The 124,584-nt window shown below is 40.2% G+C and overlaps 1 protein-coding gene across 4 annotated transcripts; it reads left to right on the plus strand.

Annotated features, from left to right (window-relative positions):
* The first annotated feature begins 17,932 nt into the window (after positions 1-17,932).
* LOC111139928 (PHD finger protein 8) lies at positions 17,933-114,783 on the plus strand. Of its 4 annotated transcripts, none has more exons than XM_022492339.1 (22): positions 17,933-18,574; positions 19,490-19,679; positions 40,238-40,323; positions 40,691-40,799; positions 45,384-45,544; positions 46,164-46,305; positions 47,711-47,897; positions 50,400-50,562; positions 58,898-58,985; positions 59,350-59,456; positions 60,969-61,060; positions 63,595-63,684; positions 65,534-65,836; positions 66,598-66,701; positions 70,987-71,165; positions 71,469-71,554; positions 72,118-72,251; positions 72,866-73,179; positions 97,050-97,145; positions 106,489-106,598; positions 110,852-111,188; positions 112,141-114,783. In XM_022492339.1, exons 2-22 carry the CDS (start codon positions 19,582-19,584, stop codon positions 112,227-112,229), a joined length of 3,075 nt encoding a protein of 1,024 aa, XP_022348047.1. In that variant the 5' UTR covers positions 17,933-18,574; positions 19,490-19,581; the 3' UTR covers positions 112,230-114,783. The 4 variants fall into 4 exon arrangements, with proteins under 4 accessions (XP_022348047.1, XP_022348049.1, XP_022348048.1 ...); XM_022492342.1 differs by lacking the exon at positions 17,933-18,574 and adding an exon at positions 19,177-19,278; XM_022492341.1 differs by lacking the exon at positions 65,534-65,836 and having other exon boundaries at positions 112,146-114,783.
* The last annotated feature ends 9,801 nt before the right edge of the window (positions 114,784-124,584 follow it).

Below are 124,584 nucleotides of genomic sequence, written 5' to 3' on the forward strand. Positions count from 1 at the left end.
GGGCGCCTGGTGGCTCAGTGGGTTAAGCCGCTGCCTTCGGCTCGGGTCATGATCTCAGGGTCCTGGGATCGAGCCCCGCATCGGGCTCTCTGCTCAGCGGGGAGCCTGCTTCCTCCTCTCTCTCTCTGCCTGCCTCTCTGCCTGCTTGTGATCTCTCTCTGTCAAATAAATAAATAAATAAATAAATAAATAAATAAATAAATAAAATAGGGGTGAGGTTGGAAGATGGCAGCAGAGTAGGAGGACCTTAGGCTCACCTCCTGCCATGACTGTAACTACATAACTATTAAGTCATTCTAAATACCCCAGACATTGACCTGAAGACTGACAGAACAAACTCCACAACTAAAGGGAAAGAAGAGGACACATCAAAGAAGGTAGAAAGTGTGGAGAGCCAGTTTTGGAAGATGCAGATTGTGGCTGCTGGAGTGAGGAGGAAGCTGTGGTCACAGAGAAGGGTGAGAGACAGACAAGCATGCAGAGAAAACAAATCCCCATAGCAACTGGCTTGGAAAGTGAGAGGGGCCAAATTTTGTCACTTTTGGCAACCATTGGGACTTAGAAACTGGAGTTTCAAATGTCAGTGGGCTTGGCTGAGTTAGAGCCTGGAGGGCAGGGCCCTACTCTTGGACAAAAAGCAGGCAAACAATATGCAGACATACAGCATGGAAAGGGTGGTCTGAAGAGCACCTGGGGCACACAGTGGGGAGGTTATTTGCTCATCTCAGAGCATGTCCCATACAGACAGCATTTAGGGAGAGACTCCTCCAGGAAGAAAGGAACAGGCACCATTTCCCTCTTCCACCACTCAGTATAAGCGCAGAGCCTCCTGTGGAAACCAGTGTGGTGACAACACTCATGACCTAAATTGCACTACACTAAGCCCTGCCACCCCAAGCTCCAGTGGAACTGACTTTCTCAGGCACACTTGCCTAAGTCCCAACAAGGTGGGGCCCCTCTATGAGAAGACAGGCCCAACCCCTGCTCACACCATGTCTTCCAACACAGGAGTCTACTGTAGCCTTGGTTCCTGCAGTGGTGGTGACAAGCCTCATTTCACAAATAGAACAGAGCACGCCTAGTTAAAAGACACAACATTCAGGCCAGGGACCAAACTGTCTGCAATAGGCAAACAGAACCTCTGCCTGAAGGAAAAAGTGGCCAGGACACAATAGCAGAGCACATGCAGCACCCACTGGAGACACTCCTGCAAATAATACAAATACCATATGATTTCACCCATATGTGGAATTTAAGAAGCAAAACAGATGAACATAGGGGAAGGGAAGGAAAAATAAGATGAGAACAGAGAGGGAGGCAAACCATAAGAGACACTGGATTCTAGGAAACAAACTAAGGGTTGTTGGAAAGGAGGTGGGTTGGGGGAAGGGATAATTGGTAACGGGCATTAAGGAGGGCACTTGATGGGGCACCTGGGTCGCTCAGTGGGTTAGAGCCTCTGCCTTCGGCTCGGGTCATGAACTCAGGGTCTTGGAATCGAGTCCCACATCGGGCTCCCTGCTCAGCAGGGAGCCTGCTTCCTCCTCTCTCTCTCTGCCTACCTGCTCGTGATCTCTCTCTGTCAAATAAATGCATTTAAAAAAAATCTTTAAAAAAAAAAAGGAGGGCACTTGATGAAATGAGCACTGGGTGCAACTGATGACTCACTAAATTCTATCTCTGAAAATAATTTTTAAAAAGTCAATGCAAAAAGAAAAGACATAGGTGGACAGAATTAATTAAAAAAAACAAGACCCATCTATATGCTGCCTACAAGAGACTCAATTCAGACCTAAAGACACCTACAAATTGAAAGTAAAGGGTTGGAGAAATATCTATCATGCAAATGGATATCAAAAGAAATCCAGGATACTAATACTTATACTGGATAAAGAGACTTGAATACAAAGACTGTAGGGGCACTTGGGTGGCTCAGTTGGTTTTAACTCTGACTCCTGTTTTCAGCTGGGGTCATGATCTCAGGGTCCTGGGATGGAGCCCCATGTCAGGCTCTCTGCTCACTTGAGGTTCTCTCTCCCTCTCCCTTTGCCCCTCCCACTGGTGCTCTCTCTCTCTCTCTCTAAAATAAATGAATAAATCTTAAATAAATAAATAAATAACTGTAATAAGAGACAAAGACACATATAAAAACAAGTGGGTCAATCCAGCAAGAAGATACAACACTTATAAATATTTATACAACCAACAAAGGAGTACCCAAATACATAAAATAGTTAATAACAAACATGAAAGAACTAATTGATAATAATACTGGAGGACTTTAACATTCCCACTTACATCAATGGACAGATCATCTAAACAGAAAATCAACAAGGAAACAATGGCTTTGAATGACACACTAGAACAGATGTACTCAGAATATTCTATTCTAAAATAGCAGAATACACATTTTTTTCAAGTGCACATGAGCATTCAACAGATCACATATTAGCTCACAAAACAAGCCTCAACAAATTCAATAAGGTCAAAGTCATACCATGCATCTTTTCTGACCATAATGTTATGAAACTAGAAATCAACCACAAGAAAGAAATTTGAAAAGACCACAAATAACATGGGGGTTAAAGAATGTGCTACTGAAGAATGAATGGGTCAACCAGGAAATCAAAGAAGAAATTTTAAAAATATAGAAACAAATGAAAAAGAAAACACAACAGTCCATAACCTTTGGGATGCAGCAAAAGTGGTTCTAAAACAGAAAAATCTCAAATAAACAAACTAACCTTAACCCTTAGTGGGTTAAAACTGAGAGCTTTCCCCCTAAGGTTAGCAACAATACAAGGTTGTCCACTCTCATCACTTTTATTAAACATAGTAGTGGAAGTCCTAGCCATAGCAATCAGACAACAAAAAGGAATAAAATGCATCCAAATCAGCAAGGAAGATGTTAAAATTTCACTATTCACAGACGACATACCATATATAGAAAACCTGAAAGACTCCACCAAAAAACTGCTAGGACTTAGGAACAAATTCAGTAAAGTCACAGGATACAAAAATCAATGTACATAAACCCATTGGATTTCCACACACCAATAATGAAGAAGCAGAAGGAGAAATTAAGAAAACAATCCCGTTTACAATTGTACCAAAAATAATTATATAATAATAATAAGGAATAAACCTAACCAAAGAGTTGAAAGACCTGTACTCTGAACAGTATAAAACACTTAGGAAAGAAACTAAGGATGACAGAAAGAAATGGAAAGACTTTCCATAATCATAGATTAGAAAAACATATATTGTTAAAATGTCTATATGCCCAAAGCAATCTACACGTATGATGCAATCAAAATACGAATGGCATTTTTCACAGGACAAGAATAAACAACCCTCAAATTTGTATGGAACCACAAAAGACCTTGAATAGCCATCTTGAAAAATAAAGCAAACCTGGAGGCATCATAAATCCAGACTTCAAGTTATAGCAAAAGCTGTAGTAATCAAAAAATTATGGTACTGGCATGAAAATAGACACATAGATCAATAGAACAGAATAAAAAAACCCAGCACTGAACCCACGACTGTATGGTCAATTAATCTTTGACAAAGCAGGACAGAATATCTAATTAGACAGTCTCTTCAACAAATGGTGTTGGGAAAACTGGACCACTTTCTTACACCATACACAAAAATATATTCAATATGGATTAATCACCTATATATGAGACCTGAAACCACAAAAATCCTAGAAGTGAACACAGGCAATAACTTCTTTAACATTGGCTGTAGCAACTTCTTTCTAGATATGACTTCTGAGGCAAGGAAAATAGAAGCAAAATAAACTGTTGAGACTACCTCACAATAAAAAGCTTCTGCACAGTGAAGGAAACAGTCAACAAAACTAAAAAGCAACCTACAGAATGGGAGAACATAGTTGCCAGTGACATATTCAATGAAGGGTTAGTATCCCAAATATATAAGAGCTTATAAAATTCAACACCCCCAAAATGAATAATCCAATTAAGAGGCAGGAGACATCAACAGATATTTTTCCAGAGCAGATATCCAGATGGCCAACAGACGCAGGAAAAGATTATCAACATCACTCATCATCAGGGAAATACAAATCAAAAGTACAATAACATATATATAAATATGTGTGTGTATATCCATACAGAGTGGACTATTACTCAGCCATAAAATTGAACAAAATCCTACCATTTGCAATGACATGGGTGGAGCTAGAGAGTATTATGCTGAGCCAAATAAGTCAGTAACAGAAAGACAAATACCATATGGTTTCACTCATATGGGTAATTTAAGAAACAAAACAAATGAGCAAAGAGAGAAAGAGAGAGAGAGAGAACCAAGAAACAGACTCTTAACAACAGAAAATAAACTTACGGTTACCAGGAGGGAGGTGTTTGGTGGATTGGATTAAATAGGTTTGGGGGACTAAGAAGTGCACTTGTGATGAGCACCCGGTGATGTATGGAAGTGTTGAATCACTATATTGTACACCTGAAATTAATATTACACTGTATGTTAACTAGCTAGAATTTAAAGAAAAACTTTAAAAAAAAGAATAAAAAATTTTTTTCTGACTCCCTTTTCTGCAAATTCAGTTAGTCATCAAAATTTATATTTGGGGCGCCTGGGTGGCTCAGTGGGTTAAAGCTTCTGCCTTCGGCTCAGGTCATGATCCCGGGATCCTGGGATCGAGCCCTGCATTGGGCTCTCTGCTCAGCGGGGAGCCTGCTTCCTCCTCTCTCTCTGCCTGCCTCTCTGCCTACTTGTGATCTCTGTCTGTCAAATACATAAATAAATAAATAAAATCTTAAAAAATTATATTTTTAGGAACCTCATTTTCTTTTTAAAATTTTTTTTATTTGAGTATAGTTTACCCACAATGTTACATTAGTTCCAGGTATACAACATAGTAATTCAACTCCTCCATACATTATGCTGTGCTCACAAGTGTAGCTACCATCTGTCACCATACAGAGCTATTACATTATTACATTATCACTGACTATATTCCCCATGCCGTACCTTTACTACCATGACTTATTCATTCCTCTACACCCATTTTGCCTCTCCACCCAACCGTCTCCCCTCTAGCAATCATCAGTTTGTTTTCTGTAGTTACAGATTTGATTCTTTTTTTGCTTATTCATTCATTTTTGTTTTTTAGATTTAGCAACCTTATTTCCATCCAGTATAATGGAAAGCGCCATCAGTCACAATGTTGCAAATGGTATTTGATAACTTTTCATTTTGAAAGGGAACTGTGCAACTGTTACTGGGACTGTTTTTTGTAGGCTGTGGCAAGAGTATGATGGATTTCTGATAAGTTGTTTCAAAAGAAAAATTTTAATGCATCTAGAGCAGATGATTCTTGTGGAAGACTTTTTTTTTTAAGATTTTATTTATTTATTTGAGGGAGAATGAGTGAGAGAGAGCATGAGAGAGGAGAAGGTCAGAGGGAGAAGCAGACTCCCCAAGGAGCTGGGAGCCCGATGCGGGACTCGATCCTGGAAGTCTGGGATCATGACCTGAGCGGAAGGCAGTTGCTCAACCGACTGAGCCACCCAGGAGCCCCTGGAAGACTTTTTCAAAAAACAAATTAACTCTTGGGCACCTGGGTGGCTCAGTTGGTTAAGGGACTGCCTTCGGCTCAGGTCACGATCCCAGAGCCCCGGGATCCCCGCACTGGGCTCCCTCTGCTCTGCGTGGGGCCTGCTTCTTCCTCTCCCTCTGCCTGCCACTCCCCCCGCTTGTGCTCTCTCTCGGTCAAATAAATAAATAAAATCTTTAAAAAAAATAACTCTTCGGTGGTGTCCAGCTCCTGTAGTGGAAGTGGTGCATGGGAAGGTGCTGGAAAGTCAAACAGAGGGAGATGTGTCCTCCGGTGGTGGCTAGCAGAGTAGACCCGCCTCCAGTTGCCTGATTCCTCCTGCTCACGGGACATAGCCAGGAGGCCCCAGCTTCTGCAAGTGTAAACAGCCCTGGAACCATCGAGCGGAGTGATTGAACAAGTCTTCCCTGTTCATTTGATGCAATGAAGTATAGCAGACGATATGGGGAAAGGGGAAAGAATCACCTTTAACAAGATTAATTTTCAAATGTTTGTTGGAGTTTTTTAAAGATTTATCTATTTTAAAGAGAGAGAGAGAGAGAGCACAAATGGGAGGGGCAGGGAGAGGGAGAGAGAATCTCAAGCAGACTCCATGCTAAGCACAGAGCCTAACGCAGGGCTCCATCACAACCTGAGCTGAAACCACAAGTTGGACACTCAACTGACTGCACCACCCAGGCACCCCTAAATGTTTTTATAATGTTTGGAATTGTTAAATTGGTTTTGCTGAAACAGAATTTCACCCTTAAGTTACTATTTGAATGTTGGTTTCAATAAAGACTCTTGAAATTGTTTAAAAAAAAATGTAAGTGTAACAGGGGAGGCACAAGAATATATATAAAAAAAGGAGCCAGGTCAGAGAGAGTGGGGAAAATCATTCCAAAAATAATATGTGATTTGACATCAGAAATATGAGCAAGAATAAATAATGTGGGGTTTGTGTTGGGTGTGTGTGTGTCTGTGTGTACATGTGGATGTGTGTATGTTGTGTGTGTGAATGGATGTGTATATAGATATATGGGTGTATGCATGTGTGCATATGTGTGTATGAATCTGTGTGGGTATGTATGTGTGTGTAGATATATGGGTATGTTTGGGAGGGTGTATGGATGTGTATGCAAATGTGTGTAGATGTGTGGGCATGTGTGGGTTTGGGTGGATGGATGTGTGTGTAGATGTATGGGTGTGTGTGTCTGTGCGTGTGTAGATGGGTATGTATGTGGATGTGTGCGAATGTGTGTAGATGTGCGGGCATGTGTGGGTTTGGGTGGCTGCATGTGTGTGTGCAGATATATGGGGTGTGTGTGTGTGAATTGTGGTTTTGGGTGGATGAATGTGTGTGGATGTATGGATGTGTGTGTGTGTGTGTGTGTGTGTGTGTGCGCGCGCCTATTTGTGTGCATAAGAGAAGCAGTAGAGGCAGAGCCTGGAACCAACACTGAGGGCAGAACTTGTGGGAAGAGGAAGCAGCATGCCCCAGGTCCTGAACGAAGTCCAGTGGGACGGATGACAGGAGCGCAGCGAGCCAGCTGTGGAGCGGTGTGGGACGCAGATGAAACCAGGCAGCCCTCAGTTCTGTCACAGAACGCATTGTGCCAAAGAAAGGCAAATCCAAAGCCAAAGAAAAGCTGGGAAGAGTGATGTGTACCTTTCCTGAAGAACATGTAGCCCTGCTGAAGTCGGGAGCCACCAGCCTCATCCGCCTTCCTCATTATCCTGAATCCCAGGAGCCGCTGCGCGGAAAACAAAGCCTGGACTCTAAAGGGAGAATGAGGGAGGAAGGGTGTCTGAATGATCCCCCTCTCTCGTCTTTGTTTTAGTGACCCCCAAGTATCTGAAAACAGATCGGACACTTGTTGCTCTTTGAGAATCGATCTATTGATTACCCTCGCGGGGTCTACAAATGAAATGCGTTTGCCGCCATCCCCTCCCTGTCCTGTTCTCTGCAGGTATACCAGTGACAGATCATTTTTAATTGTCCTTTTTGACCTTTTCGATTAACATGAGGTGGAAGAGGGGGTAACGTGATCAGTGTTCCTTTCCTAAATTCCGGCCTTCTCCTCCTTCCTGCACAAGACAAGGAAAATATTGGCACAGGGCCCTGGGGGCTCTGTGAGACATGTTGGACTTTTTCCTAAAAATAATAGGACATCGGCTGATGATCTTAAGCAGAGGAGCGTGATGAGGTTTTTGAGCCAATATCAGAAAATTTCACCTCTCTTGACTCACCATGAAGTTTTCCTAAGGGGACACCGTCCCGTGCCTGGCCCTTTGCCCCGTGGTGCCATCTCTCAAGCTCAGTGCTGTCCACACTGTTGACCAGATCATTCCATCTTGTAGGCAGTTGTGCTGGTGTTGTACGGTGTTCATTAGATGCCAGTCACCCCGCCCCCCAACTCTGGGTGTGAAAATCAAAAACATTTTTATATTGCCAGGTGTTCTCTGAGAGGAGAGGACGAAATTGCCCGCGTAGAGAAGCACTCTGCCCTTTGGTTTCAGGCTCACCTTTTTTGCTCACCATTTCATGGGACTCTCCTCTAAATTACATCTATCCAAGATACATGGAAGGCTCTGTTTCCACAGATACTGATATTAGAGACTTCCATTTAAGCTCCTGTGGATTTTCTTCTTTTGCTGATAAGGTGCAAATCTCTTGCTGACCCTTCAACCACCTTCTGAGAATCTTGTCCAGCCCCATCCCATTTGCCTGACTGGCCTCTCCTTAACTCAAATGGGCTCACCTCTCTCACATCTTCGTGGGCATTGTTCATTATGTGGTGGTCATATAAAGGCTTGGACAAGGGGGGGCACTGGATCACCATGATATGACAAACACTCTTCTGTATTGGGAACTCTGAAGGTCTTTTATGATTTACTGGGGATGACTCTAGACCCTTCAGTTGTTTGAGATTTTTTAAAAAAATGACCTTGAACATAATGATCTCTGATTAACAAGTTAAAAAAAATTAACTCTTCATACAAATCACTTTTGTGAAAGTTTGAATTGAATTTTAAATATAAATTTATACAATGGCATTTGGTGTTTCCTCTGACATTTCATGTAACTTGTGGAGGTGTGCTATAGACTGAATTCCTGTGTTCCCTTCCCCAGCTTTATGTATTAAAATCCTAATCCCCCATGTGATAGTATTAAGAGATGGTGTCTTTAGTAAATGATTAGGCCTTGAGGGCAGAGCCCTCATGACTGGGATTAGTGCCCTTATGAAAGAGACCCCAAAGAGCTCCTTCACCCCATCCACCACATAGCAAGGAGATAGCCATGGGTATCTCTCACCGGACACTGAATCTGCCAAACCCTTGTTCTTGGACTTCCTAGCCTCCAGAAATAAAATTTTGCTATACCAGCTTAGAGAGACTAAGACAGGCTCATATAAGAAATGGAAAATGGCTTCACAATTTATTTGTAACTCAAAATGCCTGTTTATGTATTTTAGCACTGTATCTTCAGTTATAAGGAAAACACTTTTAAACTGTCTTCCTCATTAATAATCAGTGCACTGGAAGCTTTCATCAAAAAAGCTAACATGATGATCTTTAAATTTCCATTTTTATGCCTGTTCTTATTTGTTGCAGTGTTGCAGCAGTTTGAAAACCAGAGATTCTAAACTCTTCAAAGAATTGTAACTCCTGATGTACTTTACTGCAGTGGTCATGGATACACTTTTATTTTGTTACCATTTACTGACAAAGTTTTCTACCCCAGCACCAGCAGTTCTTGTCCTAGGGCTCAAGGCAGAGTTAATATTTGTGCAGACGCTGCAAGGACAGGCTCTGGGGATAGAAGGGCAAGGTTGCCTCTCACACCGGGCCCCATCACTGCCTCTAGGCAGAAGCCATCCCCTCTCTCAGGGCTCTAGCCACCCCACCACCACTTCTATTTTTACTGCTGCTGCACCATTGTCACTGGCCCACTGTCTCCCCTCTGGGCTGCGTGGCACCCTGGGCTCCCCCAGATGCACTGGTGCACACCAGGTGGACTGACCACCTGCTCAGCATGCACATAACCTACCATGCACATTGTGATCCAGTGTATCTCTACCGCTTATGTGTACACTCCATAGTCACATTGGACTATAATTACAAGACACAAGTCCAAAGACAAAATTATTTTTTAAGGATTTTATTTATTTATTTGACAGAGAAAGAGACAGAGAGAGAGGGAACACAAGTGGGGGGGAGTGGGAGAGGGAAGGGTCCCCGTTGAACAGGGATCCCAGGACCCTGGGATCATGACCTGAGCCAAAGGCAGGTGCTTAACAACTGAGCCACCCTGGGACCCCTCAATGACAAAATTTTTAAGAATATCAAGACAGCAGCCCCACAGGTGGCACATTCTTAAAGCAAGCCTGGAGGAGTGGGTTTGTGTCCTCAACCTAGTAGTTTGGCACCTGAGGGACCATTCTGCTAGTTTTTATCCCAAGTGAGTGTAAACCCTCTTTTGGTTTCTGTGATTCAGATTATGTGAAGAATGGTTGAATACCTTCCCCCGATCTGAGAAACACCAGTTGTTTTTATTTTTTTATTTTTTATTTTTTATTAACATATAATGAATTATTAGCCCCAGGGGTACAGGTCTGTGAATCTCCAGGTTTACACACTTTACAGCACTCACCACACCAGTTGTTTTTAAATCCAACTAGTGGAGTAATGGAGTGGCGAAGGGCCTAGACTCTGGACCTGCATCACCAGGAACTCCATCTTGGCCACGGACTAGCTATATGACCTTGAGCAAGTGATAAAGTCTCTATTCAGGCATACCTTGTTTTATTGTACTTTGCTTTATTATGCTTTGCATATAGTAGGGTTTTGTTTTTTGTGTTTTTTTTTCTTTTTCCTTTTTTTACAAATTGAAAGTTTGTGGCAGCCTTGCATCAGCAAATCTATTTGTGCCTTTTTTCCGATGTCATTTGTATCTCTGTGTCACATTTTGGTAATTCTTACAATATGTCAAACTTTTTCATATCATTATTATTATATTTGTTAGGGTGATCTCTTATTAACGACCTTTGATGTTACTGTTGTCATTGTTTTGGGGCACCATGAACTGTGCCACATAAGGCAGGAAATTTAATTGATAAATATTGTGTGTGTTCTGTTTGCTCCACCCTCCAGCCGTTCCCCATCTCTCTCATTCTCCTCAGGCCTCCCTATTCCCTGAGACACAATATTGAAATTAAGCTAGTTAATAACCCTACAATGTCCTCTAAGTGTTCAAGTGAAGGGAAGAGTTACAGGTCTTCAAACCAAGAGCTAAAAATGATTAAGCTTAGTGGGGAAGACATGTTGAATGCCAAGATAGGGCAGAAGCTGGGCCTCTTGCATCAAACAGCCAAATTGTGAATGCAAAAGAAAAGTTTCTGAAGGAAATTAAAATTGCTACTCCAGTGGACACACCAATGGTAAGAAAGTGAAACAGCCTTGGGGCACCAGAGTGGTTCAGTCAGTTAAGCATCTGCCTTCAGCTCAGGTCATGATCTCAGGGTCCTGGAATCAAGACCCATGTCAGGCTCTCTGCTCGGTGGAGAGCCTGCTTCTCCTTCTCCCTCTGCCTGCTGCTCTCCCTCCTTGTGCTTGTTCTCTCTCTGTCAAATAAATAAAATCTTCATTTAAGGGCGCCTGGGTGGCTCAGTGGGTTAAGCCTCTGCCTTCAGCTCAGGTCATGATCTCAGGGTCCTGGGATCGAGGCCCGCATCGGGCTCTCTGCTAGGCAGGGAGCCTGCTTCCTCCTCTCTCTCTCTGCCTACCTCTCTGCCTACTTGTGATCTCTGTTTGTCAAATAAATAAAATCTTTAAAAAAATCTTTATTTAAAAAAAATAAAGTGGAACAGGCTTATTGCTGATATGGAGGAAGTTTAGTGGCCTGGATAGAAGATCAGACCAGCTACAACATTCCCTTATGCCAAAGCCTAATTCAGAGCAAGGCCCTAACTCTTCAATTGTGTGAAGGCCGAGAGAGGTGAGGAGGCTGCAGAAGAAAAGTTCGAAGCTAGCTGAGGTTGGTTCATGAGGTTTAAGGAAAGAAGTAGTCTCTAAACACAAAGGTGTAAAGTGAAGCAGCAAATGCTGATGTAGAAGCTGCAGCAAGTTATCCAGAAGATCTAGCTAAGGTAATTCATGAAGGTGGCTATGTTCAACAACAAATTTTCAATGTAGACAAAACGGCCTTTGATTGGGAGAAGACACCATCTAGGACTTTCATAGCTAGAGAAGAGAAGCCAGTCCCTGGCTCCAGGCTGACTCTCATTAGGTGCAAATGCAGCTGGCGACTTTTAGGTGAAGCCAATGCTCATCTACCATTTTGAAAACCCTAGGGACCTTAATGGGGTTCACGGCTGGCTCAGTCGATACAGCACATGACTCTTGATCTCAGGGTCATGAGTTTGAGCCCCACATTGGACACAGAGTTTATTTTTTTCCATTTTATTTTATTTCTTTTCAGTGTTCTAGCATTCATTGTTTATGCACCACACCCAGTGCTGCATGCAATATGTGCCCTCCATAATACCCACTACCAGGCTCATCCAACCCCCTACCCTCCTCCCCTCCAAAACCCTCAGTTTGTTTCTCAGAGTCCACAGTCTCTCATGGCTTGAGATTTTATTTGTTTATTTGACAGACAGAGATCACAAGTAGGCAGAGAGGCAGGTGGCGGGAGGTGGGTAGGCTCCCCGCTGAGCAGAAAGCCCAATGCAGGGCTCGATCCCAGGACCCGGAGACCATGACCTGAGCCAAAGGCAGAGGCTCAACCCACTGAGCCACCCAGGTGCCCCCAGAATTAAAAAAAAAAGAATTCTGCTAAATTACTCTGCCTGTGCTCTATAAATGGAACAAAGCCTGGATGACAACACATCTGTTTATGTGGCTTACTGAATATTTTAAGCCCACTATGGAAACCTACTGCTCAGAAGAAAAGATTGCTTTCCCAAGCACAATGTACCCAGTCACCCAACATTTCTGATAGAGATGTATGTACAATGAAGTTAATGTTGTTTTCATGCTTGCTATGCAACATCCATTCTCTAGCCCATGAATCAAGGAGTAATTTTAACTTTCATGTCATTACTTAAGAAATACCTTTCCTAACAGTATAGCTGCCATAGTGATTTCTTTGATGAACCTAGGCAATGTAAATGGAAAACCTTCCAGAAAGGATTCACCATTCTAGATGCCATTAAGAACATTCATGGTTCATTGAAAGAAGTCAACATATCAACATTAACAAGAGTTAAGAAGTGGATTCCAAGCAGAGAGTTTTCCCTCTCAGAACCCTGATTTTCCCCTTCAGCCAAAGAAAAGGTGATTGTTTCATAGGCTTGTGCCTGCAACTAGGACCCTGCAATGGTCATCAGATCCCCTGGGGGGATTTCAGACACACTGAAGGAGAAAGGGGGGACTCATCTGCACAGCTTCAGACAGTTCTTCACCCCTCTCCCTCCACTCATTGCCACTAAGGAGTTGCTGATCAACCCTGTGGCCCAGGAGCAGTGCAGAGCAGACAACCAGACCTGCATGGCCCCTTCCTGTCACAAGCTTGGAGAAGGGCAGGATGCCTGCCACCTGAGCCCTCTCCACCAAGGGTTTCATTCTTCCTCTGAGGCTCTGATGGGGGTGGGTGCCCTCTGCCAGGCCCAGCACATGATTGGAAGAATGAATTAAACGCCCAATTCTTACTGTTAAGTTTTGCTATGCAATCACAGCTGCCATGATAGATATTTTTTGTATCAGTGCTTGGTTGGTTTTAAATAAAATGCACTCTATTCCTAAAAAAAAAAAAAAAAAAAAAAGTCATGGGTGACTTTTGACTTTGAGGTGTTCAAGACTTCAGTGGAGGAAGTATTTGCAGGGTTTGAGGGATTGACTCCACTTTTGAAAGAAGTTCTACTGTGGATAAAGTGCTATCAAATGGCTCTACATGCTATAGAGAAATAATTTTCTCTATAAAGGAAGAGTAAATTGATGTGGCAAACTTCATTGTTGTCTTATTTTAAGAGATTGCCACAGCCGCCCCAGCCTTCAGCATCTATCGTCCTGATCAGCCAGCAGCCATCAACACTGAGGCCAAACCCTGCACCACCAAAAAGATTACAACTTACTGAAAGGTCAGATGAGTGTTAGCACTTTCTTAGCAATGGAGCTTGAACTCATGGCCTCAAGATCAAGAGTCATGTGCTCTACGGCCTAAGCCAGCCAGGTGCCCCAACAATAAAGTATTTTTAAATTGAGGTATCTATGTTGGTTTTTTAGACAAAATGTTATTGCACACTGAATAGGCTAGTATAGTGTAAACATAACTTTTATATGCACTGGGAAACCAAAAAGTTCATTTGATCCACTTTATCATGATATTCACTTTATTGCAGTGTTCAGGAACTGAACCCACCATATTTTTAAGATATGCCTGTATTCCTTATACTTAAAATAGGGGTAGTACCAGTCCCTACTTTACAGGGTTGCTCTAAGGATTGAGTGAGTTAATGCATGCATATAAGGAGCCTAGAACAGTGCTCAGCACATCGTAAGTCCTCAGATAATGCTACTTGTCATTATTTTTCTTTTGTTTTCACTGTCCTTGTACTTCTCAGTCTGTTTTGGAGCAAGCCTGTTCTTCCTCATGTAATTTTTTCCATTTCCCTCTCTTTCTCCTATACTTTATAGTCCACTTTAGCCCTTATCATTTTTCATCTAACCAGTTAAATGTACATAACATATGCAGAGAGATGAATTGGAAAAGAGGCCACTGAGGTTCCCCCTAAGGAAGTAGACAGGGACTGAGTGGTGGGCAGGGGGTATCCTTAGCCTGTTTGAATGTTTACAATGGGAATGCATTTACTATTGTTTCTGCAATTAAAAGGAAATGTTTATAACTGCTAAGTGGAGGTGGGGTAGGGGAGGAAAGACTTCAGGGCAGCCTCCTTCTACGGCAGCCAGTTCACATCATGCACTGATGCTATGAGGGACACAACCAGACAACACATTTCCAGGACTGCAGCCAGCTGCTCCCTAACCATGGCAGTGCCAAGAGTTCCTTTGTCCACAAAATATGCCTCAGATTCACCTCTGTCGGCTTTGCCTTTCCCATTAGCCTTTAGCATGCCCACCCTGCTGCCCAAGGACACCGGGGAGGAACTCTGGGAGATGAGTACTACTGTACCTGGGTCAGATGCCAGCTCCTGTGAAGGCTTTCCTGACATACCATGTGAACATGTTTGAATTAACTGTGGCTCTTTGTTCCCACACATGTTGTTGATACCTGCCGAGGCAGCACTTAGGGTTTGACTTTTTTCGGCCTTGTGTTGTTCATTGAACTTTGACTCTCTCATTAGACTGTTTACTCGGTAAGGGTAAATACAGGGTCTCTTATTCATGGCTGGAGACCCCACCCCAGTCACCACCTGTACCTGGCCCAGTTCATCATAAATGCTCAGGAAGTGTTTTATCGAAAGGGTACCCTGAACTGCCCCCCCACACCACATTAGGACTTTTGCATTTTATTCCTTCTGCCCTGTCCCTGGCCACTTCATATTATTCAGACCTCAGATTACACACTGCCTTCTCCAAGCACCTTTCCTTGAGTACCCTATCTAAAAACAGACTAAATTCTACCCGAATCCTTCTCTATCTCATAACTTGTTTTATTTCCCTCATAGCACTCACTGCAATCTGAAATTCTCATGTTTGACTCACTTTATTGTCTGTTTCCCTAGCTGGGATGTGAATCACAGGAGGGCAGGGACCTTGTCTTTTTGTATTTGCCTTGAGTCCCCAGTGCTTAGGACAGTGACTGGTATATAGCACGTGCTCAATAAATATATGAATGAAACTCTATTTGTTTGGTTACTGACTGATCCCCGAGTAGAATGTCAGCTCCATGGAGGCCAGGATCTTATCTGGGTTATCACTACATCCTCAGCACCTAGCATGGTGCCTGGTGCATAATAAATCCTCAAGAATTTCTGGGTTAGTGAATTAATGTCTCACGCACACTTTAACACAACATGCTCCAAACTGAACTTAGTTTCTTCTTCTCCACCAAACCTGCTTTTCCTTCTGTGCACTCTAATTCAGTCAATGGCATCATTATCCACTCCTGACACCCAACCCAGAAATGAACTCACACTCCTTTCACTCCCTCACGTACTAGTTTCAATTAGTCTCTAAGCCCTGCCTATTCAACCTCCAAAATATTCCACTTATCTAATCCTTTTCTACCTGTGTGGCAGCTATCTTGATTCAGTCCTCATCTTTTTTTTTTTTTCATTACTAATGCAATAGCCTCCTCCCTCCTATCTCCCTTCATTTTTCTTTTTTATTATGGAAGACTTCATAATATTACATGGCATTTTTGTGCAGGGGCCATGTTAATCTTCTTTGTGTCTTTCCAATTTTATTATGGCCAAAATGAGTCCATCTTGCCTCCTTGTGAAGCTAAGAAGGCTTTACCTGTGGGACCTATCACTTGCCATATGGTCATGTTGTCATATGTTTTTATAAAGTTTGCAAACTATATTTAAAGCACAAGTGGTTAAAACTGCTTTCCTCTTCCACTGGTTTCCTCCTAGTCACACTTTCTCTTGTATTAGGTGGTGTTGGAGCTGCCGGACATTTTTGAGACCCAGCTAAGTGAAAGCTGATTTAGGAGTTACATTTAGTTTGGGTTTGGTGAGACATTGTATCTCTTCGATTTATAATTATTACCCAGGTGTAGTAATAGCTTCTAGAAATACTCTGTCCACCTTTGAGCCTAATTTTGTATTCACAATTCTGTTTCTTAAACTCCTACCTCACAAACTGTATAAGCTTCAGGTCCCACTAAACCTCGATTTTTCCCTAGCTAAGACACAAATGTGACTCAGTTGCTCTCACTCAAACACTTTCAGTGGTTTGTTATTGTTTACAGGGTAAAATCTAATATTTAATTTCTCTTTGTAAATGTTTTCTCATGTGCTTCTATGCATTTGTACATGTTGATTCTTTTATCTACCATGCTCTTGCTTGTTAATTTATTGGACCCACAGATCTCCCTGACACCTTCCTTGACAGCAGTAAGCAACTTCTGATGCACTTTCATGATTTTATTTTGCACTTTGCAAGAGGTGCCTGTGTGCTTACTTGACCTTGTAATCCAATTGTTGACTTGCAAGCTTGTCTCCTGCCTCTGCCGGCAATTTTCCCACTGCAGAGTCCCTCTTCAACATTGTATCCCCAGGACCTAAGCCACCACTACTTAGAAAATTGGTGTGCACACATATAATTTCTTGTTTAAAGTGGTGAGAACCTTTAAAAAAATGAAATAGTATGAGGATTCCTAGAGAATATTCTAGAATGTCAGGAAACACCAGCGCCATCTTAAACCATGTGTGTGGATCTCCATTCTTTCAACCCCTTCTCCCACCCAACCCTCAGGCTGTAGTCAGAAAATCTTGGGACTTGTGCATGAAAATCCTACACTGTATCTGAAGCAAACTGAACTGAAACAGTGGAGTCAAAGAAAAGAGAGTTCAGAGGGCGCTGGGAAGTCGACAGAAGCTTTATGGAGGAACTAGGATTGAGGGACCAATTGAGGGACCAATGACAGAACATGGGGATAGTAGAGGGTGCAAAATTCAACTTCTCGGCTCTGAAATTCAAGCTACGTGTCTTCCCTAAGCCCATGTGGTCACTTGAGAATAATAAGAGAGCTTCCCTTACAGGGTGAAGAATAAACGCTTCGGAGACGGTGCAAAACAGCCTAGCCACTGAATGCGCTCGAAGACCAGAAGCTGTTGTGCATACTCCACCCCTTCCCTGGCCCAAGCCCGCCCCCACCGTCACCCATTAGTTTTGCCAGTTTGCAGTCACTGAGTTCACCTCCTCTCATAGGACGAGAAGGCTGAGGAGGGGGAGGGGAGGGAGTACGGAAGGAGTGGAGGCGGAGGAGGAGTGAGTGTGAGTGAGTGTGTGTGTGTACGTGTTGGCGCCGGGGGGTTGGGGGTGGTGGTGGTGCTTAACTCCCCGTTTACCCCGAGGAGGAGGAAAACTGGAAAGGTTCTGGCCCCACTCAAAATGGAGCCAAGCGACTGCCTCGCCTAAGATGGTGGCTTAAGGTCCTCAGCCTCGATTGGTTACCTAGAAGAAACGAACAGGACCAAAGGTAGCCGAATCCCGTCCCCTTTTCTCAAGGTGGCGCCCCGCCTCTGCTGGCGTCACGCGGGAGCCGCTAGCTTCCCTTCCCCGCCTCTGCCGCGGTTACCTCCTGTGCCCAGCCTTCATAAGATGGCGGTCGGGTAGCCTCCCCGCGGCGGCGCCGCCACTCTCAATATGGTAGCTGTTTACCCTATATTTCTCCTCCCCTCTTCGTTTCAACTTCCTCCTTGTTTTGAATAAACTTTATTGACTACTTCGAGTCGCCTACCACTGCCACTGGGCTGCTCCCGGCGACTTTTCAGGCAGTTTTCTCTCCGACCTGGCCGCAGGCGCAGCTAATTCCTGGTTGGCTTCCTCGCGGCGATCTCCTGCTGGCCCAGCGACGACGCTGTTTGCTTGTTCACCGGGCGGCCACCGACTAGGCCCGAACCGCGGGCTTCAGTAGGCCCTAACGCCGGGCCCGGAGCAAAACCGTGGGGGAAAGCTGCCCTGAAGCACTACCCGGCGCCCGGGGCCCCGCGAGACCCAGCGGGTGGTTCTGCGGGAAGGCGAGCAAGGCTCGCAGCGTTGTCGTGACGATCCCAGAATTCGGCGCGCGCTGCCGGTGGGGCCGGAACTGCTAGCCGATCCTCCGCTCAGCCAGGCGCCCAGGCGCTCCAGTGCGAGCCCGGCTCCCGGCGCGTCGCTGGAACTGAACTTCGCGAGTGTGAGCAATCCCTGCAGCTTTGCAGATGAGGAGGTCTCTGTAGGGCTTGGGACGAAAGACATTCTTGTCAGGTTTGGGGCGTGAGGAGGTTCCTGTCATTTTGGGAGGCGTGAGGAGATCTCGTAAGTTTCGGGGGCTGCAAGAATATTCCTGTCAATCTTGGGATTTGTGAGATCTCTGTCAGTTTTGGGGGACAAGGGAGTCCTCGCCACTTTGAGGGGGCTGTGAGGAAATGCCTGCCCGTTTCTGATCGTTGGGGGGGGAATCCTTTCTTAGTTGCAGGAGTGTGAAGAAATTCTATTCAGTTTCAAGGGTTTAAAGGAGATCCTTTTTAGTTTTGGGGGTGCAACGGGAACCCTTTCGTCTTTGAAGTAGGGGACGATCGGATCAGTTCTGAAATTGAGATTTCTTTCATTTGTTGGGGTGATGATACTCCTGACTGTTGGGGATGGAATGATTTTGAGAGTGAAGGAGAAGACCATTTAAACTCTCAGCACAACCCAGAACTGTGATTTGAGTTGGGCGCCTAGTCTTGTTTGCCTTGTTCTTGAAGGCATCAAGGTAATTGTCGAGTAATCTGAGCCAACTTTCAGGGATCCCTCATCTCTCTCTAGTTGCCCCTATGTTGGGGTTGAGAGAAGGGGCTTTTTCTGATGTACCCCAGCGTATTTCTTTAGGCTCTCGTTTGCGTCATAATAGAGCCCTAGGAAGAAAGGTTGTGAGCAAGGAGAGGATACAGTGAGGGATCAAAGAAGCTTCCTGAAGGCGTCAGATATTTCCTTGAAACCCGGAAAGAAGTTATCACTGACTCTGGGGGCCGAAGGAGGTAGGGAAAAAACAAAAAAACCCTTGACCGTCAAACGCCGTCTTTTATTTGTTAAGGAAATTCTGGAGGCCGGTGGACTTTTCTCCGATTGCCCCCTACAGCCACACCAGCTGTGTTGCATCTCCGCAGCACTAACTGCCCATTCGTGAACGGAGGGTTGGTACCCTGGGGGACCTGATTCACTAGGTTAAAAAGTGTTGTTTGTGCCCAGCCATCGTCCAGAAAGGACGCGTGCTGCTGCCTGCTGCTTCTCTTGACGCTACGAACCTGGCCCGCCGCAGAGCGCTCCAAGGCCGGGCGAAGATGGCCTCAGTGCCAGTGTATTGCCTCTGCCGGCTGCCTTATGATGTGACCCGCTTCATGATCGAGTGTGACATGTGCCAGGACTGGTTTCATGGCAGGTAAGGAGGGCAGGCCAGGCTGGGCAGGTGCTCATTTGCTTGCTCCTTTCTCAGCCCTGTTTTAGGTTCTCGCTCAGAAAACAACCCGCACCCCTCCCCCCACTCCAGTGAAGAATTACCTCCAACCCACCTCCCAGACCCAGGTTCTCTCATCCCTTCTTGCAGACCAGGGCCTAGCTGACATTGGCTTCTGGTGTCTTCCTTTTTTCTCTTTTCCCATATATGTTTCTTCTTTGCCCCCTTTGACTTTATTTAATTTGCAAAATATTTTTGCAAATGTATCATTTTTGTACCCTGGCAGTTGTGTTTTGCCTTAGACTCAGGCTTTGTAGGATACAGTACTATATTCTTGAGATAACTGAGTCCAACAAACATGGGTTTGAGTTGTGGCTTTGCAACTTAATATCAGTGTGTCCTTGGATAAGTTGCTTTGCCTCTCTGAGCCCCATTGTCTTCGCCTATAAAATATATCTAATACATCTGTTCTGATTATTTAAAGTATTTTTCATGCACTCAGTGAGTGGAGGCAGAAATACAATAGGATTTCTGTTTCTTCAGTATTTATCTGCAGAACCATCCAACTGAATTGAATTAAGCAGAAGAGATATTGGGTAAAACAGCAGGAATAAGGGCACTAATGAATTTCCTCGTTAACCATGTGTGCTCATAAGCACCTGTCACCCAGGATCCCAGAGAAGTTAGTGTGTGGGAAAAAACTGATGTTATCCCATAATTGGGACTTAAATTCCAGTTATGGAGAGAAAACCATGAGAGGAATTTTTGCACTGGAGTACAACAGAACAGTATATGGTGCCTCCTGTTGCATGTTAGATTCTAGTTTTCAGTTGTCACTAGTCCCTTACAAATGAGTTTCTGTTGTTTCACCCAAGACCAGACTGAAGGTGCTGATACTGCTAAAATTCTGTTCTCAGCAGGGATTGCCCCTTGCAGGGCATTCACGTTCATGTTCACCTAATCTTTATTGAGTATTTACTGTGTGCCAGGTGTGGAGTTCTTTTTTTTTTTTTAAAGATTTTATTTATGTACTTGAGAGAGAGAGAGAGTCAGAGGGAGAAGCAGACTCCCTGCTGAGCAGAGAGCCCAATGTAGGACCTGATCCTAGGACTCCAGGATCATGACCTGAGCCAAAGGCAGTCACTTAACCAACTGAGCCACCTAGGCACCCCAGGTGTGGAGTTCTGTTTGCTGCTTCATGTTGTTTAAGAGAGGACAGACCTACAGGGTGGGGCATTTTCCTTTCCTCTGGAAATTAGCGGGATTAAGATGATTTTCAGGATTCCTGGTATCTTTGCTACTGCTGATCAAGTCACTCCTCTGTTTAAAATTCTTTTGGTGGTTCCCCTATAGAATGAAATTCAGTCTCCTTTGTGTGACAGATAAGACCTTTTGTGATCTACTTGTTCAGTCTCATTTCCCGCCACTCCTCCTCCTGTTTCTTTCTTTATGTCCCAGCGAGACTGAACTACTTAGAGTTCTGGGAGAATTTTATACTCCTTTATGCCTCTTCTTTGTGTGTGCTATTCCTACTAATGTCCTCTCTTTTATAACTCATAGCATATATCTCCTCTGTAAAAGGCCTCCATCCTCCTGGTTCCTATTGCACTTTGTGTACATCCTTACTGAAAGTAATTATTTCATCATCTCATAGTCATAAATACATCTGTGTCACTCATTAGCCAGAGCTACTTGAGGGCAGATATGTCATCTTTTCAGTTTTGCTATCCCTAGAACCTAGCTCAGTGCTAAACATTTCATAGATTGAGTGCATTTTTGAATGAATGAATGAATGAATGTGTCTTCTTAAAAAAAGCTATTGCCTGTGGCCTTGCTTTGGTTTATGTGAAAAGTGTGTAGGTTCAAACTTAGGAATTCCTTCCTGCCTACAATGTAGAGATGCTAACCGCACAGTTTAGGAACAGAAAACTGGACCATATGCTCTCTCATATGCCAGGCCCCATGACAGGGACTTTGCATAAATTATTTCAATCCACACCCAACCCTGGAAGTTAGATTTTTCTTTTTTAAATAATATTTTAAGTTTTTTCCTGACTGCATATGTGAGACATGCTCATTGTAGAAAAGAAAAATTATAAAGAAGGAAATAAAAATCGTCTATGAATCTGCTATCCTGCATAATCCACTGTTAAATGTTTTGTTGCATTAACTCCTGTCTTTTGACTTAGAATATGAAACTGTATTTTTATAAAATAGGATTGTATTATAAATACCATTTTGTAGCCTGATTTGTATTCTTACTGAACATTATAATGTGAGTATTTTACCAGGTCGTCAAATAATTCTTCTAAACTTCATTTCTGATATCCCACCATATATATGTGTCAACAGTTACTTGGTCATTTCCTCTGTGGTTGGATACTTAACTTTAGTTCTACTATTTTATAATGAAATATTGTGATATGAGGGAAACTTGGAGGATTCTGGAAATGTTTTTCATTTTAATACGGGGTTCTGGTTAAAACAAAAAGAAAAACATTATGGTGAATATTGTTGCACATTAGAGACTTGACATTTATAATGAATGCCACGGAGGTCTTTAAGAATTCCAAATTTACAAATATGGAAATGGGTTTACGGACCACGCTCCTCCTTAATCACATTTCTATGGTGAGTCCTGTGTTTCTGTAAACACCCCAACACAGGCAAATTGCCTTAATTTTTTTTTCTATGAAAGAGACCAAATTTTTGTGTCTTCGTGCTTCTGTCTCTGGGCTAGCAGAAAACAAGGAAGCCAGCTGAGAATAAGGTCCTTGGGTCGCTCCTGCTTACTCAGTGCATTGTGTCCATGCACATGCACACACACACACCAGGCTCACAGTGCTCCATATACGATTGTACTTAAGCACAATTGAAAATGACTCGATATTGTGGACTTTTCATGATTGCTCACCATAGTTAAGCCCACAAATGCCTGTAGGTGATATAAATCTGTCCACGTTTCTGATGACTTTCAGAGGCTAGATTTCTTAAAGTCCGGTTGGGGAATAGTAATGCCAGGTTACTTCCTGGAAAGGTTATAACAAGGAAGGTGACCATTCCATTTTGCTGGTGAGAATCTACAATTCGTGGAATTACTTTCTAAAGTCTGTATTTGAACTTAGAATTACCTGGCTCCAGAGCCCAGGTTCTCAAAAGTGGAAAAATGTTGGTATTAGCTTTATTTCTCCTACTACAAAGGGTGGGGTTTTTGCAAGTCACTTTGATTTGTAGAGCAGTGGTTCTCCCAACTTTAACGTGCATCAGAATCACGTGGGAGACCTGTTAAAAGACAAGGTAGGTAGGCCCCACTTACAGGGTTTCTGATTTAGTAGGTGAGTGGGGGCCACCCTCAGAATCCCTAATTTATAGCATTATTCTGTCTCAGTTCTTCCCCTTTTCTGCAGAGTGTGACAGCTTCTGATGTTGAGGGAATGGGCAGGCTAACATACCCTTATCGTATAGTGTTCTCAAAGTGTGGTTCATTAACGAAATTTGTTAAATATGTGAATTCTTGGGCTGGGACCCAGCAATTTCTAACAAAAAGGAAGAATCTGATGCACCTTAACTTTCAAGAATCACTGTTGTACACTGGCGGAGAGTTAGTTGGTGAGCATTTATTGATGTCTAGGGCTTTGGCAAAACGTTACTCCTTTGCAGTGTTCCTGTCTAGAAAGGAGGTATTGGTTGGCACAGCCTCCAGGGGTGACTCTGAACTCTGGAAGAAATGGCACTAGCTTCAGAACTGGGTTCGAATTCTGACTCTTCTAAGCAAAGGATTTCATCTCTGTGAAGCCTAGTTTCCCCAAGAGTGGTTGTAATTTAGATAAAATGATAATGAAAAAAAATAGCCTTTGTTTACCAAGTACTAGCAAATGTGTCAGCCACTATGCTAAATACTTTGCCTAATTAACTTGGTTTAATCTTTTAAAAATTTAATCATTTTAAAATTATGGATTATATTTATTTAATAGTTTTAGGACTATTAAAGTTATCTATTTAATATTGGGTATGTTGTGGTAGTTCGTGCTTGCCAAGGAACTGATACATTTCATCTAAGTTGTCAAATGTAAGTGTGTAGAATTGTTGACAGTATTCCCACAGACTAGCTTTGTGGTGATACTTCATTCCTGATACTGAAAATTTGCATCTCCTTTTTTCTTTCTCAGACTTGGTAGACATTTGTCAGTTTTGTTGATCTTTTCAAAGAACAAGCTTTTTGTTACGTTGGCATTCTCTATTGTCTTTCTGTTTTTAACGTCATTGATTTTATGCCTTTATTATTTCCTTCTGCTTGCTTTGGATTTATTTTGCTCCTCTTTACCTAATTTCTTGAGGTGGGACCTTCGGTTATTGATTTGAGACTTTTCCCGTTTTCTAATGTAAGTATTTAGTCTTACTAATTTCCCTCTTAGTATGGATATAGCTGTGTTCCACAAATTTTGATATTTTCCTTTTCATGTAGTTCAATGTAATTTTTTAAAGATTTATTTATTTATTTGAGAGAGAGGGCAGGGGGCAAAGGGAGAGGAAGAGAATCCTCAGGTACACTCCACGCTAAGCATGGAGCCTGATGTTGGATTCATTCTCATGACTCTGAGATCATGACCTGAGCTAAAACCAATAGTCAGATGTTTAACCGACTGAGCCACCCAGGTGCCTCTAGTTCAATGTAATTTTCAATTTCCTTAGAGACTTCATGTTTGATTTATGAATTGCATAGCAGTGTGTTGTTTAGTTTCCACATATTTGTAGATTTTCCTGTTAATTCTGTTACTGATTTCTGTTTTGGTTCCATAGTGGTCAGAGAATATTCTCTGTCTAATTTCACTTCTTTAAACTTATTGAGGTTTGTTTTGTGGCCTGGGATATGCTCTGTCTTGGTAAATGTTCCATGGTCACATGAAAAGAATCCTGCTGTTGCTGGGTTGAGTTTTCTATAAATGTCAATTTACTCCTGTTTTTGATGGTGTTGCTGAATTGTTCCTTGTCCTTGCTGATTTTCTATCTAGTTCAGTCAAGTGTTGAGAAGGAGATATTGCAGTGTCCAGTTACAAGTGTCAATTTGTTTCCTTTCAGTTCTGTCAGTTTCCTTTCAGTTTGTTTCCTATCAGTTCAGCTTCATATTTTGCAGCTTTGTTGTTTGATGCATATGCATTGAAGATTGCTATGTCTTGGTGGATTGACCTTGTTATTATTATGATGTCCTTCTCTGTCTCTGGTAATTTTTTGCATGGAAGTCTACTTTATATGATACTAATATAGCCACTCCTTTCTTCCGATTAAAGGTTGCATCATATATCCTTTTTTATCTCTTTACTTTCAGTTTACATCATTGATAAAGTGAGTTTTTTGTAGTAGATAGCATATAGTAAGTTTAGTATCATTTTTATCCACTCTGCCTTTCTCCTTTAATTGTTATATTTAGACCATTTCTACTTAATGTGGTTATTGATATATTGGGGCTTAAGTCTGTCATTTTGCTTTGTTTTATTTTCTGGTTGTTCCTCTTTTCTCTCTTCTCTTTATCCTACCACCCTGTGGAATTTTCTAGAATTCCACCTTGACTTATCTGTTGTGTTTTTGAATATATCTTTGTATAGCTTTTTTCACTGCTTGCTCTAGGTACTAACATAATATATACATAACATACCACAATCATCTAGTATTGACATCTTACCAATTTGAGTGAAGAGTAGAAACCTTACTACCCTTTAAACTCCTTTATGCTTCCAGGTTTATAATATAATTATCTTGAATATTTTCTCTACCTACAATGAGAAGCACATCAGATAGTGTTACAGTTTTTGTTTCAACTGTCAAACAGATTTAGAAAACTCAAGAAGGTAAGGAAAGTATACTCTATTTACCTATATTTTTACTCCTTCCCCTTTTCTGGCTTATTTTCTGATTGTCCCAAAGATTCATTTGTCATCTTCCTTTTTAGAGAGCTTCCTTTGGCCATTCTTTTAGGATAGGTCTGCTGGCAACAGATACTTTTAGTGTTCCTTCATATGAGAATGTCTTGATTTCCCTTGGATTCCTAAAGGTCTTTTTTTTTAAGATTTTATTTATTTATTTGATAGAGAGTGAGAGCAAGATAGATCACAGAGGGATAGGGAGAAGCAGACTCGCTGCTGAGCAGGGATCCTGCTCTACCCCAGGATGAGGGGCTCTATCCCAGGACCCTGAGATCATGACCTGAGCTAAAGGCAGCCGCTTAACTTAAAGTGACTGAGCCATCCAGGCGCCCCTGACGGTCTTTTCATTTGATATTAGGTTCTGTGTTTTTAGTTCTTCTTCAACTCTTGAAAACTATTGTGCTGCTTCCTTTTGGCCTCCATAGTTTTGGATGAGAGATCCTTATTCACTTGAATTGGTGTCCTCCTTTAGGTAATGTGTCATTTCTTTATCACTGCTTTAAAAGTTTTTTCCTTTGGTGGTGCCTGGGTGGCTCAGTCTGTTAAGCATCCGTTTCCTTATTTTGTCTCAGGTCATGATCTCAGGATTATGGGGTTGAGCGCCATGTCGGGCTCCATGCTCGGCGTGGAGCCTGCTAAAGATATTCTCTCCTGCTCCCCCACCTTCTCCCGCACTCTGCTCGCATGTGCTCTCTCTCTCTCTCTCTCTGAAAAAAAGATGAAGATTTTTTCCTTTGTCTTTTGTGTTCAGGAGTTTGAGTATGCTATTTTTCTGTGTAGAAATATTTCAGTTTGTCTTTGGTTTTAGTTTTATAGGTTGGGAAAGCTCTGTTTGTATTTTTTAATCTATTTTTTCTTTCAATTTTGTTGAGGTATAATTGACATACAGTACTGTATCAGTTTAAGTTGTAGAGTATAAGTACTTCACTTATATATTATGAAATGGTTACCGCAATAAGTTTAGTTACTATCACTTCATATAGATACCCCCCAAAAAGAAAAGAAAAGAAAACTCTTTTTTTCCCTTGTGATAACAACTTTTAGATTTACTTTCTTAGCAACTTTCAGATACACCGTATAACAGTGTTAACTGTAGTCCTCATATCTTACATTACATCCTCAGTACTTATTTATCTTATAACTGGAAGTTTGTGCCTTTTGACAGTCTTTCTTCAATTCTCCCAGCCTCATTCCCCCCGACCTCTAGTAACTATAGGTCTTAGCTCTTTTTCTATGAGTTTGCATTTTCTTGTTTTATTTTTATTTTTTTAAACCATTTTTAAATTTATTCTCAGCATAACAGTATTCATTGTTTTTGTACCACACCCAGTGCTCCATGCAATCCGTGCCCTCTCTAATACCCACCACCTGGTTCCCCCAACCTCCCACCCCCCCCACCTCTCCAAACCCTTCAGATTGTTTTTCAGAGTCCATAGTCTCTCATTGTTCACCTCCCCTTCCAATTTCCCCCAACTCCCTTCTCCTAACTCCCCATGTCCTCCATGCTATTTGTTATGTTCTACAAATAAGTGAAACCATATGATAATTGACTCTCTCTGCTTGACTTATTTCACTCAGCATAATCTCTTCCAGTCCCGTCCATGTTGCTACAAAAGTTGGGTATTCATCCTTTCTGATGGAGGCATAATACTCCATAGTGTATATGGACCACATCTTCCTTATCCATTCGTCTGTTGAAGGGCATCTTGGTTCTTTCCACAGTTTGGCAACCGTGGCCATTGCTGCTATAAACATTGGGGTACAGATGGCCCTTCTTTTCACTACATCTGTATCTTTGGGGCAAATACCCAGTAGTGCAATGGCAGGGTCATAGGGAAGCTCTATTTTTAATTTCTTGAGGAATCTCCACACTGTTCTCCAAAGTGGCTGTACCAGCTTGCATTCCCACCAACAGTGTAAGAGGGTTCCCCTTTCTCCACATCCCCTCCAACACATGTTGTTTCCTGTCTTGCTAATTTTGGCCATTCTAACTGGTGTAAGGTGGTATCTCAAGGTGGTAAGGAGGGCAGGCCAGGCTGGGCAGGTGCTCATTTGCTTGCTTCCAAGAGCATGGAATGGTCTTCCATCTTTTTGTGTCTTCTTCAATTTCTTTCACGAGTGTTCTGTAGTTCCTCGAGTACAGATCTTTTACCTCTTTGGTTAGGTTTATTCCCAGGTATCTTATGGTTCTTGGTGCTATAGTAAATGGAATCGATTCTCTAATTTCCCTTTCTGTATTTTCATTGTTACTGTATAAGAAAGCCACTGATGTCTGTACATTGACTTTGTATCCTGCCACGTTACTGAATTGCTGTATGAGTTCTAGTAGTTTGGGGGTGGAGTCTTTTGGGTTTTCCATATAAAGAATCATGTCATCTGCGAAGAGAGAGAGTTTGACTTCTTCATTGCCAATTTGGATACCTTTTATTTCTCTTTGTTGTCTGATTGCTGTTGCTAGGACTTCTAATACTTGTTTTATTTTTTGTTTAGATTCCATGTATAAGTGTATAGCGAGATCCTATGTTATTTATCTTCTTCTGACTAACTTATTTAGTGTAATGCCCTCAAGGCCCGTCCATGTTGTTGCAAATGGTAGGATTTCTTTTTTTTTAATGGCTTAATAAAATAGTATTCCATTTTATGTGTGTGCATGTCACATTTTCTTTGTCCATTCATCTTTTGGTGGGCACTTAGGTTGTTTCCATGAGTTAGTTATTGTAAATCATGCTGCAGTGAACATGGAGTTGCAGATATTTCTTCAACATAGTGATTTTGTTTCCTTGGATATTTACCTAGAAGTGGAATCACTATATCATGTGGTAGTTTTATTTTTAATTTTTTGAGGACCCTCCATACTTTTTTGCATAGTGGCTATACCAATTTAAGATTTTAATGATATTCTTCTAATCAATGAACACAGGTTTTCTTTCCATTTATTTGTATCTTTAGTTTCTTTCACTGATGGCTTATGGTTCTCAGTACAGAGATCTTTCACCTTCTTGTAAGTATTTTACATTTGTTATACTTTGTAAATGGGATGATTTTCTTTATTTCTTTTTAGATGATTTGTTGTTAGTGTAGAAAAATGTTACTGATTTTTGTATATTAATTTGGTATCCTGTAACTTTACTGAATTCAAGAATTAGATCTAAGTTTCTTGGTGGAGAATCTTATAATTTTCTATACATAATATCATGTCATCTGTAAATAGAGATAATTTTATTTCTTCCTTTCTAATTTTGATGCATTTTATTTCTTTTTCTTGCCTGATTGCTCTGTTGCGGGATTTCTAATACTATGTTGTATGGGAGTGGTGAGAATGAGCACCCTTGTCTTGTTCCTGATCTTACAGGAAAGGCTTTCAACCTTTCACCTTTGAGTGTGATGTCAACTGTGGGCCTGTTATATATGGCCTTTTTATGTTGAGGCACCTTTCTTATATACCCTGTCTTTTGGGAGTTTTTCTCGTGGACAGATGTTGAATTTTGCCAGATACTTTTTCTGTGCTTTTTGAGATGATTACATGATTTTTTTTCTTTCATTCTGTTAATGTGATGTATCACCTTTGTTGATTTGCTTATATTGAAACATCCTTGCATCCCAAAGATAAATCACACTTGATCATGGTAAATGCTTATTTTAATCTACTGCTGAATTCAGTTTGCTAGTATTTTGTTGAGAATTTTTTCATCTGTACTGATCAGGGATATTAGTGATATTAGTGTGTACTTTTCTTGTAGTGTCTCTTAGTGTCTTTATTTGGCTTTTGCTTTGTTTTATTTGATAATGCTGGCCTACTAAAATGAGTTTGAGAGTCTTCCTTCCTCTTTGATTGTTTTTGAAGAGTTTGAGAGGAATTGTAATTAATTTGTTTTTAAATATTTGGTAAAATTCCCTGGTGAAGCCACCTGGTCCTGGGCTTTTCTTAACTGAAAGTTTTTTGTTGTTGTTGTTGCTGAGTCGGTCTTTATACTAGTAATTGGTCTGTTCACATTTTCTACTTTTTCCTGATTCAGTCTTGGTAGATTCTATATTTTTAAGAATTTATCCATTTCTTATGGGTTGTCCAGTTTGTTGGTGTAGAGTTGTTCATAGTTCAGTCTGTTTTCTTTCTGTTGTTCAAATTGGGTAATCTCTGTTTATCTTCAGGTTTACTGTTTTTTCTCCCCCTCTGTTGTCTCCATTTCGCTGTTGAGCCCATCCAGTGAATTTTCATTAAAGTTATTACAGCGTTTAGTTCTAAAAGTGCCATTGGTTCTTTTCTTTATCTTCTACTTTGCAGAAATTCTCCATTTTTTTTTTTTTTTGGCTGACATTTTCTATCTATTCATTTGTTTCTGGCATGTTTGTAATTGTTCATTAAAACATTTTTATGATTACTCCTTTAAAATCCTTGCCAGATAATTCCAACATCTGTGTCCTCTCAGCGTTGAGATTGATTTCCTTTGCTTATTCAAGTTATGATTTTCCTTGTTCTTGATATAATGAGTGCTTATTTTCATGATATCCTGGATATTTTGGGTATTATGAGATTCTGGGTATTATTATATCTTCTGTTTTTGCAGGCCTCTTTAGACACTGCACTTTAGTGGCAGGTGAAGGGGGTGCGACTTAGTTACTGACAGGTGGGAGTAGAAGTCTAGGTCTCTTGGTCTCTGTTGACACCCGCTACTTCAGGTCCTGCTGCCCCTAGTCAGGTTGCCTTCTTCTCTCCATCTAAGTTCACACATCCAGTAAGTGGCAGAGGTGGTTTGAACCTAGGCAGTTTGGCTCCCAACTCTGTATTTTTAACCTCTGTGCTGTAGTGCCTCTGAATACTTTATAGAATGCCCTGATTGATTGTGGAGATTAAATGTGATTATATATATATATATATATATATATATATATATATAATTCATAGCTCAGTTTTCTCCTCAGTTTCCTCTATGCAGGCTTCAAATTCACACATTTTCCCCTCATCCCCTTAGCCTGCTCTTTTACTTTTACCACTTATGAAACTTTTGGCACCACTTGTCCATCTTCCCCTCTAGAATGTCCACTCCATGAGGGAGGTGGCTGTTCTCAATCAGTATTTATTGAATTTGTGCATTCACTCCTTTAACAAATACTGATTGACTGTCTACCATGTACCAGGCTTTCTGGTGCACAGTGGGGATAAGTCATCTTAGTCTTGAGACCTGGTGCTGTGATAATTGGCCTCTTCACTAAGGAAGCAAATTAGCATTTAGGACACTTGGTCCCAGGTGATAATTATTGAGACAGTGCAGCCAGAAGTCTCCTTTTCATCCATCTTTCTTCCTGATGTGAGGAATTATCTAGCCCAATGAATGTTTGTTGAATTGAGTTGAAGAATAAATAAAAAAAGACTGGGAGATGAGTAAGGTAAAGATTTCTGGTGAACAAGATCAGTGCTGTCTGCCAAATGTAGTGGGGGCAGATAGCAAGTAAATGGGCAGTTGCAAGTCCACGTGGTGAGTGCTGAAGTAAGGATAGTGTGTGTGGCATGCCATGATGGCAGGGAAGGGGAAGAGCAGGAATGTTCTCGGCACAGAGAGCCATGTGTGATGAGACCCAGACCAGAAGAAGCATGGCAGCTGACTTTTTAGAGTAGAACTGACTTCGTGGGCATGTGACCAGTCACACAGAGCCTCATATTTGTTAGGGGACCCCATGCTTGAGGTTTAATGTTCTATGGTTATTGTCTTGAAATTCTTAATAACTTGACCTTTGAATTTGTGTTTTGTATGTGAAATCCAGTTAGACAGTGCAGTGTGTCCTAGGGACTTCGAGCTTTCACTCACATGTGATCTTCCCTCCTACTGCCTCTCCACTCCCTAAACAGGTTCTCGATTGGCTGCCTGGGGCACCAGGTCTGAATGCAAGTGCAAGAGAGTCAGGGTTAGGTTCATACATCCTGTGCACTGAGTCATAGGACGTGGCCTGTACTTCCCCTTGAGTATTCTCATGCTAAGGGAGCATGACAATAAATAACAAAAAGCTCTATGACAAGTTGAGAGAGAGAGACCCAGAAGAAAGGAAGCTTTTTTCTTTTTTTTTTTTTTTTCCTGGTTTTCGTTTGTACCAGGCCTCACAAATTATGTAGCTGACACTGTGTGTCAGAGGCCAGAGGTCAGGGTAGAGAGGCAAGGCCTTTTAGACTGTGGTAAGTTTAAACTTCACCTTAAAAAATTGGGAAGCATGTGAGGGGTTTTGAGCAAGGGTTTTTATTTTACTTTATTTTATTTTTATTAACATATAATGTATTATTTGCTTCAGGAGTACAGGTCTGTGAATGATCAGTCTTACACAATTCATAGCACTCACCATAACACATACCCTCCCCAATGTCCATCGCCCAGCCATCCTATCCCTCCCTCTCCCCGCAGCAACCCTCAGTTTGTTTTGTGAGATTAAGAGTCTCTTATGGTTTGTCTCCCTCCCTGGTCCCGTCTTGTTTCATTTTTTTTCCCCTCCTTACACCCAACGACCCCCCGTCCTGCCTCTCAAATTCCTCATGTCAGAGAGATCATATGATAATTATCTTACTCTGATCGACTTATTTCACTCTGCATAATACCCTCTAGTTCCATCCATGTCATTGCAAACAGCAAGATTTCATTTCTTTTGATGGCTGCATAGTAATCCATTGTGTATATATGCCACATCTTCTTTATCCACTCATCTGTTGATGGACATCTAGGTTCTTTCCATAGTTTGGCTATTGTGGATATTGCTGAGCAAGGGTTTTTTTAAAAAATTTTTTAAGATTATTTATTTATTTATTTGACAGACTGATCACAAGTAGGCAGAGAGAGGGGAGGAAGCAGGCTCCCTGCTGAGCAGATAACCCGAATTGGGGCTCTATCCCAGGATCCTGGGGTCATGACCTGAGCCGAAGACAGAGGCTTTAAACCACTGAGCCACCCAGGCGCCCCTGAGCAAGGGTTTTTTAAACAATCACTTCGGCTATAGTGGGAAGAGCCAGTTGGGTGAGGACAGAGTAGAGGCCAGGAGCCCAGTTAGGAAGACAGCAGTAATCCCAGTTAGAGATAATAGGGGCCTGGATTAGAGCAAGGGCAGGAAGGGTGACAATAGGGCTAATCACAAGATAGAAGGATAGGACGTGATGATAACTTGAATGGTAGTAGCAACACATACAGAACACTTAACTGTGCACTAGGTACTGTTGTAAACATCTTGTATGGATTAACTCATTTATTTTTGATAACCTTATGAGGTATGTACAGTTTTTATCCCCACTTTTAGGGATGAGGAAACTGAGGCACAGAGAGGTAACACGCCCAAGATCCCACAGCTAATAAGCGATAGGGACAGCCGGGATATACACTCAGGCAGTCTGAGGTTATGGTGGCAACTGCCAAGAGAGGGAGCTGGTTTAGAGTGCGGGCAGAAGGAGAGTTTGAATTTTGACATGTGAAATTTGAAATAGGTAAGGAGGCTATCCTGTAGAAGTACCAGGAGGCATTTTGAGGGAAGGGTCTGAAACTCAACAGAAGGATCTGGCTTCCTGTTTCATGGGTGTAGAGGGCACATGGAGTCCTGGCAGTAAGATCAACAATGGGAAGTGAGGGGAGAAGAATGCCTAGGCAAGAAGGCTGCAGAAACATCAACCTTTAAGGAGTGGGCAGAAGAAAAAGAGTGCAGTGGGAAACAGAAGCAGCAGCCAAAGACATAACTAAGATCACATCACATCCCTGCTTATAGTTGTTCCATGGATTCACCTGGTTTTTCACTCAGGAAAAGCCAGTGTCCTTTATGATGTCCTATAAGACCCTACTGCATGAACCCATTACTTTTCTGACCTATCACGGTCCCCCACCCCCTCTCTATTTATTCCAGAACACTGTTCTTCTCTCCATTGCTTTAATAATCTAGGCACACTCCTGCCACAGGGCTTTTGTCCTTGCTATTCTCTCTAATTGTGATGTTCTTCCCTCATATCCATATGGCTTGCTCCTTTACTTCCCTCAGGTCTTTAATCAAAGGTCATTTTCTAGGGTGCCTGGGTGGCTCAGTGGGGTAAGCATCTGCTTTCAACTCAGGTCATGATCCTGGGATCCTGGGATCTAGCCCCACATTGGACTTCTTGGTTGGTGGGGAGCCTGTTTCTCTTTCTCCCTCTACCTGCCGCTCCCCATGCTTGTGCACTCACTCTCTCTGTCAAATAAATAAATAAAATCTTTTTAAAAAGTCATTTTGTCAGTGAGTTGCTACATAAAATTTTAGTATCTATCGGCTTTCTTATGTAAATTTCAGCACTGTTGCCATCCTCCGGCCCCCAATGTATATGTGTTTGTGTGTGTGTGTGTGTGTGTGTGTGTGTGTGTGTGTGTGTGCACGTGTGCCTGTGTTTGTGTCTCTGTCTGTGTGTAGTTATATACACGTGCATATATATATTCCTCTTCCTGCTGGATTCTTCTGCTTGGCTCGTCTCACTATGATACGATGTATTTTACTGATTACATTGATTTATTTTGTTTCTTGTTTGCTCTGTAGAATGTGAGCTCCATGAAGGCAGGGATTTTTGTATGCTTTGTTCTGTCTTTGTCTCCCCTGCACTTGGACTAGGGCGTGGCAGATGCTCATGAGCTGTTAACTGAAGAACTGGACATCAGACAGAGGGGTTGTTCTGGAAGTCAAAGGTAGAGAGCTTGTCAAGTGGAGAGAGCACAGGGTCAGCACTGTGTGATAATCCCACTAAGAGATCAAGTGAGATAAAGGAGAGAAGTGCTTATTGCTTGTATCACTAAGAAGGTCAGAATATTGATGAGCTCTGTTTTAAAGAAGGTGGGGACTAAAATCAGACCATAGCAGTGGGTGAGAAAGTATACATAGCAACTCTGGAACATTCCTCTTACAGGTTGTTGGCTCTGGTTAAACGTCTCTGGACAATACCAGGTGGCAAGAAGTCGGTGGACTTTTCACTGTATACAGTTTTGTACCTTTTGAGTTTTGTACCATGTGTAAGTGACAACTATCCAAATAAGTCATTATGAACCTGCACAGGTTTAAACAAAGAAGATATTTGGTTGTGAAGTGGCAGAGGGGCAGACAGGAGGGAGTGCCTTCTCTTTTTCATCTGTAAAGATCCAGGTGGGCTTGTTTAAATGCTGTTGTGAAGGAGAAGGAAGAAAGGAAGGCAGGAGAGGTTGAAGATACCGAAGAAAGGGTTGATTGATTGAGAAGATAAAAAAGATGTAAACCGGGGCGCCTGGGTGGCTCGGTGGGTTAAGGCCTCTGCCTTCGGCTCGGGTCGTGATCTCGGGGTCCTGGGATCGAGCCCCGCGTCGGGCTCTCTGCTCAGCGGGGAGCCTGCTTCCCCCCCCCCCCTCTCTCTGCCTTGCCTCTTTCCTTGCTTGTGATCTCTGTCTGTCAAATAAATAAAATCTTTAAAAAAAAAAAAAAGATGTAAACCAGGTGGAAAAGCTGACTTTAGAAAGGAGGAAGGATAGTCCTTTCTTTGTAACAGGTGGGAAGGATGGGTGCAGAAGGAGGTGGTTTCAGTGTGGGAAGTTGAGGTGGATCTCCTCCTATTACTTCATTTTTGTCTAAGAAACAGGCAGTGTCATTTTCTGAGAGAGAAGAGGGAGGTAGTGGAATCAAGGATTTGAAATAGCCACTGTGGATAACGGGAGAGATACCGAAGCAGGCAAGTACAGGAGCATTGTGAGGAAGCATGACCCAACAGACTATATTTTAGAGGAGTTTAAAGTTCACAGTCAAATTGAGAGGAAGGTACAGAGATTTTCCATATTCTTATTGCCCGCACATTCATAGCCTCTCCACTGTCAACATTCCTCACCAGAGTGGTGCATTTACCATCAACAGACCTACAGTGACACATGATTATCACCCAAACTCATCATTTGCATTAGAGTCTACTCTTGGCAGCATAAATTCTGAGTTTGGACAAATGTATAATGACATGCACCTACCATTATAGCATTTTCGTATCATACAGAATAGTTTCAATGCCCTAAAAAAAGTTGTCTGTGCTCTGCCTATTCATCTTTCTCTCCCCTCCTAACCTCTGGCAATCACTGACATTTTTACTGTCCCCATGGTTTTGCCTTTTCCAGAATATCCATTAGTTGGAATCATAAAATGTGTAGACTCTTCAGATTGGCTTCTTTCACTTAGTAATATGCATTTGAGTTTCCTCCATGCCTTTTCATGGCTTGATAACTCATTTATTTTTAGTGCTGAATAAATATTTCATTGTTTGGGTATACCACAGTTTATCCATTTACCTACATCTTAGTTGCTTCCAAATTTTGGCAATTATGAATAAAGCTGCTATAAATATCCATGTGTAGGTTTTTTTGTGGACATAGTTTTTAGTTCCTCTGAATAAATGCCAGGGAGTGTGATTGATGGATTGTATGTTAAGAGTATGTTCAGTTTCGTAAGAAACTGCCAAATTGTCTTCCAAAATGGCTGTACCACTTTTGCATTCCCACCAGCAGCGAATGAGAGTTCCTTTTACTCTGCCTCCTCATCAGCATTTGGTGTTGTCAGTGTTTTGAATTTGGGCTATTCTGATAAATGTATAATGATATCTCACTGTAGTTTTAATTTGCATTTTTCTAATGACATATGATACGGAGCACCTTTTCATCTGCTTATTTCCCATCTGCATATCTTCTTCGGTGAAGTTTCTAGAGAGATCTTTTTGTGCATTTTTAATCGGGTTTGTTTTATTGATTTTTAAGAGTTCTTTGTATATTTTGAATAACATCCTTTATCAGATAAGTCTCATGAAACTATTTACTCCCAGTGTTTGGCTTGTCTTTTCCTTCTCTTGTCAGTATCTTTCAAAGATCAGGTTTTTAATTTTAATGAAGTCTATTTTATCAATTCCTTCTTTTATGGATGATGGCTTCGGTGTTAATCTAAAATGTCAGTATTGCCATACCCAAGCTCATCTAGATATTTAGCCAGTGTTATCCTCTAGGAGCGCTATAGTTTTGCATTTTACATTTAGATTTGTGATCCATTTTCATTTCATTTTTGTGTGTACAAAGTCTGTGTCTAGATTCATTTGTGTGTGGATGTCCAGTTGTTCTAGTACCATTTGTTTGAAAGACCATCTTGTTGTCCCATTTGCTCTTTTGTCAAAGTTTAGTTGACTATATTTATGTGGATCTACTTCTGGGATGTCTATTCTGTTCTATTGATCTGTTTTTCTATCTTTCATCAGTACCACACTGTCTTGATTACTGTAGCTTTACTTTCTTTTCAAATCTTTTTTGTTTTTTTAAAAAATTATTTTTATTAACATATAATGTGTTATTTGCCCCAGGGGTACAGGTCTGTGAATCATCAGGCTTACACATTTCACAGCACTCACCAAAGCACATATTCTCCCCAGTGTCCATAACCCAGCCACCCTTTTTTGTTTTTTAAAGATTTTATTTATTTGAGGGAGACAGAAAGAGTGTGTGCATGAGCAGAGGGAGGGGCAGAGGGAGAGGGAGAAGCAGACTCCTCACTGAGTAGGGACCCCAGCGTGGGGCTTGATCCCAGGACCCTGGGATCATGACCTGAGCTGAAGGCAGCTGCTTAACTGGCTGAGCCATCTAGGTGCCCCTGATTACAGTAGTTTTACAGTAAGTCTTGGAAGTTAGGTAGTGTCAGTCTTCCAACTTTGTTGTTTTCATTCAATATTGTGTTGGCTATTCTGTGACTCAGATATTTTGGATAGTGTGAAATTTTTGTGGCATCTATCCAGTGGGTAATTTTTCTCCAGCCATGTCCAATGGTCCAGTGTTACATGGTTGGATTGAGTCAGGGTTGGGATTTGCATGTGGGGGTGATGGAAAGGCAGCGGAGCAAGGGAGGATATCTGTACGACAATGGCTGAAGTGAGGAATGCTAGAATCTGAGGTAGACTGGGGAAGAAGGGTGAAGTTAAGAATAGGTGAAAAGTAGGATCAAGGGATTTTTGAGGGCAAAGAACAGGTATAATGAATGAGAGCTGGATGATTACATTTGTGGTCACATTGTGTGATATATGAATTTCATATTCCAGATGTGGAGCAATTGCAAGTTTTGACAAGTGATGACCATGAGAATGGATAGCTGAAAGGGGAGTTGGCAGAGCAGCCTCTGAAGATGAGAAGGTCAAAGAGCTAAGGAGCCAGGATGTTGGGCCTCTGCATCAATATTGACGTCTTGTGGGATGTTGGCAGGACATGGGATGGAGAGAAATCTGCGAGCTGGTTCTATAATGAGTATAAGGGTTATGTTGGGGAGTTGAGTAGCTGGCAGTGAAGAGGAGTGGGAAGAGGCATGGCTAGATGATATGAAGCTCAAAGGAGTAAGAGATCTTACACAGGAGTAGAGGAGAGATGATCTCAAAGTCTCATTAGAAAGTGAGGGGAATGTCTAACCCCAGTGCAGCCCCGAGTTATAAGGGTCTGGTAGAAGGCACATCTTCTGCCTGACACGGCTCTAGCACAGTGCTTCTTAGACTTTCTGTGGCTAAGAACCAGGTTGGTTGGTTGGTTTAACTTTCCAATCCATAATGGACCTGTCATTTGGCAAAATCAAAAATGAATTACTAGAAAAATAGTTGAACAAAAAAAGCTATACAAAATACAAGTCCCAATTTTTTTTATTGTTAGATTCAACAGTAGACATAAAATTACTCAGCCACATTGCCATACAAGTTTTTTTGAATGCTTGCTCTGACTTTTTGTACTTACCACAGAGCTGTGGGAAACAGCTGTCGACCAGAACTGTGGTCTGTAGTCTGTGGATCAAGCTGACTGGCATTCGTGTAGGGAAAATGGCTTTCTTCTAGGAGACACTGCTGTCAGTTAAGCCAGGAAGGTGAAGAAGGGGTTTGTTGAAGGGGATGTGAATTAGAGAGGTCTGCTTACCAAGGAATGGGGTTGCTGGGGGTACAAGAGAAAAGTTAGGAATGTCAATGACCAGTGGATGTTTGATGGGATGAAAGTTCAGGAACGAGGAATGAGTAGAGCAGTTCCTTCTTGAGCAGTGTCCCAGGCTAATGGGTGTGAGACTGAAAACAAGTCCGAGGAAGTGAGTTAATGCTACAAGGTCTGGGGAATATATTTAAAGAAAGTTTAGGCAGGTGAAGGGTAACATGTGCTTCTCTGTGCTCACTGTGCTAAGTACTGTATATACGTTCCCTGAGCCCTTAAAAAAAAAACAACTCTACCTAATTGATGGTGATATCCCCAATTTATATTGATATGCAGCAGGTTTTATGGGCATAGGATTAGCAGTTGGAATGGTGGTGGGGTCCTGATCCCAGGAAGTCAGTTTGTGAACATGATCTTGGACAAAACAGTTACAGAGTTTTGCCCTTTTTTTTTATGCTGACCAAGTAATTCAGGAGTTTGATCTTAGCCAGAAGTTATTAGGAGGGCTGCTGGTGACTTCTTTGGTGAAGAAGGGTTTAATTTTGTAAGATTTCCACCTCACATACATGCAAACTTAAATTTTCAAAATGAAATAAATCTTTTTTAGATGTTACAGTATGAAATTAGTAATACATATTCATTGTAGAGAATTAGAAAATACAAATAAGAAGGAAAAAAACGATTACCTGTGGTCCTTCGCTCAGAAGCACTGTCGATTACAAAATACTCTTTTCAGTCCTTTTCATTTAGTCAAGTAAAATAGCTTAATAAAGTTTAAATTTTTTTTTTAAATCTGGCTTTTTTTTTTTTTTTTTTTTTTTTAAGATTTTTATTTGTTTATATGACAGACAGAGATCACAAGTAGGCAGAGAAGCAGGCAGAGAGAGAGGAAGGAAGCAGGCTCCGTGCTGAGCAGAGAGCCCGATGTGGGGCTCGATCCCAGAACCCTGGGATCATGACCTGAGCCGAAGGCAGAGGCTTTAACCCACTGAGCCACCCAGGCGCCCCTAAAGTTTAAATTTTTGACTACATGTTGAAGTAAGAATATTTTAGATGTATTGGTTAAAATAAATATTACTGAAATTAATTTCACCTGTTTCTTTTTACCTTTTTAATGCAGCTATTTGTGTTTGTATTGGACGTTATATTTGTATTGGACAACATGTCCTAGAGTCTCTTCTAGCTTTGATCATTCTGAGTCTTTTTTAAAAAAATATTTATTTATTTTAGAGAGAGAGTGAGTGTGTGAGAGGGGGGAGGGGCAAATGGAGAGGGAGAGAACCTAAAGCAGACTCCCTGCTGAGCACAGAGCCTGATGCAGGGCTCATCTCAGGCCCCAGAGATCATGACCTGAGCTGAAATCAGGAGTCGGATGCTTAATTGACTGAGCCACCTAGGTAGCCCTTGACCATTTTGAGTCTTAATGAAGCTTTGCTGTCTATATTTTTAGCTCTGTCATAATTGTTTTAGACCAGTGTGGTTCAGTATAACTTTTTGTATTGATGAATATGTTTGATAATCTGCCCAATATGGTAACTTTTAGCCACATGTGGCTACTGAGCTTTTGAAATGTAGCTAGTATGATCATGTTGTTCCTCCCTGTTTTGAATTAATTTAAATGTAAATAGCATGTGTACTGGACAGCACAGTTCTATACCTTATGAGAAATAAAATTTCCGTATAAACCTTGACTGATTTTTTCTTCTAGTTGTGTTGGTGTCGAAGAGGAAAAGGCTGCTGACATTGACCTCTACCACTGCCCCAACTGTGAAGTCTTACATGGGCCCTCCATTAGTAAGTAGATCTTGGGGTTTCCAAGAGAAGATGGTCCAGAGGTGAGACAAAGCAAAAGAAGCTTGGAAGGGAGATTGCCTTTGCCTGAATACTTGGGAAATAGCAAAAGCCTGTGTAGGCCCCTCAGGCTAGTAGCTGCCCCACTGAGAGGGCAGAAGTGCAGAGGTTTATCTCCCTAGGGACTTCCTCAGAGAAAGCACCAGCTTCACCAGGAGCTTTCCCTGAGTTTGTGAGGGCCTCCTTGACTCCCAGGTGTTCCAAGAAGTTGTTAGGTTGGAAGAAAAGCAGGATCTGCTATATCCTTTGCTCCTGGAACCATAGCGCATGGCCATTCTGACTCACAGTCTCATGTCTTTTTCTGGCTTAGTGAAAAAACGCCGTGTATCTTCCAAAGGGCATGATACACACAAGGGGAAGCCAGTGAAGACTGGAAGCCCTACGTTCATTCGAGAGCTCCGGAGTAGGACCTTTGACAGGTGAGGGTTGGTGAATGCCAGGGCTCTGGGAGGCTAGGATCCATCTCTTCCCAACTTTCCCACTGGCTGTCCTGTTAGGTGCCTCCCTCATTTGGGAATGTCTTTAGGGTTCTGTGTGTTCCCTTTGGGGATGGATCTTCTGTTTTAGTCATTTTAAAAAAGATTTTATTTATTTATTTGAGAGAGATAGGAGAGAGCACAAACAGGGGGACCGGCAGAGGGAGAGGGAGAAGCTGACTCCCTGCTGAGCAGGTAGCCTGACATGGGGCTCCATCCCAGGACTCTGGGATCATGACCTGAGCCAAAGGCAGAGCTTAACCAACTGAGCCACCCAGGCACCCCTGTTTTAGTCATTTTCTAAGAAACATTGTTAGAGTTTCACTTAACATGCAGAGTATGTTAACATCTGCTTGTAAAAACCTTTGGTAGATTGGGAATCAGTTTTTACCTGTCAGGAGAGGATATTTACATGCACCCAAGGAATGCTTCAACTAGGAGTCTAAAAATCAGAAAGTTTAATTCTCTCATTGTAGAGAAAAGGAAACTTTTTAAAAATTAAAAAAAATGAGTGGTCATGCATTTCTTTTAAATCAAAAAAAATATTTTCCCCTTTTAATCTGTTTTTTTTTTAAATTTTAAAAAATTTTATTTCAAAATTAAACTCTGTGCCCAACATGAAGATCGAACTCATGACCCAGAGATCAAGAGTGTCATGTTCTACTGACTGAGCCAGCCAGGTGGCTTTTTTTTCCCTTTAAAAAATATTAAAATGGGCTTATTAAAAATAAATTACTTGAATAAAAGTAATGAGTTAGAAAAAGTAATGAATAAAGCACTGTCTTTTGCTTGGTTTTTAATTTGCACAACCATTTTCAGCTTTCCTGTAATTGAAATTGTTATTTAGGATTATGTGTTCCTTCAACTTAATATTCTTTGATTTGTTTGTTCAGAGGCAGTGAGTCTCCTTTCTCCTCCCTTAGATCTCTTCTCCAGTCAACCACTGTCTTGTGCATTCATTAAGAAATAGTTTTTTTTTTATATAAATGTGTGTGTGTGTGTGTGTGTGTCCTGCTTTTCTGAAAAAGCATTAATACACTCTGTATACTGCATCTTGCTTTTTTTAAAACCAAAATTACATATCTTGGAGATTAATCCATAATAGCATATGCAGATGTTTTTCATTCTTTTTCATGAACATTTAGTATTCTGTTGTATGGTTATATAATTTATTTAACCAATCCCATACTGAACATTTAAATTGATTCTAGTATTTTGCTGTTAGAAAAAAGTGTTGCAGTGTATGCAGTGAATGTCTTTGTACTTAAGGTACTTAAGTTTTTTTATATGTGGATGAGTATATGTGTGGATTTACTACCTAAAAATGAAATTGCTAGACCAAAGAATATGTGCCTTAAAAATGTTTATAAATGGGGGCGCCTGGGTGGCTCAGTGGGTTAAGCCTCTGCCTTCGGCTCAGGTCATGATATCAGGGTCTTGGGATCAAGCCCCGCATTGGGCTCTCTGCTCATCAGAGAGCCTGCCTCCCCCTCTCTCCGCCAGCCTCTCTGCCTACTTGTGATCTCTCTCTGTCAAATAAATAAATAAAATCTTAAATAAATGTTTATAAATGTTGCTAAATTGTTTCCAAAGTGATGATACCGTATATATTTTTTATTAACCTATAATGTATTATTTGCTTCAGGAGTACAAGTCTGTTAATCATTAGGCTTACACATTTCACAGCACTCCCCTAGCATATACCCTCCCCAATGTCCCTAACCCAGCCACCCTATCTCTACTTCCCCACCCCCCAGCAACCCTCAGTTTGTTTCATGAGATTTAGAGTCTCTTATGGTTTATCTCCCTCCTGATCCCATCTTGTTTCGTTTTTCCCTTCCCTACCCCCTAAAGCCCCCCGCCCTGCCTCTCAAATTCCTTATATCAGAGAGATTATATGATAATTGTCTTTCTCGGATTGACTTATTTTTCTCAGCATACTACCCTCTAGTTCCATCCATGTCATTGCAAATGGCAAGATTTCGTTTGTTTTGATGGTTGCATAGTATTCCACTATATATGCATACATACACACACACACACACACACACCACATCTTTATCCATTCATCTGTTGATGGACATCTAGGTTCTTTCCATAGTCTGGCTATTGTGGACATTGCTGCTATAAACATTCAGGTGCACAGAAGGTACATATATTTTTGTGCTTTTATAAGTCATCTTTATTTCTTTTTCTGGTTACTGCCAGCTTATGTCATTTGACAATTTTTCTATTGGGTTACTGCCCATTTTTACTGATTTATAATAGCTTTTCTTGCACAAAATTTTATTTAAGCATGTATTTATTGTTGAAGTATAATTAACATAGAGTCTTTTATTAATTTTTCAACTATACAGTATAAATGATCAATTCTATGCATTACTCAATGATCATCATGATCCACATGAGTGAAATCCTATGGTATTTGTCTTTCTTTGGCTTGTTTCACTTAGTATTATGTCCTCTAGAACCATCCATGTTGCAGATGACAAGATCTCATTTTTTTTATGGTTGAGTAGTATTCTATTGTATGTGTATATGTACAGCCACATCTTTATCCATTCATCTATGAATGGACATTTAGGTTGCTTCTCTGTATTAGCTATTGTAAATAATACTACAGTAAACAATGAGATTATTAGACCCTAGACCTGTCAGAATGGCTAGAATAAAAAAGATAAGAAATAGCAAGTGTTGGAGAGGATGTGCAGAAAAAGGAACCCTTATGCACTGGTACAGCCACTGTGGTACAGCCACCGTGGAAAATTAAAGATAGAAATGTCCTATAATCCAGTAATTCTGCTACTGAGTATTTACCCAAAGAAGAGAAAAACACCAAAGATACATGCACCCCTAAGTTTCCTTGTAGGAAATTTTAATTTTTATGTAGTTAAATTTATTTATTGCTATTTTTAATTACTACTGGGCCTTGACTCTCCCATGTTTTTCTACTACTCTGTGACTTCATGTTTTTCAGTTTAATCTTAGATCCATTTAGAATTATGTAAAGAGTGAGATACACATTGAGCTTAATATTTTTCCAGATGTTTGTTCCAATGCAACTTGGCCAAATAGTCTATCTCCAGCATGATTTCTAGTTTTCTAGTTAACTAAGTATATGTGTTGAGAAGGTGCTTATAAAAATTTTTTAAAAAGTTTTTTTTTAATCAGTCTTGTCTTTTTCTTCTTTTTAAATTTTATTTTAATTCTAATATAGTTAACATACAGTGTTATATTAGTTTCAGGTATACAATATAGAGTGATTCAACAATTCTATACATGACTCAGTGCTCATCATGATAAGTGTAGTCTTAATTCTTACCACCTATTTCACCTATCCCCCCACCCACTTCCCTTCTGGTAACCATCAGTTTGTTCTTGTTTTTTGGTTTGTCTCTTTACTTTTCCTTTGTTTTGTTTCTTAAATTCTACATATGAGTGAAATCATATGGTATTTGTCTTTCTCTGACTGATTTATTTTGCTTACCAGTATACTTTGTAGCTCCATCCATGTCATTGCAAATGGTGAGATTTCATTCCTTTTTATGGCTGAATAGTACACATTGTGTGTGTATGTTTGTGTGTATGTGCATATGTACACCACATCTTCTTTATTCATTCATCTATTATTAACTATTGAACACTTGGGCTGTTTCCATTATTTGGCTATTATAAATATTACTGCAATAAATATAGGGCTGCATATATCCTTTCGAATTAGTGTTTTCGTATTCTTTGGGTAAATACCCAGTAGTGTGATTACTGGATCTTATGACAGTTCTATTTTATTTTTTGAGGCATCTCCATACTGTTTTCCACAGTGGCTGTCCCAGTTTGCATTTGTACCAACAGTGCATGAGAGTTCCTGTTTGTCCACATTATCGCCAACACTTGTTTCTTGTTTTTGATTTTAACCTTTCTGATAGGTGTAAGGTGATTGCTCACTGTAGTTTGGATTTGCATTTCCCTGGTGATGAATGATGTTGAACATCTTTTCATGTGTCTGTTGGCCATCTCTGTGTCTTCTTTGAAGAAGTGTCTGTTCATGTCTTCTGACCATTTTTTAATTGGATCACTTGTGTTTTTTTGTGTTGAGTTGTGTAAGTTCTTTATATGTTTTGGATACTAACCCTTTATTGGATATGTCATCCAAAAATCAGTCTTTTCTCTTTATTTGCCAGTCTTTAAATGGGTGATGCTGCTCTGGGTTAGAGTGAATTAGCTAAATTTGCAGATACATCTTTACTTTCTGGACAGGCTGTTGGCTGATTTCTTTTTTTGGCATTCAGAGAAGAGTACCCTATTGACAATATATCCTAAGTTTAGCTCCTCACCTCTGCCAATGACCAGGCTTCTTGCCTAGGATAGGTCATTTCTTCCCTGGCAAATGAGGTGTATGACATTAGCTTCTACCCCACATTAAGGTCCACTAAGGAAGGCCCCACCCCTTGGGTGAATAGCAGCATCAAGTGAGGCCTTCTGTGGCAGAGCCTCTGGGGCTCAGGCTTTCTCTCATGTGGCCCACAGCTCAGATGAAGTGATTCTGAAGCCCACTGGAAGTCAGCTGACCGTGGAATTCCTGGAAGAGAATAGCTTCAGTGTGCCCATCCTAGTCTTGAAGAAGGATGGATTGGGGATGACACTGCCCTCTCCATCATTCACTGTGAGGGATGTGGAACACTATGTTGGTAAGCACCATGGATCCTCTTAACTGTGACATTGTTTATTCTCATCAAGTCCCATGACCCTTCCCCTCCAGTCTACTTTTACATTTCTTTTCTAGCCATCTTGGGAATCTGAGGCAAAGGGATTTACCCAGAGTCATTCTTTGGCAAAGCTAGAACCAAAATCCTGCTTTTCTTTTCCTTTTCCTCCTTGTAGGCCACAAACACCTAGGCTGAGCCCCATTTTTTTTTTAACCTGGAGAATTCCAGGGATCATGGTGGTCTCTTTTCTGTTGAGATGAGAAAGCCTTTGACTTTTGCTCTCATGTGCCAGTTGTCTCCTGGGCATGACTTTTTGGGGATAGCAAGAGAAGTGAGGAAATAGGGCCCAGGCACATTGATTGTACTGTGAGTGATGCTGTATGTCAGGCTGTTCTGTTGCTGTAGCAGACCTGGACCCAGCATGTAGATCTAAGGAGAGTATGAGGGATTCCTACCCCTACCTCTAAAACATGACACACAAATGCAGTGTGTCTGAGATGAGAAGTTTTGCGTGTCAGTCCATTGTAGGGACACTTGAGGAGGGGAGGGAGGCTTCCCTGGTCCAAGGCCACTTGGTACAGAACCCATCTCTTTATTCCAGGTTCTGACAAAGAGATTGATGTGATTGATGTGACCCGCCAGGCCGACTGCAAGATGAAGCTCGGTGATTTTGTGAAATATTATTACAGTGGAAAGAGGGAGAAAGTCCTCAATGTCATTAGTTTGGAATTCTCTGATACCAGGTAGGAAGGGCAGGGGTAAGTAAAAAACAAAGTCCTTGGAACTTGTGATATACTGAGTATAAGTGTTCCTTTCCCTTCCTCTTGGTAGTTTCTTCCTTTGGGATGATGAGCTGGTTTATACTTTCTAGGGTAGATGATCACATTATAACAACTAAATTGTGTTTCTCTTCTACAGTTTCTAGCGTTAGATAGAGTATGCAGTAGCTATTTTAATTAATTTTTGTCTCCTTCAAGAGATAGGGCAGCTTTCTTAGACCTTGTTTTTGGTATTTAGATTGTGGCATGGTCACTGTTTAACTCTCAGGTTAGGTCCTCTGTCCCTGGAAATAGATTTACTGAATTAACCCCAAGTAGTTTCTCTAAGGATAAGGTTTCTTAGATTTAAAAGAAAAACAAAAGCTAATAACCTTTAAATGATTCTATGTGGACTCATGCACTCAGTAGATATATGTAGTCTTCTCTGCTCAGAACTGTGGGAGTTCCCAAAGTATTATATAACATATCCATTTGTACTTAGAAAGCTTACTGTCTGATTACTTTTTTAACTTTGAATTTTGACATAATTACAGATTTACAGGAAGTTGCAAAAAAATACACAGGGAGGTCCTGTGTATTCTTCAGCCAGTTTCTATCAATGGCAGCATCTTACATAACTGTAGTACAATATTAAAACCCTTGCTGTTGGTTTTAACATACAAATTTAACAACCTGAGGATTTAAAAAAAACTATGGTTGTTTATACCTCACTTCATCTTGAAAGACTATTTGAAGTAGCTTACAGAGATACAGAGGGGAAAAATGGACAAAATTGGAACAAAAGGAAAATAAAGGGGAAATAGGATGCATCTGGAGGGTAATCTGCACACAAAATGTGTGTATGAGTGTCTGGATAGTTGGTAGAGAAGGACTGTAGAATGTTCAGTAAATTTCCTGAAGGTCAGGACAAGGAAGGAGGTGCAGTATTATAAGGTTTGTGGTTTTTACATAAGACAAAAACAACCAGGTATTTGGGAGAGGTACTTCTTTACCTGAAACTGAGCCTTTGAGAAGTTTCTATAATGGTTCCTCATAAAGACCCTATGGGATGGGGACAGTACAAAAACTGTTATTGACTAAGTACCAAGTGAGTGGGTCTAGGTTGGGAGAGTCATGAGCATTTAGTGGAGGAAATGATCTCCTTTAACTGGGGGATGCTGTGGAGCTAGAACTTAGGACTTCTGGAGCTGAGTGGAATGAGGATGCTGACCAGACTTACAGGAATAAGTGAGCTAGGTGCCCTTAGGGATTCTGCGGAAAGAACTTTTTTGTCTTACTTGACTCTCACTGGGATGGGGAACATTTTATTTAGGCTTTAACCTTTAATTCCCAATCAGCTGACATCTGCTTTCCACCCCTTCCTTGCTAGGCTTTCTAACCTTGTGGAGACTCCCAAGATTGTTCGGAAGCTCTCGTGGGTGGAGAACTTGTGGCCAGAGGAGTGTATATTTGAGAGGCCCAACGTGCAGAAATATTGCCTCATGAGTGTGCGGGATAGCTATACAGACTTTCACATTGACTTTGGTGGCACCTCGGTCTGGTACCATGTGCTCAAGGTAGGAATGAATGTGACTTCTAGAGGCAGCCTGGCCTTGAACCTCCCTCTTTGTTTCAGGTGGTAGCACAAAACAGGCTGCTAAGGTCTACCCACCTCCCAGACTGTTTGGTGACATCTCCATATAACTGCTCTCTTGGGGTTGGGCACTTAGTGGATATGCCATATAAACTGTGTCTACAGTTTTGATGCTTAACATTTTTTTAATAACCTAAGGTTTTCTCTGACTGTTAATCTTAATTGAACCAATCCATACTCCTATGACTGTGTATGGAAATGTCCATATTTACTGTAGAAATTCTTGGTACCATGAGAAACTTCCCCTCCCCCTTACCATCTTTATTGAGGTATAATTTATACACCATAAAATTAGTCTATTCCAGGTGTATAGTTTGATGAGTTTTGACAGTCATATATAGTCACATAACTGCCATTACCATCAGATAGGGCATATATAACAAGTCTTTATTTTTTTAAAGATTTTATTTATTTATTTGACAGAGAGAGATCACAAGTAGGCAGAGACACAGGCAGAGAGAGAGAGAGAGGAGGAAGTAGGCTCCCCGCTGAGCAGAGAGCCTGATACGGGGCTTGATCCCAGGACCCTGAGATCATGACCTGAGCTGAAGGCAGAGGCTTTAACCCACTGGGCCACCCAGGCGCCCCTATAACAAGTCTTTTTTAATGTCAATGTTCCTATGGGTAGTTTCCTATTTAGTGGTTGTAAAATTTTTGTAATTAGCATATGGATTGTTAGTGACTATGAAGGACTTTTGAGGTCTGGAAAACAAATTTCTTAAGTAATTTTGATTCTTTTCCACCATCATGCTCTTTAATTTTCTTATCAGAAATGCCAAGGAAAGAGCCAAAAACTTGGATGTGGCTATTGTCCAAATGATCGTGAATCCTAAACTAGTTGTTTCCACTGGCTTAGCATGAAATTGGAGAATGTAGGTCACTGTTACTTAAATGTTAGGTTTAACTTTTTTCTTTTATTTATTTGAGAGAGAGAGTGAGCACAAGTGGGAGGGGCAGAGGAAGAGGGAGAGAGAATCTCAAGCAGACTTCTGCGCTGAGCATGGAGCCCGATGTGGGGCTTGGTCTCATGACCATGAAGGTCATTACCTGAGCCAAAACCAGGAGTCGGATGCTTAACTGTGCCACCCAGGTGCCCCTAACTCTTTTATTTTAAAATAATTTTTATAGAAATATATATATATATTTTATTATTTTTTTATTTTATTTTTTTATTTTTTTTTTTAAGATTTTTATTTATTTATTTGACAGAGAGAGATCACAAGTAGACAGAGAGGCAGGCAGAGAGAGGGAGGGAAGCAGGCTCCCTGCCAAGCAGAGAGCCCGATGCGGGACTCGATCCCAGGACCCTGAGATCATGACCTGAGCCGAAGGCAGCGGCTTAACCCACTGAGCCACCCAGGCGCCCCTATATATATTTTACATATAAAATAGTTTTTATAGAAAAATTGCAGAATGGTAGGAAGAATTTCTGTGTGCCCTTCACTTAGATTTCCTAATGTTACCATTTCATTATATTCTTCCTCTGAAGTAAACGTAATAAATAATAAATTAGTTCCCTCTATATATTTTTTTCTGAAACATTTGAGAATAGTTACAGACATGGTGTCTCTTTATCTTGTAATCAGTGTGTATTTCTTGAAAATAAGAGCATTCTCTTTTATATAACCACAGTATAGTTACCAAAATCAGGAAATTAATGTTGATATATATAATACTATTATCTAATCTGCTGATCTGATTCAAATTTTTCCAATTTTACAGTAGATAATTTCTAGTGTTGTTGCTTTTCTACATTGAAATTTATTATCATGAAATACCAGTTAAACTAATCAAGTGTCAGTTGGGGATGTTTTTGTACTAGTGGGCTTTTGTTTCTTTTCTGCCAATAATCTATCTGGTGATTGTCCAGGCAGAACATAATTAGGAAATAAAATGTTTTTCCAACAGATAATCGCCTAACATATAATCTTCTAGAAGTCCTTGGGCAATTACTGAACTTTTAAACATTTATTAGCTTTGATTGCAGGTGTGAGAAGGAACACTCTTTGTAAATGGCATTTAAAGGCAAATTCAATTTTCTTTTCATCAGTAATGTGGCCTTAAATTCTCTTAGGGCTAGTAGTATTGATCTTCTCATCTATAGAGGCCATTTCTCATTTGGCCTGGTTGTATCTAAAATAGTAGCTTTTGGTGTACATTTGTCCTAAGCTGAACAATTTTGTTTGAGATGCCCTTTCCAAGTCGTTTTGTCAATCTTATAGAAGCTTAAAAATACAAAGTGCAAAAGGACCTTTTAAAGTTTTTCAAATCCACGTGAAAATGATTCTTGGATGGGGTTGGAAAAGAATTCTGTCATATTACATGGTCTTGGAGCATGAGAGAGAGAATATCCTTTCGGAGATCCTCTGGAATATTTTTCTGGAAAATCTGATATTTTTGGCACTTCAACCTCTTTTTGTTTCAGGGTGAGAAGATCTTCTACCTGATCCGCCCAACAAATGCCAACCTGACTCTCTTTGAGTGCTGGAGCAGCTCCTCTAACCAGAACGAGATGTTCTTTGGGGACCAGGTGGACAAGTGCTATAAGTGTTCTGTGAAGCAAGGACAGACACTTTTCATTCCTACAGGTCTTCCCTGGGCCCCTCTGGGAGGGTTTCAGAAGGGCGGGAAGTGAAAGGGAGGTTGTGGCACCAGAGTCAGCCCCTTTCCATGATGTATTGATCTGATTATGTGGGTTATTCCTCTCATATCAACTGGTAACTCAGACTGGACCACAGGAAAATTCACATGATGGCCAGTGGGCAGCATGGTCACTTCATGAAGCTGCAAATGGGAAGGTCTAAGAAGAGGTTGATGGACTCCCTTGCACTGGACTGATGTCAGCTTGGTGGACAGAGAGAGAATAGGTCTTTCTGCCCCATGACTCTAGGGATAGTGACTGGAGGCTGGCATTGCAGTCTATAAATTGGAATGACTTGGGTGGGGTGGGGCTTCTCCCCACCCAAACAATATATGCCTAGGCTTCACCCCTTGAATTATGAATTTGTAGGTCTGGGGTGGGATCTGAGTTTTAGTTTTGAAAAATGCCCCCAGTTGTCTCAATTTGGGGAAGTTGACATTCTTACCGTGTTGAGTCTTCCATGAACCCAGTATGTCTTTCCATTTATTTAGATTTTCCTTGATTTCTTTTTTTTTTTTTTTAAAGATTTTACTTATTTACTTGACAGACAGAGATCGAAGTAGGCAGAGAGGCAGGCCGAGAGAGAGGGGGAGGCACGCCGCCTGCCGAGCAGAGAGCCCGATGCGGGGCTCGATCCCAGGACCCTGGGATCACGACCCGAGCCGAAGGCAGAGGCTTTAACCCACTGAGCCACCCAGGCGCCCCTTCCTTGATTTCTTAATTTTCATTCTTTGCTTTCAGAATTAATGTTTAATTTTCTCAAAACTTTGGTAGAATTCTCTAGTGCAGTCACATGGATCTGGAGATTTTTTTTTTTTTAGGAAGTTTTTATTAACATTCAATTTCCTTAAACTTCAGCAGGCTATTCAAATTATCTGTTTCATACTGGGTGAGCTATGATAGTTGTGTTTTCAAGGAATTGGTCCATATTATCTAAGTTGTCAAATTTATGAATGTATACAGTTGTTCATAATATTTCCTTACTATCTTTTTGATGTCTTCTAAGTCTTTAGTGATATCCTCTGCTTCATTCCTGATACTAGTTATTTGTGCCTTCTTTTACTCTGTGTCAGTCTTGATGGAGGTTTGCCAATTTTTCAAACTTTTTAAAGAGCCACTTTCTGTTTCATCAATTTTTTTCTGTTGTCTTTTTATTCAGTTTCATTGATTTCTGTTTTTATCTTTGTTTTTCCTTCCTTCTGCTTGCTGGGGGTATATTTTGCTCCTTTCTCCAGTCTTGAGACAGGAACTTAGATTACTGATTTCAGATTTCCCTCTTTTCTAGTGTAAGCATTTAGTGCTATAAATTTCCTCCTCAGCACTGATTGAACTGTGTCACATATTTTGATATGTTGTGTTTACATTTTCATTTAGCTAAATGTATTTTTAGAAAAATTGGAATGTAATTCACACACCATAAAACTTAACCATGTTATGAGCACCTTTAAGCATTGGACTCTTGATTTTGGCTCAGGTCATGATCTCAGGGTCATGAGATCAAGCCCTGAGTTGGGCTCTGTGCTTAGCAGGGAGTCTGCTTAAGATTCTCTCTCCCCTTTCCCTCTGCCCCTCCCTGTTACCTTTGCCTGTGTGCTCTCTCTCTCTTTCAAATTAATAAATCTTTAGGGGTGCCTGGGTGGCTCAGTTGAGCATCTTCCTTCAGCTCAGATTGTGATCCCAGGGTTTTGGGATCAAATCCCACATCAGACTTCTTGCTTAGCAGGGAGCCTACTTCTCCCTCTGCCTGATGCTCCCTCTGCTTTTGCTTTCTCTCTTTCTCTCTCTGACAGATAAATAAACACAATCTTTTTAAAAAATAAATCTTGGGGTGCCTGGATGGCTCGGTTGTTAAGGGTATGCCTTTGGCTCAGGTCCTGATCCCAGGCTCCTGGGATCGAGCCCTGCATCGGGCTCCCTGCTCCACGGGAAACCTGCTTCTCCCTCTCCCACTCCCCCTGCTTGTGTTCCCTCTCTTGCTGTGTCTCTCTCTGTCAAATAAATAAATAATATCTTTTAATAAATAAATAAATAAATAAATCTTTTAAAAAAACTTACCACTGGGCGCCTGGGTGGCTCAGTCAGTTAAGTGTCTGCTCAGGTCATGACCCCAGGGTCCTGGGATTGAGCCCCGCATCAGGCTCCCTACTCAGCGGGGAGCCTGCTTCTCTGAACTCTCTCTGTTGCTCCCATTGCTTGTGCTCTCTCTCTCTCTCAAATAAATAAATAAAATCTTAAAAAAAGAAAATAACTTACCATGTTAAAGGGTGCAGTTCAGTTTTGTTTTTTTAGAGAGGGAGAGTGAGAGAGGAAGGGGTTGCAGAGAGAGAATCTGAAGCAGGCCTGGCACAGAGTGTAGAGCCCTACACAGGGCTCGATCTCACAACCCTGAGATCATGACCTGAGCCGAAATCAAGAGTCAGACACCTAACCAACTGAGACACCTGGGTGCCTCAGTGCCATTCAGTTTTTTTTTAAAGATTTTATTTATTTATTTGAGAGAGAGACAGTGAGAGAGAGCATGAGCGAGGAGAAGGTCAGAGAGAGAAGCCATTCAGTTTTTTAAACAAGGTTGCGTAACCATCACCACTGTCTAATACCAGAAAATTTTCATCACTTCAAAAAGAAATCCTGTGCCCATTAGCAGTTACCCCTCATTCCTTCCACTCCTTCTCCCACCCCTGTCAACCACTTCTGTCCATTCTTTGTATATGGATTTGCCTGTTCTGCGTATTTGTCATTCAATATGTGGTCCTTTGTGCCTGGCTTTTTCACTCAACAAAATATTTTTTTAGCAAAATATTTTCAAGATTCATCCATATTAAAAAAAAAAGATTCATCCATGTGTTAGCATTTGTCAGTACTTATTCTTTAAATGGCTGAATAATATTCCACTGTGTGGATGTACCACATTTTGTTTATCCTTTTATTATCTTAAAAGATATTTGGGTTGTTTTCATTTTTTGAATATACTGAATAATGCTACTATGAACAATCATGTACGAGTTTTTGTGTTAATGTATATTTTCTTCTCTCTTGGGAACATACCTAAGAAAAGAATTGCTGAGTCGTATGTTAACTCTGTGTTTTAACTTCTTCAGGAAATGCCAAATTGTTTCCTAAAGCACCCCCACCATTATAGGGTCTCAATTTTTCCACATCCTCCCCAACACTTGTTCTTTTCTGTCTGTAATTATAACCATCCTAGTGCATGTGAAGTGGTAGCTCACTGAGATTTTAATTTGTGTTTCCATAATGACTGTTAATGTTAAACATTTTTTCATGTGCTTATTGGATATTTGTGTATCTTTTTATGGAGGAGTATCTATTCAAAACTGTTACCCAGTTTTTCATTAGGTAATTTGTTTTTTTAATTGTTGAGTTGTAAGAGTTCTTTATATATTTTGGTCATTAGACTTTGTCGGATATGTGATTTGAAAATATTTTCTCTCGTCACTTTGGTGAGAGTGTCCTATGAAGAACGAAAGTCCAGTTTATCTACTTTTTTCTTTATTTGCTTGTGCTTTTGGTGTCATCTAGGAAATCATTGCCTAATTCATAATTTAAGGTCATGAAGATTTGCACTTGTATTTTCTTCTAAGAGTTTTGTGGTTCTGATTATTACATTAGGTTTTTTATCCATTTCAAGTCAACCTTTGTATATAGTATGAGGTGAGGGTCCAATTTCATTCTTTTTATCCATTTCAAGTCAACTTTTGTATATAGTGTGAGGTGAGGGTCCAATTTCATTCTTTTTCGTGTGGCTATCCCAGTTGTCCCAGAACGATTTGAAAAGGCTGTTCTTTTGCCTTTGAATTGTCTTGAAACTTTTCTCAAAAATCAGTTGACCATAGATGTATTGGTTTATTTCTGGACTTTGAATTCTGTTCCATTGATCTGTATGTCTATCCTTATATCACACTGTTTCAATTACTCTCTCTCTCTCTAATATAATAAACAATCTTTAAAAAAACACTATATGATATGGTTCTCAGTATATACAGAAGAAATATTTAAGACAAATACATTATAAATGCATTTGTAATAATTTTGAAGTCAGGAAGTATCAGCCCTCGAACTTGGTTTTTCCTTTTCAAGATTATTATGGCTATTCTGGGCTCCTTGAATTTCCATATGAATTTTTAGCTTCTGGTTTGTATAGATATTTAGTAGTTGCTCTAGTTTTAATTTATATGTATAATAGATAAGATAGATCTTATCATAAGCTACTGGTATTAACATTTTAATTGACATTTTACCAGTTGGAGGGAAGGGTTGAAGCCTTACCTCTGTTCACATCCCTTTACCCTTCCCATTTATAATATATTTGTCTTAAATATTTCTTCCGCATATACTGAGAACCATATCATATAGTATTTTTTTTTAAGATTTATTTATTATATTAGAGAGAGAAATAGAGATTGCACAAGCAGGGGGGGCATCAGGCAGAGGGAGAAGCAGGCTCCCCACTGAGCAGAGAGCCCAACGTGAGGCTTGATCCCAGGACCCTGGGATCATGACCTGAGCCGAAGGCAGATGTTTGACCAACTGAGCCACCCAGGGATCCCTCATACAGTGTTTTAATCTTTGTTTCAACTGTCAAACATAATTTCTAATATCCAGGTGAAGGAAAGTCTATTGTATTTATCTGTGTTTCTACTTTTCTGTTGTTCTTTCTTCCTGGGGTTCCAAGTTTCTTATCATTTCCTCTCTGTTTAGTGTGTGTGTATGTGTTTTTTGTAGTTGTTGTTTTTTTGTTTTGTTTTGTTTTAGTGAGAGAGAGTGTGACAGGTGGGAGAGGAGGAGAGAGAGAATCTTAAGCAGGCTTCCAACACAAAGCCTGACATGGGGCTTGATCTCACAACCCTGAGATCACAATCTGAGCTGAAATCAAGAGTCAGATGCTTAGTCAGCTGAGCCACTCAGGTATCCCTGTTTAGAATTTAGGGTAGGTCTGCTGGCAATAGATTTTCTTGGTTCTCCTTCATCTGTAAATGTCTTGATTTCCCTTTTATTCCTAAAGGATATTTTTGCTGGATATAGAATTCTGGGTTCATGGTTCTTTCCTTTAAGTACTTGGAAGAATATTGTGCTGCTTCCTTCTGACTTCCATGGTTTCTGATGAGATTTTGGCCGTCATTCAAATTGTTTTTTCCCTTATATGTGTCATTTCTTGCTCTTTGTTATTTCTTTTTTTCTTTAGTTTCTCGCAGTTTGACTATAATGTGTCTTGGCGTGTATTCCTTTGGGTTTACAATAAATGTGTTCATTGAGCTTCCTGAATGTGTAGGTTTATATTTTTTGTCATATTAGTGAAGAAATTTTTAGCTGTCATTTCTGAATGCTTTTCCAGTCCCATACTCTAACTTCTTTTCTTTTGGGTCTCTGATTATATGAATGCTATATATATTTTGTTGTAGTCCCACAGGTCCCTGAATTTATTTTTTTCTGTTTTCTCTCTTTTGTTTATGCGGAGTACTTTCTATTCTGTCTTTTAAGTTTTCTGATTCTTTTCTCCATTGTCTTTATTCTTCTGTTGAGTCCAACTCTTTCATTATTTTTTTCAGATACAGTACTTTCCAGTTCTAAAACATCCATTTGTTTCTTATTTATATCTTCTCTTTTTCTTTTTTTGCTGCAAACATGTTTATAATTGTTCACTGAAGCATTCTTATGATAGCTCCTTTAAAATTGTCAGATGGGGTGCCTGAGTGGCTTAGTTGATTAAGTGACTGCCTTCGGCTCAGGTAATGATCCCAGGGTCCTGCGATCGAGCCCTAGGTCGGGCTCCCTGCTCAATGGGGAATCTGTTTGTCCTTTTCCCTCTGCCTCCCTCCACTAGTGTGCTTGCTCATTCTCTCTCAAATAAATAAAATCTTTAAGAAAATAAAATAAGACTGCCATATAGATCTCACATCTTTGTCTGATACGATACTGTATAATGCTGGATTTTCTTTTCTGTTGCACAGACCTATTTATCTGTTCATATATCAATATCATGTTGATTTGATTACATTGATTTTATATACAATGTTTAATATGTGCTGAGGCACGTTACCTTCCCCCGTACCCACCTGCTTTTCTCTTTTCTGTGCCTAGGCATTTATTAATTCATTTATTCATCTTTTAGTCCTTTGTCTAATAGGGTGTCACAAAATACCTTTTCTACTGGGCATTTAATAACTGTTTGATTAATTGAATTTGCCTACCAGAGATTTGAGTTGGATTAATTCACTTATTGGTATGAAGTTCCATGAACTGGGTAAAATCTACTTAGTTCCACAAGTATTGCATGTCTACTGAGTACACCCACATGGGGTTAGGTGCTAGAGACAAAAGGTCAGTAGGCCATTTCAGTATCATGTTCTAATAGCCATAATAGAAGCATTTACCACAAGCTGTGGGAGTATGGAGAAGAGCATTTAGCCTAGCTGGAAGTTTGTGAAAATCTTCTCAGAGGAGTGACACCTCACAGGTAAGTATGGACTGACCAAGGAAAGAAAGGCAGAAGAGTCCTCTCAGACATAGAGAAAGGCATAAGCAAAGCAAGGCTGTTTGAAGTAGTTCATGCATACAGGAGCGTAGAGATCAAGGAGGAAGTGAAGCTGAAAAGATAGGCAGATTGAACTTACCCCAGAGGTGACTGGAGAACCATTGAAGTTTTGTTTATGTAGCAAAAGATATAAAGAATAATGTAATAAACATTTACGTGTTTATAGGCCAACTAAAAAGATAAAATATGACAAATATATTTGAAGCCTCTCATATACCTCTCCTCAATTCCATTCCCATTTTCCCTCTCTGAGCTAGCCATTGTTCTGAAGTTGGCAATTATTATCCTCATGCATTTCTATTCCTTTATTATACAGGTCATGGCTCATCAAGTCAATAGCTAGTATTGTTTTACTATTTTTGAATGTTATATAAATGGAATCATATTAGGTAATTCTTCCCAACTTGCTTTTTTCTCTGAACACTATGATTATGAGATTCATTTTGGTACATGTTCACTCATTTTACTTACTTTCCAATATTCCATTGTATGAGTATATGGCAATTTATCCATTCTCCTGTGGATGTACATTTTATTGAAGTATTTTGAGCAGGGATGACATGGGCAGATTTGTATTTTAGAGTCAAGATGTGGAGGATAGACTTCAGAGATTGAGATTGGTATAGAGTAGTGGTTTGTAAACACTCTGGACTCAGGACCCCTTTATACTTTTTAATATTACTGAGGACCCCAAGGCTTTTATTTATGTGGTTTATATTCATCAATATTTACATTATAAATCAAAACTGAGAAAATTTAAAAATATTTGTTTAACTCATTTGAGAAGTAATAAACTCATTACATGTTAGCATGAATAATAATTTTTGTGAAAAATAACTTTTCAAATCAAGAAATGTAGGGAGAAGAGTGACAGTTACATTTTTGCAAACACTTTTAATGTCTGGATTAATAGAAAATGACTGGATTCTCAAGAGTGCTTCTGCATGTTGTGTTATCATGTCATTTACCCTCTGGAAAACTACACTGTACACCTGTGAGAGAATGAGGGTGAAAAAGACAAATAGCTTCTTAGTATCATCATAAGCATAGTTTGACCTTACATGTGCTCTCAAGGAGTCTCAGGGAGCCCCAGGATTCCCTGAACCATACCTTGGGAACTGCTGGTATAGAGGAGCCAGTTTGGAGGCTGTTTCAAATAGCCTAGGTGATAGGTAATGAGGGTTTTGAACCAAGGCATTGGTAGGATGGATGGATGGGGAAAGGGAGATGAATATGAAAGAGGTTTAAGAAGAAAAATTAGAAGGTCTCAGAAGGCAGTGTAGAGTCAAGGGCAAGGAAAATAATTGAGTTCCAACTAGGTGCATACTTCACAACCAACCTTTGAAGTAGATGTTTAGCTAGAAAATGGCAGACTTTGAACTCAGGTTTATTCAACACAAAAGCTCTTTGTTTTACCTAGAGTAAAGTTAGAAGGGGGAGACTTGGCAAGGAGGTAATGCCCTTCTAAGAGATGAGAGAGCAGATGGGCAAAACAGAGAGATTTGAAGTCTAGAGGAGGGAAGTAGAAGGAGTTTAATAACCCCATAAATTGGTCCAGTTCAGGGTTATAATGGTGGCAGAATGGGTATTGGGAGAGTAGAGAAACTAGAACTTTCTGAGTCACTGCCAGATTAGCTGTTCTGAGAAGTTGTGTTTGAGCTGAGTTGGGGCAGTGATGTCCAGAGGAAGTAAGGCCCTCTGCCAGCTATGATTTTGCCATGTTACACTGCAGGATGGATCCATGCTGTGCTGACCCCAGTGGACTGCCTTGCCTTTGGAGGGAACTTCTTACACAGCCTTAACATCGAAATGCAGCTCAAGTGAGTGCTGAAGCTGTTGTGATCCCAAGTTGGCCATTCCCATCTGCTAGAGTCCTTAGGTTCTCCCCTATAGTGAGAAGTGCAGCATTGGAGGAGGCAAGATGATCAGAAAGGAATAGGTCCTGGTTCCTTATAATGATCAGTGTAGGGATGAATAATCCTTCCTCACTTAGTTGTTTATGTGACTTTGGGCAAGTCACATAATCTTTGTGCTCAAGTTCCCTAACCCACAAAGTTGGATTTTACAGGGTAGTTGTGAGGATTAGAGGTAGTGGGTACAAAGCATTCATAACCCCATATCTAGTAGGTGCTCAGTAAACAGGATCCATGTTATCATCATTGTTGTTGTGCCTACTTCTTCTAGAGCGTATGAGATTGAGAAACGGCTGAGCACAGCAGACCTCTTCAAGTTTCCTAACTTTGAGACCATCTGTTGGTATGTGGGAAAGCACATCCTGGACATCTTTCGAGGTATGGATCCCTTTACTAGCTGCCCCTTTTGGCCTGCTTCCCTGAGCATGCACATGCACGTGTGTGTACATGCATGTAACCATCACCTCAAAGAAGATACAGTACTGTTCCATCACCACAGAGACCCTCTAGTGCTACCCCTTTATCATCTCACCCATTCTTTCCCCTTGCACTATCCATAACTTCTGGAAACCACTGATCTGTTTTCTATCTCTGTAGTTTTGTCATTTCAAGAGAGCTATAAAAATGGAATCCTATAGCGTGTGAACTTTTAAGATTGGCTCTTTTACTAAGTATAATGTAAGGTAGAAAATGGATTTTAACTTTATTTAGCAAAGGTGGCTAAGAAAATTGCATTACAATGAAATTATCCCTAGTTCCTGATAATTAAAGTAAAACTCAATCTGGACAATCTCAGAGTTTCCTGAAAGTGCTTCCTATGGAATGGGGACAAGGCCCAGTCCTCACCAGCCTGGCATCATTGTGTTGGTTCCCAGGTATCAGCCCAGATAGAAGCCAAACTGCTGGGATTTTCTGGTCTGTTTTGAATTAGAGCAGCTCCCTTGCTCAGACCTGAGATTCTTCAAGGTAACTTGGCCACGAGGAATCAGTATTTTAGAGTTACCAAGAACCTCAGAGGCAGGGGTGCCTGGGTGGCTCGGTTGGGTTAAGCATCTGACTCTTGTTTTCATCTCAGGTTGTGACCTCAGGGCCATGAGATCAAGCCCTGTGTTCGGCTCTGTGCTCAGTGTGGAGTCTGCTTGAGATTCTTTCCCCTTCCTCCCCGCTCTGTTCCTCTCCCTGCTCGCATGCACACACATTCTCTCTCTCAAATAAATAAGTTAAATTAAATCTAAAAAAAGATCTCAGAGGCCAATGAGTACAGTCTCCTACCCACTACTTCATGCCCTTATTCTGCTACCTAGACAGGCTGTCACTTAAGTGTTCAATCAGAGGCTAGATGACTAACCAGTTATTACCTGTTCAGAACAGCTCGGTTCAGTAGAAGATTCTGTATTGAGCCGAAATCCAGCTATTTGTCATAACCTCCTCCTGGAGTAACTCAGAATGAGAGCATTTATTAATGGCCCTTCAGCTCTGTGTAGGTGGCAATCAAGGTCTTCCTTAGTGTGGTTGCATTTTGAAACCCAAGAGGCAGAGCACTTCCAGTGTGGTGGAAGGATTCAGATTCAGGCCTCAGATTTGTGGTCTTAGCTCTGGCTCTTACTGGGTATGTCCCCTTAGTTAAGTCTCTTTGCCTCTCTGAGCTTCAGTTTCCTGAACTGTAAAGTGAGGATAATGATACTTGGCTTAGAGGATGGGTGAGATAGTAGATATTAAATGCCTGGCATATAGTAGGTACTTATTAAATGAACACTATTATAAGAACTGAGATCTGGAGTTGTGCTTAGAACATTGAGTACTTTATCTGGTTGCCTGAAAAAAAGTAACAAGTCCTTCACTTCCCCACATGGCTTCATTGACCTTCTGCCTTCCTTTTTCCTCCTTTAGGTTTGCGAGAGAATAGGAGGCACCCAGCATCCTATCTGGTCCATGGTGGCAAAGCTCTGAACTTGGCCTTTAGAGCCTGGACAAGGAAAGAAGTAAATATGCTTTTTCTCTACTTCCTCTAGAGTTCTGCCCTCAGTAGAGGCTTGCTTTGGGTAGATGCTTCAGGGAGGTGGTAGAGACCAGGGAGGCTTGTGGGCTCCTGGGGTTAGAATAGAGGACTGAACTAGGACTCCCGGATAACATTTTTAAAACCTTTCTTTCTGATTATAAAAAGTAACACATGCTTATTCTAGAGAATTAGAAAAAATGAAGAAGAGTATAAGGAGGGAAAAAACATCACCTGTAATTTTAACACTCGGAATTAACATTAACATTTGGTTATGTTTTCTTCTGGTCTTTTTATATGCATTTAAAAAACATGATTGCTATCACTCTGTACATTCAGTTTTGTATCTGAGTTTATTGGCTTATGTTCATTTTCCTGTGTCCTCAAAGTTCTCTACAAACATTTAATAGTTAAATGATATTCTTTTACAAGGATGTACTGTCCTTATTACCTCACCACTTGTTTATTGTTGCTTTATTTATTTGGGGGAGTAGTTACAGCAAATCATGCAGTGACTGTGTGCTTGCACCAAACTTTGTCCCTCATCTTTTGATTGTTTCTTCAGGATAGATTCCTAGAAGAGCAATTACTGGCTCAAAGTATATGAAAAAATGTAAGGCTCTTGACGCATACTGTCAAAATGGCTTTTAGAAATAACACCAATATCCATCTATCCAATTGAATACGAAACAGCTATAAAAGAGATTAAGGAAGTTTTCTCTGTACTGACTTGGAAAGATCTCTAGAATTTGTCAAGTAAACGTGTACAACCATGTGTGTGATGTGCCACCTTATGTGTTAAAAGGTGGGGGGCAAACAAGAATAGGATTTTTTATATGCTTCTATTTGCCTGCAGACACAATCTGGAGGGATGCAGAAGACGGTAATAAAGATGGTTACCTGTGGGTGTGGGGTAATGACACTTAGGGCAGGGACAAATATATTTTGAGGCTTTTCAATGTGTATCTTTTTATATTGTTCAATTTTTGAGCTATGTAAATGGATTACCTACTCAAAATGTTGACTTTAAAAAAATTTTAAGAAATGCAACAAAGTAAAAGAAGAAATATCAGTATATTTCCTTATGCTTTTTATATTCTTTACAGACTTTCCCCTTGCGTACAGTGGCTTAAGGAGACCTTTCAGCCATTGTAGGCTTAATTTGCACAACCTCCCCATTCCCGTTCCCGGCCTTCCCTCAGATATCCTTGGACTTCATGTTTTGGGCCTTCTTTTCTCCCTAAACATACCTATACCTGGGCCTTAGCCTAGTCTTCTGTTTTCTCCATATCCCTCAGGTGTGGCTACCTTAGGTTTCATTTCTAAAAATGTTCAATGAAAGTTCAATGAAGTGAACTTTGGAGTGACTCTGCCCCAGGAACAACAAAAGGGAGGGGAGTGAGTCCTGATTACTCATGCCTTGAGCCAGGATGGCCCCAAATAGCGTGGCCAGAGGGAGCTGGAGAAGAGTAGAACGCAGATCTGAGGAGCCCATTCTCATCTCATGGAAGTAGTCTTTTGTGAAATGAAGATGATTTCCATGGGGGGTACTTGCTCCCTCACCTTTCCAGAGCCCCTGGGCCAGGAGGAGGGAGCTATTAAATTTATCCAGCTGGATCACATGGGTTCTCAGACCCCACCCCTGTCCAGCCACCAAAATAGATTCCAGATGGCTTAAAAGAATTAAGGAAAAAAAGAATCAAAGCCATGGTAAATAAGGTAATGCTGAAGAAGTTTTGTCAGTCCTCTGCATGCAGAAGTGAAGTGAAAACTGGTGGAAGAAATCACAAGGGAAAAGCCTGAGAGCTCTGTCTACATAAAGATGTAAATCTTGAGGATTCAAAAAGATTGCAAATAAATTTAAAGTGAGACACTCAAGAGGTCTCAGCTGAGGTTGCTGTGGAGCTAGCACTGGACCTGTAGCTGCTCAGACCTGAGCTCTGTCCTTAAAAGTGGAGAGGCCAGGTTGTCCCCAGGGGTCTCCTCCAGGTTCTTGACTTTTTGAGGGGTATGGCCCAAGCCCACCACGGAGTTACTCAACACGCCTTGACACTGTCCTTTATCTAAGACAGGTTTTGCAAATATTTCCTCACAGTCTCTGGTTTGTCTTAACAGTGTTTTTCAAAGAGAAGTGTTTGCTTTTTATTAAGCCCAACTTATTTTTCTTTTAAGGCTCATGCTTTTTGTGTCCTTAGAAATCTTGGTGTCTAACCCAAGGTTCCAAAGATTTTCTCCTCTGTTTTCTTCTAAAGGGGTTATAGTTTTAGAGTTTACATTTCAGCTTTTGATCCATTTTGAGTGTGTGTGTGTATGTGTGTGTGTGTGTGTGTGTGTGTGTGTGTGTGTGTGTGTGGTGCAAGGTGTGGATTGAGCTGCTTTTTTTGCATATGGGTATCCATTTGGTCCAGTATGAGTTGTTAAAGAGACTACCCTTTCTCCATTGAATTACCTTGGTACTTTTGTCAAAAATCAGTTGTCTATTTATGTGTGGGTCTATTCTTCATGCCTTTTGTTTGACAGGCTCTGCCAGACCACGAGGATGAGATTCCGGAGACAGTGCGGACTGTACAGCTCATTAAAGATCTGGCTAGGGAGATCCGCCTGGTGGAAGTAAGAAGCAGGGGAGCAGGGGAGGCGTTTGGGAAGGGCCTCAAGGCTCAAGTGGCAGGTCAGGCTTCTTCAGTTGGCTTGAGAGTCCAGGGGAAGGGTTGGGAAAACCCCACCAAGGACTCCATTAATTTAAATAATTATTATGTGCCTCGAGTGTGCTTCGCATTAGGCTAGGTGCTTATAATACGTAAATAATTCATTGTCCGCAAAGAACTCAGAATCTTTTAGAGGACCCTGGGCAAAGTCCACTGTCTGAACCTCAGTTTCCTTGTTTCTAAAGTGGGGATAATTATACCTACTCAGGGATTGTTAAAAGGGTTAAATAAGGTAATACAGGCTGAGCATTAAGAATGGTACTTGGCACATAGTAAGTGTTCAGTAAGTTCTGATGGTGGGTCATGGTAGTGGTGGGTGGTGGAGGTCATAGTAGTAGTTGCTGTATTTAATATTTTGACTCAGTCTCTGCATTCTACAAAATGACAGTTCTCCCAGATTAAACATGATTACAAAGCCATCTTTCAACAGGTGGCTTATACCACGAGGCAGTAAGTGTAGATGGTAAGAGACTCAGAGAAACTTGGATTCTGGTTCCTGCTCCATCACTTGCAAGCCTTTCAGAGCCTTAGTATCTTTGTCTGTAAAGGGGGAATAACACCACCTTTTCAGAGTTCTCTTAGGCTCGAGAGCTAATGTATGTAGAGCCCCTCGCACAGTGCCTGGCAGAGTAAGTACTCAATAAATGTGAGCCATTGTTTTTAATAGACTTTGCAGCAAAGAGAGAACTTGGTGTGGGCTGGTGAAGTAGCAGAGGCACCAGAGGAGAATTGGACTTAAGGAAGCTTAAACTCTCGTTTAGCGCAGGAGCTGTCAATTTCTGTTTAGCACTCAGGATATAGGCACTACGTCTGTGCTGAAGGGTGGTCAGAGTGAGTTACTGGGAGTTTGGGCTTCTAGCCGCACCGCCTACAGCATGTTTCACTGCCTACACCATAGCTTACATTGTCCACCTCCTACCTCCCTTTCCTCCATTCCCATCTGTCAGAATCCTTCAGAGTTTAGTTACAAGGCCTACCTTTTCTCTGGCTCTTTCTGCTTAAACCAGTTTTGTATATACAAAACCCTGGGCTCATTCGAAAAGCACTTAGAGAGATGGATCATGTCTGGTCCACTGGCTTTCAAGTGTTTTAAAGTGATGGAACCTTTTTTTTTTTTTTTCGTCAAATGAAATCTTACCTGGAAGGTCAGTATCCAACCAATCAAAGCATAGCTGCTGTCAATAAGGTGGAAGGCAAGAGGCTTCGACTTCCACATGTTCCTCTTAGTTGCCTTCCACCTACCTCCAGTCTTCAGGGCTCCTCCCAAGAAGTTCAGAGGAGCCACAGAGCACCTCTGACAACCACCTTTACAGTCTGCTCCTTTAATTTTATAGTCGAACAAACAGTAGTCAGATCACTTACCTGAGGTCACAGAGCTAGCTAGTAGCAGACTTCGGACCAGACCCTGTCTCAAATCCTGCAGTCCTTAAGTTGGGACCACACAGTTTAGTACTCAAGTATTTTCTGTCTCATGCCAGCTGCATTTGGAGTCTTTTCTCCAATTTTGACAGTAGTGCTGGGCTTTTTTTCTGCTCGTCTTCTCCTTAGTTGTCAGTGGCTGGGTAAAGAAATGCCACCTAGTAAATTCCTGATGACCGACTCATTGTGAAAAATCTAGGGTTGCATCTAGATGTGGAGCATCTGTAAGACACTTCCATGGCGGTACTGCCAGTGCCATGAACAGACCTCTGCTCTTAGCATAGAGAGAACCCTGGAGTAAGCGCTAACCCCGTCGTGTACTAATACTCTTGTAGGATATCTTCCAACAGAACGTTGGGAAGACGAGCAATATCTTTGGGCTGCAGAGGATCTTCCCAGCTGGCTCCATTCCCTTAACCAGGCCAGTCCATTCCACTTCAGTATCCATGTCCAGGCTGTCACTGCCCTCCAAAAGTGGTTCAAAGAAGAAAGGCCTGAAGCCCAAGGAACTCTTCAAGAAGGCAGAGCGAAAGGGCAAGGAGAGCTCAGCCTTGGGGCCTGCTGGCCAATTGAGCTATAATCTCATGGACCCATACAATCATCAGGCACTGAAGACAGGCTCTTCCCAGAAAGCAAAGGTGGGTGCTGGCCCATGGGTTCAGCCCAGCCCTTTTGGGTCCCTTGGAAGATCAGGGGATCAAAAGGATTGTTCTGTCTTCCCACCTCCCTTAGGGCCCCTGGTGTTTGGCTACCAGTACCACTCATTTAACAGGCATTTATTGAGACCTTGTCTGTGCTGGGCACTGTGATAGGTGCTGTGAATGTTACCCTCAAGAGACTGGCAGGCTAGTGAGAAAGACAGGCATAAAAACAAATGAGTGCAATGAGGTATGGAGGATGCTGTAATCAAGGGTGTGTGGGGGACCCTCAAACACAGAGGGGGGATGAGTTTATCTGGGTAGGAGTGATGGTCCGCAGCTCTTCTCAGAAGACATGACACTTCAGCTGAATCGTGAAGTGCTAGATGGGAATGACATTTAAGAACATGGTATATGAGTGTCAGGTTGGAGTCTTGAACAGGTCCTTAAGTAAAGCCCTTCTCCAGGGCTCCACCTTGCTTTAAGATTGTGGTGCTCTCCATGGGCACGTGAAGATGCTCTCCCTCTTCAAAAGGGAACACGTTTTACAAGATTGATAGGTTTCCCCTGAGGTAGCCATACATTCTCAACCTGTGATCATTTGCGATCATTTGGGGTGGGGCTGGGGGGACAGTGTAGCAGGAAGCCTTGGTTCAGGTGGTTTTAACAGTGAACTCAGCCAGTGAAACCGGAAGGAACTGGTCATCAGGATTCACTTGCGAGTCCCAGACAGGTGACAACTGAGCCTCCTCCTTCTGCAGTTCAACATCACTGGTACCTGCCTGAATGACTCAGATGATGACTCGCCAGACTTGGACCTTGATGGGAATGAGGGCCCGCTGGCCCTGTTGATGTCTAATGGCAGGTGAGGTGGGAAGAAGGAACACAGAGATAACTGGGACTGTCAGTGGCAACATGTCACTGAAACAGGGCATGGAGTTGGGACCTGGGTCTGGGAAATGAGTGGGGGAGGGACCGTACTTGGGGAAATACCCAGATATCATCAGGTATCATTGCTTAGTTCAGAGAACAACCATGGTAGCATTGGGGGAGAGGCCTGGAATCTAATTGGCAGTCTGAGAAAAATTTTATATGAGTTTTAGAAATTTCAGAAAGTCAGTGGGTCAGAACCACTGGCAGAAATAAGAGGGGAATATAGCATGCTGATTAAGAGCATTAGTTTCTTATATACCTTTTGCTATTAGATTTTTAGGAATTTTGCAGAAATATTTGCACAGGTGTGTTACGAGAAATGTTCAGTGTTCATAGCATCGTTGTTTCTAATAGTAAGTAATTAGAAATGTGTTTGTCAATAAGAGTTGGTTAAATGAATAGAATACCCTGTAGCTGTTAGAGAAAATGAGTTTAAAATCTGTTGGCTTGGAAAGGTGTCCAAGATATATTCTTAAGTGAAAAAATCAGGTCACAAAATAATACATAGTAATAGTTATATTTTAATTTTTTAAAAAGGTGTGTGTGCATGTGTGTATGTATGCTTGTGTAGAAAAGTGGCATAGATTATTTTTAATAAAACTTTTTCGAAGAGGTTTAAAATTTAGTATATGCAGCTTAAAATTTAAAAAGTATGCAATTGTACAGTGTGAAAAATTTTGTTCCCACCCCTCTCTGTCCCAGTTCCCTTCCCCATGGACAACTAGTGTCAATGATTTTCTTCTAGGGATAATCATACATATTTATGCAAATATATTTGTTATATATTTTATACTTGTCACACCAAACTTGTAAGAGTAGTTATCTCTGGAAAGTAGGATAAGGGAGCCAGGAGAGGAAATTTTCACTTCAGTAGCGTTTGAATTTTGTACAATAAGCATGTATTGCTTTTCTTAAAATAATTTCTAACAGAACACTTTCTAAAAGAATAAAATCTAAGTGTTCACCACAAAAAGCACAGGCTTCGGAAGCAGACAGTCCTGAGTTTGGGTCCCAGCTCTGACACGAATTCACTGTGTGACCTTGGCAGGTTAATTAACCCTGCACCTCAGTGTCCTCATTATATCTCTTCTATAGATAAAGCTTTTACCCTAGAGTTGTTGGAGGACTAAATGAGATAATGTATGTAGGATGCTTATCACAGGGCCTGGCACATAGTAAATGCTTAATTGGTGGTAGCTCTTTCACTAAAATGTTGAAGATGAAAGGAGATGCTGGTAGTGGTGGTGAAGATGGTATGGGTATAGCCAGAAGCTAAGTGGATCATCAGAAACCCTGGAACATGTAGGGAGGCAGAGGAAGACAGTGAGAGTGGTCATCTGGACACTCAGAGCACCAGACAGGAGCGGTCCAGAGTCAAGTAGAGTACCAATAGTATAGGAACACAAGTGCCAAGAATACCTTCATAGCCTTTTTGTGGGAAGAGGTCTTCGGATCCCAAGGGCAAGTGCAATAGGTCCACCTGGCTGGGAGATAAGGAAAAAGGGAGTGTGAGAGTAGGGCAGATTCTGAAAGCAGCACGGCTATTCTTGGGGTTTGGGACCTAGTTACTAAACAATAGTAGAGCGACTATTGAGCATTGCCTTGGTCCATCATTGGTCTCCTGGGGGGGGAGAAAATTCAGAGCCCTAAGGGTCCAGCCTGTAACAGCTGTTGAGGACATGAGACATTTTCCCCTTTCCCACTAGTCTTTATGCTGCTTCTGTTACCTCCTGCAGCTGCCAGAGACTGTAGTTAAGTGAACCTAGAGAGACAAGATATAGAAATATTTACAGACAATATGACATTATGTCTGGGCTTTTCTCCAAAATCATCCAGTGTTTCGCAAGGACTGAAGTGTAGATGAAACAAGATTGGCTGTATGTTGATAATCGCTGGAACTTAGCTGGGTGGAAGGTACATGAGAGTTAGTTATACTTTTATATTTTTATTTGTTTGACATTTTTCATATTTAAAAGTTAATAAAAGATCAGGGGATAAATAGCTACCATTTATTGAGCTCCTGCTCTGTATCAGACTTTATCTTAGCTGTTTAGTACATTATTTTCTTTAGTCCTCACAACAGCCCTGAAAGGTAAGTGTTGTTATCCCCATTTTATTAATGTGGAAACTGAGGCCTAGAGAACTTAATTATAAGGTTAGCTACTGTTGGGCGCTTGCCATGTGTTGGTTTCTGCATTAGCTCATTTAAACCTCCTAAAACCCTGTGAAGTAGAAAACAGGTCAGTTTAATGTCAGCCAGTTTACTGAAAGCCGGTTCACCAAATGACTGCTTGCTGAATGTATGTATCAGGAAGACTGATTTGCCAAAAGCTTGTTTCTTTTTTAACTATAAGGTTTATTTCATCAGTTTGTACTGGTTAATACTGTTTACCATATCTAATGGGATTACATAAGCCCATTTCTTAGTTTTTCCCATTTCCTTTATATATTTTTAACAGCTTTTTTGAGGTATACTTTACATACCATACAATTAACCTGCTTTAAGTATACAATTAAATGACTTTTAGTAAATTTAAAGTACGTGCAACTGTCATCACAGTCCAATTTTAGAACATTCCTATCACCACAAGAAGATCACTCATACTCACTTACACCTTTGGTTCTCTTCCCCAGGCCCAAGCAACCACTAATCTACTTTCTGTCTCCCTAGACTGGCCTTTTCTAGACATACCATATAAATGGAATAACATAACATGTGGTCTTCTATGTCTGGCTTCTTGCACTTAGCATAACGTTTTTGAGGTTCATTCATGGTGTAGTGTTTATCGTTAACTGACTCCTTTTTATTTTTGAATAGTACACCATTGTATGGATATACCACATTTTGTTTATCCATTAACTAGTGGACAGTTATTTGGATTGATTTCACTTTTTGGCTGTCGTGGATAATGGTGCTATGAGCATTCACATACAAGTTTTTGATATGGATATGTTTCCGTTTTTCACTTAGGAGTGAAATTTTGGGTCACATGGTAACTTAATACTTAACTCTTCGAGAAACCGCCAAAATTTATTCCGAAGTGTCTGTTCCACTTTACATTCCCACCAGCAATATACTGGCTAACAATTGTTACTGTTTGTCTTTTTTATTATAGCCATTCTAATGGATATTAAGTGGTATCTCATTGTGGTTTGGATTTGCATTTCCCTAGTAACTAATGATATTGAGCATCTTTTTGTGTGATTATTGGCCATTTGTATATCATCTTTAGAGAAATGTCTTTTCAGATCTTTTGCTCATTTTTAAATTGCCTTGTTTGTCTTATTATTGGGTTCTAACTGTTACTTAACTATTCTGGGTGCAGATCCTTTCCCAAATAAATGATTTGCAAATATTTCCTCCCAGTCTTTCTATGGCTTATCTTTTCATTTTCTTAGTGGTATCTTTTGAAGCACAAATGTTTTGAATTTTACCTAATTCCAGGTCATTAAAGATAGTTTCCTTTATTTTTTTCTAGAAGTTTTATAGTTTTATTTTTTACATTTAGATCTAGGATCCATTTTGAGTTAATTTTTGTGTGTGATGTGAGGTAAGAATCCACATTCATTTCTTTGCATGTGATACCCAGTTATCTCAGCACCATTTGTTGAAAAGACCATCCTTTCCCCACTGAACTGCCTTAGCATCTTTTTAAAAAAGATTTTATTTAATTATTTGACAGACAGAGAGCACAAGTAGGCAGAGAGACAGGCAGAGAGAGAGAGAGGGAAGCAGGCTCCCTGCTGAGCAGAGAACCCGATGTGGGGCTCGATCCCAGAACCCTGAGATCATGACCTGAGCCGAAGGCAGAGGCTTAACCCATTGAGCCACCCAGGTGCCCCTGCCTTAGCATCTTTGGCAGAAATTAATGACTGTAAATTAAAGAGTTGGTTCTAGACTCACAGCTGTGTTCCATTGATGTATGTGTCTATCTTTTGCTAGCAGCACACTTCCTTGACTACTGTTGCTTTTTAGTAAATTTTGGAAATTTAGCAGATAAATCCTCCAACTTTGTTCTTTTTCAAAATTCTTTTGGCCATATTAAGTCCTCTGTGTGCCTATATACATTTTAGTATCAGCTTATTAATTTCTATAAAAGAGATTAGCTGGGTTTTGATAGGGATTGCATTGAATCTATAGACCGATTTGGGGGGAGTTGCCATTTTAATAATACTGAAAGTGACTATCTTTATGCTCTTCTTCTCTTTCTTTTTAGTACCAAGAGGGTAAAAACTTTATCTAAGTCTCGGCGAGCCAAGCTCACGAAGAAAGCAGACAAAGCTAGGCTGGTGGCAGAACAGGTGATGGAGGATGAATTTGACTTGGATTCAGATGATGAACTGCAGATTGATGAGAGATTGGGAAAGGAGAAGGCAACCCTGATAATAAGACCAAGTATGTACCTGTTCTTTCTTGTTCCTTTCCTGCCTATTTCACATTTGTTTTGGGTCCTCCTGGTAGACCAAAGGCCTTAGGCCTGAGCTTGTTGACATTCTGACTTACCAGCTCTTTAGGCTTCCATGTATTCTTTGCTCTAGAGATTTATTTGTAAACCAATTCCTAACCTCCCTAAATTAGTTGTGGCCTGTGTCTGTGGTCATTACTTTCAGGAAAATTATATTCTGACTTTTTTCCCCTGGGTGTTTGGCTCAGATGCTAATCTTATCTTCACAATATGTGTATTTCATTATTTTCTAGAATTTCCCCGAAAGTTACCCCGTGCGAAGCCTTGCTCTGACCCCAACCGAGTTCGTGAACCAGGAGAAGTTGAGTTTGACATTGAGGTAGGAGCCTGCCCTGTTGTCTGGTCTTCTGCCATTCTGGTTACAGAGACAAGAGACAGATTGTCATTCTAGGTGGGGGTGGGGGGTTGGGGAAAAATACCCTATGCCTTCAATTCCTAAAATATTTATTAAGTGAATGATTGTGTGCTAAGGGCAGTGCATCTGAGCATATAACTGGAAGACCATAATTGAGTTGAAATTTCTAAAAATCCTTTAATGTAGAGTAGAATAAAAGGCATTGTGATGTAGCAGAAAGAGTATCTGATTTGGAATATCTGGTTATGACCTTACACAATTTAGTTACTTTCCTGAGCCTTAGTTTCCTTACCTGTAAAACGGGAATTAAAATACCTGCCTCACACACACACACACACAAAATAATAATGCCTACCTCACAAAGATGCTGTGGAGATTAAAATGAAAGAGTGAATATTCTGCTTAGTGTTTGGTCTGTTCCTGGTGCTCAGGAGATATTAGCATCCAGAGTGAAAATGTCAACATTGTACTGGGGCCTTACCAGACCAACCCTCAGCAGCTGAGGTGATACCCTCTTTCCCCAACAGGAGGACTATACAACAGATGAGGATATGGTGGAAGGGGTCGAAGGCAAGCTTGGGAATGGGAGTGGTGCTGGTGGAATTCTTGATCTGCTTAAGGCCAGCAGGCAGGTGGGGGGACCTGACTATGCTGCCCTCACGTGAGTACTGGCTTTGATCTCCCCTTTCCAGGCGATCAGACAGCACACCCTCCCACCCCCACCTAAAAGGTTAGATGAACCAATCAACAGATATTTATTGAGCCATTTAAAGGGGCAAAGACTTAGCAAGGGCATTCAGGCTGAAAGAATAAAGTAGACATGAAATCTGTCCTGAGGAACTTAAGATCTGACGGAAAGTAGAGGTATAAACTTTAAGGGGATTGGTTTTGGGTACGTTGGGATTTGGAAGAGGGGCTAGAAGAGGCATGGAAGGAAAGCCAAGCCTTTCCTGGGCCCTGTTTTTTTTTTTTTTTAAATGGAAGAATTCAGCATGGGTGAACAGGGAAGGAAGTACACCCCTCTTTTTGCCACCTTCCTTGCTGTCTGTGGAAAGATTTGGGGCAGGAAGGACTGACCTTTACATGAAAATAGCCTTTGGGGTACTATCTTGATCTGTTGGTTTAATTTCTGGTTTCTTATCTGGAATTGTCCTCTCCTCCTTCCTCCCACCCTAACTCCTGTAGCTATTGTCCCTCCTTCCTGACTATTCTGATGACTGGTTTCCTCCGACAGCTAGAGAACTCCCTCAAGCATTTCTCCTCTGTCCCTTGCAGCGAGGCCCCTGCCTCTCCCAGCACTCAGGAGGCCATCCAGGGCATGCTGTGCATGGCCAACCTGCAGTCTTCATCGTCCTCACCAGCTACCTCCAGCCTGCAGGCCTGGTGGACTGGGGGCCAGGACCGAAGCAGTGGGAGCTCCAGCAGTGGACTGGGCACAGTGTCTAGCAGTCCTGCTTCCCAGCGCACCCCAGGGAAGCGGCCAATCAAGCGGCCAGCATACTGGAGAACCGAGAGCGAGGAGGAGGAAGAGAATGCCAGTCTGGATGAACAGGACAGCTTGGGAGCATGCTTCAAGGATGCAGAGTATAGTAAGGGCCACCAAGCACTTGGGTCCAGGCCAGAAGTGCTCCCCCTCACCCCAGTCTCAAACCCACTCCCTGTCCAGGACAGCCTGTGACAATAATGAGCAAAGACCTTGCCTTAAGCTTGATACTTGCTTTCTCTGAGTCATGTTTTCTTAATCTATAAAGTGGAAATATCTACAGGTTGATGCAAGAATTAGAGATGATGCTTGTACAGAGCACCTGGCACATTGTCTTACGTATGGAAGACCCTCAGAAAATAATTAGCTATCCATTTTTTTTTTTTAGAGAGAGAAAGAGAGAATGTGGTGGGGGGTGGGGTAGAGGGAGAGAGAATCTCAACCAGACTCCACACTGAGTGTGGAGCCCAACACAGGACTTGATCTCACGACCCTGAGATCATGACCTGAGCTGAAATAAAAAGTCAGGTGCTTAACTTACTGAGCCACCTAGGTGCCCCAGCTGTCATCCATTTTTAAAATTGTCTAACCTTCTTTACTGGAAACTCTTTTTTTCAAACCCTCTTGTGTGTTTTATTTCTGTCACTTCCATTTCCTTCTCTGTTGTTTGGTTCATCCCTTGCAAAGATATATAATGATCTTTTGGCAGACTTCTTGCATTTAAGAGATGACCTTTTTTTTAAGCTAAGATTTGTTAAGTACTACATTACATAATGCACCTTTTTGTATAGTGTAACTGACTTTAATGTGGGTTTTAATATTATTTTTTAATTTAAATTCAATTAGCCAACATATAATACATCATTAGTTTTTGACATAATGTTCAATGATTCATTAGTTGCGTATAGCACCTTTAAATTAATTCTCATTGACTAAGATTTGAACAAGACAGAGAAAGTAAAAGTGCCCTTTGACTAATACTCTTCTTTCTCTGAGGCAGGTTACCCAGAGGTAAACTGTGTTAACCAGTTGATACATAACTTTCATTTTGTACTTATAACCACATGTAAACACAAATAAATACAGTTTTGTGTACTGTTCATGGTTCTACAACTTGCTTGGACATCTTTCAGCATCAGTACATAGAGATCTATCTATTGCATCGCCACACTGAAATCTACCTGTTGTGTAGTAGTCTATAGCATAGATGTGCCATTGTATTTTTAACCATTCCCTACTGATTAACATTGAGGTTGTCTCTAATTTTACAGTTTGACTAACAGCGCTGCAAAGAAAATTCTTGTAAATAACTCTTTGTGCCCATGTGCCAGCTAACATTTCTGTAGGGTAGGTAGACCTGCTAGATTGAAGGGTATGTACAAAATAAATGTTAATAGTGCCAAGTTCCCCTCTGAAAGGGCCAGGGTATGAGCAGTGTATGAACCTTACCAGCAGTGGATATTATCAGTCTTCTTAATTTTTGGAACTCTGATAGCAAAAAATGGTGTTTGAGTTTGTTTTATATGTTTATTGGCTCTTTTTTATTTCTTTTTTAAAAAATTTATTTATTTTAGAGAGAGAGTGAGTGAGGACAGGGAGGGAGAGGGAGTCTCAAGCAGACTCTGCACTGAGTGTGGTGTCTGATGTGGGACTCAGTCCCTGAGATCACAGCCCTGATATCACAACTCAAGCCAAAATTAAGAGTCGGTCACTTAACTGATTGTACCACCCAGGCACCCCTTCTTTATTTCTTTTCTGTGAATTAATTCATTCAATCTTTCAACCATTTTTTCTATTAGGATGGTTGGGATTTTTTTTATTGATTTGTAGTTCTTTATATATTCTAGATTTTTGTTTTTAAAGATTTATTGATTTATTTGACAGAGAGAGATCACAAGTAGGCAGAGCAGCAGTTAGAGAGAGAGGGGGGAAGCAGGCTCCCTGCTGAGCAGAGAGCCCGATGTGGGGCTCGATCCCAGGACCCTGAGATCATGACCTGAGCCGAAGGCAGAGGCTTAACCCACTGAGCCACCTAGGTGCCCCTATATTATAGATTTCTTAGGGTTTTTTTTTTTAATATATTCTGGAAATGTTGCAAAATGTTTTAGTCTGCTGCTTATATTTTAATTTTAGTTATGGTATCTTTTAGCATGTAGATTTCAGTTTTTGCATAGTTACCTTTATCAATTTTTTAAATTTTGTCTTGTGTAAGAAGACTCATATTTTTGTCAAAAATATGTATAGACATTAAAATTTTACCTCTTTCTCTGGAATTAAGTTTTATGAATTGTGGGAGATAAGAATCTAACTTAATTTTTTCCATATGGTTAGTCATTTGCCCTGACACCATTTATTCACTAGTTCATCATTATCCCCCTGGTTTGAAGTTCCTCTTTTGTCATAAAGTAAATTTCCATGTGAATGTGGATTTGTTTTTCTACTCTGTTCCCAGCTCTGTGCCTTAATAGCTATGTGATATTGGGCAACCTCTCTGTGCTTCTCTGTTAGAATAGTACCTACTTCACAGGTTTTTTTTGAGGATTGAATGAATCAATACACATAAAGCACTTAGGACATTGCCTAGCATGTGGTAAGGGCTGTGTGTTAGATATTATTAATATTTTTCTGTTCTATAAAATTTGTCCCTTTCTGTTGGGATACTGCATTGGTTACTTACTATAGGCCTTGTATCTGGTAGGGCAAATCCCCTCTGCAGAACTTGCATTAGACCTAGGGAGAGCACAGGTGTTCAGCAAGCCCATCATCTCTAAATGGAGCTCTGATTGATCTTAAGGGCATGCCAAGTTCCCCTGGCTACTCATCCTACCTTCATCAGACAGTCACATCAACCTACAGCTAAAACATCTGCCCCTGGTCTAACTACTCCCCTCTGCTTCCTGGTGTGCCTACTGACATGAGAAAGGCAGTTTAATAAGAAGGAGATGCCAACCTATTTATTCTTATTTTTCCAGAATTTCTAGGCCATTATTGAGGTTTTTTTTATTCCAGTTGGATTTTAGAATCAGTTTGTCAAATTCCATGGAAAACCCTGGAATTTTTTATTAAGATTGCATGGCATTTGTAGATAAATTTATGGAAACTATCATCTTTCATCAGAAGCCTTATCTGCTATAATGGGATGTATGTATACTTTATCTATTACATTTTCCATTTGGCTGTTGCAAGTATGGAGGAATATATGAGTTTTCTATTTTGATCCTGTATCAGACTGCCTTACTATATACTCTTACTGGTTCTATTAATTTTTCAGTTAATTGTCTTGGGCTATTGAAGGAGGTGATCTACGTTCCCTGTCTTAGTTTGCTAGGGCTGCCATAACAAAATACCACAGACTGGATGACTTAAATGCCAGAAATTTATTTTCTCATAGTTCTGGAGGCTGAAAGTCCAAGATCAAAGTGCTAGTGGTGTTGGGTTCCCCAGAGGCCTCTCCTTGGCTTACAGATGACCACCCTTTTGCTGCTTCCTCATCTGATTTTACCTTTGTGAACAGAGGACCCTGATGTCCTTGTGTATATCCTAATCTCTTCTTAAAAGGACACAGTCAAGTTGGATTAGGGCCCACTCTATTGGCCTCATTTTAACTTAATTATCTCTTTGAAAGTCTTATCTCCAAATAAGTCACATTCTAAAGTACTGGGGGTTAGGAACTAAACATATGAATGGGGGGGGTTGGGAGACAGATTTAGCTCATAATACCCCTTTTCTTTCACCTATTCATATGTCTAGATTTTTCTAGTTTTATTATGGTGTTGAATAGTCTTTGTCTTGTTTTGACTTTAAAGGTAATGCTGCCAGTGTTTCCCACTTTAATACATTGGGCTCTATAGGTCTCTGATAGACTATGTTCATGAACTTCAGGGGAATATCTATCTCTAGTTTGAGAGGTTTTTTTTTTTTTTTAAATCGGAAATGGAATTAGGTTTTAGCAAATGGTTTTTGACATCTTTTGATTATAAATACATAGTTTTTCTCTGTTAATTTGTTAATGGTGGTTTACAGTAAGAATTACTGCTTTTTAAAAAAGATTTTATTTATTTATTTATTTGTCAGAGAGAGAGAGAGAGTGTGTGCAGAAGCAGTCAGAGTGGCAGGCAGAGGCAGAGAGAGAGAGGAAGGCTCCCTGCTGAGCAAGGAGCCAGATGTGGAACTCAGTCTGAGGACCCTGGGATTATGAACTGAGCCACCCAGGCGTCCCAGAATTACTGCTTTTGAGTTGACATTTCCTTCTTGGGATTGGCTGTACTTGATCCTAATGTTTAGCAATTTTGTTTCGTTCATTTGATTGCTAATCATCTTGTTTGTTTACTGTTAGTTTCTGGTTTTATTTCACTCCTTTCTCTAAGAGTTCTTTGTACATCTTAGATTGAAAGCTCTTTTCCTTTATTTTCAGTCTGTTTTCCCTTTTGATAAAGGGTTTTTTAAAATTTATTTTTTAAATTAACCCTACTGTAAGATCAGCTTTGTTGTTATACACGTTTAGATTCTTGTAACTACCACCAAAATGAGCATATAGAATCTCCTCAAACTCCCTTATGTTTTCCCCTAGTAGTCATGCCCTCCCTCTACCCATAAGGCCTGCCAACCACTTGAGGTCCTCTTCATCCCTGTGGTTTTTGCCTCTGCCAGGATGTCACATAAATGGAGTTGCACAATACTGTAATATTTTCAGATTAGCCTCTATTACTCAGCATAATGCCCTTAAGATTCATCCATGTTGTTGTGTTTGAATATATTGTTCCTTTTTATTGCTGTAATCCATTGTATACCATAGTTTCTTTATCCGTTCACTCACTGAAGGATATTTGGATGGTTTCCAACTTTGGGTGATTACGAATTGAACTGCTATGAACATGCACATGCAGGCTTTTGTGTAAACATGAGTTTTCATTTCTCTGGGTAAATGCCTTAGAATGGGATTGCTGGACTGTCTGGTCAGTGTATAAGAAACGGCAAAGGTATTTCCCAGAGTGGTTGTGCCATTTTATGTTCCTAGCAGTAATGTGTGAATTTCATTTGTTCCACATGCTTGTCAGCACTTGGTATTGTCATTGTATTTATTTTAGCCATCCTAATAAGGCTATAGTGAATAGCTCATTTAATGGCTTGGCTAATGACTAATGGTGTATCTACTGTCTGTTCATGCATACATCCTCTTTTCTGAGATGTCTTTAAATAGACACTTTGAATGACTTTCGACTATATTTATTATTGAGGTATAATTAACATAGAGTATTATATAAGCTTCAGGTATATGATTCAACCGTTCTGTACATTACTCATTGCTCATCAAGATAAGTGTACTTTTGGGTGCCTGGGTGGCTCAGTCAGTTAAGTATCTGCCTTCAGCTCAGGTCATGATCCCAGGGTTCTGGGATCGAGCTGTATATCAGGCTCCCTGATCAGGGGTCAGTCTGCTTCTTCCTCTGGCTGCTGCTCCCCCAGCTTATGTGTTCTCTCTCTCTCTCTCTGTCAAATAAATAAAATCTTTTTAAAAAAAGATACGTGTACTCTTAATCCCCTTTTTCTATTTCACCCATTCCCCCTAACCACCTCCCCTGGCAACCAGCAGTTTGTTCTCTGTATTTAAGATTCTGGTTTTTTGTTTGCTTGTTCCTTTGTTTTGTTTCTTAAATACTTGAAATCATATGGTATTTGTCTTTTTCTTACTGACTTATTGCACTTTGCATTATACCCTGTAGGTCCCTTTACATTGGTGCAAATGTGAGGATCTCATTTTTTTCTGTGGCTGAGTAATAAATAGTCCAGTGTGTGTGTGTATGTATGTAGATAGATATATAGATATATCTCTCTTAATCTTCTTTATGCATTCATCTGTGGAAGGACTTATCTGTGGATGAGTTGCTTCCATATCATAGCTATCATAAATAATGCTGCAATAAATATAGGAGTGCATATATCTTTTCAAATTATTGTTTCATTTTCTTTTGGGTAAATACCCAGTAGTGGAGTTACTGAATCATGTGGTAATTCTTTTTAATTTTAAGGAACCTCCATACTGGTTTCCACAGTGGCCACACCATTTTGCATTCCCACCAAGTACACCAAGTACATAAGAGTTCCCTTTTCCCTGCATCCTTGCCAGCATTTGTTAATTCTTGTCTTTGATTTTAGCCCTCTGACAGATGTAAAATGATATCTCACTATAGTTTTGATTTGTATTTCCATGATGATTAGTGATATTGAGCATATCTCATGTGTCTCTTGGCCATTTGTATGTCTTTGGAAAAGTGTCTTTTTAGGTCCTCTGCCCATTTAAAAATCAGATTATTTATCTTTTTTGGTGTTGAATTATAAATTTTTAATATTTTTTGGATATTAACCCCTTACTGAATATATCATTTGCAGATATCTTCTCACATTCCATAGGTTGCCTTTTTGTTTTGATGGTTTCCTATGCTCTGCAAAACTTCGTATTTTGGTGTAGTCCAAATAGTTTAATTTTGCTTTAGTTCCCCTTGCCTGAAGAGACTTATCTAGAAAAATGTTCCTACTTGCAATGTCAAGGAGATTACTGCCCATGTTTACTTCTAGGAGTTTTATGGTTTCAGGTCTCACATTTTGATCCTTAATCCATTTTGAGTATATTTTTGTGTATGGTCCAGTGAAAATGGTCCAGTTTCATTCTTTTGCATGTAGCTGTCCTGTTTTCCCATAACCATTTATTGAAGAGACTGTCTTTTCCCCAGTGTATATTCTTTCCTCCTTTGTTGTGGACTAATTGACTGTATGAGTATGTGCTTATTTCTGGGTTCTTTATTCTTTCTGATTAATTGATGTGTCTGTTTTTGTGCTCATACCATACTGTTTTGATTACTGCAGCTTTATAATATATTTTGAAATTTGGGATTATGATACTTCCAGTTTTGTAGCTTTGTTCTTCTTTCTTAAGATTGCTTTGGCTATTCAGGGTCTTTTTTGGTCCTGTGCATATTTTAGTATTATTTGTTCTAATTCTGTGAGAAAATGTTATCGGTATTTTGAAAGGGATTGCATTAAATCTGTAGATCGCTTTGGTTAGTATGGACATTTTGACATTATTTGTTCTCCCAATCCCTGAGCATAGAATATCTTTCTGTTTGTGTTATCTTCAGTTTCTTTCATCATCATTTTATAGTTTTTTTTTTTTTTAAATATAGGTCTTTCGCTTTATTAAGTTCATGCCTAGGCATTTTATTATTTCTGGTGCAATTGTAACTTGATTTGTTAATTTCTCTTTCTGCTACTTAATTTTTAGTATATAGAAATGCAACAGGTTTCTGTGTGTTTGTTTCCTGCAACTTTACTGAATTCATTTATCAGTTCTCATAGATTTTTGGTGGTGTCTTTAGGGTTTATTTCTTTTTTTTTTTTTTGGTTTTTTAAAAATTTATTTGTCAGAGAGAGAGAGAGAGAGAGAGAGCAGAAGCAGGGAGAGCTGCAGGCAGAACAGGCAGAGCAGGCAGAGGGAGAAGCAGGCTCCCCATTGAGCAAGGAGCCGGATGTGGGACTTGATCCCAGGACCCTGGGATCATGACCTGAGCCAAAGGCAGGTACTTAACTGACTGAGCCATCCAGACATCCCTAGGGTTTTCTATTTATAGTATTATGCTATCCGTAAATAATGAAACTTTTACTTTTTCCTTACCAATTTGGATACCTTTTATTTCTTTTTCTTGTGTGACTGCTATGGCTAGAACTTCCAGTACTATGTTGAATAAAAGTGGTGAAAGTGGACATCATTGTCTTGTTCCTGATCTTAGGGGAAAAGCTCTCAGTTTTTCCTTATTGAGTATGATGTTTGCTGTGGGTTTTTCATAGATGGCCTTTGTTGTGTTGAGGTATATCTTCTTTCTAAACCTATTTTGTTGAGAATTTATATCATGAATGGATGTTGTACTTTGTTAAATGCTTTTTCTACATCTATTAAAATGATCATATGGTTTTATCTTATTGATGTGATGTATGCTGTTGATTGATTTGTGAATATTGAACCACCCTTGCATCCTGAGAATAAATTCCACTTGAGCATTGTAAATGATTTTTTAAATACATTGTTGGATTCAGTTTGCTACTATTTTGTTAAGGATTTTTGCATCTGTGTTCATCAGAGATACTGGTCTGTAGGGTTTTTTTTTTGTTTTTTGTTTTTTTTTAGTGTGTTTATCTGGTTTTGGTATCAGGGTTATGGTGGCCTTGCAGAATGAATTTGGGAGCTTTCCTTCCTCTTCAATAATTTGGAAATAATTCAAGAAGAATAGGTGGGTATTAACACTTCTTAAAATGTTTGGTAGAATTCACTTGTGAAGCCATCTGGTCCTAGACTTGTTTGTTGGGAGTTTTTTGATTATTGATTCAATTTCATTGCTGGTAATCAGTCAGTTTAGATTTTCTTTTGCTTCCTGATTCAGTTATGGAAGGTTATATGTTTCTAGGCATTTATCCATTTTTTTCTTGGGCTGTCCAATTTGTTGGCATATAATTTTTCGTAGAATTCTCTTAAAATTCTTGGTATTCTTGTGGTGTGGTTGTTATTTCTCCTCCTTCATTCTGATTTTCTTTGAGTTCTCTCTTTTTTTCTTGATGGATCTGGCTAAAGGTTTATCCATTTTGTTTATATTTTCCAAGAACCAGTTCTTTGTTTCATTGATGCGTTCTATTGTTTCTTTAATCTCTGTTTTATTTATTTCTGCTCTACACCTTATTTTGTCCTTCCTTCTTCTCAGCTTGCCTTTGTTCTTCTTTTTCTAGCTCCTTTAGGTGTAGGGTTAGGATGTTTATTGAGATTTTTCTTATTTCTTTAAGTAGGCTTGTATTTCTGGAATCTTCCCTCTTAGAAGAGCTTTTGCTGCATCTAGGTGATTTTGGACTATTGTGTTTTCATCTTCACTTGTTTCCCTGTATTTTTAAATTTTTTCTTTGATTTCTTGGTTGACACATTGTTTAGTAGCATGTTATTTAGCCTCCATTTATTCATGCTCTTTCCAGAGTTATTCTTGTGATTGATTTCTAGTTTCATACTGTTGTAATCAGAAAAGATATATGGTAGAATTTCGTGCTTTTTAAATTTATTGAGGCTTGTTTCATGGCCTAATGTGTGATCTATTCTGGAGAAGGTTCCACATGCACTTAAAAAGGATGTGTATTCTGTTGTTTTAGGTGGAACAGTCTGAATATATCTGTTAGGGCCATCTGGTCAAACTTGTCATTCAAAGCTGTTGTTTCCTTTTGATTTTCTGTGTGGATGATCTTTTCATTGATATAAGTGGGGTGTTGAAGTCCCGTACTATTATATTACTGTCACTTTCTTCTTTTGTCTGTTAATGGTTGCTTTATGTTTTTAGGTGCTCCCATGTTGGGTGCATAAATATTTACAGTTGTTCTATCCTCTTGTTGGATTGTTCTCTTTATCATTAGGTGGTGTCCTTCTTTGTCTCTTGTTGCAGTCTTAGTTTTAAAGTCTATTTTGTTTGATTTCAGTATAACTACCCAGCTTTCTTTTTGCTTCCATTTGTGTGGTAAACCTTTTTCCATCCTTTCGCTTTCAATCTGCATATGTGTTAGGTCTGATGCGAGTCTCTTGTAGGCAGTATACAGATAGGTCTTATTTCTCTTTTATCCATTTCACCACCTTGTGTCTTTTGTTTGGAGAGTTTAGTCCATTTACATTTAAAGTAATTATTTGTAGGTGTGTACTTATTGCCATTTTGTTATTTTTCAGGTTTTTTTTTATACTTCTTTGCTCTCTTCCCTTGTAGTGTATTTGCATTCTTTCATGATATGCTTGGCTTCCTTTCCCTTTATGTTTTGTGTATGTATTACAGATTTTTGATTTAGGGTTACCATTAGGTTCGTAATGACATCTTATGCATATAGCAGTCTGTATTGAATTCATGGTCACTAAAGGTTGAAGCCATTTAAAAGCATTAAATTTTTACCACTCCCCATGTTTTATGTATAAAATGTCATACTTTTTATCCTTTTATTTTGTGAATCCCTTGACTGATTTTGTAGATATAGTTGATTTTACTGTTTTTGTGCTTTAACCTCCATATTGGTTTGATAAGTGATTCATGTACTACTTTTATTTTGTGTTTGCATTTTACCTGTGAAAAATTTCCCCATCATTTGATTACTTATGATTATGATTTTCTCTTTCCACTCCAAGAATTCCCTTTAACATTTCTTGCAGGGCTAGTTTATTGGTGATGAGCTCCTTTAACCTTTGTTTGGCTGGGAAACTTTTATTTTAAAGAGAGGGAGTAGACGGAGGGACAGAGGGAGAGGAAGAGGAGAATCTTAAGCAGCCTCCATGTGCAGTGAGGAGCTTGATGCACACCACTCAGTCTCACAGCCCTGAGATCATGATCTGAGCTGAAATCAAGAGTCAGACACTTAACCGACTAAGCCACCCGGATGGCCCTGGGAAACTATTTATCTGTCTTTCTATTGTGAATGATATCCTTGGCATGTAGAGTATTCTTGGTTGCAAGTTTTTTTCCTTTCAGTACTTTGAATGTATCATGCCACTCCCTTCTGGCTGGACAAGTTTCCACTGAAAAATCAGCTGATAACCTTATGGGGTTTCTCTTGTATGTAACTGTTTTATTTTCTCTTGCTGCTTTTAAAATTCTCTTTATCACCACTTTTTGCCGTCTTAATTACTATGTGTCTTGGAATGGACCTCCTTGGGTTAATTTTGTTGGGTGCTCTCTGTGCCTCCAGGATCAGCATATCTGTTTCCTGCCCCAGATTAGGGAAGTTGTCAGCTATTATTTCTTCAAATAAGTTTTCTGCCCTCTTCTCTCTCTTTCCTTCTTCTTCTTCTGCAGTCCCTATCATGTAAATGTTATCACACTTGATTGATATCACAGAGTACCTTAATCTGTTCTCATTTTTTTTTCTTTTTGCTGTTCAGCTTGGTTTCTTTCCATTACCTTGTCTTCCGGATTGCTGATCCATTCTCCTGCCTTCTCTAATCTATAATTGATTCCTTCTAGTGTATTTTTATTTCAGTTATTGAGTTCTTCATGTCTCACTGGTTCTTTTTTATATTTTCTGTTTGTTGAAGGTCTCACTGAGATTCTCCACTCTTTTCTCAAGTCCAGTGAGTATTTTTATGACCATTACATTGAATTTTCTATCAGGCATATTAATTATTTTCATTTCATTTAGCTCTTTTGCTGTGGTTTTGTCTTGTTCCTTCATTTGATACATATTCCTCTGTCTCCTCATTTTGTCTGACTGTCTTTGTTTCTGTGTATTAGTAAATAAGGCTACATCTCTTGATCTTGAAAGTAGTGGCCTTTTGAAGAAGAGATCTTATAGTGCCATGTAGCACAATGCCCCCTGTTCACCAGAACCAGGCAATTGGCATCCGGAGGGGTATCTCCTGTGTTGGTGCATGTACCCTACTGTTGTAGTTGATCTGTGTTTGCCTTCAGTCCAGTTGGTTGCAATAGCCCTCTCTGCCTACTTTGGGTGGGCACAAGGGCACGGTTTGGTCCCTCTGATGTTAAAGGGCCTGTCTGGGGTTGCTACAAGCTTGTAGCTGGATGGTATCAGTAGTTAGACACTTGCCTGCCCTCAGCTGATCTGCTGGGGCCGCAGTCACATTGACCTGCAGGGCAGTCTCCTTATGTTGTACTCTGGAAGGCTTTCATTAGTTGGCGGGGCTGACAGCCCAGATACCTGCACCCATTCCAGGACTGATGGGCAGAGAACTATCTCTGTGCTGCCAGTTAATAAGGTGTGGGTGCTGGGACTGAGGGCATTCTGGTGTGTTTGGTTATCTTCCCTTCTCCCCAGGGCAGTAGTTACTTTGGAGTGGCACTCTTCCCTGATGGGGTTGCTTGCAGGGTGTGTTGGGACAGGAGTAGTTTTGGAGGGAAGGCTGCTTCCTGATTTGGGCAGGTTGGATGGGCTGAGTGGCAGGAGAACATGGGGTTAAGGCACGTGGTGCTAGCAAGATAGGTGGACAGTGTTTGTACTGGTTTCCACAAGTGGCCTCTCTAGGCTGGGGATTGGGTAAGAGAAATGGTGCCCACCAACAGTTTTGTTCTTGGAGAGGTCTCCTAAAAAACCCGTGCCCCTCCAGCACAAGTTCTGCGATTAGTAAATAAATCTTCAGTATACCCCAGGTGCTTTTCAGACTGCTGCTTCTCTGCTTTATCTTGGCTGGGTTATTTGTAACACTGGCCCATAAAGGGCTGGGACCCAGTTCCTTGTTGTTCCCCAGCTTTCCAGGTTCCAAGCCTTCTCTAGGATCTAAGCCTGTTGATTTTTAAAGCACCCAGGGATAAACCCTGCTAATTGAAAAATTCTCAACATGAAGCCCCATTTGTTTTCAAAACCAAATGTTATGGAAATTTGTCTTCCCAGCGTGGTCCTCTGTGCCTGGGGTGCCTAGAGTGGGGTCTCATCCTCTCACTTCTTTGTGCTTGTATTGTCCCTTCTGTTTAAGGTTAGTTTTGTTTCCATCCCTCCTATCCTTTTCAGTGTGGCCTCCTGTCTAAAATGAACCTTGTAATGTCTGTTCTGCCAGTCTTTGTGTCATTTTCAGGGGAAGTGTCACTGATCTGGCTGTTATCTGGAACAGAGTGAACTCAGGAACCTCCTACTCTTCCATCTTCCAACTTTTGCCTATTTTTTAATTTTTTTTTTTTACTTAAATGTTGAGCTTTGAAAATTCTTTATATAGTCTGAGTTCAGGTCTCTTGTCAGATATATATTAGTTTCTACTAGTCTGAGCTTCTCTCATTCTTAACACTTCCTTTCTTAAAGCAAGCACTTTCATTTTCCAAAAAGTCTCATGTATCAATTTTATCTTTTAATGATTATGCTTTTTGTGTCTCATTTAACAATTCTTTATGTAAACTCAGGTCATAACAGTTTTCCTGTTTTACATTTCTAACCATGACATAGTTTGACTAAAGTTTTTCATAAGGTATGTTTAGGTTGAGGTTCACCCTTTTCTTGGTGTATGGATGTCTATTTGTTCCAAGACCGTTTGTTGAAAAGACTCTTTCTTTTCCCCATTGACTTACATTTACATCTTCGTAAAAAATCAAATGGCCATATTGGTGTGGATCTGTTTCTGGATTGTTTTATTTTTTTTTCATTGATGTATATATCTGTCTCTTTGCCAGTACCTCAATGTCTTGATTACTATAGCTTCATAGCAATTCTTAAGATCAGTTAGTATGAGTTCTTCAATTTTGCCTTTCCATGTAAATTTTAGAATTGATTTGTCTGAATCCACAAAAAATTTCTACTGGGATTTTGATTGGAATTGTGTTTAAATGTATACATCAATTTGGGGAGAATTGGCATCTTTATTTTTTGTTGAGGTAAAATTCACAAAACATGTAGTTTAACCATTTTAAAGTGTACAATTCACTGGCACTTAATGCATTTTCTAAGACATTTTTTTTCACCCCTGGAAAAGCTCCCTATATCCATTAAGTGATTATTACCCATGCCGCCCTCTCCTCCTTGTCCTCTGGTAACCACTAAACTGCTTTCTGTCTGTATGGATTTGCCCATTATAGATGTTTCATATAAGAGTAATCAGGTAATATGTGACCTTTTGTGTCTGACTTCTCTTCTTTAGCATAATGTTTTCAAGGTTCATATAAGTTGTAGCATATATCAGTATGTTGTTCCATTTTATGGATAAATATTATTTCATTGTATGGATATGCCACAATTTGTTTCTCTGTTCATCTGCTGATGGGCATTTGGGTTATTTCCATCTTTTGGCCATTATGAATAATGCTGCTATAGACATTTGCATCTGTTTCTGTGTAGACATGTTTTCATTCATTCTGGGCATTTACCTATGAGTCAAATTGTTGGGTCATATGGTAATTCTGTGTTTAACTCTCTGAGAAATCATCAGACTGTTTATACAATAACTGCAAGACAGTTGTCATCTTAGATATCGAGTGTTCTATGTATATGTTATTCCCTCTGTGTTTAGTCTTTTTAAAATATCTTTTATCAGTATTTTATGGATTTTACATGCAGATCCTGCACAGGTTTTGTTAGATTTATCCCAGAGTTCTGTATTTTTTGGAGATTCGAATGGTACCTTTTTTAACTTTTGGTTTCCGATTGTTTCATGTTAGGATACATAAATGTGTTTGGTTTTATATGTTGACCTTGTATCCTGCAACCTTAGTATATTCACTTATTCTAGGAGCTTTTAAAATATATTCTTGGGATTTTTTGTATAGATGATCATGTCCTGTGCAAACATGGACAATTTTATTCATTTCATTCTAATCTGTAAGTCTTTTTATTTCTTCTTGCCTTTTTGTTCTGGCTAGGACTTTCAGCACAATGGGGTGAGAGTGAACACCCTGACCTCTTTCCAATCTAAGGAGGAAAGCATTCGGTTTTCTCACTCTTATGATGTTAGCTATAGGTTATCAGATTAAGGAAGTTCATTTCTATTCCTATTTTGCTAAGGGTTTGTTTATGAGTGGGTGTTGAATTTTGTCCAGTGTTTTTGTTCCAACAATGGGTATGATCACATGGTTTTTCTTCTTTTGTCTGTTAATATGGTAGGTTACATTGATTGATTTTCAAATATTGAACCAGACTTAAAATTATAGTATAGACCTTAGATATTATTTTTATATATTACTGATTTATTTACTAGAATTTCACTGAGGATTTTTGTGTCTATGTTTATGTGGATATTGGTCTGTAATTTTTTCTTTTACTCTCTGACTTTAGTTTTGGTAGCAGGGCAGTGCTGGCCTCAAAGAATGAGGTAGGAAGTATTCCCTTCTCTTCTGTTTTGTAGAAGCGGTTGTGTAGAATTAGCATTTCTTTTTTTTTTTCGAATGTTTGGTAGAATTTGTGAGTGAAACCACCTGGGCCTAGAGATTTCTTTTTCAGGTTTTAACTATGGTTTTATTTTCCTTAGTAGGTACAGGATTATTCAGGTTATCTGTTTCTCCTTGGGTGAGTTTTGATAGTTTGTGTCATTCAGGGAATTGATGCATTTCAGCTAAGTTGTAGAATTTATGGGTGCAGAGTTGTTTGTAGTATACTCCTTATTACCCTTTTAATGTCTATGATGTCTTTAGCATATCTCTCTTTTTGTTCTTGATATTAGTAATTTGTGTCTTGTCTTTTTTCTTTGTCCTTCTTGCTAGCATTTTATCAATTTAATGAATCTTCTCAAAGGACTTGCTTATGGTTTTATTTAATATTTACCACCATTTGTTTTATCAATCAGGTTTTAGTCTGTGTTGATAATTTTGCTTTGTGAACTTGAGAAGAATGTGTATTCTACTAGTGTTGGGTTGAGTGTTCTATAAATTTCAATTAGATCAAGTTGATTGACGGTTATGTCTTCTTGTTATTATGTTAGTATGTTATTTCCTATCCCAGGTAATTTTCCTTGGTGTAAAGTTACTTAATAGTCAATCCAGCTTTCTTAAATTAATGTTGGTATGGTATATTTTTTTATATCCTCATTTATTTATTTGTTCATTTATTCATTCATTAATTTATATTTATCATGACCCAGAACTCAGTCTGTGTCATTCATCTTTGGTTCCCAAGTGATATTCAATTCACATTCACACAGAATGAAGAGGGAAAAAAGCTTGAATCTGTTCTCAGTGCTATTCACTGAAATAATTTAGAATAAGATGAGGCCTCATTTCTCTCAACTAATTGAAGAGGAAACTGGTATTCACTGTTTGAAAAAAAGGAAGGAAAATAAGCTTCTAAGATTGAACTGACTCATTCAGTGGAGGTCAGGAAACATCTATACACCTCACTTTTCAGCAGGAAAATTCAGATGGATACAACCGCATAAAATTCTGACTTCAGTGCTTGCGGGGAGGTGGTAGGACCAGGCCGGTGCAGTCTGGTGAGAGGAACATTAATCATGAAATCTCACTGTGGAACATGTAGCCCAGACAGTGTCTCCCACAAATCCATCAGGAGACAAGTATGCCAATAATCCTGTAGGGGTCCTTGAGGCCCATCCCTTGGGGAAAGGAGAAGTCAAGGATGGTAAATTTTAGCACAGTCAGAAATAATGAGCTAGATTTACACACAGAAACCTACAGATCTCAGATGTAGCACTGAATAAGAAACTAAAAAACAATGACATTTTGTCAAATTAAAAATGCACACAATGCTAGATATTTTTCAGGGTAAATTTAAGTGACTATTCTATCCTTTTATTTTTAACTACCTATATGATTTTATTTAATGTGGGGTTTTTTGTAGCCAGCATTTAGTTGAATCTTATGTTTTTTTTTTAAATCCTTATTGATAATCTATTTTTAGGCCATTTACATTTAATGTAACTAATGATATGTTCAGATAAGGGCTTACCATTTTATTATGTCATTTATATTTGTTTCTTCTGCTTTTTGTTTCTCTCTTTCTCATTTCTCCCCCTCATTTGAATTGTTTAAATAAATTTTAATATTGGATTTTAATTTATTAATTGAGTTAAAATTTTACTATTTTTCTTTGTATAACACCAGTTTTTTTTTAAAGATTTTATTTATTTATTTGAGATTGAGAGAGAGAGAGAGCACAAGCATGGAGGAGGTGCAGAGGAAGAAGCAAACTCCCCGCTGAGCGGGGATCCTGGTGTGGGACTCAATCCCAGGACCCTGAGGTCATGACCTGAGCTGAAGGTGGATACTGTAACTGACTGAACCACCTAGGTACCCCTGTATAACATCAGTTTTTAAAGAGACTGCCCTGTCCCCATAGGATAGTCTTGGTACCCTTGTCAAAAATCAGTTGACTAGGGGTACCTGGGTAACTCAGTTGGTTAAGCATCCTACTCTTGATTTCACCTCAGATCATGACATCAGAGTCGTGCGATCAAACCCTGCATTGGGCTCTGCACTGCGCTTGGAGCCTAATTAAGATTCCCACTCTCTCTCTTTCTCTACCCTTCCCTCCCCACCCCTCTGCTCACACATGCTCTCTTTCTCTTGCTCTCTCTCTAAAAAAAAAAGAAAATCAGTTGACTATAGATGTAGGGTTTTTTTTTTTTCTGGACTCTCAATTCTATTCCACTGATCTATATGTTTATCTTTATGCCAGTACTACAATGTATGGATTACTGTAGCTTTGTAGTAAGTTTTAAAATTGGGAAATGGAATCCTCCAACTTTGTTCTTTTTTAAGATTGTTTTGCTATTCTGGGTTCCATTAGAATTTTAGGGTCAGCTTTTCCATATCTGCAAAAAATGCCATTGGTATTTTAATAGGAATTGCATTGAATTTATAGAATGCTTTGGGTGTTCTTGCTATCTTAACAATAGTAAGACATCCAGTCAGTGAACATAGGCTGGTTTTCCATTTATTTAGGGCTTTAATTTCAATAATGTTTTGAGGTTTTCAGTATGTAAGTCCCATACCTCCTTGGTTAAAATTTATTCTTATTTGCTTAATTCTTCTTGAGGCTATTGTAAATGGAGTTGTTTTCTTAGTATTCTTTACAGATTGTTTTTTGCTAGTTTATAGAAATACAACTGAGTTTTAAAAAGATTTTATTTAATTTTTTGTCAGAGAGAGAGCAAGCACAAGCAGAGGGATAAGCAGGCTTCCTGCTGAGCCAGGAGCCCAATGCAGGACTTGATCCCAGGACTCTGAGACCATGACCTAAACAAAAGGCAGACACTTAACTGACTGAGCCACCCAAGCATCCTGAAATACAACTGATTTTTACAGTGATCTCATTTCCTGCAACTTTACTGATTTTTATTATTAGCTCTAATAGTTTTTTGAAGATTGTTTAGGATTTTCTGTACATAGAATAAGATCATCTGCAAATAGAGTTTTATTTCTTCCTTTCCAATTCGGATGCCTTTTATTTCTTTCTCTTGCCTAGTTGTTCTGGATAGAATTTTCTAGTACATTGTTGAATAGTCGTAGTGAAAGTGGGCATATTTGCCTCATTCTTGATCTTCAGGGAAAGCTTTTAGTCTTTCACTTTTTTTTCCTATTTTTTAAAGATTTTATTTATTTCACAGACAGAGATCACAAGTCAGACAGAGATCACAAGTAGGCAGAGAGGCAGGCAGGGGGGAAGCAGGCTCCCCGTTGAGCAGAGAGCCCGATGCGGGGCTCGATCCCAGGACCCTGGGATCATGACCTGAGCCGAAGGCAGAGGCTTTAACCCACTGAGCCATCCAGGTGCCCCTTCCCCCCCCTTTTTTTAAAAGATTTTATTTATTTAGGGGGCCTGAGTGACTTAGTCGTTAAGTGTCTGCCTTCAGCTCAGATCATGATCCCAGGGTCCTGGGATCGAGCCCCACATTGGGCAGCCTGCTCAGTGGGAACCCTGTTCCTCCCTCTCCCATTCCCCCTGCTTGTATTCTCTCTCTCACTGTCTCTGTCCAATAAATAAATAAAATCTTTCTTAAAAAGATTTTATTTATTTAACAGAGAGCACAAGTAGGCGGGGCACAGCAGAGGGAGCGGAAGAAGCAGGCCCCCCACTGCTGAGCAGGGAGTTGGATGCAGGACTCTATCCCAGGACCCTGGGATTGTGACCTGAGCTGAAGGCAGACATTTAACCCACTAAACCACCCAGGCACCCCTAGTCTTTCACTTTTAAGTATGATGTTAGCCATGGGTTTTCATAAGTGCCTGTTACTATATTGAAGAAGTGCCCTTTTCTAGTTTTCTGAATGTTTTTATCTTGAATAGGTGATGGGTTTAGTCATTCTTTTTTTTTTTTTTTAAGATTTATTTATTTATTTATTTATTGGACAGACAGAGATCGCAAATAGGCAGAGAGGCAGGCAGAGAGAGGGGAGGAAGCAGGCTTCCCGCAGAGGAGAGAGCCCGATGCGGGGCTCGATCCCAAGACCCTGGGGTCATGAACGGAGCCGAAGGCAGAGGCTTTAACCCACTGAGCCACCCAGGTGCCCCGGGTTTTGTTATTCTTTACCTGCTTCGACTGAGAAGATGATGTGTTTTCCTTCATTTTATTAATCTGTGTATTATATTCACTTTCATTTTTTTAGGAAAAGGGAATATATTTTTGTCATTAGACCTCAAATGAATTTAATTTTTTCTTTCATACAATTTCTAAAAATATTCCTTTTTCCTTTACTTTTCTTTCCCTTTATTGAGAAATAATTGACGGGGCACCTGGGTGACTCAGTGGGTTAAAGCCTCTGCCTTCGGCTCAGGTCATGATCTCAAGGTCCTGGGATCAAGCCCCACATCGGGCTCTCTGCTCAGCGGGGAGCCTGCTTCCCTTGCCTGCTTCCCTTCCTCTCTCTCTGCCTTTCTGCCTACTTGGGATCTCTGTCTGTCAAATGAATAAATAAAATCTTTTAAAAAAGAGAAATAATTGACATACAGCATTGTGTAAGTTTAAAGTATATGGTATAATGATGTGATTTACATATATTGTGAAATAGTTACCACAGTATGTTTAGTTAACATCCATGGTCTTGTATAGTTACAAAAAAGAAGATAAAAAAGAGGGTTTTTTCCCCCCCATGATGAGAACTTTTAGGATCTGTTCTCTTAGCAACTTTCAAATAAGCTAGACAGTTGCATTACCTATAGTTGTCATGTTGTACACTAACCCCTAATATGTATTTATTTCATAACTTAAAGTTTGTACCTTTTGACCACCTTCATTTAATTCCCCCATTATCCAATCTCTGCCTGTGGTAACCAGAAATCTGATCTCTTTATGAATTTGGATTTTTTCTTTTAGATTCCACATATAAGCAAAATCATACAGTATTTGCCTTTCTCTGACATATTTCACTTTGCATAATACCCTCAAGGTCTGTCCATGTTGTTTCAAATGGTAGGATTTCCTTCTTTTTATGGCTGGCTAGTATTCCATTACACATATATCACATTTTCTTTATCCATCATGCATTGATAGATTAATTTTGTTTGATTAATTTTCTTTGAACTACTCTTGCATTCCTGAGATAAATTCCCCTTTGCCATGGTGTGTAATCCTTTTAATAGACTGCTGAATTTGCTAGTATTTGATTGAGGATTTTTACATCAATATTCATAAAGCATATTGTCTGTAGTTTTCTTTTCCTGTAGTATCTTTTTCTGGCTTTGATATGAGGGCCTCATAGGTGTGAGTTAGAATGTGTTCTCTCTTCTACTTCTTGGAAGAATTTGATAAGGATTGGTGTTAATTTTTCTTTAAATGCTCAGTAGAAATCACCAGGAAAGCCATTTAGTTCTGCACTTTTCTTTGTTGGATCCTTTTTGATTACTGATTCAATTTCTATATTTGCTATAGGTTAGTTGAGATTTTCCATTTCTTTTTAAGTCAGTTTAAGTGATTTATGTGCTTCTAGGAATTTGTCCATTTCATATAGTTTATCTAATTTATTGGCATACAATTGTTCATAATATTCTTTGCAGTTCTTTTTATTTCTGGAAAGTCTGCAGTAATATCCCCACTTTAAATTCTCATTTTCAGTGTTTGTGTCTTCTCCCCTTTTTTTGGTCACTCTAGTTAAATACTTGCTTGTGTTGATTTTTTTTCAAAGAACCAACTTTTGGTGTCACTGATTTGATTGTTTTTTATTCTCTATTTCATTTTAATCTCTGCTCAAATCTTTATTATTTCCTTTCTTCTGTTAGCTTTGAATTTAGTTTAGTTAATCCATTTACATTTAAAGTGATTACCAATTGGGAATGACTTACTTCTTTTTTACCATTTGTTTTCCATTTATTGTATCATTTTGTTCCTCATTTCCTTGTTACTGCTTTCTTTTGTGTTTAATTGATTTTTTTGTAGTGTACCGATTTGATTCACTGCTCATTTTTTAAAATGTTTTTAAGGTTTCTTTTCCACATAGGATAAGCCCTGGAGATTATAATTAATATCTCAACTATATAACTTTATTAAGTTTAGTTTGAATCAGTACCATTTCACTTCCATAGCATACAAAGACTTTGTTCGTATACAGTTGTCTTGCTGTACCTGTTATTTTTGTCACAACTTAAACCTTTACATATTGTATTTCTATTGACATAGATTTAAGTTATTATTGTATGTATTGGAATTCCAAATCATATAGCAAACAAAAAAGGAATCAGAAACCACAAATAAAACAATATGGGCTTTTATATATACCTCTCTACTTACTTCTACTGGTGATTTTTGTTTCTTCATGTAACTTTGAGTTACTCTCTAACATCCTTTCATTTCAGCCTGATGGACTCTATTCAGTATTTCTTAAAGGGCAGGTTTACTAATGACAAGCTCTCTTAGATTTTGTCTACTTGAGAATGTCTTAATTGGCCTTCATTTTTGAAGGACAGTTTTACCCAATATATTATTCTTGGTTGACAGTTCTTTATTTCAGTGTTTTAAATAGATCACCTAACTACCCACTGGTCTCCTTTGTTTTTGATTAGAAATTGATTGTTAATCTTATTGTGGATCCTGTGAGATGACAAATTGCTTGTGTCTTGGTGCTTTCAAAATTCTCTCTTTTTATCTACTGACTGAATATAATGTAGCTCAGTGTGGATCTCTGAGTTTATCCTATTTGGAATTTATTGAGTTTTTTGATGTTTATCTTCATGTATTTCATAAAGTTTGGAAAGTGTTTGACTGTTATACCTTCATATAGTCTTTCTGATTTTTCTCTGTGTTCTCCTTCTGGGACTCCCATATGAATACATTGGTAAGCCTGTTAGCATCCCACCAGTCCCTTTGCCTCTGTTCGTTTTTTCTTCTTTCTTTCTGCTCATCAGACTGGATAATTTTAATTGTGCTTTCTTCACATTCACTGATTATTTCTTCTCCCCGCTCAAAATCTGCTATTGAATCCCTGTAGTGAATTTTTCACAACCACATTGTACTTTTCAGCTCCAGAATTTCTATTTGGTTCCTTTTTATATTTTCTATCTCTGTATTGATATTCTGTTTTTTGTTGAAACATGCTTCTCTTTGATCACATAGGACCATTGATTCAAAGTCCTTTGTATAGTAATTCCAATATCAGCTTCCTCATGGAGAGTTTTTTTTATCAATTTTTTTTTCTGTGAGTAAAACATACTTGTTTCTTTGCATGCCTCATAAGTTTTTCTGAAGCTGAGACATTTTGAATATTATATAATGTGGTAACTCTGGAAGTCCTATTTTCCTCCCTCCCCAGAGTTTTCTGTTGTTGCTTACTGTGAGCTACAGTTATCTGTTTATTTAGTGACTTTCCAAAGGCTTTTTATAGACAGTGTCCTTTAGTATGTGGTCACTGAAGTATCCGTTCTGTAGCCTTAGTGGTCAACTGAGATTTCTTGATAGAAATTTACTTAAATGCCAAACTAAGCAGACTTTTTGTTGTTGTTAAGCATTCCCCTTCTAAGTTTTTGAATGTATTCCAGAGTCCCCAAAATGTTTCTTCTTACAGTTTTTGCTACTCAACAGTTGCTGCAGTGAAGGGACAAATACTTGGAGCTCCTAACTCCATTTGGGGGACATCACTCCTTTCTACCTTTACATTTTTAATATGTGTATCTTAACTTCTATTTTCTTTAAAGGTCTACACTTACTTATTATCTACATCATAACCTCTCTTGAATAAGACATGAACCTTAGAATGGAATTTCTTTTTGCATGCTACTTTATACTTATTATCTCTCAATCCTTACAACTTTTCAAGGCAGATAGTATTATTTCAATTTTATGGGTGAAGATAGTGAAACCTAGAGAAGTTTTCCTAAGTCACAAAGCTAGTGGATCAGTCCAGGATTTCAAAGTAACATCTGATCCCTAGACTCACGATTTTTCTACCATACCATACTACTTTCCTTGAGATGGCAAACCCTTTCAGACCCAACAGAATAATATTGACAGCCACTGGGACTATTAAGGATGGGATCTTTCTCAAACAATTGTTACCAGAAGCTATTTCTTTTGAGGGACAATCATTGACCCCTCTTTTTGATTCTTTCAAAGTCAGAAGGCAGGAGTTTTACCTCTTTGCTCAAGAAAGGAAGGCCTGAAAAATGAACTCATTTTCCTATAAAGAGGTCCTACTAGAAGGAAGTATGTGACTAGAATTCCTCTGATGAAGGATAATTCTAGAGAAATTTGACTCTGGTCATTTGGATGAGTAGGATCACTAGGAAGAAGTTTCACTCTCACTTTGCTTCTCTTTCAGGTTTAGAAGCAGTAGACACAGAATTTGACTTCATCAGTAGGATCTATCTACATCATTGTCCCATTAAATCCTATAGGTGTTGCATGTGGATTGTGAGCAGAATGTGATAAAACTGGATGTTTGTGTGTATGTGTATAGCTTGAGATACTTGTATATGTTTTGCCTTTCAGATCATTCAGTTGCAGTAATCTTGTTGTCAGTTCAGCCCAAGTGGTCTTTTTGTTCCCTTTGTGTGATAACATGTATAGCATTTCTTTTTCCATTTCAGCCAACATTTATTGTGTACGTACTCTGCATTGTGTTAGGCTCCCTTAGTTTGAAATCAAATAATACTTATTCCTGCCCTTACAGTAAGTTAGGGGTGACTTATTTACTTTTCAACTCTCAAATACTATATAATAAATAAATCCAGTAGAGGTATACCCAGGATACTCTGGAGAGTTGAGAAGCCATCTGAATCAGGTTAGAAGAACAAGAAGGCTTCTTAGGAAGTGAATCTAGAGCTGAGTTTTGCAAGGTCAGTAAAGTAATTCATGAAGTGACTCACTAAATGGATGTTGAGTGAGTGAATCAGAATTAGGTGATGCTTGGAGAAGGACATTTGCAGCAAAGGTACAAAAGTAGAAAGACATGAAAAGTATGTGGCATATTCAGGGATTCCTGCATTTGAGTGTGGATTAAGTAAAGGGTCTACTGGTAGGGGAGTGGCCAGAGCTGAGGTGTTGGCATCATTCCATCTTCACCCTTCTAGATGAAATATCTGTTTACCCTGCTTTCCCCTCTCATTGCAGTTTACCCTTCCCTGGAGTCTGATGATGATGACCCTGCTTTGAAATCTCGACCCAAGAAAAAGAAGAACTCAGATGATGCTCCATGGAGTCCTAAAGGTGATCCAGTATTCTGTCCTTAAACTCTGTAGGTATGGTTTGGGGAAAATAGGCTGGGGGTAGTTGGGATACATAACATAAGAAGATATGATTCAGTCACTCATTTGTTTATTCAGCAAACATTTGTTGAGTACCACCTGTGTGCCAGGATACTGTGTTAGGTGCTGGAGCAAAAATAGTGGATAAGACATATTTCATGCACTCAGCTTAGCAAAGTCAGAGGTGATGGAGCATGTTTCTTCTGATGTTATATGGCTTGAGGTGAAAAGAAGACCTTGAGCAGATTCCACCTAGCACTCTGAGGCTTCTGAGAAGCTACCATCATCCCAGACCTTTGGTAATACTTTGATGAGGGAAATTCTGATGACTGTTGAACTTCACAAGGCCCAAGGCTCCTTAGACTGTCACCTGTACTGCCTGAGAGGCCAGCTCTGAGGAGGGAAGAAAGAATGATCATTGAGTTGAATGTGGAATTTAGAGTGTAATACAAGAATTTTATTGATCTCACTGGTTGGGTGGTTTTCACATTGGAGGGCGTGTCAGTTAGCCTTTGCTGCTTATCAAACTACCCCAAACTTCGTGGCTTAGAACAATGACAGCTGATCATTTCTCATTATTCTGTAGGTTGGCTAAGCTATTGTTCTAGTCTGGACTGGCTTGGCCTGGGCTGGATGGTCTAAACAGATCTTCAGGAGTCTAGACCAAATTTGGGGTGGCTAGTGCCTTTCTCCATGTGGTTTCTCCTAGTCCACCAGGAAGCCAGCGTAAACTTTTTCACAGGAAAGCAGAAACATGTCCATTAGCAAGAGAGGGAAAGCCCCAATTTGCAAGCACTTTTCAAGCCCCTGCTGGTGTCATGTTTTCCATTGTACCACTAGCCAAAGCAAGTTACATGGTCAAGCCTCAATTCCAGAGGTGGAGGTATGGATTACACCTCTCGAGAGAGGGAACTGCAGAATCCTCCTCTGCATGCAGGGAGATGTGAGCAAGTTGAAAGCTATTACTGCAACAGTCTGTTGCAGAGGGTGCTGGTACCTCCATACCCATGGGTCCCCAGGATATCCCCTGCTGATTCCACCCATCCTATTTTTTTCATTAACATATAATGTCTTATTTGCCCCAGGGGTAGAGTTCTATGAATCATCAGGCTTACACATTTCACCGCACTCACCATGGCACATACCCTCCACAATGTCGATAACCCAGCCACCCTATCCCTCCCCCAAAACCCCCTAGCAATCCTCAGCTTGTTTCATGAGATTAAGAGTCTCTTATGGGGGCACCTAGGTGGCTCAGTCATTAAGCGTCTGCCTTCAGTTTAGGCCATGATCCCAGTGTCCTGGGATCAAGCCCCACATTGGGCTCCCTGCTCGGTGGGAGGCCTGCTTCTCCCTGTCCCACTCCCCTTGCTTGTGTTCCCTCTCTGGTTGTTTCTCTCTGTCAAATAAATAAATAAAATCTTTTTAAAAAAAGAGTTTCTTATGGTTTGTCTCCCTCCTGATCCCATCTTTTTTCTTTTATTCCCTCCCTATCCCCCACGATCCCCCCACCCTGCCTCTCAAATTCCTCCTATCAGAGAGATCATATGATAATTATCTTACTCTGATTGACTTATTTTGTTCAGCATAATACCATCTAGTTCCATCCATGTCATTGCAAACGGCAAGATTTCATTTCTTTTGATGGCTGCATAGTATTCCATTATATATATATATACCACATCTTCTTTATCCATTCATCTGTTGATGGACGTCTAGGTTCTTTCCATAGTTTGGCTATTGTGGTCCTACCCATCCTTATCTGGCCTTTCTGCTATTTGCTGGGGGTCAGGGGAATGGGGTGGTAGGGTAATCCTTGAAAGTGTTCTCTTAGTGAGTCAGTCAACAAATGTTACTATTTTTTTTATTGTATTTTTTCCCTATAGTTTCTGGCTGATTAGCAAAATAGAAGAGTTGGAAAATATAGAAAATAGAAGAATGTATAAGGAAGAAACCACCCATAATTCTGCTACCCAGAGGCAGCCCCTGTGTCAATGTTTTGACGTTTCCTTCAAATCTGTTTTTCCTATGTATCTCTTTTTATGGTTGTGTATACAATCCTATATCTTGCTTTATTGACTTTTAATCGAATTAATGTGTTTATTTGGTAGCAAATCATATAGCACAGAGGAGTTTAGGATGAAATGCAGTGGTCTTCACTTCTGCTTTCCTCACCTCCAATCCCTTGCCTAAGAGACAACCTTCTGGTTTTCTTTTTTTCTGGTCATTACCTCCAAAACTCAAGATGGTAGGGTTTATACCACTATTTCTTGATGTATCAGCTTAGTCTCTGTTTCTCTTTCTCTCAGCTCTGTCACTCTTTCTTGATTACCCACTTTCTAAGATACAGACATTAGAACACTATTCTTTCTTTCTTCTTCTGACCTTCTGTAAACTGCACATTTTCCCTTACATTGTCAAGGTTGTTAGCATTTATATTGCATTGTGATTAATACTTTATATTAACTAGGGGTTGACTGTAAAAGTTGAAAACCAATACATATACCTGGCCTTTTAAATATTATTTCATAAGTATGTCCTTATGCCATTGTTTTAAATATTTTAATGGCCACCAGATGTTCTATCCGTGGATATATCTTATTTACCTGACTTCTTTAATGTGAGGCATTTAGCCTATTGCCAAGTTCACATTTGGGGTGAACATATTTATATGTGTTGGTTTCTCTGATTATTTTTAGGATGGATCCCCACTAAATTCCAAAAGGGTGAAACTTATATGTGGGTATATGGTAAATCTTTCCCTCTCACTCCTGTTCCACAGCCTTTACTTCCCCCACTAGAATTCTCCACTGGAGAGTTGCCATAAGCCTTTAGCTTCCAGAGTTCTGAAAAAGTTTATTCTGACATTTTTTACCAGATTTTTCATTGTTTTAATTCAGGAATGAGTGTTTGGAGATCCTTAACTTTGTCATTTTTGCTGCTGTCATCCATCATAACATACTAAATAGTTCAGTATGCATTTCCATGAAAATGACATTTTCTTCTATAACCATAGTACCATTTTATGACACCTGAGTAGAGTAGCATTTATTTTCTCATATCATTTGGTGCCAAGTCCTTATTCAAATCCCCCCCCCAAATTGTACCAAAAATATCTTATTTGCTTATTCAAACCAGATTCTATTCAAGGACTAAATTGAATTTAAATTAAAAAAATTATAAAGACATTTTGTGGGGCACAGTTGGTTTTGATTTGTATTTCCCTGATGATGGGTGATGTTGAGCATCTTTTCATGTGTTTGTTAGCCATCTGGACGTCTTCTTTGGAAAAGTGTGTATTCTTGTCTTCTGACCACTTCTTAACTGGATTATTTGTTTTTTGGGTGTTGAGTTTGAGTAGGTCTTTGTAGATTTTAGATACTAACCTTTTATACAACATGTTATTTGCAAAGATCTTCCCAAATTTCGTCAGTTGCCTTTTAGTTTTGTCAGTTGTTTCCTTCACTGTCCAGAAGCTTTTTATCTTGATGAAGTCCCAATACTTAGTTTTTTATTTTGTTTCCCTTGCCTCTGGAGATGTGTCTACTAAGAAGTTATTGCAGCTGAGGTCAAAAAGGTTGTTGCCTGCATTCTCCTCTAGAATTTTGATGGTTTCCTGTCTCACATTTAGGTCTTTCATCCATTTTGAATTTATTTTTGTGTATGGTGTAAGAAGGGGGTCCAGTTTCATTCTTTACATTCTTTTTTCCATTGGATATTCTTTCCTACTTTGTTGAAAATTATTTGGCCATACAGTTGTGGGTCCATTTCTTGGTTCTCTATTCTGTTCCATTGATCTGTGTGTCTGTTTCTATGCCAGTACCCTGCTGTCTTGATGATTACAGCTTTGTAATACATCTTGAAGTCTGGAATAGTGATACTTCTCGCTTTGCTTTTCAACATTCCTTTGGCTATTTGGGGTCTTTTCTGGTTCCATACAGATTTTAGAATTGTTTGTTCCACCTCTGTGAAAAATGTTGGTGTTATTTTGATAGGGATTGCATTAAATGTGTAGGTTGCTTTGGGTAGTATAGACATTTTAACAATATTTGCTTTTCCAATCCAAGAATATGGAATGTTTTTCCATTTCTTTTTATCTTCTTCAATTTCTCTCATAAGTGTTCTGTAGTTTTCAGCATACAGATCTTTGCCTCTTTGGTTAGGTTTAGTACTAGGTACATTATAATTTTTGGTGCAGTTATAAATGGGATTATTTCTTGATTTCTCTTTCTCCTGCTTCATTATTGGTGTATAGAAATGCAACAGATTTCTGTATGTTGTTTTTATATCCTGTGACTTTGCTGAATTCTTTTTTTTTTAGATTTTATTTATTTATTTGACAGACAGAGATCACAAGTAGGCAGAGAGGCAGGCAGAGAGAGAGGAGAAAGCAGGCTCCCTGCTGAGCAGAGAGCCCGATGCGGGGCTCGATCCCAGGACCCTGAGATCATGACCTGAGCCGAAGGCAGAGGCTTTAACCCACTGAGCCACCCAGGCGCCCCCTTCGCTGAATTCTTGTATCAGTTCACAATTTTTTGATGGAGTCTTTCAGGTTTTCTACAGAGTATCATGTTGTCTGTGAAGAGTGAAAGTTTGACTTCTTCCTTGCCAGTTTGGATGTGTTCTATTTCTTTTTGTTGTCTGATTACAGAGGCTAGGGCTTCTAGTACTATGTTGAACAACAGTGTAAGAGTGGACATCCCTGTCATGTTCCTGACCTTAGGGGAAAAGCTCTCAATTTTTCCCCATTGAGGATAATATTAGCTGTGGGTCTTTTGTATGTGGACTTTACAATGTTGAGGTATGTTCCTTCTATCCCTACTTTGTTGAGGGTTTTTATCAAGAAAGGATGCTGTGTTTTGTCAAGTGCTTTTTCTGTACCTATGGAGAGGATTGTATTTTTTTTATGCTTTATTTTATTAATGCAGTATATCACCTTGATTTGTGAATATTGAGCCACCCCTGTGCAGCCCAGGAATAAGTCTAACTTGATCATGGTGAGTAATCCTTTTAATGGACTACTGGATTCCATTAGCTAGTGTTTTGTTGAGAATTTTTGCATCCGTGTTCATCAGAGATATTGGTCTGTAATTCTCTTCTTTAGTGGGGTTTTTGGTCTTGGAATCAAGGTAATGCTGGCCTTGTAGAATGAGTTTGGAAGTTTTCCCTTGATCTCTGTTTTTTGGAACAGTTTCAGAAGGATAGGTATTAATTCTTTAAATGTTTGGTTCAGTTCCCCTGGGAAGCCATCTAGCCCTGGACTCTTGTTTTTTGTTTTTTGTTTTTTTGAGATTTTTGATTATTGATTGAATTTTTTTGCTGATTATGGGTCTGTTCAGCTTCCCTATTTCTTCCTGTTTCTCTTTTGGTAATTTATATGTTTCTAGTAATGTATCCATTTCTTCCAGATTTCCCTATTTGTTGGCATATAATTCCTCATAATATTCTCTTATAATTGTTTATATTTCTTCAGTGTTAGTTGTGATCTCTCCTCTTTCATTCGTGATTTTCCTCTTTTTGATAAGTCTGGTTAAGGGTTTATGAGTTTTGTTAATTCTTTCAAAGAACCAGATCCTCATTTCGTTTATCTGTTCTACTGTTTTTTAAAATTTCTGTATCACTTATTTCTGCGCTGATCTTAATGATTTCCCTTCTGCTGGCCTTAGGTTTTATTTGCTGTTCTTTTTCCAGTTCCTTTAGACTTTTCTCAATTCCTGAGGATGGCCCGTATTGTTATATACTTCCCTCTTAATACTGCCTTTGCTATGTCCCAAAGGTTTGGGACTGTCATGATTTCATTTCCCTTTGCTCCCATGTATTTTTTAATTTCTTCTTTAATTCCTGGTTAACCCAGTCATACTTCAGTATGATGCTCTTTAACTTCCATGTGTTTGTGGTCTTTCCAAATTTTTTCTTGTGCTTGTCTTCAGGTTTCATAGTGTTGTGGTCTGAAATATGCATGGTGTGATCTCAGTCTTTTTGTACTGGTAGAGGGTTGATTTGTGACACAGTGTGTGATCTGTTCTGGAGAATGTTCCATGTGCACCCAAGAAGAATGTGTATTCTACTGCTTTAAGATGGAATTCTCTGAATATATCTGTTAAGGCCACCTGGTCCAGCCTGCCTCTCAAAGCCATTGTTTTCTTGTTGAACTTCTGCTTAGATGATCTGTCCATTGCTGTGAGTGGGGTGGTTTATAGTCTCCTAATATAATTACATTATTGTCAGTGAGTTTCTTTGATTTTGTTGTTAATTCATTACATATTTGGCTACTCCCGATTTAGGGGCCTAAATAGTTAAGTTTGTTAGATCTTGTTGGATAATACCTTTATTGTAATACAGTGCCCTTCTTCATCTCTTATTACCGTCTTTGGTCTAAAATCTAGGTTGTCTGGGTGTGCCTGGCTGGTTGAGCTGGTGACTTAGTTAGGCATCTGACTCTTGATTTTTGGCTTGAGTCATGATCTCGGGGTTGTGAGATCAAGCCCCACATTGGGCTCTGTGCTGGGCATGGAGCCTGCTTGGGATTCTTTCTCTCTCTCTGTCCCTCCCCCTCCTCCAAAAAAATCTAGTTTGTCTGATGTAGATATGGCTACTCCAGCTTTCCATTAGCATGGTGGATGGTTCTCCACCCCCTCACATTCAGTCTGGAGGTATCTTTGGTTCTAAAATGAGTCTCTTGTAAGTAGCATATTGATGGCTTTTATTTTTTTTTAATCCATTCTGATACCCTGTGTCTTTTAATTGGAACATTTAGTCTATTTACATTCAGAGTAATTATTGATAGATATGAATTTGGTTGCCATTGCATTACCTGTAAAGTTCTTGTTCCATTTTAGTCTTTGTTGCCTTCAGTCTCTCTTTCCTGCTCAAAGTGTCCCATTTAATATTTCTTGCAGAACTGGTTTAGTGTTCGTGAACTCCCTTAGTTTTTGCTTGTCCTAGAAACTCTCTATATCTCCTTCTATTCTGAATGACAGCCTTGCTGGATAAAGTAGTCTTGGCATATTTTTCCCACTTAGCAGTTTGAATGTATCATGCCACTTATTTCTGGCCTGCTGTGTTTCTGTGGACATGTCAACTGATAACCTTATGTGTCTACCCTTGTAGGTTAAATAGCTTTTATCCCTACCTTCTTTCAGAATTCTCTCTTTATCTTTGTATTTTTCAAGTTTCACTGTCATGTCTTGGTGATGGCCTGTTTTTGTTAATTTTGAGGGGAGTTCTTTGTGCCTCTTGGACTTGAATGCCTGTTTCCTTTCCAAGATTAGGGAAGTTCTCAGCTATAATTTGTTCAAATAAACAAACCTACTACCCCTTTTTTCCTTTGTTCTCTTTGCTTCAGATCATTTTTGAACAAATACCGCCTTTAAAGAAGGGACTTGAGCCTCCTGAATTGCTTATTCTAGAATCTGCATACTACTTATACAGAAAGGTTTTAATAATAATAATAATAATAATAATGTTTTAATAATAACAATAACAACAACAGCAGCAGCAGCAGCAGCTAACCAACCAAGGAATCTTCAAATCTAGGTTGGTACCACTACCACCTCTTTTTTTCTGTGACATTGACTTTTTTCATTAATTAAAAATAGAATAGTACAATAAATTCCCATACAACCACCACTAACAATAGTTATCAAGATTTTGCCATGTTTGATTCATCTATTAGTTCCCTTTTTTCAAAATTGTTCTTTAAAGCACATCCTACATATTTTGTCATTCCCTGCTCTCAATGTACTTTAATGTACCTCTCTAAAAAATACATTTTCTCATATAACCACAATCCTGTTATCACACATAACAAAATTAGCAATAATTTGATAATTCCTGCACATTATCTAATCCTAAATCCATAATAAAATTTCCTCAATTGTCTAACCATAAAAAGGTATTTTTACAGTGGGTTTGTTACATAAGGATCTAGCAGAGTTCGCATAGCATTTGGCTGTCATGCCTTTTGAGTCTCTCTTAATCTAGAGCATACCCCCTTTTTTGTTTTGTGCTATTTATTTCTTATAAAAAGTAATATAATTGTCCTATGACCCATCCCACCTTCTAGATTTGTTTACTTCCTTGTGACATTGTCTTTTTAATAACATTAGGGCAGTTATCTTGTAGAATGTCTGACTGTTTTCTCATGGTATCATTTAACTCGTTCTCTTATCTCCGTTTCCTAAAAACTGGAAGTAATATGAACCACTTACTTGATTTTAGATATTTGGCAAAACTGCTTCCAAGGTGATGCTGTGAATTTCATATTGCATTGCATCAGGAGGTACATGAAGTCAGCTGTCTCACTATTAGTAATAATCAAGTTAATACTTAGTTAAGGAGGTGATATGATCTCACCATTGTAAAGTTAGTTTTTTCCTTGTTGAGACTAGCAAGTAGTATGTATGTAATAGTTTGGTACTGTGTCACTATCCAGGTCCCTAGAATCAGTTGTTTTATTAGGGCTTACAAACCTGTGATTTTCCAATTTTGTCATTCTTTCTACATTTATTAGCTGGCATTCTTCTGTAAATAGGAGCTTTCCTTCATCATCTGGGGCTCTTTGGTAAAATATACTTACTGTGTAAAATGTGGGATAAATAACTATTTTTTAAAAAATAACTCCTTTTTGATTCAAGGTTGTTAAGGCACTATAAAAGGGTTATACAAGAAGATAGTCTTCTTCAGGAGCTCATAGCCTGTTGGGCTGGCAAAATAACATGTGCATAACAGCACGTCAAAGTTAGGGAATGAGACAGGATGGTGTGGTGCTATATATGAAGTGACTGGTATACATCTTAAGTTCAGAGAGGGAGAGACCAATGTGAGCAAGACAGGTCCTAGAGGTTTGTGTACAGAAGGTTGATTTCAGCTTACCTTTGAAGGACAGTCAGGTTTTGAAGATGTGGCCAAAGGAAAGAGGGTACTGTAGGTAATGTGGATGGTGAGGATGAAAGTAGAAAGATGATGAGCTGTACATATTCTGGAGATAGAATAAGGAATCCATTCTGTCTAGAAAAGCTGAGAATATGGATGTGGAAATAAGGCTGAGGAGGTGGGTAAGCCAGGAGCAGGACATGGACAACGTTAAATGCCAGTTTAGGAAACTTAACTTTTATCCTATAATCATTGTATGCTTTGTGTACTTTGAGCATTTGTAAATTAGCTTCTTACCTGATGGGAAACAAAATCAGACTTTGTAAAAAGCTAGAGGCTGGGAGACCGATGAGACCACCTTTGGGGGAGGCTCAGAGGTAGGGAATATGCTTGACGTTCAAATAATTGTTTTCATCCTGTTTCCTCTGCAGCCCGTGTGACCCCAACTCTACCAAAGCAGGACCGTCCTGTGCGTGAGGGGACCCGGGTAGCTTCCATTGAGACAGGCTTGGCTGCAGCAGCTGCGAAGCTAGCCCAGCAGGTAGGTGCTGACACCCAGGCAGTGGCCCTGCTACTGATCCCAGTTTGCCTTTAGGACAAAAACTAGAAATGTCTCAGAGGCAGTCGTTGGGAGCCAGCGGAGACCAAGCAGGCCAACTTCTCTCTGTCCTTGAATGAGAACATTTGCCTTCAGATGAAGCCCTGAGGAGGTTACCAGCTGAGTATATTTGAGTTCTCAGCCTCCCAATCAGTATCAGAATTTGTTTTTTGGGGAGAGGCTTTCCTTGTCCTCTATACCAAATATTATTTTTTTAGTTTAAATTCAATTAGCCAACATATAGTACATCATTAGTTTCAGATGTAGTGTTCAGTAATTTATCAGCTGCGTTTAACACCCAGTGTTCATCATATCGTGTACCCTCCTTAATGCCCATTACCTAAAACCCCATTCTCCCATCCAACTCCTCTCCAGCAGCCCTCAGTTTATTTCCTATAGGTAAGAGTCTCTCATAGTTTTTCTCCCTTTCTGATGGCTTCCCATTCAGTTTTCCCTCCCTTCCTCTATGATCCTCTATGCTAGTTCTTATAATCCATGTATGAGTATTTTGCTTGGGTCATGGTTGACATTTTTTATTTTGTTCTCTTGTTCATCCATTTTTCTCTGGGCAAAATGACTAGAAGGAGGAATTCACAACAAAAGAAAGAACTAGAAGTATACCAAATATTATTGCCTTAATATTTACCCTCTACTTTCTAAGAAAACTTTATCCACTGGTTTTTGTCCTAAAGGGTTACTTCACTAGAACCAACTTGACCTCCTAGCAGGTTACAGTTTGCAAAGTTCTTTAATGTGTATACTGTACTCAGCAACCCTGGGAACAGTTAGAGTTGAATTTTTTGATTCTCTCCTTATTAACATCCCCTTGGCTCCTTAGGCAACATCCTATTGCTTAGAGCATTTACTGAGCATCTGTTTTCCGCTAGGTACTTTCATGTACAATGTTTTGTATAATCTGCCAGTGGCTCTGTTCAATAGGTGATATTTTCATCATTTTGCAGGTGAAGAAAATGAGACTCTCTTTAAGTGACTAGTCCAGGATAATACAGCCAGTAAATGGAGGAGACAAGATTCAAACTCATATCCTCTAACTTCAAATTTCCTGTTACTTGCTACTTCAATAAAATAGTTAAATGTTTATATAATTTAATAATTATATCCTATTTAAATAAAATTTAATAGAACGATGTTTTTAATATGCTGTTATATGGAGCTCTAGAGTTGCTTAGAAATGTCTCAATGGCTGTTGTTGGGAGCCAGCAGAGACCAAGCAGACAAGCAGGCCTTCTTTGACCAGAACTTCTGTTATGTATATCCTGGTGCCATCTAAGATGTAATTTGGAAAAAAAGGGAGGGGGGGTTTACTCTTTTAAATAAACAGATAAATTAATTAAAGGTGTGAAAACTACTAGTGCCTCCTAAGGAGTTCACTTCTGTTCGGTTTGGTCAGGGATGACCTCAAAGAAGAGAATTTGAAATTTGGAAGTGGTTTGGCAGGCTCAACTTTTAGAAGGAACAAGAGGCATCCCAGGAGAAGGGAAATCCTTGGCAAAGCACCCAAGGTCCTGTTAATTTGGTCTGTATTCACCTCTCCTCCCTAACCTCCTACCAGCCCCTCATGCACGTGCTTTGCACCAGCCATACTATTGCACTGTGGTGCTTGTAGTTCACTTAGTGTACATCACACTGTCTCATGCCTCTGTGCCTTCGCACAGGTTGTTCCCTCTGCCCATTGGGGATCATCCCTTTCAGATGCCTTACCTAACACTCTTTCATACCACCTACCACCAGTTTATTTCAGTGGCTTTCTGTGCTTCTGTAGTATTCTCTCATGGTACTTGTAAGTATGCTTTCCTGTGTCCCTTATTAAACTGTGAGTGCCTCAAGGGTGGGGGTATATCTAATTTAACTTGATATCCCCACTATACTAAATATGTGTTTAATCCATGTTGGGCGAGTGAGTGAATGGATGCATGAATGAATGAGCAGATATTTCTGCATTGGAAGCTGCATGTTGGGAACTGGAATAAGATAGATTCAGATTTAAAAAGGGATTGTAGAGCCAGCCTGCCTGAGTTCGAATCCTCACTCTACCACTTTAGCACATTACTTGATTTCTCTGTGCCTCAGTTTCCTCATAAACTTTGAGGATTAGATGAGGTAATGTGTGGGAAAGCTGTGAGCATGGCATTTGCCGCAGAGCAAAGTACTATAGATGTGTTAGTTTTTCAGTGTTATCATTATGGATTGGGTAAGTATGAATGACCAAACATGAATGTCAGATATACTAACAGGTTTTTGAGCAAGGATTGGCAAGGTGTAAGTGGTCCTGTCCTAAGATGGTCTAGTCTTTAGTGAGGGAATCTGGATGAATTATACAAGGAGATTGGCAATGACAATAGAAAAATTTAGGCTATGTGATCGAGGTGTGAATAGATAATTTCTGGATTCAGGTGAGAGAAATGGGGGTTAGAAATGTACTTTCTGGTATGGGTGGAATAGCAGTGTGGTTGAGAAAAGAGATTCTGAAGCCGGATGGCTTAGGTCTGAATCCAAGCTTGGTCACATATTGGTCCTATAACCTTGGAAAAATGACTTAATCTCCCTGTGCCACAGTTTCTTCTCCTAAAAATGGGATTTTCATTCTTTCTTCTCATACTTCTTCTGAGTATTAAATGAGTTAAATTATAGAACAGTACCTGGCATGTATTACTAATATTATTATTCTTATCCCCCAGAAATTCCTATGATAGCCACAGCCTGTCAGATCTTCCGAAGGCAGGAGTAGGCCCGTGTTGCCAAGGCAAAGAAATGTAATCACTGAGTTGGTCTGTGTGGCTGTGTAGCATTTCAGAAGGTGAAGTCGTTCACATGCTCTCAGCACCACCTTTCCAGGTTCTCAGGGCTCCAGATGCCCACTATACAGGTACCCACTACACAGTGGATAGTAGATCCATAAAGCAGTGGATGGATGAAATCCAAGATGTTGGGAGAATTGACACAACTCCTTATTCATCCCTCCCATCCAGAATTGAGGTTTTTAAGACCCAGTGACCTGGAGGATTGCCAAGTCCTCTATTAAAAGAAAAGACCAGCAAGAGGAAGAGAAACCATTGTAAGAGATGAACATAGAATAATAGTTTTCCATTTGTTGAGTACTTATTATGTGCTATGAGTTTTTACACCATTATTTAATCTTTCTGGCAACCCTAAAAAACAGATTTATTTTGCCCATTTTACAGATAAGGCGATTGAGATTCACAAAGGTTAGTAAGTAACTTGACAAGGGTCATCCCATTTAGGGAACACAAACCTAGATTTGAACCCAAGTTTCTTTCATTCCAAAGCTACTACTCTTTCACACCCAGAGGTCCGTTTTTGAGAAGTGTGCACGGTGGGTATTCAGTTAGACCTGGCTGAATCCTAGACCCAACAACTTTTCACCTGTGAGGCTTTGGGCTCAACTTATTAATATCCCTGTACCTTAGTTTTCTCCTCTATAACCTGAGGCATTTTCCTTCTCATGGCTACTATGAGGAATAAATGAAGTATACAGTTAGCCCTTTTACAACATGGGTTTGAACTATGTAGGTTCAAACATAGATTTTTTTTTTTAATTATAGTAGATTTTTTAAATTATAGTAGTACTATGAATGTATTTTCTCTCCCTTATGATTTTCTTAATATTTTCTTTTCTCTGACTTACCTTATTATAATATTACATTTAACATAACAAAATATATGTTAATCAACCATTTATGTTATTAGTAAGGCTTCCAATCAACAGTAGGCTATTAGTAGTTAAGTTTGGGGGATGTCAAAAGTTAAAATGTGGATTTTTCGCCCACATGTATCCCTAACCCCTATGTTTTTCAAGTGTCAACTGTACAAAGGGCCTTAGCTGCTGTCATAAATTCAGCTATTCTTATTAGAAGTGTCCATTGTCCACTTCATAAATGGCAGTTGCTAGGACCAAAACCCAAGTCTCTGAATTCATTTACCTTTTTGTTACCACTGTACTGATTCATGGCAGTGGTAACTTAAGGATGGATGGTACCAAAGAGATGTTCTTAGGTGTTAGAAGGCCTCTGCCTTGTGTATACAAACATCCAGGCTAGACTTGGGGTGGGGGTGGGCTGCAGGACCACATTGACCAGTGTCTAGTTTCCTTTCTGGGCAATTCTTTTCTTTTCTCCACTTCTGAATTTTCTCCTTCCACCTGGCTTGTATTTCAGGAGCTGCAGAAAGCCCAAAAGAAGAAATATATCAAGAAGAAGCCTTTACTGAAGGAGGTAGAACAGCCTCGCCCTCAGGAGTCCATTCTCAGTGTGGCAGCACCAGCTCCAGCTCTGGCCACTACACCCCAGCTTCTCACCTCCTCCTCGCCCCCGCCTCCTCCTGAGCCTAAACAAGAGGCCCTCTCAGGGAGTCTTGCTGACCACGAATATACTGCTCGTCCCAATGCCTTTGGTATGGCCCAGGCGAACCGCAGCACCACACCCATGGCCCCTGGTGTCTTCTTGACCCAGCGGCGCCCTTCAGTTGGCTCCCAGAGCAATCAAGCAGGACAAGGTATGATGGCCATATGGTTGCAAAACTGAGAAGGATCTTAGGGTCACCAGCTCCAAACCCTAAGCACTCTGGTAGATGGGAATACCTGGGAGGGATACTGATGGCCAACCTCAGATGCTTGGATTTGATCTCTTAGGCCATGAGGAGACATTAACTGGTGCTAAACAGAGGAATTTCAGGTGTGGGTTTAGAAGGAGCCTTCTGGTAACCAGAGGGTGGGCTGCAGGTGGGAAGTCTAGGGAGGAGGCATGTACATAGGTTCAGGCTGCAGTGAAGAGAGGCTGAGGCTATAGCAGAGGGAACAGAGAGGGAGGGGATAAATTGATCAAATACGGAGGAGGTCACATGGGACCTGAGAGATGATTTGATGTGTGGAGAGAGGAAGAGGTGATGGGACGAGTGCTTAATCCCTCCTTTTCCTTACTTTGGCCCTCAAAGCCCAGTCCCTAGAGCATGCAGCTCAAGGGTAGTGAGGTCAGTGTGGCCTTGGGTAATGAGGATGGGGTTTTCTTTCTTTTTTTTGAAGATGGGGGTTTCTAATGAAAAAAGGCCTTGGGGATAGCACCTTCTGGGACACCAAATATAATCACTAACCAGGCTCTTAGCTAATAACAGTGCTCAGGATAAGAGGACAGGGAGGCATAACCACAGCCCCACAGAATTTAGGAAGAAAAATGATTGGGACCAAAGAAATCTGAGGAAAAGGAACCAGATAGACTAACCAGGGGGTTAATAGCTGCTGCGGGAGGTCATAGGAAGAACCAAGGCATGTGGTATTGGATGGAAGTGGTTAAGGAAGCCTTCTTGCCCAATATGTGCTGGAGCTGTATAAGGATGGGGAGACTCTGTGGGCAGAGGAACAGAGGAGGGGGGGTAGACTGAAGATAGTTGATACTGGAATTGCTATGAAGCCGGTGCCACAGCCTCTTATTTACCTCTCTTTTCCTCACAGGAAAGCGTCCTAAAAAGGGTCTGGCCACAGCAAAGCAGAGACTTGGCCGTATCCTGAAAATCCACAGAAATGGCAAACTACTTCTGTGAGCCCCCTCATGTCCTGCCCCTCACCCCTTCACCCCCATTGCCTTCTCCATTGTCAACTCTCGGGGCACTCCTGGATCCTTTCTGCCCCAGACAAGGTGCTGAGGCGCATTGTCCTGCTTTCTTGGAACTGACCAAAGGCACGGACTCCCCAACGGGCTCCTGCACCAACTCCCCTAACTCCCTTCCCTACTTCCACTAAAGCATCCTGCCTTCTCCATACCTCTGAGTAGCAGTGAATGGGAGAGGTTTCTGGCTGACTTGAGCCCTCTTTTCTGCTGCTCCAGCCCATTTCCTTTTTACCAGCCTTGTCTGCCCTTTATTCTTATCCCCACTTAAAGCTGGAAGACAGGTTCAGGAGAGGCATAAAGTGAGCCTGGGTCCCTTGTTCTTTCCCTAGTCATGAAGTGGGACGCCCAGTGCTCAACACTTGCTGCAGCTCCCACCCTATCTCCAGAAGCCTGTCCCCCTCTGCCCATATTTCCTTCCCCTTCTTCCCCCTAGCCTAGTGGACATGTCCCATTCCAGACTTGTTCTTAGGAGAAGGGTCTAGCCTCTGCCCCCTCTTGCCAAATGCTTCATGAAAATAAAGAGGAGATTCCGGAGTCTCCTTCCTGCCCCACCATGGGCCATTTTCAGAGGTGGGCTTGAAAGGTTATGGGCTGACTTGACTCACCTTTGGGAAGAAGAGAGATTTCTATCACTTCTCAAGGTGGGGAGAGGACTGATACCCAAGCCTTTGACCATGACTTTGGAGCCCACTGGAGGAAGCTACTTTCGGGTGGTTACAGATGAGGTCCCCTGTCCCAGGGTGAACTTCAGGGATTTGCCTGGATTTTGAGGTCCCACAGAACATTATCCACATGGCTGTAGCTGGGCCCCAACAGGTGAAAAACCATCTTCCAAAAGTCTGAGAGTTCTTACCACTGAAGCAGATAACCCTGGCCCTATGTACAGCCTGCTCTCTTCACCTGTACCACAGAGCACAGTCTGGACCTTCTGGAGAGGATGTGACAGGAGAGCTCACCCCTGGGTTCTCCATCAGGAGCCTCCCTGCTTCTTTCCCCACCTGAGGTCTTGGTCTGAAGAAGACCTCAGAACTCACATCTTCACTTCTTGGCCTTTGTGCTCCCAGACATCAGGTCAACGCCCAAGCAGAGTGCAGATGCACTACTCGGGAGCCTGAGCCTGGGAGAGGAGATGCCCATCTGTAAAGGAGCAGATCTTCTGATCCTCCACTCCCTGTCTTCCCCTTGTGGATGTCTCTGTAGTCCAGACAATGCCCAACCCCTCTCCCTGTTCCTTCTCCTCCCCCTAACTCCCTCCACCTCTGCCTGTCTTGCCTCCCTGGCACCCTGGACTGGATGGAGAATGTCCCACTCCCTCCATTTTGGTACTGCGCAAGTAGAGAGCATCCTTGCCCTCTACTTCCCACTTCGACCTCACCCCAGTTTGCCCAGTGCTTCTGGGGAACTTAACAGCTACCATGCAGGCCACAGGAGTATGTGAGGCTTCCCATGTCGTCTTTGTGTCTCCAATTTGTCTCTCTTTTCTCTACAGCCCACATCTACTCTCCTTATTTGGAATCAGGGGTCCCTTAAAACCATCTGCTTTTTTTTTTTTTTTAATTTTGGGAACTCCAGGGGCCATGCAGTCCTCCATCTAGTCACACCAAAGGCAAAAAGCCTGGCTACCTCCCCCCTAGCATGTGAGGTCCCCACTCCCCTCTCCTCTGTTTCCACCCAGCTTTGCTTTCTTGGGGATTTCAAGGCAGCAGAGGGTAGTGAGGGGAGGGAAGGGGGGCAGCCTGTGTCCCTGTGTAGGCAACTGTCTGACTAGGCCCTGACTGCTGTAACCAAGACCAGGACCCCAGCCCTTCTGCCCATTAACACCCACCCCCTTGATCTTTCAAAGGCAGCTAATTGCTAGCAAATCCCCCTGGTTCCGGGCCTCTTTCCCCTCTGTTTCTTTGTTAGAAGTTTCTGTGGAACTGAAACCCAACCTCCATTTGACTGGGTTTCCATTTACTTTAGTTGGGCTCTCAGAGCCTCCTGTTTGTTGTTTTGTGTTTTAAATGAAAAGCAAGTTTACCCTCAGAGTTATGCTTTTCCAAAGAGGCTAGTGTGCTTTTTTTTTTTTTTTTTAATGTTATCAGGTTCTAAGTGATGAAGTAAGTTGGGGAGGGGTTGGGAGTGGTAGTAACTAAGGTGTAGAACATGGTGAGAGTTACCTCTGGTCTCCAATCCCCAGCACAGAGCTGGGGGTTGGATAGGGGGCAGGGAGAGAGGATTTCTATTCACCTTTAATATATTTTTACAAAAAAAGCAAACAATTTAAAAACAAGCCCACCGCTTCTGTACATGTCTAAATATATTTTTAGAAGTGGGTAGGATTGTGAATTTCTGATGCAGGGCCTTTTTATAAACAGGTTAGAATAGCATCATACAGACTTCTCTGTTGTTTTTTTCCCCCTCTTTTTTTCTTATGTTGTGTTACTAATGTAATTTATATTTTTTTTAGATCCTCCCTTTCCTATAGAGATAAAAGTGATTTATCTTGGCAATTGCTTTGCTTGGAATTCTTTTTTGGTGGTGGTGGTGGTGGTGGGTAGTGGGTAGTGGGTGGTGAGTGGTGGGATGGGTCCAGGAGTGCCGCCTTCTCTTTATATTTTCTCTGTCCCTCCCTTTCATGAACTCAGCACAAACTTACAATTGAGGTGGGGAAGGGACAGAATCCCAGTCTTCATGAGAGATACAGTTGACACACCAGAAACAGATCATCAGAAGTACAGTGAGGGCGCCTGGGTGGCTCAGTGGGTTAAGCCTCTGCCTTCGGCTCAGGTCATGATCTCAGGGTCCTGGGATTGAGCCCCACATCAGGCTCTCTGCTCAGCAGGGAGCCTGCTTCCCCCCTCTCATTCTGCCTGCTGCTCTGCCTACTTGTGATCTCTCTCTCTGTGTGTCAAATAAATAAAGTCTTTAAAAAAAAAAAGAAGTACAGTGAACAGAAAACAAAGGGGGCAACAATTCAGAGTGGCCTGACAAGTTTGTTGGGAAGCCTTTCCATATCTCCCATGGGCTATTTTTGTAGCTACACCTGTATGCTCTTTGAATGTGGAGTTTGGGGGGTTTGTTTTTCTTCCTCTCTCTTTTTCTGAAATGCTCCTCCAGGCTGAACTTGATTAATATGCTTAGGTCCAGTTCAAGGGATAGAATATAATTATTAGAGCTAACATGACACGCTCATTTCCTTGTGCTAGACACTACTCTTAGTGTTCTGTGTATATTGATTCATTTTGTCCTCACTGACATCCTCATTTCTGCAGATGCAGAAAACAGAGGCAAAGAAACCTTGCAGCATCAAACATCTTAAGTTGTAGGGCTAGCCTAGTTCCAGAGTCTGTGTTCTTATCACTATACCACAGCTTACTGATAACCACTACTATTTATTAAGTGCCTTTTCTGTGCCAGGCATGGGCTTGGGGTTTTACTAGGATATCCCATTTAATTCTCACTGACAACCTTTGAGATGGTTGTTAGTCCTATTTTACAGTGAAGGAGACTGAAGTTTGCCAGTGGTCTTCCACAGAAGGATCTCTCTGACTCCAAAACTAATGTTCTTTACCCTCACTGTCTTAGAAAATCTTTTGCAGATCAATGACCCAACAGATGTTTATTGAGCACCTGTTGTGTGCAAAATGTAGCATTGAGAATTATGTCCTGAAGAGAGCCCACTGGGATAATGTCAGGAGCCTCAGTTCTAGATCCACTACCGCCCTGACTCTGTGTGACCCAGGATAGACTGCTTACTGTCTGAGACTCACTGTAAAAGGAGTTTGGACCCAATGAGAATTTCTTTATCCTAGAGATTCTACTACTCTGGGTCTGGGATGACTCTCTGGTTTTGACACCTACTGGCTAAATGGCCTCCTCCCACTCTTTCAATCTGAATCTTTGTATTAGGATGTAAAGAGCAAAGGTTCTTGTCTGGGCCATGGGGAGCTGTGTCTTCTGGTAGAAACGCTTCAGAAAAGAGGGGAGGGATTTCAGAGCCTTTGCAGGAATGGTGGGGTGGGTTCTCTTTGTCATCAGCTCCCAACCCACCCTTCCCAGGGAGGGACCCAAAGCACTGTCACCAGCCTCAGGTTAAAGGATAAACTAGAGTCTTGGTCACCTTCTCATTTAGGCAGGAGGTGCCAGCAGATCAGAGGCTCCTGTCTAAAAATTAGGAAAACAAGAGCACCCAACTTCAGTCTTTCCTCTTTCCAATATGGAGTAGAAAAGTACATAGGACTTGTCACTAAGAGCCTGCCTTCTCAGTGACCAAGTAATCTGGGTGATATTTCTCATTGTTTGGATCTCAGTTTCTACATTGCCCAGATGGAATTATTTCAACTATGAAAACTTCTAGAAGCATGGTCGCCCCCAAACTTTCTGGATACTGTTGATTCCCAAACCGAAACAGATCCCCAATTCTGCTTGTTCGTATTGCATTCCCTGCCTCAAGTACACAGGCCCTTCCCTTTCCAATAGGACCCTGTTCATGCCAAGTTGACTGAAATGGCACTTGCTCTCCACTAAACTGAATGGAGCAGAAGAGCACCACATGGTACAGTGTGGTGATAGAGATGAGCACAAGATGCTAGTCAGGGAATCTGTCCTGAGGAAAAGCAGGGAATTCAGGAAGCCGGTAGGTCTTCCTGTCAGGGGTGAGGCCTGAGCTGAAGCATTTAAAGTGATTAGCCAGTCTGGCGGAGAACAGTGGGAAGAATAGTTCAAGCCAAGACAATAGCATGAATAAAAACAAGTGGGAGGGGGGCATACGTGTGTATAGAGGACAAGCAATTAAGTATAACTGCAGCTGTGACTTTCACCTGGGGGGTCATCATGAAGAATCTCCAAGAGGTAATGTGTAGTTGGAGAAGACATGATCAAAGTTGATTAGTTTTTAGGCATGATATTTATTTTTAATATCAGATATGTAATTGGAGGAGATGTAATTTTGATGTTAGTCGAAAGATTTAACTGTATCCCATGAATAACAGAACTACTAAAGGGTTTTAAGCAGAAAATGACATGATCCAACTGGCTTTTTAAAAATATCCCTTTGTCGGTCAACTCAGGAGTGGATTCGGGGGAAGCAAGATGAAGTCAGGAAGACCAGTGAGGAAGTTACTGAAGAAGGGGCGGAGAGGGCACCATCTTATCTTCTAATGCCCCATAAAATGCCACTTCCCTAAGGTAGCCTTCACCCGACTGTCAAGTCAATTCTGACCTTTTCTTGGACTTGTACATCTCATAAAGGTCAGATATCCTAGGCTATTTCCAGGAGGCAGACCCATGGAGTTGTCCACTCATACAACCCACAAGACAGAAGTTGCACTCCTTTATCCCACTTTTGGCTTTTTAGCTCTCAAAATAGCTCACCTTTTAAGGCCCTCTCCTTCCCCATAGGACCACAACATAATGCCAGCATACACCTATGAATGTGGTAAGAGATCTACAATACCCATTTTATATTTTTCTTGTCAGGAGCCCAGTAAGCCTCCCTCACATTCCATTCTATCATACACAGCTTTTCAATGTTATCTCCTGAAAGTCCTCTTTTCATCATCCCGTCCTGCACAAGAACATTCCTGGCTTCCTGCTTCTTCTTATACCTTCTGGATTTCAAGGCTTTTCAGAACCTGGCCCAACCTGAAGACAATGGTCTGTGGTAGAAGGATGTGCCTGGAAGTTGAAAAGACCAATGACTGAATTCCAGCTCTACGACCTATGTAATCTTGAGCTGGCTACTTTATATTTCCTTGAGTCAGTTTCATCATCTGTAAAATAAAGATATAATTCTTACCTCACAGGGTTGTTGGGAGGAATTAAAGTAGCTAGTTTCTTTAAAGAACTTAATTCAACATCTGACACTCAGGTGATCAGTGAATTTTACCCACTTAAAATTTTCCCAATAAATCCTATAATCTTATAAAGATTACAGAAATATAACAAGCCTTCAAAGGAATTGAAGAGAATATTCCAAACCATGGCAGGAAAATGAGTTGGCTTCATATGAAAGTGCTTGAAAGACATAGAGAAATGACTGAGTCAATAAATGTGGTGAGCTTTACACTCCTGTAGAGGAGATACAACTAAATCCAGGACACGAAGTTGGTGAAAAGTGCCAGAGTATCATCCATGCTAATTCAATATCACTGGTTCAGTTTTACAATGGTTTATTAAACCCTCTTGTGTCTGTCCCTGTGCACGCCTTTGGAGGGCTTGATCTTCAAGGAGCAAAAGTTTTAGTACCCAGACTTGGAAACCCAAGTACAGCGTGCTGGGATAAATATTATGTTACAAATAAATATGGGGTGCTATTGAAGTATGAAAAAAGGAGATCAAACCCTGTCTGAGAAGCAGAAAAGACTTAGGAATTCTGAGTTGAATATCGAAGGGCATTCAGTAGGCAAGGGAAGGCAGAAGAATGTATTGGAATAGAGCATTCCAAGCAAAAGGAATAGCATAAGCAAAAGTGGAAAGTTGAAGCTTGTTGTGTGGGTGGAACTATAAGCCCTTGAGTAAGCTGGTGTAAAGGCTAGAGTAAGATGGCAAGTGTTAGGGAATGGAGCTAAGGCGGTTGGCAGGGATCTGATCATGGATGTTTTCTCTGGTGATCCTTGGGGCAGGAGAGACAGAAGTGGATTAGTGTGGAGGCCAGTGTGAAAGGGGTTGCAAGATCCCAGTTAAGATGCAATGAGGTCTAAACCAGGGTAGTGGCTGTGAGGATACTAGAGACGTTAAACCACACTCCCTTTTTACCCCTGACATTTTACTATGAACATTTTTGAACATTCACAAAGTTAAAGTAAGGGAGCCTGGGTGGCTCAGTCAGTTAAGAATCTGCCTTCAGCTCAGGTCATGATCTCAGGGTCCTGGGGTCGAGCCCACATTGGGCTCTCTGCTTAGCAGAGAATCTGCTTCTCCCTCTCACTCCTCTGTGCTCTCCCTCTCTCTCAAATAAATAAATAAAATAAAGTCTTGGGGAAAAAAAAGTAATCGTTCCGTGAATACCCATATATATATCCACCATCTAGATTTTACAATTAGCATGTTACTACACTTGCTTTGTCACACATATCTATTCATCCTTCTATCTCTCCATCAACCCATCTTATTTTTTATGTACTTCAAATTGGACATTTGTATATGTCTCCTGAACACTTCTGCATGCATGCCATTAACTAGAGTTGAATGTACATTTGTAATTTTTTAGCTAAAATTTCCATAAAATGAAATGCAGGTATCTTAAGAGTATAATTTCATATGTTTTAATAAGTGTATATACCTATGTAACCTACACTCCTATCAAGATACAGAACATTATCCTTGACCCAGGGAGTTCCCACATGTCCCTTCCCAGTCAATCACAGCCCTTCCCCCTTCCAGAATAGCCCTTGAGTTTGAATGTGTAGGATTTGAAATGTGTGAAAATAGATGATCCAGGTGGAGAGAGCCTGAGTGGCTCCCTCTCCAGTGAAGTCATAAGGCAATGAGCACTAGTAAACAAGCTTGAATGGATGCCTTACTACCTCTCCAATCCCCCTGCAGAGCCTCATCTTTATAGGTCAGTACATGAAACAGTGAAGCAGAGAAGAGTGGAGCCATGGGACTGCCAAGCCCTCAGGAGTTTACAATCTTGCAGGGGGAGACAAACACTCATGGTCACAATTCAGTGTGACAAATGTTGAATGTTGCATTGCACCGCGGTCAGTGTTGTAACAGGAGAGAATGGAAAATGAGGTAAAACATAAATGCCACAAGGGTTTGCAGTGTATGTGCATATGTGTGTAGAGGAGAGGGGACTGGGGAACAGGGAAATAGAAAGTGAATGTTACACTCTTGGGACTGGAGGAGCTCAAAAGAAAAAGGGAAAAAGAGCATTTAGCAGCCATGAAAAATTTCCCGGAGGTGAGAGGAGTTAATTCTTGAAGATTGTTTACTTTGATAATAAGATTGGTAGGCATAAAGATGTTTTAAATTACAAATAACAGAAAACTCAAGTGAACCATGGAACATTAACTCATGTAATTGCAAAGTCTAGAAGTATGTGGATTTTAGGCACAGTTTAATCAGAGCTTTGGTTCTGATTATCTCAGTTCTGCCCTCATGTTTGTAGTAACTTTGTCTTTGGATACGTCTTCATGGTTACAAGGTGGCGGCACACAACACATTGCTTCTGCTTGTGCTTATTTGCCATCTATATATCCTCTTGGGTAGAAAGTGCCTGTTCAAGTTTTTTTGATATTTCTAATTGGTCTGTTTGTTTTCTTATAATTGAACTTTGAGAACTTTTCATGTATTTAGGATATAAATTCTTTGATTTGATATTTTTTATGTATTTAGGATATAAATTCTTTGCAAATATTTTTCCCAGTCTGTAGCTTATCCTTTTATTCTGTTAGTATCTTTTGTAGAGCAAACCATTTTAATTTTGACAAATTCTAATTTATCAATTTTACTTATTTTATAAATTGTCATGCTTAAAATTTCTTTGACTAACCTTAGGTCGTGAAAATTTTCTCCAGTGTCCTAAAAGTTTTATAGTTTTATGTTGTACATTTATATCTGTCATCCATTTTTAGATAATTTTTGTATACTGTAAGATGTTTAGGTCAAGGTTCTTTTCTGTCCTATGAAATATCCAATTATATCAACAACACATGTTGAGAAAACTGTCTTTTCTCTATTCCATTCCCTTTGCCCTTTGTCAAAAATCAGGTAGCTGTACTTATATGGGTCTATTTCCGGAGTTTCTATTCTGTTCCATTGATCATATGTTTCTATCCTTCTACCAATACCACACTGTTTTGAATTCTGTAGCTATATAGTAAACCTTAATATCAAGTTGAGTGATTCCTCCCGCTCTATTCTTCTTTCACAAGGTTGTTTAGGTATCCCAGGCCCTGTGCCTTTTTATATATATTTTAAAATAAAAGCTTTTCTGTGCCTAAAGATACCTTGCTGGTATTTTGAAAGGAATTGCATTAAATTTGTAGATCAATTTGGAGAGAATTAACATGTTGCAGATTTTTAAATACTTGTAGATTTTTATATAATTTTTAATTGAAGTATAATATGCATACAGAGAAGGGTACAAACTCCAACTGTACTGATTGAGGAATTGTTACAAAGTGAACACATCTGTGTAATCATTACCCAGTTCAAGAAGCATAATAAGTAGCACCTAGGGGATTGAGTCAACACAAAAGACATAGGAGATAAGCTCATGGACCCACTTGAGATGAGGAAGTCCTCAAAGATCTATATCCTCAGGGAAAGGTATATTCTCTAAAATATACTTCCCACTGGCATATGGACACAATGAGGTAGCTTGTCTGTCTTGGCCTGGGCTTTGTAAGGGGACAAATTTTTCTCCTATGTGAATTCTTAATCAGGTAATGAAGCATCACATGGGTTTGTGATTCAAGCCTATACTGCTCATGTGGTTCCAGAATCCACAACTTACGAAATGTACAGAAGAAATGGTCTCTCTGGGGCATCTGGCAAAAGCAAACACCAAACCTCTCAGTATGAACATGTCTGTAAACAGGTTGAACAAGAATTTCATAAATACAACTCAGTTGAACATAAATTAATTCACAATAAGCAAGAGCAAACACAACAAATAGTAGGGTTAACCTTCCATGAACTTCAGATAATAAAGGATTCCAATAAGGTATGTTAAAATTGATTATGGATATAAAAGAATAAATTAAAAACATAAAAGAACAAAACACTTTTTTTAAAATTTCTTTTCAGCGAAACAGAATTCATTGTTTATGCACCACACCTAGTGCTCCATGCAATACGTGCCCTCCATAATACCCACCACCTGGCTCCCCCAACCTCCCACCCCCCGCCCCTTCAAAACCCTCAGATTGTTTTTCAGAGTCCATAGTCTCTCATGGTTCATCTCCCCTTCCAAATTCCCTCAACAAAACACTATTTAAAAACAACAGGCAAATGGGAAAAAAAGAACCAAAACATTTCTAGAAGTGAAAAATGCAATAATTGAAATTAAATAATGAATGAAACAGACACTGTTGAATAGATCGTTTAACTGGGAGACAGATCTTAGGAAATTACTCAGCAAATGGCACATAGAGTAAGAGAGAGGACGAAGGTAAGAGGTTAGAATATGTGGAAAACAATGAGAAGTTCTCATAAATGAATAACTGGAGTTGCAGAAGGAATAAATAGGGGTAAGAGGGGAAAGTAATGTACAACCATTTTCACCTGGAAATATATCCAAAATGTAACTCCTGATCTCCCCTTCCCGAACTTGCTTCTCCTCTGCCCTCCCTCATAATAGATGGCAGTAGTAGTAGATGGCAACTTCATCTTTCCAGTTGCTCAAGTAAAAAATTTGGATAATCCCTGACTCATCGTTCTCTCTCAATCTGTATCCAAGCTGTAGGGAAATCCTGTTGAATTTCCTTCAGAATGTTTCCAGAATCTGACCACTTCTTACCATCTCCACTGCTGTCACTTTGGCCAGAACCATCATCATTTCTTACCTGGAAAACTACAAATACCCTGCTAACTCATCTCACTGTTCCTCCATTTTTATCCCCTGTAGTCTAATCTCAACACAGAATCAAGAGAAATATTTTTTAATGTTTTTTTTAATCATTTTTTAAATTTAATTTTCAATAACAGTATTCATTGTTTTTGTACCACACCCAGTGCTCCATGCAGTCCATGCCCTCTCTAATACCCACCACCTGGTTCCCCCAACCTCCCACCCCCCCTACCTCTTCAAACCCTTCAGATTGTTTTTCAGAGTCCATAGTCTCTCATTGTTCACCTCCCCTTCCAATTTTCCCCAACTCCCTTCTCCTAACTCCCCATGTCCTCCATGCTATTTGTTATGCTCCACAAATAAGTGAAACCATATGATAATTGACTCTCTCTGCTTGACTTATTTCACTCAGCATAATCTCTTCCAGTCCCGTCCATGTTGCTACAAAAGTTGGGTATTCATCCTTTCTGATGGAGGCATAATACTCCATAGTGTATATGGACCACATCTTCCTTATCCATTCGTCCGTTGAAGGGCATCTTGGTTCTTTCCACAGTTTGGCAACCGTGGCCATTGCTGCTATAAACATTGGGGTACAGATGGCCCTTCTTTTCACTCCATCTGTATCTTTGGGGTAAATACCCAGTAGTGCAATGGCAGGGTCATAGGGAAGTTCTATTTTTAATTTCTTGAGGAATCTCCACACTGTTCTCCAAAGAGGCTGTACCAACTTGCATTCCCACCAACAGTGTAAGAGGGTTCCCCTTTCTCCACATCCCCTCCAACACATGTTGTTTCCTGTCTTGCTAATTTTGGCCATTCTAACTGGTGTAAGGTGGTATCTCAAGGTGGTTTTAATTTGAATCTCCCTGATGGCTAGTGATGATGAACATTTTTTCATGTGTCTGATAGCCATTTGTATGTCTTCTTTGGAGAAGTGTCTGTTCATATCTTCTGCCCATTTTTTGATATGATTATCTGTTTTGTGTGTGTTGAGTTTGAGTTCTTTATAGATCCTGGATATCAATCTTTTGTCTGTACTGTCATTTGCAAATATCTTCTCCCATTCCGTGGGTTGCCTCTTTGTTTTCTTGACTGTTTCCTTTGCTGTGCAGAAGCTTTTGATTTTGATGAAGTCCCAAAAGTTTATTTTGGCTTTTGTTTCCTTTGCCTTTGGAGACATATCTTGAGAGAAGTTGCTGTGGCTGATATCGAAGAGATTACTGCCTATGTTCTCCTCTAGGATTCTGATGGATTCCTGTCTCACGTTGAGGTCTTTTATCCATTTTGAGTTTATTTTTGTGTATGGTGTAAGAGAATGGTTGAGTTTCATTCTTCTACATATAGTTGCCCAGTTTTCCCAGCACCATTTATTGAAGAGACTGTCTTTTTTCCACTGTATTTTTTTTCCTGTTTTGTCGAAGATTATTTGCCCATAGAGTTGAGGGTCCATATCTGGGCTGTCTACTCTGTTCCACTGGTCTATGTGTCTGTTTTTATGCCAGTACCATGCTGTCTTGGTGATCACAGCTTTGTAGTAAAGCTTGAAATCAGGTAACGTGATGCCCCCCGTTTTATTTTTGTTTTTCAACATTTGATTAGCGATTCGGGATGCCCACTCTCACCACTCTTGTTCAACATAGTATTAGAAGTCCTAGCAACAGCAATCAGACAACAAAGAGAAATAAAAGGTATCCAAATTGGCAATGAAGAAGTCAAACTCTCTCTCTTCGCAGATGACATGATTCTTTACATGGAAAACCCAAAAGACTCCACCCCCAAACTA

Source organism: Enhydra lutris, unplaced genomic scaffold (genome assembly GCF_002288905.1).
Source record: "Enhydra lutris kenyoni isolate GAN:26980312 unplaced genomic scaffold, ASM228890v2 scaffoldscaffold125, whole genome shotgun sequence".
NCBI lineage: Eukaryota > Metazoa > Chordata > Mammalia > Carnivora > Mustelidae > Enhydra > Enhydra lutris.

Excerpts from the sequence above, each read along its gene's own strand:
- LOC111139928 (XM_022492339.1), top strand. The coding sequence starts at position 19,582 with ATGGCCTCAGTGCCAGTGTATTGCCTCTGCCGGCTGCCTTATGATGTG. Across the intron at positions 40,800-45,383 it reads CGGAGTAGGACCTTTGACAG|CTCAGATGAAGTGATTCTGA; the intron begins GTGAGGGTTGGT and ends TGTGGCCCACAG. Across the intron at positions 59,457-60,968 it reads CATCCTGGACATCTTTCGAG|GTTTGCGAGAGAATAGGAGG; the intron begins GTATGGATCCCT and ends TTCCTCCTTTAG.